This window comes from Saccopteryx bilineata, chromosome 2 (genome assembly GCF_036850765.1).
Source record: "Saccopteryx bilineata isolate mSacBil1 chromosome 2, mSacBil1_pri_phased_curated, whole genome shotgun sequence".
Taxonomy (NCBI): Eukaryota; Metazoa; Chordata; class Mammalia; order Chiroptera; family Emballonuridae; genus Saccopteryx; species Saccopteryx bilineata.
Genome location: NC_089491.1, coordinates 64903400 through 65010227, shown reverse-complemented (window position 1 = coordinate 65010227; position 106828 = coordinate 64903400). Strand labels below are relative to the sequence as shown.

Here is a 106828-nt window from a genome sequence, read left to right as displayed (position 1 = left end):
CTCAATTTACGTTATAAACAAGGCTTATATTGACTAAATAATATAAGGAAATACCTGATTATGTACCAAGATACTATTACTACTTTAGGTTCTATGAAGTAAAAAATAATGGGGTTTTGGGGCCAGGGGCCAAAAATTTACTATATATTTGACATTAAGGAATAGGAAGACCAGGTAGAGAAGAGGTTTGGGAGAAGGGAGGAAATTGGAGTTGAAGGAAGGATATGTGTGAAGGAAGGGAATATCCTCTAGGGATATCTTCTGAAGTGTCTTAAATGTTGGGCCTGTTATTTTAGACTTTGAGCTGCAGACAGTAAGAAAACATTAGAGTTTAGGGATGGGAAAGCAGACAGTTAACCTGATGATCTTGCGCAGGGTGGTTTGGGAGTGGGTAGTGGCTGGAGGCAGGGAGACTATAACAAAATCATTAGAGAAGTCTCGAAATTAGAGGCTGGTCAGGATGGGAGGGTCATGGGGAAGAAAGGGGCTCACTTAACATTGGGAGTGGGAAGAAGTAAGGCAACTTATTTTAATGGTGGATGTGAGATAGGGGAAGGCAGAGTCTGGCTCCATAAGGAAAAAAACAGTTGAGTTGGAAGGCGTAGGCTGAGTTGCAAAATGAAGGTGAACTATCTAGGCATTGGAAATACAGTACTGGTTGAGAATAATTACTCTGCAAATAGGAAAACACGGTGTCCTTTGTTTTGTAGATTCATATTCTTCATGACATGAGACGAGATGAACTTGGGACTAAGGGAACAAAATAGGAACCTCCTTTTGGGGAGGAATTTTTTCTTTCTTTCTTTCTTTCTTTTTTTTTTTTTTTTTTTTTTGTATTTTTCTGAAGCTGGAAACGGGGAGAGACAGTCAGACAGACTCCCGCATGCGCCCGACCGGGATCCACCTGGCACGCCCACCAGGGGCTACGCTCTGCTCACCAGGGGGCGATGCTCTGCCCCTCCGGGGCGTCGCTCTGTTGCAACCAGAGCCACTCTAGCGTCTGGGGCAGAGGCAGCCATCCCCAGCGCCCGGGCCATCTTTGCTCCAATGGAGACTTGGCTGCAGGAGGGGAAGAGAGAGACAGAGAGGAAGGAGAGGGGGAGGGGTGGAGAAGCAGATGAGCGCCTCTCTTGTGTGCCCTGGCCGGGAATCGAACCCGGGACCTCTGCACACCAGGCCGACTCTCTACCACTGAGCCAACCAGCCAGGGCCGGGAGGAATTTTTTTCATGGTGTCTTTTTGGCAGTAGGACCAGAGTAGGGAACACTTAGAATTAATGAGGGAGGAGGGTGCTGTGGGCAGGGTGGGTGATCAGAGGCAGTGGGGGCTTTCTCTTGGGTTTAGTTTTTTGTTTTTACCCCTGAATCTTGTTCCTGTCTTAAAGGTCTCATTGTTGTAAATAGAATTGAGGATTACCAAAGTACACATGATTTATTTAAGAATAACATGGGAAGAGAAAATGCAGGAACACACCATGTCCAGTTATTTATGTCTGACCTGAGGCTAAGTCATGGGCCACCAACTTCACAGAGAAGCAGTACTGTCACTTAGGGGATCCAAATAGAGGGATTCAACTAAATGAATGAATCTGTCTTGCCATGTTCAACTTCTTGGGGTCAAAGAGAGCCAAAGAAATTGTTATGATCCTAAGTTGCAGTGGAAATCATGGTGATTTTAAAAACACAATACTCAATTTAAGAAAGAGAGGCTACAGAAGAAATTTACAAGCTGGATTTTGGATAAGTTCAGTTTAAAAAGATGGTGCAAAGGTCAAAGGGAAATATCCAACAGAAGTAGGAAATGTGGATCTGAAGTCTGGCTGGGTAGCCAGGGCAGGTGAAACCAAGGACAGCTATAGATCTTGATGATACACATTTCTGTTAATCTTCAGAATAGTGTTGGCATTTGAAGCCCTAATAATGGATGAATTTCCAGAGGAGAGTGTAGAGAGAGACCAGAAGGAAATGGTGCTTCTTTTTCCACATTTGAGGGACCCTTGTGTGTTTGGCACAGGTGGAACACGGGCAGAGATGAGGCCCACAGGAAGGGAGTAGCGAGAGGAGGAGATTACAAAGGTTATTGAAGAATGGGTTAAGAGGTTTGGGGCAGAACTCAGTAATGTCTTAGAATTCAGAGGAAGAGAATTTAGTGGAAAATGAGCTAATTAACAGTGACAACTATTGCAAAAGAGTAAAAATTAATGCCTAAGAATTGCCTGTTGGATTTTACAAGTAGGGTATTGGTTTGTTTATCTTGGAGTTTATATTGTTCCTGATCTTAAAGAAAATGCTTTCATGATTTCACCATTGAGTATTATTAGCTGTGGGCTTGTCATGAATGGCCTTTATTATGTTGAGAAATATTCCTTCTATTTCCAATTTAAGAGTTTTTATCATGCCAGGCTGTCAAATTTTGTCAAGTGCTTTTTCCACAGTTATTGAGATGATTATGACTTTTACCCTTCATTTTGTTAATGCGACATAACACATTTATAGATTTGCCTATGTTGAACCATCCTGTATCTCAGAAATAAATCTTAACTTCATCATGTTGTATGATCCTTTTAATGTTCTGCTGATTTCAGTTAGCTAATATTTTGTTGAGGATTTTTGCCTCTATGTTCATCAGAGATATATACCTGCAATTTTTTTCTTGTAATTGTCCTTGTTTGGCTTTGATTCAGGATAATGCTGGCCTCATAAAATGATACCTGACCAGGCGGTGGCACAGTAGATAGAGCATTGATGTGGGATGCTGAGGACCCAGGTTCGAAACCCAAGGTTGCTGGCTTGAGTGCAAGCTCATCTGGCTTGAGCGTGGGATCACCAACTTGAGCACAGGTCAAAGACATGACACCATGGTCACTGACTTAAAGGTCAAGGTCACTGGCTTGGGGTAATTGGCAAGGGGTAATTGGCTCAGTTGGAGCCCCCTTGTCCATGACATATATGAGAAAGCAATCAATGAGCATCTAAGTGCTGTAACTATGAGTTGATGCTTCTTATCTCTCTCCCTTCCTGTCTGTCCCTTTCTGTCTGTCTTGCTCACTAAAAATAAAATAAATAAAATAGTTTGACAGTGTTCCTTCTCTTCTATTTTTTTGGAAAAGTTTGAGAAAGATTATTATTAATTTTTAAATGCTAGAATTTACCAGTGAGGCCTTCTGGCCCTGGACTTCTCTTTCTTTTCATTTCCATTTGCATGGAATTTTTAGGCATTTTGAAGTACCATATATCAATGGTTAGGAGCACAAACTTTGGAATCAGATTTGAATTCCAGCTCTGTGAATTTGAGCAAATTAACTTCTCTAAGCTACATTTCCTCATCTGGAAAATAGAGGGTAAGACAGGAGTGTTGAGAAGAATGAATGAAATTAAGCATGTAAAATATTCAGTACAAACACTTGGTAAATATTAACAATTATCATTATTTGACTTGAAAATTTTAGGCCATCCTGGACTCAAGTTAGAATTAATATTCCAGCATTCCTGGCCTCATCTGGCTTTCAATGCCTGGTAAAGAAAGTTGACACTGGAGTCAAATTGCTATGCCACCTATGTGTTCTGTGATCTTAGGTGTGTTTCTCAATCTTTTGTCAAGTTTCTCATCTATAGTACTTCACCATGTTGCTGACATTAAATTAGTTAATATTTGTTAAGTAGTAAGAACAATACTTGTCACATAGTAACCACTATGCAAACATTTGTTGAGTGTAATGTCAGTGGCCAAGGCCAGGCGAATCCACATCGGATTCGGGCAGATGACAGAGAACCAGTGGAGCCAGAAAGCATTGGGCCAGTCCCATTTCTTAGAATCTCTCAAAGGAGGATGAGCAAACAGGCAGGGGAAAACCGCTTCTCATGGCTGCAGATGAATGAACAGCAAAACCATCCCTCACGGTGGCTGGCAGGCAATCCTCAATCCGCCATCCACTGCCCTGAGGGCAAGCACCCGTAGCCTTTCACAGACTTATACACACATGGTGCTGCCACATGCTCATGCACTAATCATGCAAAGTGCAAGCAAGCAAGCCTAACTCAGCTGTTTTTCCAATATCAAGTAAATAAAAATGAATTTTCTCTATGTTGTTGCTGTTTCCTTCTGGTAGGAAAACATGACATCCCATCCTCTCCAGTGTGCACTCTGGCAGAGAGAAAACTCCTCACTTGTGCCTACAGCAGTTATGTGTTAGGTCAACATCTTTTTTTTTTTTTTTTTTTTGTATTTTTCTGAAGCTGGAAATGGGAGAGACAGTCAGACAGACTCCCGCATGCGCCCGACCGGGATCCACCTGGCATGCCCACCAGGGGCAACGCTCTGCCCACCAGGGGGCGATGCTCTGCCCCTCCAGGGCGTCGCTCTAGCGCCTGGGGCAGAGGCCAAGGAGCCATCCCCAGCGCCCGGGCCATCTTTGCTCCAATGGAGCCTTGGCTGCGAGAGGGGAAGAGAGAGACAGAGAGGAAGGGGGAGGGTGGAGAAGCAAATGGGCGCTTCTCCTATGTGCCCTGGCCAGGAATCGAACCTGGCCCCCCCCCCCCCCCCCACGCCAGGCCGACGCTCTACCGCTGAGCCAACCGGCCAGGGTTTAGGTCAACATCTTAAGAGAAACTGGACCTTTATTTGCTTTCAGTGGCTTCTCTATGAAAAGTGCTGATGCCCAAGAATATGGTAGGTGGCTGTCTGACTGAATAGTATAGGAGCAAACTTTCCTGATTGCCAGAAAAGCAGACTCACTATCCTTGCAGCCTGAAGCTGCCTTGCTGTTTATACTGCTGATTTTCTCATTAACTGCAGCTGGCATGTGTTTCTAACTTAACTGGGCCCTCTTGGCTGAGGGAAGAGACTTCAGGTTTTGTGCTCTTAATGTGAGATTGACACATTCTTGTCTGGCTCAATTAGGAAATGGAGGATTAGTTGGTAAACCCGGGGAACGAAAGCCAGTTTAGCATGCTGGCAAGACAAAATCAAGTGTTGGAGCAGGATCAGCCACTGTTCCCTGTTGCTAGGTGCTACTGCTTTTATTCATACATATGTATGAGTTACACAATAGCATTTCTCTGACGGCTATCAGTCCCATCCAGTTTCCTAAAGACCTGGGCATGTAATTATCCTCAGATACATACTGGAGAAACTAACCCCCCACCCCCACCTGAGTTCTCGGCTCAGACAAGGCTTTTTTCTGGCCTCTTATTCTTCTTGCCATGCCAAACTGATGACTTCGGAAACACAACACAAGAACTCTTTAAATGAAAGTCACACTTGAATGCTTGGAGGATGATCAAAATCATCTTTAAACGTCATGCCATCAGTACTTGGTATAGGTGTGTCTAAACGTGAAGCACCTCTGCAATGACAGAGCAGCACTTTCCCCCCTGTGATCACCCCCCTGGAACCACTCAGTTCATTTTGATCAGTCTCAGTCTTACCTTGGAAAAGGTATCTGTAATGTCGGTGGCCGAGGCCAGGCAGGTCCACATTGGATTTGGGCAGACTATAGAGAAACTGCGGAGCTGGAAAGTGTTGGGCCATTTCATTTAATAGATTCTCACAAGGGCGGATGAGCACACAGGTGAGGAAAACCGCCTCTCAGGCAAACAAGCAGCAAAATGGTCCCTCACAGTGGTGGACAGGCAATCCACTATCAGCAATCCCTCTGAGTGCAAGTACCCATAGCCTTATATAGGCCATACACACGTGCTTCTGCCAGATGCTCACATACTAATCCAGCAAAGCGCTTGCAACCAGTATACCAGCAAGAAAGCCTAATACGGCTGCCCCACAGTATCTTTCCACAGGGTTCGGACAAGATAAAACAGATCCTGGCTAAGGCTTCATTTCTTTCATTGGCAGCCAGACCTTTGACTCTCAAGTACCCAGGTGTGGGGCACCTGTGTTAGGGTTGCTCATGGGGTTACCATCTGTAAGCACTTTGCTTGATTAGTGCGTGAGCATGTGGCAGCACCGTGTGGTGTGTGTGTGTGTGTGTGTGTGTGTGTCCTATATAAGGCTATGGGTACTTGCGCTCGAGAGAGATAAGAAATGGGAAATTGTGGCTCCGTAGATTGCTTGCCTGCCACTGTGAGGGGCCCTTTTGCTGTTTGTTTCCCTGAGAGGCAGTTTCCCCTGACTATGTGCTTGTCTGTTATTGTGAGACTTTATTAAATGGTAATGGCCCAACACTTTCTGGCTCTGCAGTTTCTCTACCTCTGCTCGAATTCAATGGGAACCTGCCTGGCCTCAGCCACTAGCATTACACCAAGCAATGCAACCCTTACTTGCATTCCCTCAAATACCCTGAAGTGAGGGATGAGACTGTGACATCCTCATAATCTTGCTGATAGCTACCCTGAGTCACAAAGGAACAGCGGCTACCAGAGACTACAGGCTGGAAGACGTGTGTGGGTGTCTGTGTGTTGGGATCCAGACACTACTATTCAGTTTGGTTGATTCTGTATTTTAGTTTCTAATGTCTTTGCCTCCATTTCTTTTTCTTTTTCTTTTTCTTTTTTTACAGAGACAGAGAGTCAGAGAGAGGGATAGATAGGTACAGACAGGAACAGAGAGAGATGAGAAGCATCAATTGTTAGTTTTTCATTGCAACACCTTAGTTGTTCATTGATTGCTTTCTCATATGTGTCTTGACCGTGGGGCTACAGCAGACTGAGTGACCCCTTGCTCAAGCCAGTGACCTTGGGTCCAAGCTGGTGAGCTTTGCTCAAACCAGATGAGCCTGCCCTCAAGCTGGCAACCTCGGGGTCTCGAACCTGGGTCCTCCACATCCCAGTCTAATGTTCTATCCACTGTGCCATCACCTAGTCAAGCGCCTTCATTTTTTGATAAGCAGTACTTATGTGGGGCCAACTCCTCTCTATGTAATATCGTGGTTCTGCCCTCATGAGGGCAGTGTCCCAGCCCCAGGCTGGCAAGGCCTTCTAGAAAGTCTTCTGTAGAAGAGGCCATTGCTTCTCTTTTTCTTTTTCTTCAGCCAGAATAACAAAAGAGATGTTGGTTTTATCTTGGCTCTGAGGGCATTTACTAATAACTGTTCCGAACATTGTGGTATCTTAAAATTGTAGACCAAGTGGAGACTTGTAGATGAAACCACAAGTGTCCCCATGGTCCTGTAGGGACATCTTCCAAATCACACACAGCACTGGTTTTTCCTAGTGAGAAGAATGGGACAGCAGTTGTGTGCTTGATCTTAATGCTTTCTTAGGAATTTTGTGGTATTTAGCCTGGGCCATTGAGAATGTCCCCAATCATCTGCATTCATAGTCAGTAACTTCATACACTTATGTGCAATCACTTAATTTGATATATATGGGTCAATATATATACATATATATGTATGTATTATATTATATACATAATGTATTATATTATATACATAATGTATATATATTATATACATATTATATATATATTATATATATATATATAATATATATATATAGTGTTCCCAAAGCTAATTTAACAAGGCTTACTTCTTGTTTATATTATATGGCTTTCACTTAAAAAGACTTCAGGGGAGGGAAGCACATTTCCTATCACAGGGGGTATTTAAAACCCCTACATGGGGCCCAGAACAAAGTCTCAGCATAGGGAGGACAGTCACGTGAGATATACAGGTAAAATAGCAGAAGTGAACTTCATGTCCCTAATTTCAGGATTTAATATAGAGGATTGCGACTCTGGTTGAGTAGCTCAGTTGGTTGGAGCCTTGTCCCGATATGCCAATGTTGTGGGTTCAATTCCTGGTTAGAGCACATACAGGATTCAACCAATGAATGCATAAATGGGTGGAGCAATAAATCAGTGTTTCTCTTTCTCCCTCTTTCCCTTCCTCTCTCTAAAATCAATAAATTTAAAAAAATTAATGTAGAGGTGGTCCATGAATGTCCATCTCAGCCTCACATATGCATCTCAAACCTCTCTGTCTCAGCCCACAGGAAAAAGATTGTGAACACTTTTTGTTTATTCCCCATGTGATACTTTACAGGAGAAAATATTCCAAGTTTTGCGCTATTTAAATCAAAATGTCCTATTTTCAGAGTTTCCACTTCACAGAATGGGAGCTGTTAATATATTAAGCCTCACTGGGCTGGATGTGCTGTTTGCACTAATAACTCAGCTAACACCAAGTGATGAAAGTGGATTCTTAATCCTATCAGTGACAATGGTCCCAAAACACTGAATAGCAATTGAAATTGCATCTCTATGTGTTGCCCGTGTAAATTGGAGGTGAGGCTGAAGGGCTTCTGAGGCACTAGCATTTATCAAACATTATGTGACAGAGTCTCTGCTAACTGCATCATACACATTTCCTCATTTAACTTAAAGCAATCTCAAGGGGCAAGATTTGTCACCATTTCACAAGGATTAAACCAAAAGCCTATTTTATTGGCAAGGGTCACAAAGTTGATAAACCAGAGCTGTGTGCCCACTCACTGGTTCCTTGCTGAGCAGTTAGAAAGTACACAATATTCTGTTGAATAGAACCTTCCAGAATTCTGCCAAGGCTCGGCATGACCATTTATTTCCTCTTTCTGTTCCAGGAGGGAAGATTCTTTCTTAAACACCTGCAACGCCAACACTGTTGCTGGCTCACCACCAGATTATAAAACAGTTTCCTCATACTATTCTAAGAAAAGGATGTTTTAAACGAAAGGCCTTCTACCCATTGGGCTACTAAGATTCATTGAAAAAGTCATTTTTCCAGAGCTTATAACACCATTCCTCTGTACAGGCGTATACTTTGGGCAGATCAAATTCATATGCGTGTCCCTACTCAGGTCCACTAACTTTTTCAAACAGATCTCTAAGGAGTTCTGCTGTTGGGTATTTTATCCCATGTTGACATAAAAGGAAACTATTCTGAGTTAGTTTGGCCAAGTCATGATAAGCATTTTTATGAGACTCTCTCAGTGGAGCAGAGTGCTAATTACCTTGTCTATAGCTAACTACTGGGCTCGCTAGTAGAACCCTGTCTTGACTCAGGTTTCAGGCAGGAGTGGGCCATTCCTTTCAAGAGTTCTCTGAATGTAGCCATTCATAGTTTGCAGTAACATGTAGAGGGGAGAATCAGTCCTTCAGTGAAACCAAGTCACCACAAATATGGTAACTTTTCCCTATCATAGTAATTTCTAATGGTCAAATTCTATCTTCCTTTTTTATCTGTCATAAAGTATGAGCAAACTGTTCACAGAGACACTGAACAGTGTCTCTGTTCAGTGTCTTAATTCCCACTGATTGACATAAAAAAATTAGATGACTTTTTTTCAAGCTCTGCTTTTTTCATTCTTGGGTATAAACAAGAATGATTATCATTTTGAAAAAGATAATCTGTGTACAATCTGAATGAACTGACCATGTCTCCACCTTCCCACACCCATCAAAGTGAAAGAAAAGAACAAATAAAGGCAAGGAAGAATGATGGAAGTGTTTATTGAGGCTGAAATGGAACACTGTTCTCTTTGATGAGTTAATAGCACAGTGTGTTAAAAGGTCAGTTACAAATTGACTCCAAAACAAGGATGACCTGCAGTTCATGAACAGCTCTGCCAACTCCAGTGCCTCAACTTGGAGAGACCTGCCAAGTAGGACCATTCAGCCCAAGATAAATTACTGATTCAATTGCATTACATTTAGATCAACTGTATTAATAACACTGCTCTTTGCATTTTAAACGCCACATTGAATTACTGGTTCATATTTATGATGTTTACTTGTCAATTCAGTATCATTCTCCTATAGATTTCAGGTGCAGGTGGTCAATACTGTGTTACTTGTTTACTTTCCCATTCTCTGACACAATTCCTGGTTTCAGGAAAGCACAGGCTTAAATTGGCAACTCAGTATTGTGGAAGCACAAGTATTTTGGATTTTAGTGTAGATACAAGTTTATGTTAAGCATTATTTACAAGATGTGAGCTGAAGCACAGACTTTAATAAGATATCTTCATAAATTAACAGGAGAATGACAAATGATGGATTTTAATGACCAGGGCCAAGATTATTGGACTACTAGTTAGAACGATCCTCCCTGGGGTAGGAGACAAGGGCCGTACAAATGAAGACTTTTCCTGAATCACCTATCCTAATGTCTCGTGTGGTGGTATTTACTCTGCAAGAATCTAGAATAGGGATACTGTGCTTTTCTGGTCAATGTGGCTTGTTCAGTTTATAAAATCCGTATTAAAATACAATTTAGCTGGTAGCTTGCCACAGTTACTTGGGCCCTGATGGGTTAAAAAAGGGCAAAGAACTATTATTTTTAAGTGTGTATAACTGACCTTGAAAAATGAAGCCTTCCAGTTGGATAAAAACACATTCAGCCTTATGTGAGTGACACCTTTGTATATAATCTTACATAGAATTGATATGCATTCCCTCCCAGCAGCAGAATTTGGATGTTGTCATGAATGGCTATGCTGCCTCTGATTATCACCATAAAATATCTCTGCTTTGGGGCTGATACACAGACATGAAACAATCAAACAACGTGATTTCTCATTCTAGTGCTCCTGGGAGAGGAGTTCTGATAAGCTCCAAAGCAGATCTGGATTGGAATCATGGTAATTATTCAAGTATAAGGAGAGCTTTTTATTTCACATTGATGGTTCAATTCTGGTCTCTTGTCTGGCAACTTATATGAAAATACTATATACACATATACATCTAGCTCTATGCTGAACACTAGGTTAGTAGTTACCAGCGTCCCAATACAGTACATTGAAAAGAGATCCCTTCTCCCTTCCCCCCAAACCCGACACCCATCTTAAAACTGTTATTGCAGAACTGTGTTGGTCTGTCTTTTTTCAAAGTAGTTTCTTTGAAATTGGCTGGAGATGAGTTCAAAATGGGTAATTTGGCACATTAACTGGGGGAGGATGGTTTAGATGCATTATAATCTATAAAAATGTGAGATTCAAAGGAGACCCATGCCAATAGAAAGCCTAAGTAAAAATTTGTAGTCAATGACATATTTTTAAAAAATGCTAAACACTGGTCTGTGCACAAGAAAGAAATTTCTTTCTCATATCCTTTACCCAACTACAATGGCTACTATGTTATACACCATATTCCCTCATGTATAAGACTCACCCTTTCTGGAAAAATTTGGGGTCTAAAAACTGGGTGCATCTTATACAGTGGTTGTAGATTTTTTTTACTTGCATTTCCCACTTTCTCATGCTCATTCTTGAAGACAGTGATTCGTCATCAGACACAGGATGAGGGCAAGCTAATGGATGGGAGATTTGACAGTGTTAAGGAGATGTATGAATTTTATGATGAATAAAACTTGAGTTCAAAAACTTTATGTAACACTTTTTTTTTTTCTTCAAATTTCGGGCCCTAAAATTAAGATGCGTCTTATACATGGAGAAATATGGTACTTCCAAACTTTGTCTCTGGTAGAAGTTTAAAGCTCCAGATAATACAGCTTTCCTTTTAATCAATTTTCTTTTCTCTTAACACCCCCCTCCCCCCAAGATCCCAGAACTGGGAGAGCAAAAGCTGTGAATTCAAATATAGAAAATAATCTGGAGGTCTGCTTATCAGGTCAATTGTACAACTGGCCATTAGTGTTTTTCTTTATGTCTGAATTTGCTAAGAGACGGTCTTCCTCATTCCCAGTCATCTGAAGCCAGGGGCTCTAGAACTGTGACGTCTGGGTGAATGAGATGGTGTCAGACTTGTCCACGGCAAAGCCTCCGTTGACATAGGACTTCCTGGTGTCTGAGTCTTCGTTATCAAGTGCTGTGGTTTCCACAGCAAAGGGGTTCACGAAGTTGACCTCAGAGGAGACATTCATCTGCTCCAGCTCCTTCTTAGAGAGCTTCTCCACAATGCCCGTTCCAAACGCATCGCCGAGGACGTTCACCACGGTCCTGAACCGATCCCTGGGGAAGGGAGAAGGCGAGTCAGACGGCAGGCCCAGATTTCATTTTCCTTCACCATTGGAGAGAAAAAGGACCTGAAGTGTTGAGTTAGGAGCAAAGCAAATGCAGAGAGTGCTGTCCTTATGGCTGGCTGACCAGGGGCTCCTCTCCTCACAGGGACAGAAGGTGCTTCATAAAGGGGCGGACTGAGCAGACCAGCTCCCCTGGGCCTATGCTCCCAATAAGTCACAGTGACACCCCTAAATCCAGCACCACTCTCCCTAAACTCCCTATTTTCTTCCTAAAAATTGTGAACAGTATTCACAGATCATTTGGGGGGAGTTGAGGGAGAGTCCTAGTCCAGTAAGTCTTCTACCCCTAACTCCTGTCATGTGTGCATTTGGCTAAAGTGAGGGAACTGGGATGTTCTGTGGGTGGCAGATGTGCTGTGTGTTTGTGTGTCCCTGGTGTACTTGTTTCTTTACCTCACCAGGTCACTCCATGAACACGTCAGCAGGGATACCACAGAGCACAGGGTCAGAAAACAACATATTTGCTTGGGAATGGCTTTCTCCTTAATGCACCTCCAGTTAGTCTTAACTCCCAGACAGCCTGGAGCAGAGGTTGAAGGCAGGAAGATGTATAAGTAGAAAATCATACTGGTAAGAGGATGCTGGAGCAGTGTTGGTGGGAACTATGCACATGAACATTCTTGTGAGATTACACCCGCAGGACAGAAAAGGTCAATAATGCTTACGCATGTCCAATCTGGGTGCCCTTCTGTGATATCAGACAAGACTATGGATCAAACTGGACTCTGGTGTGAACCAGCTAATGTCTTTTTAGCCCACAGATAAGACTGAACCTTTACTTCTCTTGGTATCTTGGAAGTGAAGGTAACTAATTCCAGGAAGAATCGGAAAAGAAAGAAGTGTGAATCCACTAACACCATTAGAAAGAAAAGCTGAAGTGTTTGTCTCAATGGTAGGGGACCTTTGCAAGAAAGGTGTCACCTCAATCAGGCCTTGTAGAACCAGTTTGCTTCCCCAGTGCAGGAGCTTCTGCCTTCAGGGACATAACTGTATCTTCAAACCCACATGAGAATGTTTCTGTTTCCCCTTCCTCCTCAGCTGCCACTTGCAAACTACATAGCAACTAGACTCCCCAGTCAGCCCAGGCTGGTTCTGAGTGAAGGCTCTCTAAGGAGCTACACTTACCACTGATGGCCAGGGGACAGAGCCACACCTAGATGCTGGAAGACCAATGCACAACATGGGTATCAATCAAGGATAGAGCTGGAACCGGGCTCATTCTAATGTTAACCTTGGGGGGTCAAAAAAGGCACATTCTTTCCCTTACTCTGAACATAGCACAGATGCTCTGCTGTGTTCCTTAGCTGTGTGTGTGTGTGTGTGTGTGTGTGTGTGTGTGTGTGTGTGTGTGTGTGTGACAGAGAGAGAGAGAGAGAGAGAGAGAGAAACAGGTGGTTCTGAACCTATGATGCTGACCTAGGGCTGGGATCGCTAGGGTGGCCTATGGGGTGTGGAATGTTTGGGGCCTTGCCTAGCTTCTTCACATTATTGTTTTGTGTTTATCTCATAAAATACCCAGCTCCTACCCTGGAGCATTACCAGGTATAATGGGCTAGTAAAGATCACTGGCTTTTTAAAAGTCACTGTTTGAAGTTATAAGGAGTTAATTTTTATGCACTTATAAGATGGCTTGGTCAGAGGGAAATTAGAGCAGCAACAGATGGCTCATTAGGCAAACTGAGGAGGGGACAATGACAGACAGTAGATTCTGTATGGCTGAGAAGCCCGCCTTCCCATCTGTTGGGGCAGCACATTTATTCCAACTCACAGGAACCAGTCAACAGCGATGATCAGGGTGACATCCTCAGTGGGCAGGCCCACAGCACTCAGCACGATCACCATGGTCACCAGGCCGGCCTGGGGCACACCGGCAGCTCCGATGCTGGCAGCTGTGGCTGTGACACTATAGGCAAAACACACCAGCATGAAAGGAGTTAGACACCTATTTCTTCCCTCGAGGCCCCTGGCCCAAAAAATTAGTCCCCATGGCCATTACTGCTGTCCCCAAATTGGCCAGTGTGACTCTGTTATCTGCTGAGTGCCAGCTCTGCCTTACTGGAGGGCTGTGGGAGCCTGAGGGGAATATGACCACCTTCCAAGGGGAGATTTGGCAAATCACTCTAATGCAAGGACTGCATGAGTGGCCCACAAAAAATGAGCAAGACAGACATTCAAGGGGAAGGCAAGAGTTTACCAACCGGGGTGTTTATGGAAGGCTTTATCTACTCATCCACCTTGAACAAATGACAAATACTTCTCCGCCTGCTTTCTTTCTCCCTTATTCCACCAACTCACCCAGTCATCATTTACTGAGCATCTAATATGTGCCAGGAATGTATGTTGCCTGGGAAGATGGTAGAGAGATAGTGGTAGGGAGAGATGAGCAAGGGCATTTTAGGTGAAGGCAAAACCTGAAGTGTTCAAGCAGGTTTTATTCACTTTGACTCGAGCTCTCTGGCAGGTGCCCTTTAGTGCACTGAACTGAGAAATAGCCACGACTCCTTTCCAAGGTCTGAGTATTTATTCCTGACCGCTTCTTTCAGTCAGTGGATATACTCTGTGCAAAAGAAAGAAAGGTCTGAAATCCAGGAGAGGCAGCCATGTGAGCTTCATTCCTGTATTTTAAAAAATCTCTCTTGGGCAGATAAAATGTGGCTCTAGATATTGTTCTCTTTGGAATGTGCAGTTTTTCATCAGCAACTTCCTTATTTAAATTTGGTCATTTTGGAGGAAACAAGGGCTCACCATGCCCTGAAGGTCCCTTGATTTGAGTCAGCTTGAGGGGGATACCTGCTACATTTTCAGGAGACGTGTCCTGACCATGGGCCAAGACCTGAACTGCCTCCAGGATGCCACTGAGTTGAAGGGTGAAGATGCAGAAAGTACCAGTTCAAACCAGAAGAATCCCTGCTTCTAGCCACAAATACATATTCTTGTGAGCTTGTAAAGCCTCAGAGCTCATAGGAAACTGATTCTGGTGCTCATCCATCTGCCTAGTGACAACTCACAGACAGTGTTTGAAGGTATGGTTAAACTCACGCAAAAGTTCTTTGACAAGTATTTTTCCTCAGTGGCTGTGGCCACCTAATTTCCAGTAAATTAGAGATATCTGGGGCTGACTCAAATCCTCTCAAAATTTCAGGCCTGCATAATCCTTTAGATCTGTTCTGACTTAAGTATTGTTAATCCCAAGTTTATTTCAATGCTGGTTGAAAAAATGTAAACTGAATGCACTGATAGGTTTTGTCAGAAGTGGTATGTGCTCATGCCCACTGATCCCTCTTGGAACCCGCAGTGCATCACTGTTAACCTCATGGTCCCTAGTAGCCTAAAGCTGGGCTTGAAACTCAAAATCCATTTAGTCAAAACTCTGCTCTTGACCTTGTTTAATAAACTTTCAGCTATTTAACTGGCTTTGGTCTGAAGTATAAATCTTCAGATAGGGAAAAATTTTACTAACAGCATGACCTTAGTCATGGTAATTACCTTAGTCAAAGGTAATTCAGAAATTACCTTTCTGAATCTGTTTCTCACCTGTAGGATGGAACTAAGGTATTACTTTGTTGAGTTGCTGTGAAGATTCAATGAGGTAATAATACAGGGAAGGCATCCAGTACAGCACCTGGATACAGTAGACGCTTAAAAAGATGCCATTTCTGTGACTTCAGAGGCTGCTTATATATATAAAAGCAGCCTCAGAGTTCTCTTTCTGTGGCCCTTTTGGACCGGACATCAAAAGAAATGTAGGAACCGTACACCCAAAACATATCCTTCTGTGATTTTATTGTAACATCGATTTAGTGAAAGTTACAAATGATTGAAAGTAGTATAAATTTTCATATAACGAAAGATAATTATAGGATTTGGGGCCTAGGAATGAATATATATATATAATTTCTTTTTTTGTATTTTTCTGAAGTTGGACACAGAAAGGCAGTCAGACAGACTCTGCATGCAACCGACCGGGATCCACCTGGCACGCCCACCAGGGGGCGATGCTCTGCCCATCTGGGGCGTTGCTCTGTTACAACCAGAGCCATTCTAGCGCCTGAGGCAGAGGCCACAGAGCCAGCCCCAGCGCCTGGGCCAACTTTGGCCCAGGCCTGCATAATCCTTTAGATGAGCACATACCACTTCTGACAAAGAAAACCTATCAGTGCATCCAGTTTACATGGGCCAATGGAGCCTTGGCTGCGGGAGGGGAAGAGAGAGACAGAGAGGAAGGAGAGGGGGAGAGGTGGAGAAGCAGATGGGCGCTTCTCCTGTGTGCCCTGGCCAGAAATCGAACCCAGGACTCCTGCACGCCAGGCCGACGCTCTACCACTGAGCCAACCGGCCAGGGCCTGCTTCTATATATTTTAACTACCACTGCTGCTAGTACTGTTACTGCTGTGACAAAAACAACTATTACTGCTACCTCTTCCAGCAACTTCTTCCTAGGCCCCAAATCCTATAATTATCTTTAGTTATGTGAAAATTTATACTACTTTCAATCAGTTGTAACTTTCACTAAATTGATGTTACAATAAAATCACAGAAGGGTATGTTTTGGGTGTACGGTTCCTACATTTCTTTTGATGTCCGGTCCAAAAGGGCCACAGAAAGAGATAAATGATAGGTCCAAAAATCTCTTTAACCATTAACTATAGGAGCCACAACTGTAACTTGTAAAGTTAAAAATAACATTTATTATTTCATTTTGTCCCCAGCCACAACTGTAACTTGTAAAGTTAAAAATAACGCTTATTATTTTTCATTCTGTCCCAGGTCGAGCCAGAAAGGATTTTTAATTTTAAGTCAATGATTACTCTGCACCTCACACTTGTAACTGGCTGCGGGCCAGTAGTTTTCAGCCAACTCTGATACAAGAATACACCAGAGCAGGGACAGAAGTTTATATGTGAATTGATTATTTAGCTCCGAGGCCCAAAGTTCATTCCTGTGGCAGGTTATTACTATTTTTTAAAAAGTTAGAAAGATCTAGGAAACTCATGACTGAGGCAGAAGGAGGGAATTTATCACAAAGTGGCAAATACCCGAAGGAACTGGCATCTCATACAACCACTCCTTGGAAATCAGTTCCGTGCAGACGGGCTCAACAGCCCAAGGTGAGGGAGGTGGAAAAGCTGCCGGGGAGTCTAAAAGTAACTACTGCTGGAACCATAGTAGCAGCAGAACTTTCTCAGGCATGATTCAAGGTTTCAACTTTAATATCCTTGTCGCTGTTCAAACTATAGGACTTGATTCAAGCTCTTCTAGCATAGGCTTCTTGAGACACTAACACTTCTTACAGATCATGCAACATCTGGATAAATGCCCAAGTAATATGCCAAATGGTCTAGTTTGCACTTGTCTTCAGTTAATTTCAAGCAAACTGCAATAAACACTTTATGACTTAGGGTTGGGAAAGATTCAAAAATGTACTGTGTTAAAACATATTTTATGCCTGAAACTTATGCCTATGCCAAGTGCTGGGATGCAAGAATGAATTAACTCTGAAATGTCCATGAAGTCTCTAACTTGAATCACAATCCACACTTCAAAGCAGCACTAACCAACAGAACTTTCTACAATGGCAGAACCTTCTGTGTCTGCTCTGTCCAATTCGTTTGTGTAGCTAGTAGCTACTTTATTGAGTAGAGCTTTTCCAGAGCAAGGGCTCTGGCAAAATTCACTAATGACATTTTTACCACCTACTTAAGTAGACAATTTCAGTCTTCATTTGACTAGGATTCTCTGAAGTATTTGACTCCATTGACCATTTCATCTTTGAAAATCTCTCTTCTCTGGTTTCACGGCTCTCTTCCCACCTTTCTTCTCTTTCTTCCTTCTCTGCCTGCCTCTAACGCTAGGATTTTCTATGGCTCCACCCTTAGTCCTTTCCTCTTCTCCATGAACTCTCCCTATGTAATGTCATCCATTCCCAACATTACTGAGTGCTTACTGTGTAGGCTTCATTCTAAGTATTTTACATGCATCATCTAACTTAATTATCACCAATGTATAATAAAATGTAAATACTATTATTATCCTTATGAGGTGAGAATCAGAAGCTTAGAGAATTCAAGTAATCTGGTCAAGCTCAGGTTCAAACACAAATAACTGACTATGACGCCGAGGACCCTGACTTCTGTATCTACAGTTGAGACCAGATTTCTCATTGTATATTTCTACCTGGATGTCTTTAAAGGCATTTAAAATTCAACATGCCACAAAGTATAAACTCTTTATCCATATATATATGGCAAGGAGGCAGAGACAGACTCCCACATGCGCCCTGACCAGGATCCACCTGGCAAGCCCCCTACCAGGCAATGCTCTGTCTATCTGGGCTGCCGCTCCATTGCTCAGCAACCAAGCTATTTTAGCACCTGAGGTGAGGCTATGGAGCCATGCTAAGTGCCTGGGGCCAACTTTGCTTGAATCATTCAAGCCACGGCTGTGGGAACAGAAGAGAGAGAAAGAGATGGGGGGTGTATGTGGAGAAGCAGACGGGTGCTTCTCCTGTGTACCCTGACCAGGAATCAAACCTGAGACTTCCACATGCCAGGCTGATGCTCTGCTGCTGAGGCAACCAGCCAGGGCCTTTCAACCTTTTTTTGCTTTGCTTACACACTAGTGCCTATTCTGGTAAGCACCATCCACCAATCCAGAAATACTCACCAGTCCTGGGGGTCATACTAGTCGTCCCCTATCCTTTACTCTGAATCTGACTGATGCCTCTTGAATTCACTAGCTCTTCTCCATCCCTGATGTCAGTGCCTTGATGTGGGCCTTTTCATTCCTTACCTGGACTTCTGCAATAGTCTCCCAACTGGTCTTCCAGCTATTGTTCCTGCTCCATGTAGTCCATTTACCATATTGCTAGTGACCTTTCTAAAATGAACATCTGTTCATAATATGAAAGATTGCCTAAAACCCTTCCATGAGCTTTTCACAGAAAGCTTTCATGATATGATCCCTGAATCATTATTTCTTTATGTTCTCCACATTGCACTCTTTATCACAGTCACACCAAATAGCCTGTACTCTGTACCTAGGCCATGGTTACATCACAAGCCCCTGTACATGCTATTCCTTTTAGCTCCCTTTTTCTTCTATGAAATTCTTATTCCTCTAATACTTAGTTAAACTTTCCCCTCCTCTAAGAAGCCTTTCTTCACCTTCCCAGGTAGACTCAACCCTTCTTTCCTTGGTGTCTTCTGTGCATCCCATTCAAACCTCTATTACAGCCCTTTTCACACCACTCAGCATTTATTTAGACATGTGTATAACTTATCTACCTTCTGGGGACCCCTTGAAAACAGGGACTGGCACTTACTCTATCTTGAGTCTTTGGTACCTACTCTGTGCCTAGGACCTAGTTGAGACACTGAACTGAGAACAGTGATGCTTTTGGCTATCCAGACCCTGAAGCAGAAATCTTACGTGCCATGATTCCACTACTTGTAATATAGTGTTTAGTCTTGGGAGGAGACTTTGTAGATGAAGAAAATCAACCCACCACTGGACTATTCCTGTCTCCCTCTACATAGGGTTTTTACTAGAGGCAATTCCAGTCAGTTCCAGTAACAGAGAAGAACATGAATGTGATACCAAGCCCCACCTGATAGTGACGACCTGTCCAATGTCCAATGTCAAGCCATTCAACTGTGCAATGAACACAGCTGCCACTGCTTCATACAGTGCAGTCCCATCCATGTTGATTGTAGCACCAACAGGTAACACAAATCTAGTGATCCTTTTGTCCACCTGGTTCTTTTCTTCAGCACAGCGGAAAGTGACAGGCAGTGTTGCTGAACTGTGCAATAAAAGCACAAAGGAACTTATGGCTTAGAAATGCTAGTCCTCAATCCCTGTCTGAAGAGACACCTCTATTCCAAAAACTAAACCAAGAGCACAAAGCATGTTGGTACTTTTTACAGGTTCATGAATCAGAAGGTGCTATGGTTGCCACTGCTCCAAGTTTACAGCATAACCCCTTCCTGGGCTTCAGGCCATGCCAAGAGGACAAGAACTATCCAACAAGGGAAAGGAATATGCTTACAGACAAGGGCAGGGACTATGGAGATCATTTCTTGAATTAAAGTCAGCTACAAAACCACAAGCTGCAACCAGTGCTTCAGGTGAGGTGAGAGTGGATAAGGGGTGGCTCAGAGATTTCTTCTAGACACCCCTCTTCTATTTACCTGGAAGAGATCATGAGAGCTGTCAGGAGAGCCTGCGCCATTCCCATGGCGAATCGGAAGGGGTTCTTTCTTACGATTATGAAATATATCAGCGGGAGAATTATAATGGAGTGGATGGCAAGCCTGTAAACAAGAGAGAGAAAAAGGTTCATAGATGATACCACTTCTTCATATTAATCCTTTTTTCCAAACAGCTTTGTTATTCATAATGATATTAACTTTCATGCTGACCCAATGAGAAAATGAGATGTAGGGCAAGAATATGTCTCCATTCCACATAGGATAAGAGATTCATTCAGGACATGAAGTATCTTGTCAAAGTTACTGGTAAAGCCAGTAGCTGAATCCCCATTTCAGAGCTTACAGACCGTTATATCATGCTTCGAAGCCCTGTATATGCTATTCCTGCTAAACATGCCAAATACATTCACTTCCTTCTGCTCCTGAATTCTTACTTCTCCTCTACGGTTCAGTAAACACCCCTCCCCCCCCCTTTTCAAGAAACCTTCCCTCAACTTCCCAGATCCAGCTGACCCTTCCCTTCTTGGTGACTCTCTGGGCCCATACAAACCTCTATTGTAGTCCTCATCATAGTCCTCAGCTACTCGGTTCCCTGGACCATACTGCTGTCTTGCTGGACAGCATCCACTGCCTATGAGGGCAGTGATCATTGCAGTAAGGAAGAGGAAGTCACTGTTTTTTCATAGGACTGACTCTCTTCTCTTTGTAATTCCTGTCTTTCAATACTATCCCTTGTTTCACAGGGAAATATAAAGGTTACAAAAAACAGGGCGCTTCAGAAATGAGACTGATTCATAAGTGGCAACTTAAGAACTTAAAGATCCATTATGTAATGCTAAAATAGTAAGAAGTGGTCATTGAAAATACAGCTTCTGGAGGTCTGGAAAGAGGGTCTTAGCTGGACAGAAAACCTATAGCTAAGAACTACAAGGAACTGACTTAGTTTTATGTTAGAAATCTAGATGGGCCTGACCGGGCGGTGGCGCGATGGATAAAGCGGCAGACTGGGATGCGGAGGACCCAGGTTTGAGACCCTGAGGTTGCCAGCTTGAGCACAGGCTCATCTGGTTTGAGCAAAGTTCACCAGCTTGGACCCAAGGTCTCTGGCTCGAGCAAGGGGTTACTCGGTCTACTGCAGCCCCACGGTCAAGGCACATATGAGAAAGCAATCAATGAACAACTAAGGTGTCGCAACAAAAAACTAATGATCGATGCTTCTCATCTCTCTCCATTCCTGTCTGTCCATATCTCTGACTCTTTCTCTGTCACTGTAACAACAACAAAAAAAAAAAAAAAAAAAAAAAGAAAGAAAGAAACCTAAATGGGATAAGAAAACAGAAATCAGCTGAACCCCATTGTGAAATGGATCAGCATAATAAACCTGAGCCACATCACTGCCTGGACACAGCCACTAACCTCTAGTAAAGTAGATGGTCCTACCTCCCTTGGCACCAGGGCCCTGGGATTTGACTAACCCTCACACTGTAGGAATCCAGCCTTTTTCCCTGTTGGCCAGCATGGCTATCCTTTTGGTAAACACAGATTAAATACCAAATGCTGTGTAGTGTAAACTCCATGATGCAACTGAGTTCCAATGAGTGAGCTGATATTCAAGTTTGGTGTTTGAGCCTGACCAGGCGGTGGCGCAGTGGATAGAGCATCAGACTGGGATGCAGAGGACCCAGGTTTGAAACTCCGTGGTCACTGGCTTGAGCGCAGGCTCATCTGGTTTGAGCACAGGTCACCAGCTTGAACCCAAGGTTGCTGGCTTGAGCAAAGGGTCACACGGTGTGCTGTAGCTCCCCCCCCCCCCCCGTTAAGGCACATATGAGAAAGCAATCAATGAACAACTGAGGTGCTGCAATGAAAAATTGATGCTTCTCATCTCTCCCTTCCTATCTGTCCCTATCTATCCCCCTCTCTGTCTCTCTCTGTTTCTGTCACACACACACACAAAAAGTTTGGTGTTTGGGGACACCAACAGACAGGAGTCAAACTCATTCTCATGGTCCATATTTCTCAGCACATGTGATGTACCCCACCCCTGGCTACATATCTGGGGTACCGTTTATAACCTATGCCCTCAAGAAACCAATTACTGGGCTGTAACAAATATGCAAATGACCTGTCTCTCACTGCATTCCTGCTTTACACAATTCCTACCAGCCTAAAGATTTTTCTGACCCTGGTAGGTTGGCTTAGTGCACAGAGCATTGGCCTGGTGGTGTGCGTATGTCCCAGGTTCAATCCCTAGTCCAGGCACACAGAAGAAGCGACCATTTGCTTCTCTTCCCCACCCTCTCCTCCTTCTTTCCTTCTTCCCCTCCCACAGCCAGTGGTTAGATTTGTTGGAGCGTGGCCCTGGGTGCTGAGGATAGATCAGGTTGATTCGAGCATCAGCCTCAGATGGGGTTTGCAAGATGGATCCCAGTCCAGGCACATGCTGGAGTCTGTCTATCTCCACTCCTCTCACTTTAAAAAAAAAAAAATATTTTTCCAGCATACTCTCTGGCCCTGCGATGATGCAGCGAGTGACAGTGGTCATCAGCCTCAACAACAGGGTTGGAACCTCCCAGACATCCTGCTCCTACTTGTTCAACTCTGATTTTATTCAGGTCCTGCTTAAGTTCTTTCAGGCTCATGGACATAGGGGTTATTCTCAATTTTTGGTTAGTTTCTGTCCTTGAGGAAGTGTAGTTCAAGAGGGAGCCAAAATTGAAGACCAGTGGGTTTTGCTTTTGTTTTAAAAAAATTATTCGAACACAACTAATGAAGACTGTGACAGAGCCTGGTCCAGGCTGTTCTGCCAAGATCTGGCAGTGAGGACCTCCAGTACCGCTGTACTGGAGGGCAGCCCCCCACTCCCTGCTCTCTTATTGCCAAGCCCCATTTCCCCTGCACATGGGAGAGAAGCCGACTATAACCAACCGAAACCCAGCCTCTCGAGTTCAAGTGAGGTTTCTGTTTCTTCTCTTGAGTCTGACCTACCCAGTCATGACAGTGGCCATATAGAGGCCCAGCTTGCGGAATATTTCCCAGTCTTCAACTTCTATGATCTTCCCGGCAATCAGGAATAAGATACCAAGTGGCATGTAACTAGAAAGCAAACACAACGCAGTCAGCAGGCGGTTTCTCAGGGTGGGACTATTGGGGGCCCGTGCCTCGGCTCTGCACACACTCTCTGCTGGAGGAGCACCAGGCAGACAGACAACGAAGCTCAGGTCTCAGCAGCGTCTCAGTTCCAGGCCCTCATGGATTGCACTAGCACCAGGTTTCAACACCTTGTGCACCTTAAATTTTACCTATCTAAGCTGCCGTAATGGGACAAACTGGGCCACAAAATGCAGTTATTTTACCTATATAATTTTATTAACCAGTGTCACCCCAATAAATTCAATAAAATAACTAACTAAATAAGAAGGTTTAGTTAAACTGGTGCAGATCCCTTTCATTTCTCCCAGTACACATACATTCTACCAATTGTCACATCTGAGATCTCATGATAGGTTGATCCTCCAATCATCACTAGCCTCTTTCTAGACATGGTCATCTTGTCTCCCAGAGAGTAGCGTCAGCAATAGAGTTAGTAGTGGAAGTGCTCGTAATAGTTGTTGGTGGAGCTCACATTACATGTTTCGTGTTCGCTTTAGTATTTCATGTGCATCCAATCACGTAGGACACATCTCCCAACCCTAGTGGGAGATTTTATTATCCTTTTTTATAGACGATAAAGCTGAGTTTCAGTGGAATTAAGTGACTAAAATAACTGAACCCTTTACGTGACTCTCAATGTCTACATTTCGGAGTAAATAATGTTAAACTAACTCAATATGAGAGACATGGGACAGAGGTCTCTGAGGAAAGGCAGACTTTTTGGCATCTCCAGAGACAGGGCAAATATTCAAGCAACTTTCATTTTGGATGGGTTAGTGCTCATGCTGTACCTGTCGTATTTTTAACATCACTTCTGCATGGGGGCTAATAAAGAAAACACTTTGTGTTTTAATGTGCAAGGAATCCCATTTAAATCATTCCTTCAGGAGTTACTTCTCACATGAATAGCTGGTTGGGTACAAGTTGATTAAGGGCTTTGGTAGAAAAGACAATGGCTGATATCTACACTTTTGTTAGTTAACAAAAGTAGTATGTGGAATGATTTAATATTCTAGTGTCTTAATATTCAGGATTCACTTGGTCTAGGGTGAGTTAGCTGAGAAGCATAAGACTCTTGGTTCTAATTTTGAGGGGAGAGTTGTCAGGAGAAGCAAGACAGCATTAATGGCATTTGCTCACCACATAATGATCTGAACGATTTTCATGGTTGCGTCACTCAGAGCATTGAAGAAATCCACCAGAATCTGCCCCTTTTCTCCCATTTTTCCAATGACAAGGCCAAAGACGAGGCAAAAGACAATCAAGCCCAGGACGTTTATACCATCTGAATACATGCCTACGACTGTGTAGTCCTTTGTTTCATTCTGTGAGTTGAAACCAAGAAAATATTATCTTGTTAGACTGCACAGGCATTAAATGAGAAGATATAATAGCCAATCATAATAAACTAGTAACCTACCAGTCAGTCAACAATACTTTGGGAAATATACCTTAAAAAAAACCCCACCTATGCACATATCAATTTTTACCACCCCATCCTTAGTCATTGATGTTTAAAGTGTTTTTTTTTTCTCTTTCTCTCAACAAATCTATATTTGAGATTTCTTATTCTGGGATGTTTTACATTTTTAATAAGAACATTAGAATCAAGGCATTTTTAAAGGGTTATTTTAACTACTACCTACATTTGGAGGCTGTATTAAAAAGATAGGAATTAATAATGCAGAAAACAAAATATTTACCACTGTGGACTTATTTAGGACACATTACTGTTTTATCCTGATAATGAGGCATAGAAACAGTCTTTATGCCTCTAATTCTGAATGACCAACAGGATTTTGGAGATATAAAAGTTAACCACATTCCTACTATGAGCCATTTCTTTGCTTTATCCTGGGTAAGAACAGCATGAGATTTACTATTCATAAGGACCTAACGTAAATGGACGAGCCCCTGAGGTAACAGTCATTTCTTAGTTACTATTTGATTTAATCAAACAAGTATTTATGGAGCAGCTAGAGTATGCCAACTGCTCCGGCTACAGCATAAAGTCTTAAAGTATATCTGAAGAGACAAAACTAACCATGAGAAACATGAGCCAATGATAGCAACTTGGTGTGTAATTAAGCGCACAGCCAAGCTATGAGTTATAGGTGTCACTTGAAATTAGGGACATGAATGAAGGCTATGAGGTTAGGGAAAGCTGGGCCTGAAGAGCAGGCAGCCTGGAGTTGCAAACACACTCTGAAAAATGGTAAGCAAAGGCAAAAGTCGTATGTACTGATCCTCTGTACCTGCTTAGATAATTCCTACACATCCTTTATGGCTCCCAAACTCACTTAAAGCATCCTGTGAAAGCCTCAGAATACCCTGTTCTTCCGTATTCATCACTGCCATATCCGTCCTCACTTTTTTTCTCTTCTTTTCCAAGTGAGAGGAGAGGAGATAGAGACTCCCACATGTGTCCCGACCGGGACCCAACCCCATCTGGGGTTGATACACTGTCCATCTGGGGTTGCTGTTCTGTTGCTTGCCAACTGAACTATTTTTAGTGCCTGAGGCAGGGCCATGGTGCCAACTTCAGTGCCTGGGGCCGACTCACTCAAATGAGCCATGACTGCCAGGGGAGAGGGGAGAAAAGGGGTAGGGATAGAGAAGCAGATGGTCGTTTCTCTTGTGTGCCCTGACCGGGAATCAAACCTGGGACTTCCACATGCTGGGCTGAGGCTATACTGCTGAGCCAACCAGCTAGGGTGGCAATTATGTGGTCACCAACACTGAATTAGCAAATATTGAATCATTGTTTCCAAGGAAAATATATGATTAAGTTCCTGGGAACAAATGTTTACAACAGTTTTGTCAAATAATACATAACCTTGCTTTATGCATGTTTCTGTTCAGATATACCTTATTTAATATATATTGTTGATTTGTTAACATTGAACTCACAACCAACACACTATAATTCATGCCTGAATGAAGTTTATTTAACATACTATATTCCCATGAGGCCCATCGCAGCCTTCTTGGGTTTAGGAATTGCAGATAGAGCTTCAGAACTACAGTTGGGGAGTATTTTAAACAGTGAAATTACCATGACAGGTACAAAACTGTAAAAACTGTGGTGTAAACATGCCACCAAAGGATACTTGTTTATGGTATGAGAGCTGAAACAGGCAGGCAGAGCATAGCTTTGTTCAACCTCAGCTGGGAACATATGTGCATTGTGTGACAAATTTTTCACCACTCTTTGCATGTGTACGGAAGCACCTTAAATGCTGATTTTGAGGCTGCAAACACATTTTAGTAAGTAGGTGAAGTCACAAATGCAGAGTGCATGTATAATGAGGATTGTATTTGTATCTCCTGCTCACTCACAACTCAGCCCCTGCCTACTGGGGAGGGGTGAGGGGGACAAGGAAGGAAATAGTACCTTAAAAACAGCAGTTGTCATGACAGCTGTGACACCAGTCATATTCATCTGTGGCTCACTGGGAGGCTTCACTTCTTTACGCATGGTTTTATACTGCACGTTGGAGGCAGAAAAGACAAAGAAACAAAGTTTTTTAAGCATCTGAGGCTAAATCACAGGAATACAGTTACTTTGGGCAAACAAGTACCACTCAAAGGTTCTATCTCTGATGCCTCTAGGAGCTCTAGGTGTTGACAGAACCTTCTTTGAGTCCTTGAAACCAAAAATGGAACCAAAAAATCCAACCCGTGACTCCAACAGCCACCATTCAATGATGTCAAAATATTCTCTCACTTTATAATAGAGGAAATATAATGCAGCAATAATGTGAAAGAAAATGTAGGTTTTATTTGTTGGTGCTTTAACAGACAGACTCTACAGAAATCCTGTCAATTATTTGTTTCTATTTATTTACTTATTCATTTATTATTTTTAGCCTATACACTAACGCAGAATTTCATCACTTTGCTAAATGTAGGCACTCTGACTTTTACAAACATAAACAACTATCTGGTTGTTCCAAAATCAACAGTCCTCTTGGGGCTATTCCATAAGATTGCTGTTGAACTCCCTTCCTTCAGCCCTGTCTGCTTCTGTGGAGCTTCAGCAGAGAGGTTTAAAAAGAGCTAGTATACCATTACACCAGGCACGCATGTCACTCCTGCGAGGCTCTGCCAACACCAATAACCTTACAAACGACCACTGTGGCGGAAGAGCGAAGGCACCTCTGAAATAGAGGTGGTTCTATGCTGCTTGGAGGTCAGCAGCGAGCAATTTAATTGCCATTTCTGTTGGTAGACACAGGGGTCTCTGTTCATATAATTTATGTAAATGAATTCAGCAGTTTGTGATAGACTCAGCTGTCTAAGTGCATAGATAAACAAGAGAAAAAGACTTGAAGAAAAGAGTAAAGAGATTTTTAAACTTTCCTAGAGAAAAAAACATGGCTTTGTTACATTGCTCCGTAGAGTGCCATCAATAGGGACAGAATGATTATGGAAAGATCAAATACCAGGAACACCAGCCACCCACGTGGGTCAGACGACGATCCCCACCGGAGAGTGAAAGAGGAGACAGAAAGCTACTTTTCTTATTGCACGACGTCTGCCGACAGTTGAAGTTTCTTCACAAGTGCAATGTGGTTCTCCAAAAATAGGGACCAAACGGCATGTTTCAAAACATTCAGTGTCTGACAGTTTTCTGACTTGCTGCCCGTAAGCCATTTTTTTGTGAAAAAAGCATAAATGAAAAGGGGATAGTATAAGCTACAATTACTTCACTGTGACCAGAAAGAATCCAGATACAGAACAGGAGTCACCTGAAATTCCTCCATTCACAAGTATATTTCCTGCCATTTTTGATAGGCTAATTCCCTTTGTTGGGTCAGAGCAGGAAAAAAAACTTATAATTGTAATGGGAAGACCGGAGCAATGTGGGCAAAAGTCAATATTATTACCTGCTGAAAACAGGCTTGGACAAGGTTTTCAGGGAACATGTTCCTGTTGGAGACATGAAAAGCAGTATTATGTTAAAGCAAAGCGTATTGTTTTGTTTGTCATACCCAATACACATTGGTGAAAATGAGTGTAACATAGAATCAGTACTCTGGTTTCTCTCTGGCTTCTTTGCATAATACTTCCTTGTATTAAGACTTATTTTTTCCTGCTAAGCTTTAACCAAGTATATAAAAAACTCCTTTTTTTTTCATCTTTCTTCTTGAAAGGAGGAGAGGGAAGGGAAGGGGAGGGGAGGGGAGGGGAGGGGAAGAAAGGGGAGGAGAGGGGAGGAGAGGAGAGGAGAGGAGAGGACAGGACAGGACAGGACAGGAGAGGAGAGGAGAGGACAGGAGAGGAGAGGAGAGGAGAGGAGAGGAGAGGAGAGGAGAGGAGAGGAGAGGAGAGGAGAGGAGAGGAGATAGAAAGACAGACTCCTGCATGTGCCCCAACCGGGATCCACCTGGCAACCCTCATCTGGGGCCAATGTTCTGCCCATCTGGGGCCATGCTTGCAACTGAGCCACTTTTAGCACCTGAAGTGGAGGTTCCTCAGAGCCACCCTCAGTGTCCTAGGGCCAGTACACTCAAATCAATTGAGCCATGGCTGTGGGAGGGGGAGAGAGAGAGAAAGAGAAAAAGAGAGAGAGAGAAAAGGAAAGGGTGGAGAAGCAGGTGGTCACTTCTCCTATGTGCCCTGACCGGGAATTGAACCCAGGACATCCATATGCTGGGCGAACGCTCTACTACTGAGCCAACCAGCCAGGGCCTAGAAAGTTTTTAATCAACAGTTCTGTAACTGATTCACCGACTAACTGATACACATGCTGTCCTGGGTGAAACACTACACTGGCAGATTAAGAGACTTCTTTAATATTCTGCACATTTCTGTTTGTATAGATGGGAATGTATGCTTACCAAGAGTCCATTACATTTCTTCCCAATTTCTTTATGCCAGTTGAAAATATCACTGTAATTACTGAATTAAAAATTATGTAAATCCATAAAATATGAGTGTGAAAAGGAAGGTATGGTTTCTATAACAACTAAGCCAAATGCCTAGAAACTTAATCAAGACAAATAACTAAAATTTCTGTGGTTACATTAGGTATGGAAGCCAGTTGAAATAAAAAGAAAAAAATGAAAGGATTTGGCACTCAGCTTTCTTTGCAATTTCTAAGAGTTTTGTCACTCTACTTCATGGAAACTGAATCTGGAAATTCTAGATGATGCATTTGTTGCATTCTGCAGCATATATAACACGAATGAGAAGAAATTACAATCAACTGACATACTCGAAGAAAAGACCTTGACCCTACATCAAAAAATTGGCAAATAAATGCACTTAATTTTCAAGTGTAAACAAAATATGTAATGCATATCTATCATTTTTTATGATTCTCTTCTTTAACTGCTATTTATTAACTGACCAATTCCCAGCCCTGATTGCTTCAGATTAAGAGAGTTTTTCCTATACAACTAAAAAATGTATTTCCTGCCTGACCTGTGGTGGCACAGTAGATAAAGCATTGACCTGGAATGCTGAGGTCACTGGTTCTCTGTGGTCCTGCCCAGCCAAGGCACAAACAAGAAGCGAGTACTACAAATTGATGCTTCTCGCTCCTCTCTCCCTGTTACTCTTTTTGTCTCTGTTTCTCTCCTCTCTCTCTAAAAATCAATTTAAAAAATCTTAAAAAAAATGAAATTTATTAGAAAATGTACTTCTTCAAATGTGTCTCAGAACTGACCACCCAACCCAGTGCAGAATCTTAATGCAACAAGTACACTTTCCATATCTCCGTCCACTCTAAAACCTGACAGAGGAGCTCATTCCTTCCATACCCTCTTGGAACCATGAGCTGGCAAACAGGACTGGCAATGTAATTTGCAAGGTCCAGGGCAAAATGAAAATGCACAATAATTTAAAAATCATTAAAAATTTCAAGATGGCAGCAGCAGAGCATTAAACCAAGTGTGAGGCTCTGTGTGACCACAGGTCAAAGGCCAATGAAGCCACCCTGCCGGCGAGACACTCACCTGATTAGGTCTAACATGGCATCCACCGTACTGACTTCAGGGCTGCTGCCAGTCCTGTCAATTTCATCTACTTTCTGGCTGACACCAGGCTTGATGCTCACCACCAGCACGATACCTGTGGCCAAGGACAGCACCCACAAAGTATTAAGACCTTCCCGGGAACCTGGCAACCCCAGTGCACCCCTCTTTGAACCAGTGGGCATAATGGGACCAGGCAATACTGGGATGGGGACTCCATGGTCCAGTCAAAATGTTGACTCTCAGCTGTGACCTCAGCAGCAGCTTTAATTACTTTTTTCATTTAAATAAAGCAGAAGGAATTCTTCCCGTTTCATTTTGTTTGTTTGTTTTTTTAGGTGAAAGGAGGGGACATAGTCAGACAGACTCCTGCATATGCCCCAACTAGGATGCAGCTGGCCACTCCATCTGAGGCTGATGCTCAAGTATTGAGCTATTTTTAGCACCTGAGGCTGTTGTGCTCCTACGGAGCTATCTTCATGGGGTCATGCTTGAACCAATTGAGCCTTTAGCTGCGGGAGGGGAAGAGGAAAGGAAGAGGGAAGGGGGGAGAAGCAGATGGTCACTTCTCTTGTGTGCCCTGACTGGGAATTGAACCTGGGATGTCCATATACTAGGCCGAAGCTCTATCCACTGAGCCACCATCCAGGGCCTTTTTTTAAAAAAAAATGAAGGGGCTATATTCCAGAATTGCTCCTGGAAACACCTGCTGATGAGCATGTTCTTTTTTCTTTACTTTAGGCAGGGGTTGAGGTGAGTGATCCCTTTCCAACTCAAGTCACTTGTTCAATAGCTTCCCACAACTTTTTTTTTACTCACAGATGTTGGTTATTTTCCTGACAGTCACACAGAACAAGCCTGATCTTCCTTCCATTCCACAAGCCTTCAAATATCTGGGAAGCTGTTGTGTAACCCAAAAAAGGGTTGTTCTGTGTTACTGACTCTCAAGGGGTAGAATGAGGAAAAAACATAGCAGTTACAGGGAGATAGTTCTTACAGTGAGGAAGAACTGTCTGAATGGGGAGTGTCTGGGAGCACCATTGTGGCTTTTGGAGGTAAGGGGTTCCTGTCACTAGAGTGGGAGGTTGTAGAAGAGACCAAGGCATCAGAGGTTGTTTGACTGGAGGGGAGTGAAGAAGAAAACAGTCCTCATGCCCCTTATCACTCCTCCCAAGAGGAAATGCCAATCCAAGGGGATAGGACTTCAGGGAGGCTGAATGGGTCGGTCAGTTTTGCTAGTGGGCAATAGAAGGGCTCTGAGTGGCTGTGGTCCGCTCTTCCCTCTCAGCGTTGCAGAAAAGCTATATACCCAGCTTTTTTCTCTGTGTTGGCCTTTCTTAGGAACCTCATGAGATGTGGCTTTGGTTTAAGGCAGGGTTCAGGCCCTCCTAACTCCCCTGGTGTAATAACTTTAAAACCTTCACACCTCTCATCAGTTTATTAACACACAGCTGCAAGGGTCAAGCTGGCTGCCTCTGAATACATTCCCTTTCTCTCTTCTCACTTTGGGCATCCTTAAAATATCATGCTAGGTCACCAGGGAGGGTCCATACTTTCTCCACAAAAGAATGCCAAAGGGACAGGAACAGTTATACGCATTCCCTTAGAACTTTCTCCCTTTTTCAAGTGGAATTTATACTTGGCAAGACTCAGCTGTTAGCTCTGAATACTATGTAAAATTTGAAATGCACTCAAATGCTCTCATTCTGGAAATCTTTATAATTATATTCAACTCCACTATTATAGATTAATTAACTTAAAGGTTGTATAAGCTCTCTGCTTCACTTCCTTCTACCAAATGATCTTGAAAAGGCGTAGAACTGTCACCCTCTTTCTGTTTCTTACTAGAGAATTTAATAAAGAGTACCACATCTGTAATTCAGTCAGTATTATATTTTCTTCATATAAAAGGTGCTGTGCAGGCTTCAAGCCAAAAAGCTTCATGGCAGTGTAACAATACTATTTTCTGATTTACAAAAAATGTACATTATAAAAAACCCAACCACTGTTATTTTTTCCTTCTTTTCCAAGTGAGAGGAGGGGACATAGAGAGCCAGACTCCTGCATGCACCCTGACCGGGATCCATATGGCAACCCCCTTCTGGGGCTGATGTGCTGCCCATCTGAGGCCATGCTCACAACTGAGCTATTTTTAGCACCTGAGGTGGAGGCTCCAGGAGCCATCCTCAATGCCCAAGGCCAATGTTCCCTAACCATTTGAGCCATGACTGTGGGAGGGGAAGAGAGAGAGAGAAGGGGAATGGGAGGGGTGGAGAAGCAGATGGTTGCTACTCCTGTGTGCCCTGATTGAGAACTGAACCTGGGACATTCACACGCAGGGCTGATGCTTTACTACTGAGCTAACCGGCCAGGACCCCAACTACATTTAAATGAAAAGTCACAATTACATAGAGGAATTATATTCAGCAATCAGTTTTACCTAGAATGACAGCAATGACAGTGGTACAGAAATAATATGCGACAGCACGCAGACCGATTTTTCCAGATACATTGGAATCCAGTGCGGCAACACCTGAAAGGAGGAAAAGTGAAATTACTTTAATTTTTTAAAAAATATTTCTAATGATGAGAGAAAGAGAGAGAGAGAGAAGCATCAACTCAGTGTTTCACTTAGTGGTTCCATTTAGTTGTGCACTCATTGGTTGCTTCTTATATGTGCCCTGGCCAGGGAATCAAACCTGCAACCTCAGCATGCTGAGATGACACGCTATTCACTGAGCCACCTGGCCAGGGCCAACAGGGCCAATTTACATTACTTTAAAGATTGATTTCCAGGACTAGTGGTGACTCAATCCTTGAGATGTGAAATAAAAAGCTGAGGGTTGTCACTGGATCTGTGAGGTCTTTCACACACATTCGGATAAGATGCAAAGGGCAAAAAATGCACTTTAAAATTGCAAACACAGAATTAAGAGACAGGAGCCTAGTGAGAGGCAAGTTCCCCTTCTCAGCAGTCCCTCGCTGCTGCAGCCCAAATGAGCATAGTACCTTTGGTTGGTTCTTCTTGGTCCCCTTCACATTTGCTCTAAGGACTTTATCTAGACTCATATGTCATTCAACATCCTTTTGGAATTCAGTATGAAGGAAAAGTTTAATTTGAAGACCTGACATAATTCTTTAATCACATAATGAAAATCCTATAACCCCTGCTGCCTTTTGTTGGGAATGTCAGAGTCAACTAAAAAGATAATTTTTACATGCGCTTATAATAATGTTCATGATAATTACCTGAAAAAAGAAAAAAATATACAGAAAACAAAAATCACTTTAGCTTATCAACAATAGTTAATATTCTTGTGAATTCTCTTCTAATATTTTCTTAATTTTTTGTAAACATACCCGAGAGAATTTTATAGTTTTGAATCTTCTATCTTCCTAATACTGTGTTATAAGCACTTTTCCTTGTTATAAATTCACTCTGAAAATAATTTTAAAGGCTACATAGCCTTCTGTCATGTGGCTGTACCATAATATATTTAATCATCTACTTATTGCTGGATCCTTAGGTAGTCTCAGGGCCAAATTCAATAATAAATCATAGAAATTTCATTAACCATCAGGATGGTTAATAATAAATTTTATTCTCTTTCTTCTTTTAATAATTTTCAAGTTGCTTCTATGTTAATTTTATTGTGTATGGCTTTGATTGTGACACATCTTAAAATTTTCATTTTAAAGAGGCAGGATAAAAATAAAAACTTCTGAGAGCACAGGCGATTTAAGAGATGTGTGTCCACATTGTTAGATGTAGTTTCAAATGGTCTTTTTTCTTATTTCCCAAGAGAAAGGAGGGGTGATAAAGAGACGGATTTCCACATGCACCCCAACTGGGATCTACCAGTTACCTCTGCCCTACCTTGGACCAATGCTCTGCTCATCTGGGCCATGCTCACAATCCAGCTATTTTTAGGGCCTCAGGCAGAGGCTCCACAGAGCCATCCTTAGTGCCTGAGACTGATACTCTGGAAACAATTAAGCCATGACTGTGGGACAGGGAGAGGGATAGAGGGAGGGAGAGAGACGGAGAGAGAAGGGGGAGGGGTGGAGAAGCAGATGGTCTCTACTCCTGTGTGCCCTGACTAGGAATTGAATCCAAGACATTCACACATTGGGCTAATGCTCTACCACTGAGCCAACCAGCCAGGGCCTTAAATGGTCTTTGGCTGTCAATAAAATTATTGAATGTTGCCTGGACTTGCAAGGGTTCTCGTGTTTTTCAACTTCCAGAAATTCTGTGCCGGTCCATGAAAGAGTTAACCACCCTGATGTTGTATGAAGATTACAGACCCAATGAATTCACTTATGCTCAGGGTAATTTCTGCCTTAGTGGTCCCTGAAATAATTCTATTTTCACCGGTCCTCAAGTGTAAAAACATTAACAACCTCTGGTCTAGAATGCCAAGGATAGCTGCAGAAGTGGAAGGCACACACCCCTCCTTGCTAGAAGGGCTTGTTCTTCATCAGAGATGCTTGTATAAATCAAGTCAATGAGGCAGCTCTCTAACTGGACTTTTCTATGTGGGACATGGGGCAAGTTGAGAAGCAAACAAACCATCTTTCAGCAAGGTGTCATTTGGAAGTTTCAGACTACACTGCCTGATTTCCAAAAGAAGTGAATCACATTCAGAATCAAATGATCACCATAGAAAATGATCTTTTGAACCTGCAACATGCGTGAGCTGTCCCATACTATTTGTAAAACCTGAAGTACAGAGTAGCAGGAAAAATAAATGAAGTTGTCATGAATCAACCCCAAGGAAAAGGCAATAAACCTATAGGCTGTCAGCACACACAAGTAATTTGTATATTCACTTCTCACACTATAAAAGGTCTATCCATTTTTTTAAGTGACTAGAGGATTATGTTCCTCACATATTTTTTAAAAATTATTTTTATTTTTATTATTTATTCATTTCAGAGAGGAGAGACACAAAGAGAGAAAGAGAGAGAGAGAGAGAGAAGGTGGAGAGGAGCAGGAAGCATCAACTCCCATATGTGCCTTGACCAGGCAAGCCCAGGGTTTCAAACCCACGACCTCAGCATTCCAAGACGAGGCTTTATCCACTGTGCCACCACAGGTTAGGCTTCCTCACCTATTTGATATAGAAAAAAATCTTTAAGAAAGCTGTCATCTCTCATTCTAAATACACCTTCTTCTGGCTGTTGATTTCTTCTTTGAGAAAAGGGGCTCTGGGTTTTTTTTTTTTTGTGTGTGTGTGTGTATTTTTCTGAAGCTGGAAACGGGGAGAGATAGTCAGACAGACTCCCGCATGCGCCCGACCGGGATCCACCCGGCACTCCCACCAGGGGCGACGCTCTGCCCCTCCGGGGCGTCGCTCTGCCGCAACCAGAGCCACTCTAGCACCTGGGCAGCGGCCAAGGAGCCATCCCCAGCGCCCCGGCCATCTTTGCTCCAATGGAGCCTTGGCTGCGGGAGGGGAAGAGAGAGACATAGAGGAAGGGGGGGGTGGAGAAGCAAATGGGCGCTTCTCCTATGTGCCCTGGCCTGGAATCGAACCTGGGTCCCCCGCACGCCAGGCCGACGCTCTACCGCTGAGCCAACCGGCCAGGGCCGGGCTCTGGGTTCTTTAACAGCCACCCCAGGATGTTATTAAGGGCCCATTCACCCACCTCTGGGACAAGGTTGTACAATTATGATATATGTGTGTGTATATGTGTGTGTATATGTATATATACACACACATATAGGATATATATGATAGGCATGTTGCAACAGTCACATCCTGGAATAACCACAATAATAAAGTTTATTCTCTTTCTTTGGGAAAAATGCAATTTGGTATGCTCAGAAGACTTTCTTTTCTAAATTGTAAGACAATTAAAAATAACAATTCTGCAAAAAACAACAAGAAAATGTTAAATTCTGAAGGCCATAATTCACAAAAAGGAAACTTTTATTTATTTATTTATTTTTTTCCAAGTGGGAGGAGAGGAGATACAGACTCCTGCATGCACCCTGACCAGGATCCACCTGACAACTCCCCTCTGGGGCTGATACTCTGCCCATCTGGGGCCATGCTCACAACGGAGTCTTTTTTAGCACTTGAGGCAAGTCTCCATGGAGCCATCCTCAGTGCCTGGGCCGATGTGCTCAAACCAATCTAGCCATGGCTGAGGGAGAGGAAGAGAGAGAGAAGGGGGTGGAAAAGCAGATGGTCATTTCTGTGTGCCCTGACTGGGAATCGAACCCAGAACACCTACACAATGGGCCAATGCTCTACCATTGAGCCAATTGGCCAGGCTGGGGACTATTTCTTATTTAGTTTTGTTCTCTTAAAAAAAAAAAAGAACAAAGAATAACACAAACACGTAAGTCTGCAAAGTATATTATGTGACCATAAAATGTGCCTATTTCATTGTAGAGCTCTGTATAATTATAATAATTATTTATAACAATATACTAGGTTAAAAAGACAAACAAGAGCAGCATAACGGAACTGAGTAACCTGTATAATAAGCACCTGTATCCCTGACCTAACAGGATATGTATTTCAGATACACTGGCCTTTGGTAGCTCTCCAGTTTAAGCAGCTTCCAGGTCCTAGGGGCTGAGAAGTGATAAAATCAGTGTGGTTGCAGAACTGTTCTCATGTATGTGTTTCATGTCCTCTCAGGATTTTCTTCCAGCAGTGAAACAAATTAAATCTCTGTGGGTAACTGTTTCCAGCATATGTTAATATGTCTTAATTTATCTTAATGATTTGGCGAAGGGCTCTGGTGCCTCTGCTTCTATTCCAGGATCCAGCTGCCAATAAAACCTTCACAATAATAGATTCTCGGTGAAAATGTCTGAAACAAATACCTACCCCAAAGCAGTCAGCAAGCAATTCCCTGCTGGATAGAGTACAGCAACTACCCTGTAGTTATCTTTAGGAAGAGCTTTGGTTTACATTCCTCAGATTTTCTTAGTCCTACAATTCTCCTGGATATCAGAAATGTATTCAAATCAGCAACTGTAGTTCTCTGCCTCTCTCGAGTTGCCCCTCTACCTCTCCAATCATCACTGATTGAGGGCAGAGCTGGCCCCAAATCCAGGTATTTGGACACTTTATAATGTGATGTTGAGGACAGGAGCAGTGGTCACCAAAGTGGGAAGGAACATAAGCAGGGCAACTGCCTAATCTTTGAAAACCTCTATAAGGAACATTATTGAACTTAACTTGAATTAAAAAAAAATTTTATTAAGTGATAGGCAGGAAGGTAGAGCGACAGATTTGCACATGAACCCAGACTGGGACCCACCTGGAAGCCCACTAGGGGGCAGTGCTCTGCCCATCTAGGGCTGTTGCTCCATTGCTCTACAACAGAGCTATTTTTAGAGCTTGAGGCAAGGTCATGGTGCCATCCTCAGAGCCCGAGGCCAACTTGCTAGAATAAGCCATGGCTGCAGGAAGGCAGGGGGTAGAATGGGAGGGGAAGGGTTGAGAAGCAGATGGTCACTTCTGTGTGCCCTGACCGGGAATTGAACCTGGGACTTCCACCTGCCGGGCCGACGCTCTACCGCTGAGCCAACCAGCCAGGACCTTAACTTAAACTTAAAGTGCCTGTTAACTTTTAAAGAAACCACACTTGCTTCTTCACCTTGGAAACAGGCTCTGACAAGCTGGGTGCTGGCTCCTGGCCAAAACAGGAATAATCTATTAGAACTTTTTATAAAAACACTACAAAGGAAGAAGTTGCCATGGGCTAAACAATAGCATATTTTAAAAATAAACACTCCAGGGCAAAAGACTCCTCCACGAGCTCCCTGATTAAGCTTACCGCCCACTGGAGAACAGAGTTTTCGTGACATTCTCTTTACACTGTCATTAAGGTGTCAGAACTGTTATTGTAAGTTTTTTTGTGTGTTTTTTTTTGGGGGGGGCTGACATTGATGGTGCTTCATAATTTTGAATGAACACATCATCCAGGAAATTCATTGTTGAATCTTTGCATTGGGTGACTCCTCTGTCACCAGCAGAGGCCACTGGCATGGAAAGAAGCATTGGCTTTGGTGGGACAGACTGGGCTCAGATCCCAGCCTTCTACCAGACCCAGTTTCCCCATCTACCAAAAGGAGGTTTTAAATGCCTCTATATCCTAAAGAGCAATTGTGAGGAGCAAGTGAACAACCTCATCTTGTACAGCTGTTGTGAGGATTAGAAATGATATCTGGCCTTGGCTGGTTGGCTCAGTAGATAGAGCATCTGCCCGGCATGCAGATGTCCCAGGTTCAATCCCTGGTCAGGGCACATATGAGAAATGACCATCTGCTTTTCTTCCCCTCCCTCTCCCTCTTCTCACTCTCTTCTCCTCTTGCAGCCAGTGGCTCAATTGGTTCAAGTGTCAGCCCCGGATGCTGAGGATAGCTTGGTTGATTTGAGTATTGGCCTCAGATGGGGGTTGCCAGGTGGATCCCAGTTGGGACACATACAGGAGTCTGTTTCTCTATCTCCCCTCCTCTTACTTAAAAAAAGAAGAAAAAAAAAAAGAGAAATGGTATCTGTAACATGGCTAGCGTGGTGTCTAGAATCCTAGAACTTAATTTATACTCAGTAAATAACGTGCATTATTCTTGAATGAAATAATCAATATGAAGTGTGTCACTCAGCAAATGGGAAGCACTTAACAAGTGTTAGTTCATTCATTCTTTCACTCTTTCTTCCACAATCTTTCTGTATTCCTTCATCACGTGGTCACTAAAGCGATCTTTTAAAGACATAAATCAGGCCACTTCACATGCATGCATAACCCTCCAGTGGTACTTAAAACAGAAAATCTTTAATCTGGCTAATGAGACCCTGTAGGGTAGGCACCTGCCTGTCTCCCTGCCCCAACTGGTGCCACCATCCTGTTGCTGCTCTCCTCTGACCCTCTAGAGCAGACCGAGTTCCCTACCACCTCAAGGCTTCTGCACAGGCTCTTTCCTCTGCGGGCCCACTTTCGCTACCCTTCATTTGGCTGCTCTTAAGTCTGCTCCTCAGAGTCCTTCCCTGAACCTCCAGGATGAACCAGGCTCCTCTGTTTTCCTCACTTGTATCTTGTTCATATTATGTTTCACAATTTTTATCAATGGGTTCCTTTAGTACCTGTCTTTTTCACTAGACTGTGAGCTCCTTGATGGCTCATGTACTCAGTGCCCCCACATAAAAAAGGTCCATAAGCACGTGTGGATGGAATGCATAACCTTGTTATTTATGAACAGCTGCCTGCCCCCAGGGCCCTTCTTCCCAGGATCTGGTCCCCGGGCAGCAGAATATTCCAGAATGGAACTAGAGACTCTTTGTCAGTTCCAGGTACTACCCTAAGGGTCTGTGTGATCTTGCAAAAGTGGTTTAATTTCTCTCCAAACTCCTGTTTCCTTATCTCTAAAAATGGAGATGACAGCCCACTTACTGTACAACTACATCGGATTGCTATGAGGATCTGATAAACAAGTTCACTCCCCAGGGAAAACTAGGCTGGCTATGATCTCACTCTGTTAATCCAGGGCACAGGGAAATCTCTACAGCTTTGATTTTAGCAGGGATGGTAAAAAGGAAGAGAAAAGACAGAGGGGAACATGCAAAATATATTGCTGTGCACGCTTCATCTAGGACATCTATTTTTCTTAGAGACATTAATACAAAGAACTCCCTAAAATAGTTTTATCTCCAGCACAGATTATCCTGTGAAGTTAACGGAAGAACCTGGTTCTCAGACAGAATCAACTAAAGGTAAGGTGACCAAGTTTTTTACAATAAAAAGGAGGACAAAAATAAATTGAAAAAAAACAATATCATAAATAAAAGAAACATTTTATTCTTTGCAACAATAATATACTATAAGATGATACACATAATAAAAACATTTGTAATATTTTATATTGTAATTATGCTTACATTACATAATAATTGTAAGAAAAAAGTACTCATTTAGATACAAATACGTCACATCACACGCAATGGATCGACTCTGCATCTATCGAATACGGCATTTACAGAATAGTCTTCCAATATCAAAGAGGACTTGTAGGAGGACACTTTACTTACAAAAGAAGGACTGTCCTCCCTAAAGGAGGGCGATTGGTCACCTTACTAAATGTCACTTTGCGGCCTCGGTCAGCAGGTCTACATTTGATGATCAAAACATGTCAAGAAGCAGCAGGCTGGTCTCCTGCTTCCTCAGCCAACTGGGGAGCTATTTTAACACTTTCATCCTTTTTTTTTTCTAATACCACGAAGCACCGTGGTATTTACATTGGGACCAAATTTCTTAGAAGACCCTATAAGCTTTTGGAGGAGGCATATAGCCCAAACAAAAGCATTAGACACACCTAAGAGGACCTAAGGAACAGTCATTCCCTTCAAAGCTCGTACCAATGCGCTGACATCAGGCTAGCCAAGAGCTCAGTGAAATGTTTCCGGTTTTCTACCACAACCTGATTATTACCCAGCACTGTCTTTGCATCTCCTTATAAAACTGGGAGCTCAGGCTTCTGGGTAGAAATTACTTGTATGCTGGTGAACTTTATAAAGTAGCAGCAGAGCAACTCTTTTTATATTGTCTTCATTCCTAGAACGGATGCATTGTGTGCACTCCTATGTGTATGGTCAATTCTAACACTGGCCCTACAACTTCTAATGCCAGTGCTGGGACTGTCTTGAAATTTCTGTGATCAAAATACTGGTTCTACGGAAGTAACTTCACAGGGTGACGTGATCATAAATTCCTAAGTGGGCAGGTCATGGAGGGAGTCACACCCCAGGTATATAACTATTTTAGTAAAAGATTTGTCTTTGTCTTAAGCAAGCCCTCTGCATTGTATTTGTGTACTTGGGTTAACACACCTTTGAAATACACATAACCACCTTGAAGAGAGAAACTGCAAAGTTGTAATTGTCCTCAGCTCTTGAGATCTTGCTTCCTGGTAACTGTCATTAATTTTGGCTCAAATAAAATCTTATAGACATTCTCTACAGGTTTAGATGTTTCTTATGTCAACACTTCTAACAGTCTTAGAGACAAAAGAGTAAACTGAAAAAGTAGATAGCGCTTTAAATGCACCATGACATGGTACTGTCATCTCCCTATTTTATAGTTGAGAACCAGTTAAGTAACTTGTTCAAGGTTTCGCAGCTCGTTAATGGCAAAGCCAGGATTAAAAACTGGGTTTTTTGGGCTGCACTTTTAACCACTAGACTTCCCTGCCCCTCAATCTATGTCCATTGATACTAACAAGGATTTTTTGCTTGACCAAACTTTAGTCAGGCTCCTGAACCTTCTCTTAGGCCCATTTATATTTCCCTGTAAAATCTAGTTTTAGCAAGAACCATGTTAAATCAATTTAATTAGAACTCTCCAGTCTTGATATCTGATCACTACTGATATCTAATTAGGTTCTTATCCTTGGCTATCCCCCAGGTGATGATGTCTAATCATCCTGGCCTGCCTTCAGCAAGAATCTGGTTAGATCAATTTAGCCAGAATCCTCCTCACCCCTGATGCTTCCTCTTAGTAATCCATCCATGGTCCCCCTACTCTGCTCACTGGCCGTCAATTAGTCCTTGCTCATGCTATATCCATTCAGAGTTGAGCCCAACAGGTCTCCTCCACCAGAAAATCCCAGTGCGGTGGCCCCTCTACCTATCACAGTGGGTCTGAATAAATCTGCCTGACATCTTTGCTACGTGTCACTGGACTGTTTCTTTAATATTTCCCCACCTGAAGATTGTTCATGGTGTCCCTGTGGAAAGAATGGCATGGGGAGAGTCACTGCCACAACTTGCTCCCCCATGCCGACAGGCTCAAGCCTAGGAAGGCACACAACCTCACAAGGCCACAGGCTCACCTTCCCATTTCCAATCTTCCCTCACCCTCCGCGTGTCCAGCATTCCAGTCAAAGTCTCACTGTCCTTCCAAGATGCCATACCTTCTGCTATTTCCTTCTGCCTAGAATGCCCACCCTACTTCATCTTATTTCTACCTCTTTTTCAAAACCCCACCTCATTGACCCCTCTGTTGTCCTCATTCCCACAAAGCACTTATTGCATAGCAGTGCCATGTACTCTCCCTTTTTTACAGGACAGGATTTTTTCTTCATATCTGTGTGCCTAGCACAGAGCCTGGGACATCGAAGATGACATGAATGAATGCATGGTCTCCCATGTCCGCTGCATTTAACACATAGGAGGTTCCTTAGAATCCCTGCAAGGTTTCTCAGTCCTTTTTAAGAAAGGAACAAAACTAGGTTAACTCCTAGTCAAGTACAGCTGTGAACCAGTCTAGTCCCCGTTTAGGCAGGAAGCAAGCCTTGTGGATGCTCCAGGCTTTACTACCTCAGAGAAGGACTGAAGCAGCTCCTATTTACTCCTCGACACTTTTCATCTTCGTACTCCTCCTAGTGGCGCGTTCCCATTCCTTACACGCTACGTGCCCCCTCCTTCTTTGGACAAAAGGTATTGTAGAAACCCAATTAATATAATTAAGCCCTTTGGCTTCAATAGCTGTGTTCTAACTCAACACAAATTTCTTGATGGCCTTAGGGAAATGTTACTTCGTGTGTGCAAAACTGCTGAGGCCATTTTATTACTATATTATTATTATTATTATTATTATTATTATTATTATTATTTTGGTTCCCAAACAAGGCTGAGGACAGAGAAAAGAGGTACTTCTTGAAATGCAGGTAGAGCCCAGTGGTTCCAGATGTTGCAAATGAGGCAAGACGTTCATTCTCAACCTGTATAATCTTAGGCTTCAGCATGGAGTTTTAAGTTTACAAGCCCCTCTGAAATGGCAATTTACATAGAGATTGAACTGTATAAAAAAAACACCAATGTTTTAAGAAAATCACGTATACTTCCCCTGTAGCTGAAGTTGACACATTAAATGCTCTTAGCTATCTAATAACAAGCTGGACAAGCAAGTGATATGTGCACCTTCAATTGTTATACCTTGTTGTCTAAGAGGGGACTCATGGACCTGGCCAAGACAGGAAGACCTCTGTGATAATGAAACTTTTCATTCTTAAAATCTAGTGTTGGGTGACGGGTCAGGGGTGCGGCAATACCTGGAACACCTTCGTGGAGAATAAACTGGCCCTAGACTCACGGAGGCAGGCTAACAGCTAAGCAGAGGGGAAGCCCTCCTAAGGGACCCTGTAGCTCTCAGAAGAGCTGCTTCAGGGAGCAGCTCGATGTCACTGTTGACGTTTCAACCTGCTTTTACCCCTCAACCTTTCATAAAACTTCATCCCAAAGAGCAGCCTAGTCTCAGCTGTGCTATGAGGAATTAAATTCTCATTCCTATCTTAGGATGGAGAAGCAAAGGGGGAAGCTTCTCAGGATCAGAGGGGTGGCAGCAGCCACAGGAGACACCAGGGGAGGCAGCTGTGCCCAGCGGAGCACTCTGGCCCGGGGTCTGTGGCATAGAGGCTGGCGTAGAAGAGACGGGGGCCTCCGCCTGAGCACAACCGAAACAGAATCCTGGAAAGATGCTCTGGGAACCTCTGGAAGAGGTCATCGAGGGGCTGTTTCACTCCTCTGCTGACCATAGGAGGCTCAAGTCATCATAATTTCAGAGGCGGGTTAAGGTAGGTTGAGGCCCCAGGTACAGAAGAAAATATTGGGCCCTTTCCACTAGAAAAAAGTGTAAAGTGAAGTTTTGCGGGGCCCTTCAGAAGTCTGGACGCAGTTAAATCCACCTCTGCATAATTTGGGTATGAAAGAAAATGTGAGCTGAATTTACACTCTGGTTGGTGAGACCTGGACCAGGATTTTCCAGAGCCCCAATTCTCAGACAAACTCATAGGCCATTTCCTGGGCTATTTCCCTTGTGGACTGATGTAAATACAGCTTTTAAATGTAAGTGTTAACAGGGCCCATGCTGTACATGGCACAAGTGAGTTCTTCAGATATAAATTATGGGTAAAATACTGTGAGTGCTTATACAGTTTGTAGGTAAAAATGCCTTGAGATTATGTCTACTCTGCCTCCTCTCTCTCTCCTTTTTTTTTGTTTAAAGGCAAATTCCAGACACTGTCATTTCATCCCAACATAATCACATAATCCTATATGCATTAAAGGAAGGACATTTTTCTAACATAACTAATGCCATTATCACTACTAACAAACTTATCAATTTCTTGGTACCATCTAATAAGTCAGTCTATATTTAAATTTTCCTGAGTAGTATGGCATCTTACTCTCACTACTACACAACAAGGGATTCTTCTTGTTTTTTAAAAAAAATAAAGTAAGCATTGTTATGTCAGCAGGGACTTTGCTGGCAGAGGGTTTTCTCCTACTTGTTGATGTGGCAGAACATTTCCTTTATGCAGAAGTACAGATTATTAGTCTTGGGTCTCAATTTTTGCTGTGTCTCTATCTTTAGTTTATGTATTCTTAGGGCTCAGTTAACTTTCCCCAGCTTCCAACTCACATCCTCTGCCGGCTTAATTAATGTATAAAATAAGCTATTGATCTGTTGGACTTATAAATGCTTCCGAAATGTGAAAACAGCTCCTCCTATGTATTTTCTAACTTCTTCTTAACTGTCCTGACTGCACTGGGTGGGGAGGCTGGGCACCACTACAGGGTTTGGGGGAAGGACTGCACACCAGGGTTAGGTTGAGAGGCGCTGCAGGGACAGGGGGCAGAGCTGGGGAGGAGGAGACGAGAAAGGCAACTACCAGAGGCAATGCTGGAGGAGTACAGAGCAGAATCTGTCCCACTTGCTTCTTTCTTTCTTTAAAGAAGTAATAGAAAGGCCCTGGCTAGGTTGCTCAGTGGATAAAGCGTCAACCTGGTGTGTCGAGGTTGTGGGTTTGAGTCCCCTTCAGGGAACGTACAAGAAACAATCAATGAATGCACCACCAAATGGAACATCTAAGTAGAACAATGAATTGCTGCTTTGCTTCCTTTCCCCCTCCCTCTCAAATCAATGGAAAAATTGTACCATTAACATCCTTGCACCTATTTTTATTTCTTTATGACAAATTCTAAGAATTACTATAAGTGGAATGGTCAAAGCATTTTTCATACTGCCCCACAGAAAGTTTGTTTCAATTATACAGTAACCAAAAAGGTGTGATTGAGCCCATGTTCCCACAGCCTTGCCAACACTAGTATTATTACTTTTCCCTTTTAGTCTGACCATTTAAAACATGAATATGGCATCATTGTTCCCATGCTGCTTCATTCGTGTCCCGTGGATATTTGGCCATTTTGCTGCTCCATGTCAAAGGTATGGAGTGGTTCTGCTCTCTACGTCCTGTTCAGTTGTTGGGGGTTTAGTGAAGGGAAATGGAAAAATTACCAAGCCTGTGCTATAACTACAAAAAACATCTGGGTTATGTGAGTAGAATGCTAAGGTTTGTAAATTACTTCCAAGATTATGTGCAAGGCTGAAGTAAAACCAAAAAACAGCCAGATTGTAAAAATCTTACTAGTTACTGAGTGCTAAGGGCAGTACATGCTTTCAAACATCCAATACTATAGGATATTAATACATGTATTACCTTTCCTTCTAAGCCTGACTTACTGCATCAGTTTTGGATTTGCTGCCTAATCTGTTCAACTTTCCGAATCTTCCTCCACAGACACAAGATTTAAATAGCATTGACTGTTAGGTGGTTTATAAACCTTGTGCAATTGCATGCAAAATACAGTATATATGTGCAACTGTGAACATTTCTTTTGGGAGATAGTTCAAAGCTTTCATCATGTTTTCAAAGGAGCCCAAGAAAAGACTGAGTATTCAACATAGACCAAATTCTAAAGGGTTGTAATGGCAATGCCTACGGGGGCCAGTGGTTAATGAAATGAGTACAATGGATGAGGTATTAGGCATTAGGGTACGGTGGAGACTGTGATATCCTCAGATGCATTTGCTCTGATAAACAGAGTAGCTGTCTTTCAGCTCCAGACCACTGGGTATATGGAAACATAGGTTCAGTGTTTCCTGACCTTAATTTTTTTTTCTAGGGGAAGCCAGAACTCTGGATGCTTATATGAAATCTTCCAAATTTTAAATGCTTATAATAATTTCAAGTTAAATTAAAAAAACATTATATGGTACCAACAAATGGTCTGCTGATTTGGCCCTCAGGTTGCAGGGCCTTAAAGGAGCCAGACATTTCAAAACATAAAGTAAGTTTACAAATAAAAATAATTAGCCCTGGCCAGTTGGCTCAGTGGTAGAGTGTCGGCCTGGCGTGCGGGGGACCTGGGTTTGATTCCCGGCCAGGGCACATAGGAGAAGCGCCCATTTGCTTCTCCACCCCCCCTTCCTCTGTGTCTCTCTCTTCCCCTCCTGCAGCCGAGGCTCCATTGGAGCAAAGATGGCCCGGGCACTGGGGATGGCTCCTTGGCCTCTGCCCCAGGCACTAGAGTGGCTCTGGTCGCGGCAGAGCCACGTCCCAGAGGGGCAGAGCATCGCCCCCTGGTAGGCAGAGCGTCGCCCCTGGTGGGCATGCCGGGTGGATCCCGGTCGGTGCATGCGGGAGTTTGTCTGACTGTCTCTCCCCGTTTCCAGCTTCAGAAAAATACAAAGAAAAAAAAAATTAAATGCTTTCTTTAGATTTGTAATAAGCCAACACCAAGAGCATTTAAGTACAAGGCTCCCAAGGGATTCTAGTCCAATTGGTCTGGTATTTGAAAAGTTCAGTGGCCAAATCTATAGCTCTTCAAGCAATGCAATGGCTAAATGATCCTGACACCCATCCTTCTTTCCCCAGCCGAAGTCTAGCACTCTACACAGATCAGTCCCAGGTCTCTCTTCAGTGGCAGGGAGAAAAATGTTTCAGAAGAGGATATGTCAAGACTCCTAATATGACTGTCCAACCACTATGCCATAAATCTGAAACTAATACAAAATAACACTGAATGTAAACTATAATTGAAAAATAAAATTTAGGCCTGATTGGTGATGGTGCAGTGGATACAGTGTCGCGCTGGAACACTGAGGCGTCTGGTTGGAAACGCCGAGGTCATAGGCTTGAACACCATTTTCAGCATGGTGTCCATGGCTTGAGCATGGGATCATTTACATGATCCCAAGGTCACTGGCTTGGCTGGTGCCCTCCTGGTCAAGGCACATATGAGAAGCAATCAATGAACAACTAAAGTAAAGCAACTATGAGTTGACACTTCTCATCCTCTCTCTCTCTCAAAAAAAAAAGGAAAAAAAAAAAAGAAAAAATTCCTAATTGCATAGTTATATAAAACCTTGGTTTTCAAGCTGACAACACTAGTAGATTGTCTTGCCATATTTTGCTTATTGTGAGGATTAAGGTAAGTACAAGAAACTAAGAAATGCATGGAGTAGCTTACCAGACCCAGACAAATAATATTTTTGTAAACCAACTTAATCTCAATCTAAAAAGGGAGCTTGCTCTTTAAAGGGAACCTGAAATATAATAATCCATAGGGAAAAATCATTTCCAAATTCAACTGTGTCACAAGTTCATATTTTAAAATCTATGCTTTTAAAATACGGTGCAAACCTATAATTGAACCTATCCCACAGGTATGGCTGCTGGTGCTCTGGGCCAATTTCCAGGGCAGGGATGTAGCAAGTTCTGAGTTCAGTGAAGGAGTAGAGTGGAGTTGGGGAAGAGGACCCTGGAGGCAGCTGCTGACAGGATCCAGGGAGGACAGCTCTAGTTGGGAAATACATGCATTAACTATGGAAAATATGGTTCAAATTGACAACCACATTTCACCTGAGAATACTCACTTATATTTCAATAAAAAAACTTGCCTTTTTTTTTCTGTTTTAAAAAATTTGGTGCCCTGGATAGAGTTAAATTGTGTCTTTCTCACAGCAAATCATATGGCTGCTCAAGTGAAGACATGCGCTATGGTGGACAGTACTAAGGGCAGAACCATGCCACTTTGTGAATAATAAAATATCGCTGCTCAAACAAATATACACTTTCCAAGTAAGGAGTGTGAATGTGGGTGAGTGTGAGTGTGTTTGCGAGTGTATATACATGTGGGGCAGCAAATACATTTAAATGTTTTCCCATAATTAGAAAAGAATAATTTAAGTGGCGGCTCCTTAAATAACCATAGGGAACAACATCAGTTTTCTCAAGGTACCTGTGATCATGCTGGATACAATTAATGGCAAAATGATGAGTTTCAGCATCCTCATTAGGATTTCTCCAGGAAATGCAAAGTAGAACTTTTCCAAATTAGAGAGCTTGCTGTATTCTCGAACCAAGACTCCTACGGCAATCCCTAAGAAAAATGAAGATAAGAAAGAAAGAAAAAAAAATTGCTGAGTTCTCCTGTATAAATTTCTATGGAAAAACATTCACCCAAAATGCAAATTTTAATGGCAAAAGAAACAGTTTATATAATCTCCCATCAGTTTGTAAATTTTAGACTTAAAAACCAAAACATTTTTTTAATTCTTTTTATTCATTTTAGAGAGGAGAGAGAAAGGGAGAGAGAGAGAGAGAGAGAGAGAGAGAGAGAGAGAGAGAGAGAGAGAGGAGAGAGAGAGACAGAGAGAGAAGGTGGGGGGGGGGGAGAGCTAGAAGCATCAACTCCCATATGTGCCTTGACCAGGCAAGCCCAGGGTTTTGAACCGGCAACCTCAGCATTTCCAGGTCGATGCTTTATCCACTGCGCCACCACAGGTCAGGCCCAAAACATATTTTAATGAGTAGAAAGTACACATTATTTGGTAAATCTGAAGAAATACTCTTTGCATGAAAAATTTGTTTCATTTCTTTTCTTTTCCTTCAATCATATTTATTATAATTACAAGACATCAAAAAATACTGCAAGAGGCCTGACCTGTGCAGGTGCAGTGGACAGAGGATTGACCTGGAACACTGAGGTCACCGCTTAGAAACCCTGGGCTTGCCTGGTCAAGACACGTGTGAGAAGCAACTAGTGTGGGCTGCTTCCAGCTACCCCCCCCCCCCACTCCTTTTCTCTCTTCTCCCTAAAGTCAATAAATAAAAATTTTTTAAAATACTGTGAAAAAGAAATTAATCACCTTGGTCAACCCAATATAACTATTTTGTTTTTATACACCACCCTTATTCTTTGTAACTTAGATATCTTAAGTATTTTATAATTTACATCAGTTTCCATTTTTCTATTTTTATCATAATTACTCTTTTTATAATTTTATTTAAAAATGCTTCTGTTTTGCAACTTTTTAATTTTAATAGCTATATATGATTCTGTTGGTTTGCTATATTCACCATATGTTGAACAATTATGTTCTCTAATGTTTTACATTCTTTTCAGTTCTTTCTAGATAAAGACGTGCATACCTTTTTCTCATTAAGAGTCTTTTTATAAAGTTTCTAATCCTGAGTACCTTGGACATTTTAGCTTATAATTATGTGAGCAGGGGAATGTTCAATATCAAGAAATGTTATACAGTCTCTGAAAGCTAACCTTAATAAGACATCTCTATGAAAGCCTTCCACTGTGATGATTTAGATAACTAAAAATCACAAATTTTAAGTATTTCTTATTTATCCTCTTCCAAATGGTTCTAATAACATGTAACTGCCCTATGCCATCCCTCTTCCCACATACTCCACCTTCCCAACCTCCTCTTTTTTAGACCAAGAAATAAAACGGGCTGGATGACTAGCCTATCTTTTTTCCTTCATCAACTTCTCAGAATGATATGCTAATCAGATATAAAATGAATAAAGGTCAGGAAGACTCAAGAAGGATATCCCTGGATACACTAGTACACAAATGTGAAAATTTAGAGTTGTCTGGCACAGTTAAGAACTCTAGGGCAATAAAATGAGATGTGAGTTATAATCAATACTAGAGTTTTCATTTAAATTGAGGTGTACTTCCCATGCCTATTAGTAGACCAAATAGATGAATGTCTCAAGATACATTTGTGTAATAATCATATTCTTAGCTTAACTTTACATTCTCATATATTTTAATTTTGCTTTGATTTCTTTATTTTGTTCCTGTATTATAAATTTCTGATCAGCCACTTTATTTGGGCTGATTGAAAATTATTTGGGGAGCCAAATTATTTGGGGAACAAACACATAGACATAAAGATTTCTCACTGTAGCCAAGACAGAACAAAAACTCTGTTATCAATCCCATTTGGTTCATATTTCAAAACTAGTCTTAGAGACTCCTGGGTGGCTAAGATACACCAAGGGGTCAGTGCATTTTTAGTGAGTTTAAAAAGCTTTTTGTGCTCACTTCCTACTTAATTGCCTGTGCTCAGCTGTTCTATATGAAAACATCTATATTATGCTGTAAGGATACTCTGTAATGCTCAGAGTTAAAACCAAAAACAAAAAAAAAAACCAAACAGACATTTTCTCTCATACTATTTAGGTTGCTTCAAGTAAATTTTTGTCTTGTACGTCAAAGAAAGCTCTGTATTTAAAAATAAAGGAGCCGTGTCTATGCTCAAAAACCAGTCACAAAAGCACTCTGTTGAGTAGTAAAGAGGCCAAAGTGCTCCGATCTTAGGGTTTACATTACTAACAATAAACTGTGCTTCTAATCATCCCCATTCCAAATGAATACAGGAATACAGGGCAGTTTGAAAGAAATATGCTTGCTCTTTCAGGGTTTAGCCAGATATGGGTTTTTATGAGAGAGAGAAGTCACCGCAAGGAGTCACCTGAAAGCAATCCAAGGTGACAAGCACTATAAATAGTGCGTACTGTATTTCATTACAGTATTTAGCAACGAAAGCTTCCTCTCAAGCTTGTTCTTGAGTTATTAAAAAATTGTATTCCAATATTTCTTTTTCTTTTACTGAAAAGAACATTAAAACCAACCAAGACCTGGAAAAGCAGTTGGGAGACTCACCCTGATCCACAGATGTCATCTCTGGGATCCCCGAGTATAAGAAGTGGCTGACGTTATACTTAGGAGTTATACCTAGGGGATGGGTGTGCTTTATTTTGGTTTCAATCAAGTTTGGAAAAATTATATTTGAGATAAGAAAAATCATGGAAAGGATCGAGATGGCAGTGGTATAGGTGGAAGCCATGCTCACCTCCTCCTAGGATCAAACTGGTATTACAACTAAATTAAAGCTCAATTAAAGATCAACTGAAGACTAGCTTATAACCAAGGATTCACAGAAGTCATCACATCTAGACTGGTAGAAGGGGAGGACACATGAGAAGGGCTGGCCCTGCTCCTACAGGTGGCAGCTAGGGTTCATAGGGATACTGATACAGGGAAATCAAGAATTAAAGTTTTAGCTTGAGTAATGATGGCTTCTGTTATGGTCAGTGTGCATAATAATGGTTTTTGCAAGTAAAAGTTTTGTTCTAGAAACTGGGATACCTGAACAGGCCACCAGGACTCACCAGAATCTGCAAGTGGTCTATCTTAATGCCCCAGGGGACTACAACCAAAGTCTTTGTACTCCAAAGCCAGAACCTGACTATGGTCCAATTAACTTCGACTATGATCTGATTAACTCTCCCTTGAAATTCTAAAAACCTTACCTACCTTTTTCTTCCCCTTATAAAAAGTTTGGCTGAGGTAATGGGGTTGAGACGATTTGGGCATGTAACTTCTATCTCCCCAGGTTGCTGGCCATCTGAGAAAAGTGTCCATAAGGATTCAATCCCAGACCCTACTTATTTGGCTGAACTGGTGACAACCAGCCTGAACTCTGAGATTTCTGGTTTCAATATCTCAGCTGCAGGAAGGTTCCCTGTGAAAAGTGAGGGGCCTAAACCCCAAGCCGGGCTCCCAGCTCAGAGCACCAGAGCCTAGAAGAGGTGTGTTGGGCAAATAAGTTTGTAAAAGGTGTTTTTGAGGTTTGCTTGCTTATATTTTGCATTGGCCTGGACAGCGCCATGTGTGTGTGGTCTGTGAAAGGCTGAGGTGCTTGCCCTCAGGGTGGCAGATTGCAAATGGCAGATTACCTTCCTGCTTGGGAGGAGCCATTGTATTGCTAATGTTTGCTGGAGATTTTTTCCCCAGCCTGGGTTTTGCAGGAAGAGAAGAAGGAGAGCAGAGGTGGAACCAGAGTTGAGGGGTTTTGGGAGCTCTGCTGAGGCTGGTGGGAGCCTTTGATTCCAGGAGGAACCAAAGAAGATTTTCTGGGTTGTGGAACCGGAGAATATATCAGAGCTCTGGGAACTCTGAATGAGAGGGAAGTGGTCTTCCCTGCCTGTTTGCTCATCTGCTAGTGCGAGACATTGTAAAGCCAGAAGGCACGGCCACGGCCACGGCCACTATCACAGCAGCCCGGCCCATGCAGGTTCGCATTGGATTCGGACAGTCGGTAAAGAAACAACGGAGCCACAAACTGGTGGGCCATAGTCTTTAATTCTAGCTTGCACCTGGCGGGCAAGTAAAAATACACACTGGGCTCCAAAACCCAGTCACATCTAGTGCTCACAAAGCTACTGACTTATCCAAGTTTCCTAGAATCAAAGGTTTCTAGCTCACCAGACTTATTCTCCTCTGTTCCCCATCTCCTTCCTTATCCCAGATACAAACTCTACACAAACTGGCATCTCACTCAGCACTCCGCCATCTTAGCTGCTTCTCCTGGCCTCCTCCACATGGCCTTCTTCCGCTGCTGGCTCTACTCTCTCATGCTAATCATCCCAGGAACCAAGAGGCCAAACTCTCATTCCGTCCCCATTTTATAGTGTAGAAATCCAAACCCTTAATCCAATATACAAAACAGGGAAGTCTCTAATACAAAGTCACCCTCTGAGGCATGATAGGATTATATCGCCCTACATCAAAAAGGGTAGGAAAGGCTTAATCCCAAAACCAAGCCCCAGGCTAAAGGATTCTGCCTGCCTTTAGCCCACCCCAACACACAATAATATCACCTGGGTGACGGCCTCCTCCTGTTATCTTTAACAAAGTGAGCATAATACATTTTATCTGCTCAACAGACATTTATAAAGGAATGGCCCACCATTTTTTGGCTCCATTGTTTCTTTACCATCTGCCCGAATCCAATGAGAGTCTGCATGGCCACATGGCATGTAGCTGTGAAAAGCAGCAGGGTTTCTGTCCACCAAGGAGAAACAGCTAGAGACAGATACTCTCTTAAAGAACAAACACAAAATTTCATTCATGGGCACCCTGGGCTTTTGGTAGAAGGAGGGTGTAAAGCCAGGAGCCGGGGCCAGGGCCACCACTATCAAAGCAGCCCGACCCATGCAGGTTCGCATTGGATTCGGACAGTCGGTAAAGAAACAAAGGAGCCAAAAACTGGTGGGCCATAGTGTTTAATCCTAGCTTGCACCGGCGGGCAAGGAAAAATACACACTGGGCTCCAAAACCCACTCACATTCAATGCTCACAAAGCTACTGACTTATCCAAGTTTCCTAGAATCAAAGGTTTCTAGCTCACCAGCCTTATTCTCCTCAGTTCCCCATCTCCTTCCTTATCCCAGATACAAACTCTGCACAAACTGGCATCTCACTCAGCACTCCGCCATCTTGGCTGCTTCTCCTGGCCACATGGCCTCTTTCTGCTCTCAGCCCCTCTCCCTCTGCTCTCTCATGCTAATCATCCCAGGAACCAAGAGAGCAAGCTCCTGTTCTGCCCCTATTTTATAGTGTAGAAATCCAAACCTTTAATCCAATATACAAAATAGGGAAGTCTCTAATACAAAGTCACTTATCTGAGGCATGATTGGATTGTGCCACCCCACATCAAGATGGGTGGGAAAGGCTTAATCCCAAAATCAAGCCCCGGGCTACAAGGATTCTGCCTGCCTTTAGCCCACCCCCAACACACATTAATATCACCTGGACGACGGCCTCCACCTGGGCAGCGCCATCTTTAACAAAAGTGAGCATAATATATTTTATCTGCCCAACAGAGGGTAGAGAGGATTAGAGAGTTGCATGAGGGGAGTCTGGGGTTGGTGGCTCTGGAGAGACACAGCGAGTGGGGGGAATCCACTAGGACAGGTGTGGCCAACAGTTTTTGCCTCCGTGTAAGATTAGAGAGAAAGCTTTTTTCACAGGCTGGATGAAATATTAAAATTAAAAAATGTTAAATACAAAAACAATTCATTTAAGTAAACAAAATTTTATTATGTAATTTGTTTATGAATAAATGTAAGCAATTTAGTACAACAAATTAACAAAAAAACTAATGTGACGCGTGTTGAGGCGCTTTGCATTGCCTATTATTAATATCTGGCTCTATACTTGTAGTAGCTATTCTTAACACAGCCTCCAAATGTAAATCATTCAATCTTGATCTTGTACTTTTATTTAGATTCATTAAAGAAAAAGTTTGTTTATAAATATAAGTTGAGCTGAAGATTACTAAATATTCCTTAGCAAGTTTTTTTTTAAGTTTTTTTTAAAGTTTTTTTTTTTGTATTTTTCTGAAGCTGGAAACGGGGAGAGACAGTCAGACAGACTCCCGTATGCGCCCGACCGGGATCCACCCGGCATGCCCACCAGGGGCGACGCTCTGCCGAGACCAGAGCCACTCTAGCGCCTGGGGCAGCGGCCAAGGAACCATCCCCAGTGCCCGGGCCATCTTTGCTCCAATGGAGCCTTGGCTGCGGGAGGGGAAGAGAGAGACAGAGAGGAAAGAGGGGGGGGGTGGAGAAGCAAATGGGTGCTTCTCCTATGTGCCCTGGCCGGGAATCGAACCCGGGTCCCCCGCACGCCAGGCCAACGCTCTACCACTGAGCCAACCGGCCAGGGCCGGCAAGTTTTTTAAACTTCCATATTTTCCATTATTCAATTGCTTATAAAAAATTGCACTGATGAGTACAAAAGTTGTAAATCTTTATAATGGATTTAAAAAAAAAAATAAAGAAGTATCGCAAATCCATTTGACCAATTATTGGAAGTTAACCCTAGATTAGTCACACATGGAATTCTTTTCCATGTATCACTATCTTCTTAAATATCTCGATTTCCAATAATCAAAGACGCTTTTGCTTCTGGGTAGCTGAGATTTTAACTTTCATTATTGTACAATGGTTAGATATCGTAGTTTCTGTATAACGATTTAAAAGTACCACTTATTTCATTTCCACAGTGTGTTGTGCGGAGAATATTAAAAATTTAATCGTGGGCCGCATAAACTAATTACGCTGACTGGATCCAGCCCGCAGGCTGTATGTTGGCCATGCCTGCACTAGGATCTCCAATACCACTGTAAAGCCAGGAGCCATGGTCAGAGCCACTATCAGAGCAGCCCGGCCTATGCAGGTTCGCATTGGATTCGGACAGTCGGTAAAGAAACAACGGAGCCACAAACTGGTGGGCCATAGTCTTTAATTCTAGCTTGCACCTGGCGGGCAAGTAAAAGTACACACTGGGCTCCAAAACCCAATCACATTCAGTGCTCACAAAGCTACTGATTTATCCGAGTTTCCTAGAATCAAAGGTTTCTAGCTCACCAGACTTATTCTCCTCTGTTCCCCATCTCCTTCCTTATCCCAGATACAAACTCTACACAAACTGGCATCTCACTCAGCACTCCGCCATCTTGGCTGCTTCTCCTGGCCTACTCCACGTGGCCTCCTTCTGCTCTCTGCTCTGCTCTCTCCTCTAATCATCCCAGGAACCAAGAGCACAAACTCCCGCTTCGTCCCCATTTTATAGTGTAGCTTCACAACCTCTAATCCAATATACAAAATAGGGAAGTCTCCAGTAGAGTCACTTCTCTGAGGCATGATTGAATTGTACCACCCCACATCAAAAAGGGTGGGAAAGGCCTAATCCCAAAACCAAGCCCCAGGCTACAAGGATTCTCAACATACATTAATATCATCTAGGTGACGGCCTCCACGTGGGCAACGTCATCTTTTACAAAGTGAGCATAATACATTTTATCTGCCCAACAACCACAGACCTTATCTTTCTTTTTTTTTTTTTTTTTTTTTTTTTTTTGTATTTTTCTGAAGCTGGAAACGGGGAGAGACAGTCAGACAGACTACCACATGCGCTCGACCGGGATCTACCTGGCATGCCCACCAGGGGCGACGCTCTGCCCCTCCGGGGCGTCGCTCTGCCGCGACCAGAGCCACTCTAGCGCCTGGAGCAGAGGCCAAGGAGCCATCCCCAGCACCCGGGCCATCTTTGCTCCAATGGAGCCTCGGCTGCGGGAGGGGAAGAGAGAGACAGAGAGGAGGGGGGGGGTGGAGAAGCAAATGAGCGCTTCTCCTATGTGCCCTGGCCGGGAATCGAACTCGGGTCTCCCGCACGCCAGGCCGACGCTCTACCGCTGAGCCAACTGGCCAGGGCCAGACCTCATCTTTCTTGGGTAGACTACTCCACTCCAGTGCGGCACAGCCTGGGAGAAAGCAATTTTCCCACTCTCAGAACTCCCTCTTGCCCTACCCTATAGATCTTAGGTCCTGCTGGAGTGTCAGCAGCTATAAACAGGGGTAGGAATCTGGACATGTAGTAAGGTACCAAAAAGCTACAAAATTAATATTGATATTTTAGGAGGAAAGGTCAGGCTTTCCTGTCCCGTCCTTCCTTTGGGGAGGGGAGGGAGAAGAATGTAGAAGTTTCTGGCTTACAAGGACAATGAGTCATTTAGTTTTAACTATAGAGTAATGGTTGTCTGAGGAACTTGTTTACAATAAGAGACAGAATTTACATACCACCCTACATTGATTTTGGCTCTTTCTCGTTCCTGGAATCCTGAGAGTAACATACCTCTAGGCAAAGGAGGGGAGATAGACACTGAAAGATTTGTAAATGTCTTTGATTGTATTGCCTTAAAAGTTTAATGTTTCTATGGATTCCCTAAACAAATGTTATAAGCTTGTGCCATGATGTCATGCTTCCTGCAGCCTGTATGTGATCAAGGATATATAACCAGCCTCTGAGATGTATTTGACACACATGATTTGGGTCTGCAATGCCCTGTGTTAGTCATATGTGGCCAGCATATTTAACAAATCTCCTCCTTTAATAAAACCCTTCAAAATTCATCTGGACTTGGTGTCTCTAAATAAATCCGCGGAAGTGAGGTACGGGTATTTTACAACAGACAGACTCAAGGAGTATCAGTGATACAGATGTCTCGCTTTGGTGAAGAGGCCAATCCCCCCACTTTCTCGTGAATCTGGTGCTTCCCTCATGGGAGAACTGAGAGATCTGAGAGAATCATCCTCTTGGCTTCTGGCTCACCTACCCTTCTGGCTACAGAGACTCCCCCACCCCCAACTCCCATTGGCTCTGCAAATCCAGGTCAGACTGAGTCATGAGGCTCTGTGTCGGGGCCATTGCCACCAACTTCCATGAAGCCTGACCAGCACTAACCCCTCACAGGAAATCCATTAGCCACATTCTCCAAACTCTGCCAAAGGCTTTTTCAGTGACTAACCCAGCTGGCAGTGGGCAGGTAGAGACAGCCAAAGGTGGATCTAAGGGTGCACTGGGATTTTTGCTGGCCTGCCCGAGCCCAGTGCTGATAAAAGCCAGTCTTGTTGCACATCTTGGTCCTTCCAGCACAAACCCAAGCCCAGCAGAGGCACCACAAACTGTGGATCACTTATAGTTCCAAACAGGTAGTCAAGGACCAGGCACAGACAGTGTCTGACATAGGCCTGCACCAGAGGCCAGATTCAAGCAACATCAGAGCCTTGTGACCCAGCAAATCCACTTCTATAAAAGAAACCCAAAACACTAATTCAAAGAATATATGGCCCTGGCTGGTTAGCCCAGTTGGTTAAGAGCGTCATCCCAAAACTGAGAGAAATCTCTAGGATTACCTACAATCAAATGCTCCTACACTCCTATTCCCCAGTACCCTAAGGAGAATTTCATGAGGGAAATATCAAATAGGTAAGGATGACAGCAGGAAGAAGCTGCCCCTCAGCCGGAGAAGTTCCCTCCTGAATGTTCTCCAAACCCTCTTCCTCCTTACCACACATATTCAATCCTTCTAAAAAAACTTACACCAACAGGTTTCCTGTATCTTAAAATCTCCACATGTCCTCTCATTTGAGAGGAACCAGACCAGCACGTCTCATGAGGCTCATCCAGGAGACCATGCATCACCATGTCACTCTGTCCACTTGGCACTCGCAGCAAGCAACTGACAATTATTACCCCGCAAATTTTTTTTACTTCCTCACTCAGGTTTTCAGAGACATCACCTGGTTCAGACCTCACAGCATGGAAATTGATGACCTCCTTAACTGGATGAGGGACTTGGCTTGGCAAGGTTCCCTTCTTGAGTTCTCTCCAGAAGAAGCAATAATTTTCCAATTTTTTCTGCTCTTTCTCCTCATCACCCCTCACCATATATTATAAAATTAATAACTGCCTTCCTTTTATATGTAACCACAGAGGTGAGAAATGATAGATATGTAAATTCCAAACTGCCCTCTTGATGTTCCGCTTATCTGTCAGACCTCACCCTTACTGGACTATTGACCCTGAGACAGAGGAATTCCAAAAGCTGACAAGCCGCCCCAAGGAGGGGCTCCGGACATACCAGGACTTTTGATTCAACACCCACATGCTCGAGCCCCCCAAGGAGGAGCATTCGGGACATACCAGGACTTTTGCCTCAGTATCCCCTCAGGCTCTCCCAAACACTATATAATTTGCCCCTAGTCTGTAACTGGTGCTCTTCTCCCCCAGGAGAAGTGCCAGGCAGGGTTCCTTTCTTCCTTTCAATAAAGCCTGTTACTCTGGTCTTTCGGACTCCCATGGATTCTTACAGGAACAAGGTCGTGGGTTCTATCCCTTGTCAGGTCACACATGAGAAGCAACCAAAAAATGCATGACTGAGTAGAACAACAAATGCTCCCCTTTCCTCTTTCTTCCTTTAAGAATCAATAAAAATTAAGCTCTGGTCAGATAGTTCAATTGGCTGGAGTGTTGTCCCCAAGTGCAGAAGGTTGTTGATTCAATTCCCTGGTCAGGGCACATATAGGAGTAGCGTGATGTTCCTGTCTCTCTTTCTCTCCCTGCCTTTCTCTCAAAAAAACAAAACAAAACAAAACAAAACAAAAGAAATAAAAAGAAAAGAGTGAGAGAGAAAGAAAAAGAATATATGCATTCCTATGTTCACTGCAGTATTATTTATAATAGCCAAGATTTGGAAGCAGCTCTTAATGCTCATCAATAGATGAGTATATAAAAAGTTGTGGTACATTTACACAGGGGAATACTATTCGAGCCTGTTGGGCAGATAAAATGTATTATGCTCACTTTGTTAAAGAGGCCGTTGCCCAGGTGGTATTAATGTGTGTTGGGGTGGGCTAAAGGCAGGCAGAATCCTTGTAGCCTGGGGCTTGGTTTTGGGATTAAGCCTTTCCTACCCTTTTTGGTGTAAGATGGTACAATCCTATCATGCCTCAGAGAAGTGACTTTGTATTAGAGACTTCCCTATTATGTATATTGGATTAAGGGTTTGGATTTCTACACTATAAAATGGGAACGGAGCGGGAGTTTGCTTCTTGGTTCCTGAGGTTAGCATGAGAGAGCAGAGAGAGTAGAGCCAGCAGCGGAAGGAGGCCACGTGGAGGAGGCCAGGAAAAACAGCCAAGATGGCGGAGTGCTGAGTGAGATGCCAGTTTGTGTAGAGTTTGTATCTGGGATAAGGAAGGAGATGGGGAACTGAGGAGAATAAGGCTGGTGAGCTAGAAACCTTTGATTCTAGGAAACTCGGATAAATCAGTGGCTTTGTGAGCACTGAATGTGACTGGGTTTTGGAGCCCAGTGTGTATTTTTACTTGCCCGCCGGGTGCAAGCTAGGATTAAAGATGACAGCCCATCTGCTTTTGGCTCCTTTGTTTCTTTACCAACTGTCCGAATCCAATGCGAACCTGCATGGGCCAGGCGGCTGTGATGGTGGCCCTGGCCGTGCCTCCTGGCTTTACAGAGCCATAAAAAAAGAAAGAGAGAAGGACAGAAAGAGAAAGAAAGAAAGAAAGAAAAAAGAAATAAAGAAAGAAAGAAAGAAAAGGAAAAAAAGAAAGAAAAGGAGGAAAAATCTTACCTTTTGCAACAGCATGGATGAACCTGGAGATTAATATGTTAAGTATAATAAGCCAACCAGACAAAGACAAGTACCATATGATTTCATTTACATGAGGACTCTATTAAACAACAACTAACAAACAAAATAGAAACAAACCAATAGATACAGAGAACAGACTGATGGCTGTCAGAAGGGATGGGGGTAGGGAGACTGGTTGAAAATAGTGAAGGAATTAAGCAAAGAAAAAACTTTATAGACACAGACAACAGTGTGGAGATTGCAGAAGGGAAAAAGGGGTGGGGAAGGTGGAAGAGGAAAGAGGGACTTGACTTAGGATGGTAAACACAATATAATGTACAGAGGATATACTGTAGAATTGTGCACCTGAACCCTGCATAATTTTATTAACCTATGTAAAGCCAGTAGCCGTGGCCACCATCACAGCCGCCTGGCCCGTGCAGGTTCGCATTTGATTTGGACAGATGGTAATGAAACAATGGAGCCAAGAGCTGGTGGGCCATAAGCTTTAATCCTAGCTTGCACCCAGTGGGCAAGAAATACACACAGTGCAAAAACACTTCCCTTTATTCAGGGCTCTCAAAGCCACTGACTTATCCGAGTTTCCCAGTATCAAAAGTTTCTTCCTCACCAGCCTTATTCACCTCTGTTCCCCATCTCCTCTGTAAAGCCAGTAGCCACGGCCACCATCACAGCCACCTGGCCCATGCAGGTTTGCATTAGATTCGAACAGACAGTAATGAAACAACAGAGTCAAGAACTGGTGGGTCATTACCTTTGACCCTAGCTTGCACCTGGCGGGCAAGTAAAAACACACACTGGGCTCCAAAACCCACTCATTCAGTGCTCACAAAGCTACTGACTTATCCGAGAATCAAAGGTTTCTAGCTCACTATCCTTAGTCACCTCTGCTCCCCATCTCCTTCTCTCTGCACAAACTCTGCACCAACTGGCTTCTCCTTCAGCATTCCTCCATCTTGGCTGCTTCTCCTCTCCTCCACGTGGCCTTTCTTTGCTCTCTGCTCTCTAATGATAATCTCAGGAACCAAGAGAGCAAGCTTCCGGTCTGCCCCACTTAATAGTAACAAGGAAGTCTCTGATACAAAGTCACTTATCTGAGGCATAATGGGATTTCTCATGGGAGTGCACCACCCCACATCATGCAATCAGTCAAGGGCATGGGGAAAAGCTTAGTCTTAAAACTAAGCCTTAGGCTATAACAACCCTGCCTGTTTACAGACTGTCCCCCACACCCAATGCAAACTATAAGCGAGCAAACATATATATCATATTTACAAACTTATTTGACCAACATATGGTCAAGGTACATATAATAAACAAGTAGTGAACTAAAGTGAAACAACTAGTTCTTTTTCCCCCACCCCTGTAAATAAAAGCTTAAAAAAAAATGTCATCTCTTCATGCCCATGTTGTCTCTAATGACTGCTAGTATAGCCTTATGTATGGCCAGTCGCCACCACCGTCGTGGCCATGCAGGTTCTCATTGGATTCAGGCAGATGGTAAAGAAACAGTGGAGCCAAAAACTGGTGGGCCATTACGTTTATTAGAGTCTCATACAGGCAAATGAGCAAACAAGCAGGGAAGAGACCTTTAAAGCCAGTAGCCAAGGCCACCATCACAGCCGCCTGGCCCATGCAGGTTCGCATTGGATTCAGACAGTCAGTAAAGAAACAACGGAGCCAAAAACTGGTGAGCCATCATCTTTAATTCTAGCTTGCACCCGGCGGGCAAGTAAAAACACACACTGGGCTCCAAAACCCACTTATTCAGTGCTCACAAAGCTACTGACTTATCCAAGTTTCCTAGAATCAAAGGTTTCTAGCTCACCAGACTTATTCACCTCTGTTTCCCATCTCCTTCCTTCTCCCTGCACAAACTCTGCACAAACTGGCCTCTCACTCAACACTCCGCCATTTTGGCTGCTTCTCCTGGCCTCCTCCACGTGGCCTTTCTCTGCTTTCCTCTCTGCTCTCTCTAATGCTAATAATCCCAGGAACCGAGAGAGCTCCTGTTCTGCCCCCACTTTATAGTGTAGAAATCAAAATCTTTAATCCAATATACAAAATAGGGAAGTCTCTAATACAAAGTCACTTATCTGAGGCATGATTGGATTGTGCCACCCCATATCAAAAAGGGTGGGAAAAGCTTAGTCCTAAAACCAAGTCTTATGCTACAAGGATCCTGCCTGCCCACAGCCTGCCCCAACACACATTAATATCACCTGAGCGACCGGCCTCCACGTGGGCAACGCCATCTTTAACAAAGTGAGCATAATATATTTTATCTGCCCAACAAGACCGCTTCCCTCTCATTCAGAGTTCCCAAAGCTCTGACACATTCTCCGGTTCCACAATCCAGAAAATCTTCTCTGGTTCCTCCTAGAATCAAAGGCCCCCACCAGCCTCAGCAGAGCTCCCAAAGCCCCTCAGCTCTAGTTCCACATTTGCTCTCCTTCTTTTCCTGCAAAACTTAGGCTGGGGAAAAAAATCCCTTTTCCAGCAAAAATTAGCAATTCAATGACCTCTCCTAAGCAGGAATGTAATTCGCAATTTGCAATCTGCTGACCTGAGGGCAAGCACCTCAGCCTTTCACAGACTACATACACATGGCGCTGCCCAGGCCAATGCAAAATATAAGCAAGCAAACCTCAAAACACATTTTACAAACTTATTTGCCCAACAACTTATCTTGAAAGTAATGGGTGATTTCCCCCCCCCCTCTAGTTTATGGAAAAATATTGTTCAAGAAACAATTTTGGAAATCAAAACAAAGAAAAAGTGACAATTGCATGAACCTCTCTACTCCTATACCCCATCCCTACCCCCCATTTCCAGGCTGTACCTACCTAGCCTTCATTCTTATGTGTTATTTTATAATTATAAAAATTTAATCTGGGGGATAGTAGTTGAATGCATTGGATTCATATTTATGAAAATAGCATTGTTCCTGTGTTAGGATTGATTAGTAAAATGGCTACTCAGCCACCATCTTAAGAACTATGCAGGTCCGAAGGAGGAAGGACTTGCTTTACTCAGTAACCCAGCTCAGACCTCCCTTGCAGATGGATGCTGATAAGGGACAATTGAATCAGGTGCTGATAAGGGACAACTGAAATAGGTGCAAACAATTTAAAAGAACTGTGGAGCCACTCCCAACCATGAACAGTGATAGATATGTGTATTCCAAACTGCCCTCTTGATGTTCCGCTTATCTGTCAGATCTCACTCTTACTGGACTATTGCCCCTGAGACAGAGGAATTCCAAAAAGCTGACAAGCGGCCCCAAGGAGGGACTCTGGGCATACCAGGATTTTTGCCTCAGTATCCCCTCAGGCTCTCCCAAACACTATATAACTCACCCCTAGTCTGTAACCTGGTGCACTTCTCCTGGAGGAGTGCCCCAGCAGGTCTTTCTCCTCTAATAAAGCCTGCACATCTGGTGATCGAGTGCTGTCTCATTCTTACAAACAGAAGAAGCTATCTTACAGCTGCCTTTGCTCAAGGCCTTTTGACAAACCCACAGAACCCTTACCCCATCCCTTGCTTGGGGCTGACACCCTTTGCTGGTCTCCGCTTGCCTGCACCCAGGCATTTTTAAAATAAAATTTCCTTTTGGAACACACTAGCCTCATGTTTTTGGTTTGGCCTATGGTTTCTGCCTTTCAAGGATATATGCAGAAAAGGAATTAAAATCTTAAGTGATTTTTAATCAAAGTCCCAGATGCCTGACCTGTGGTGGTGCAGTGGATAAAGCATCGACCTGGAAATGCTGTGGTCGCCAGTTTGAAACCCTGGGCTTGCCTGGTCAAGGCACATATGGGAGTTGATGCTTCCAGCTCCTCCCCCCTTCTCTCTCTCTGTCTCTCCTCTCTCTCTCTCTGTCTCTGTCTCTCCCTCTCCTCTCTAAAATAAATTTTAAAAAAAATTAAAAAAAATTAATCAAAGTCCCAGAATAGTTCTCTGATTCACAGATTGATTTTGGCTTGATTAAACAAGAATTATTGACAGCAGGAAAATATTTTTAACTATCACTGAAATAGCCATTATGCTAGATACTATATTAAGCAAATTAACAATGTGTTTTTTTGCCCTTGGGAGCTAATCTAATGTTAACACTGATAACCAGAAAATTAAAAGTACAGAATGGAGTTATTAACAAAGGAATACACTGAGTAGATGGGGAGTATGGTTTCTCTATACTGTTCTTCCAATAAAACATATCCCCTTTTCTAAACCTTTTTTTTTTAGAGCTGAGTAGCTTCACCAATGCAAGCTCTTATATGAACTTTGGCTCAAAAACAGATGCCTCTGGGTCAGTACAGCTTGTATTTTTAAACCCTTAAAAATGTATTTACTGCACAAGCAATATTATCACTGTTCTACTGGAAATAAGAAGTGTCAAAATCACTCATAATTTTACCAACTCAATTATATGCGAAGTGAAATTGGTTTCATTTTCCCTCATACTACTGCAGTTAATCATTATAATGGTTAAAAATGGAATATATACTAATTGTCAGAATCTGTGCTAAGTACTTCAAATGAATATTTTCTTGTACATTATCTATTGTTTTTTGTTTGTTTTTTTTTAGTGAGAGAAAGAGACAGACAGACAGGAAGGGAGAGAGATGAGAAGCATCAATTCGTAGTTGCGGTACCTTAGTTGTTCATTGATTGCTTTCTCATATGTGCCTTGACCAGGGAGCTACTGCTGAGGCAGTGTAAGGATCAAGAAAAGATCAAATTGTTAAATTCAGGAAAGTGTGCTGGAATTGCCAGAGTGTAGAAGCAGAGACAGGGAAGTAATGATAGGGACCCTGTAAGGCTAAGAACAAAGGAAGACAAACATTTGCATTCCATTGGTTAGAGACCCTTATCAGAAGTTTATGTTTGAAGTTCGCCAATGAGTTAGACCCAGCCCCTGTTGCTATGCTATGTGCAACTCCCTTAGCGAATAGGTAATCGCCACTTTTGCTTCTGTATTATGCTTGCTTACTTAGGATATATAAGGAACTAGCTGTAAGCGCCAGGGGCGGTTCCCATTTGCAGCTCCTACTGAGTGCGGTGTCTCCGGACACCAGGGAATTCGCCCCTGCGCAGGTGAAACTGGCCAATAAAGTTACATCTATACTTCTGAAAGTCTCTGACATTTGTTTTTTTATACCCGGTGGATGCTTCACCAGCAACCTTAGGCTCAAGCTAGTGACAGTGGGGTCATACCTACAATCCTATGCTCAAGCTGGTGAGCCTGTGCTCAAGCAGGAACCTTAGGGTTTTGAATCTGGGTCTTCATAGTCCCAGGTCGATGCTCTATCTTCTGCACCACAACCTGGTCAGACTATCTATTGTTATTTTTAATGGCTATATAATTATAGGGTTTGGGGGTCAATTTGTGGAGATAAAACTTATATAACACAAAATTATCCTTTTTTTTTTTTTTTTTTTGTATTTTTCTGAAGCTGGAAATGGGGAGAGACAGTCAGACAGACTCCCGCATGTACTCGACCGGGATCCACCTGGCACGCCCACCAGGGGCGACGCTCTGCCCACCAGGTAAATCCACAGAGATAGAAAGTAGATTAGTAGTTGTTGTGTGGAAGGTCAGGGGGGTGAAGGAATGGGGAGTGACAGCTAACTGATAAGGAACTTTCTTCACCCATTGATTTTTACACTTTAAAAATGGATAATTTTGGCCCTGGCCGGTTGGCTCAGCGGTAGACCGTCGGCCTGGCATGTGGGGGACCCGGGTTCGATTCCCAGCCAGGGCACATAGGAGAAGCGCCCATTTGCTTCTCCACCCCCCCTCCTTCCTCTCTGTCTCTCTCTTCCCCTCCCGCAGCCAAGGCTCCATTGGAGCAAAGATGGCCCGGGCACTGGGGATGGCTCCTTGGCCTCTGCCCCAGGCGCTAGAGTGGCTCTGGTCGCGGCACAGCGATGCCCGGAAGGCCAAAATTATCCATTTTTAAAGTGTAAAAATCAATGGGTGAAGAAAGTTCCTTATCAGTTAGCTGTCACTCCCCATTCCTTCACCCCCCTGACCTTCCACCCAGCAACTACTAATCTACTTTTTATCTCTGTGGATTTACCTATTCTGGACATGTTATTTAAATGGAGTCTTACAATATGAGGCTGTGATGGTTAGTCTCATATGTCAACTTAGGTATATAGTGTGTGTGTGTGTGTGTGTGTGTGTATACATTGGTCCCTCATCTATCGCGGGGGTTAGGTTCCAGAACCCCCTACAACAGGTGAAAATCTGCAAAGTAGTGACCTTATATTTATTTTATTATTTATATTTTAAGGCTTTATAAACCCTCCCCACACTCTTATAAACCTTTCCCACACTGTTATTAACCTTTCCCACACTCTTATAAACACTTCCTACCCTCTTAAACACTTTTTACATTCTTATACCTACGTAATTTTAACAACATACAAAATTCTATATGGGTACTCACCAGTGAATATACTACAACTTGAATGATGAAGATGATGAATTAGCTGTGCAGTACTGATGACAATGAAGGTAATGACAATGAGATTAATATACTGCACAGTCAAGAAGAGCATTACAGCTCTTCTGAGGATGCCACTTCATCAGGTTCTGCAATATCTTTGCCCTCATCCGTAACTTCTGTTTTGGCTAAAGGCGTAGGCGTAACTGGTGTCTTCTTCCGAGTGAGGAACATAGTTATGGGGATTTGCTGGTGCTGCTTTTTCTTCTGGGTGAGAAGGTTTTTATAAACCAACATGCCACCCTTGATTGTATTTGAGAACTGCAATGAACGAAGCATCTGGGGGTCCCATTCTCGAGCCACTCACTGAAGATTTTTGGCCATTTTGACCATGTTTGCAAGGCAGTCGAATGTTAGGCCAACCTCTTCTTCTTCAACCCCTAGTTCCTTTTGTTCCTCTTCCTCTTTAGGATTATAGTCCCCTTCCTCGATGATGGTTTTGAATGCGTTGTTAATGTATTCCTTGGCTCTGGCTTTATCCACAGAGGCAGCTTCTCCATGCAGAAATGTACTCTTAAGTCTAAAGCATTTCTGAAACTTGTCAAACCAGCCCTTGCTGGCATTGAATGGGATTGGTCTGGTGGGAGAAGCACTTGATAGTCCTGTCTGCATCATCTTCTTCGTCCTCATTACCATCAAGAACATCACTGCTTTCAGCAAAAGTTTCATAAATCTTCTTGGCCTTTGTGTGGATGGTGTTGGTATCTAGTGAGATATTCTTTTTCCTGCAGTCACTTATCCACAGGGCCAATGCAGACTCCATACTCATAATGGCCTTATTGCAGAAAGTTACCACCCTCTTCTCAGTCTTGTTATAAAACTGCTGCCATGGTCCTTATATCTTTTTGTCCATCTTTATGTAGCGAACTGAAGATTCATTGATCCTGTAATGGTGGCCTACAGCTGCATAGCTTCTCCCTTCCTTTTTAGCATGTGGAGGAGTTCCACCTTTTCTGCGATGGTAAGCATCTTTCTCTGGTGCTTGGGTTTGGTGCCAGAAGCCTTAGAAGGCGCAGAATGTTTGGGCGACATCATAGGGCTTGAAATAAATTCAATTTTTTTATGAGAATTTCACAAAAACACAATACTGCAGCCTGACCTGTGGTGACGCAGTGGATAAAGCATCGACCTGGAAATGCTGAGGTCGCTGGTTCGAAACCCTGGGCTTGCCTGGTCAAGGCACATATGGGAGTTGATGCTTCCAGCTCCTCCCCCATGTCTCTCTCCCCCCCCTCTCTGTCTCTCTCTCTCCCTATCTCTCTCCTCTCTAAAAATGAATAAATAAAATTAAAAAAAACCAAAAAAAACACAATACTGCAGAGCAACACTACATGTAGTGATCATACGTGGATGTGAAATGCACAAGCCAAGATGTTGAAGGCATGCTATAGGAGGGCGATGAAGGAGAGTAATGCTATGGTCGCTGAGCCAATCAGCACCCAGGATACAAAGCACAGTGCTCTGGTTGGTCACCTCCCATCCATCAGCCAATAGTGTGCCATGTACGATTTGACATGGGCAAACTAACTCAAGCAGAAGTGGCAGGAGCTGCATTTTCCATATGTGCAAGTCTTTGTCTACTCATCTGCTATATACTACGTATTTTATTTTGATTTAATATTCTTTTAATATATTTTAATTAATATTTTTATATTGTTTTCAATTTTTTAGGCTGGAAAGTGCTTATTTTACCTCAAAAATAATTAAAATAATAAATATATAAAAATACCTATATACCACATAATCCCGCAATATAGCAAAAAATCCAAGATACAAAATTAGATACATACAATTTAAAAATCCACGATATAGTGAGACCATAAAAAGTGAACTATGATATGGCGAGCGACAACTATATATTTTTTTGACTGGGCTATAGTATTTAATCGTAGTTAACATCTACAATTTATTTTTGAATTGAAGTAAAGGAGATTACCCTTGATTATCAAGGTGGCCTCAATGAATCATTGAAGGCCTTAAGAATAACACAGGTTTCCTGGAGAAGGAATTCTGCCCCAAGACTGCAGCAACAGCCTGCCTGAGGGTCCAGCCTGCCATCCAGCCTGATGCATTTTGGGTGTGCCAGCCCGCACAACTTTGTGAGGCAATTACTTAAACTAAATCTCGTGTAGATATACAGGGTGAGCAAAAGTAGGTTTACAGTAGTTCATATGGAAAATAAGATAATAATAAACAATAATACAAGAATAAACTATGTTTTGTGTATTCACAAATGTAAATCTACTTTTGCCTACCCCTGTATAGAAAGAGATTCTGTTTCTCTGGAGAATCCTGACTAAGAGGGGCATCTGTGTCTGTATACTTTCACTTAACATAATCAAAGTTCACCCATGTTACAACATGTAAGGGTTTTTGTTTTGCTTTTAGTATTTCTCATTTAACATTATATATCACAAATATTCCCTCATGTTATGCATCTTGATCTTTTTAAATTTATTTTTTATTTTTTTGTATTTTTCCGAAGCTGGAAACGGGGAGCCAGTCACAGATTCCCGCATGCACCCGCCTGGGATCCACCCGGTACGCCCACCAGGGGGCGATGCTCTGCCCATCTTGGGGCGTAGCTTTGCCGCAATCAGAGCCATTCTAGCGCCTGAGGTAGAGGCTACAGAGCCATCCTCAGCGCCTGGGCCAACTTTGCTCCAATGGAGCCTTGGCTGTGGGAGGAGAAGAGAGAGACAGAGAGGAAGGAGAGGGGGAGGGGTGGAGAAGCAGATGGGTGCTTCTCTTGTGTGCCCTGGCCGGGAATCGAACCTGGGACTCCTGCACGCCAGGCCGACGCCCTACCACTGAGCCAACCTGCCAGGGTTCAACATCTTCATCCTTTTTAAATGCTGGATAGTACTACTTTGGATGGACAGGTTTCCTCACCATCACCCAACTGTTAAACATCTCAATTCTTGACAATTTTGCTGCATGTTACTGATTTTTCCTAACAACCATAGAGGACAAGTACAAAATAAGTCATAAAGACTTTAGTTATTGTAAATGTTCAGGTTCAAAAGAGGAAAGTATATTACACACTTTCTTTGTAGTATCTAAATTCAAGAAAAAGCAATAACAAGTCAACATTTATTAACATCCCACTATATGCCAAGTACTGTACTCAAGCTCAAGGATCTGAGGGAGAGGAGTTAAAAAGAGAACACAATTCTGTTATTCTTGCAATAATAAATATTTTTCTTTATGGATCCATAGACAGTGGATTTATCCATTAATAACAAGAAATGTGGTTTGTGCTGTTTTGTCAGGAGCAGTATTGGTTAACACTGAGTCATCTATCCTTTTTTGTCTACTACCTACAATTAAAAATTCAGTCTGGGCCTGACCTGTGGTGGCACAGTGGATAAAGCGTCGACCTGGAAATGCTGAGGTCGCCGGTTTGAAACCCTGGGTTTGCCTGGTCAAGGCACATATGGGAATTGATGCTTCCAGCTCCTCCCCCCTGTCTCTCTCTCCTCTGTCTCTTTCTCTCTCTCTCCTCTCTAAAATGAATAAATAAAAATTAAAAAAAAATTCAGTCTGATTTGGGAAGAAAGTTGATTTTGCTGAAAAGCTAACAGATTTCTGTATGTATCTCTACCCATTAAAATCTATAATGTTGTTTGTGTTTGAAATTTTGACTTACATGGTAGAATCAGTCTGGATGTATCTTCTGCAACCTGCCTTTTCTTTTTGAGAATTCTTTTCTTATATCCTTGGGATTTATTCATATTAATTCAGGTAGACACATTCTAAGTGTTTTTTAATGTTATGTACCACATTCCTTCTTTTGTTTTTGTTTTCTATATAATTAAATTCTGCTCTTACCTAATGATTTTTTCCTTCTATTTTTTTAGGTTTACTCTTTTATTTTTTTAATTTTTGAGTTGCTTGCTTACCATATTAGCTTGTTTTTTAAAAAATAAATTCCCCTAAGAGTACACATCTTCTAAATTCTGTGTTAAGTGTGACAAATTATTAGTATTTTCACTATTTAGTTCTAAATATCTTATAATTTCTATTATGATTTCCTCTTTGAACTATAAATTCTTTAAAAATATCCTTTTCAGTATATAAATGCTTGGGAACTTAGGGTTTAAAAAAAATATTTCTGCCTGACCAGGTGGTGGCGCAGTGGATAGAGCGTCGGACTGGGATGCAGAGGATCCGGGTTCAAGACCCCGAGATTGCCAGCTTGAATGAGGGCTCATCTGGTTTGAGGAAAAGCCCACCAGCTTGAACCCAAGGTCTGGCTCCAGCAAGGGGTTACTCGGTCTGCTGAAAGCCCGCGGTCAAGGCACATATGAGAAAGCAATCAATGAACAACTAAGGTGTTGCAACATGCAATGAAAAACTAATGATTGATGCTTCTCATCTCTTTTCGTTCCTGTCTGTCTGTCCCTGTCTATCCCTCTCTCTGACTCATTCTCTGTCTCTGTAAAAAAAAAAATAAATAAAAATTAAAAAAAATTAAAAAAAAATTTTCTTCCTTTCTTTTTTTTATCTCTCTGTGATGCATTTGATGGATTTCCTTAGACATTCCTTCCAATTTATCAATCCTTAATTCAGTTTTATCAATTAGATGTTTAGTTCACTCATTGCATTTTAAAGTCCAGTGTTTCTTTTCTGGAAGTTATAGTATCTGTTTTCCACTATTATTTTTCTGTTCTCTAGTTCTACTACATCTGTTTTTCTTTAATCATTTAAAACATATTTAGTACATATTCTTTTAGATTGTTATATCCTGTTTTTGGAACACATATTCTCTTGCTTGTGTCATTTCCTTGTATGTTTGTTTGTTTGTTTTTTTGTTTGTTTGTTTTTTTGTATTTTTCTGAAGCTGGAAACGGGGAGGCAGTCAGACAGACTCCCACATGCGCCCGACCGGGATCCACCCGGCACGCCCACCAGGGGTTGATGTTCTGCCCATTTGGGGCGTCGCTCTGTTGCGACCAGAGCCAGTCTAGAGCCTGAGGCAGAGGCCACAGAGCCATCCTCAGCGCCCAGGCCATCCTTGCTCCAATGGAGCCTCAGCTGCGGGAGGGGAAGAGAGAAACAGAGAGGAAGGAGAGGGGGAGGGGTGGAGAAGCAAATGGGTGCTTCTCTTGTGTGCCCAGGCTGGGAATCGAACCCAGGACTTCTGCACGCCAGGCCGACGCTCTACCACTGAGCCAACCGGCCAGGGCCTGTTTGTTTGTTTTTTACTTGTCTTGAGGAAAAAACTGGCTTTTTTTTCTGTAAGTTATGAATGTGTCCCTATACGATACTTGTTCTTCTCAGGGGGTTAGGAATTTCAAAGCATCCAGACAGTTTTCATATTAGTTTTTCAGTTTTGGAAGTCAGCATTATGTGGTGGTATAAGTTTAGCTCCCACACCCAGGTAAGTATAATCTGGGTTTTAATTTTCTGATAGTTGTTCTCTGTCCCTCTTAACTATTAGCCATGAGCAGATGGCAAGTTTTCTTGAGGTTTTCTCAAGTAGAATTTCTCGGGTCTTCTTTCTAAGGATAGGGCAATGATTTGCGTTTCCAGGCTTTATGCAGATGTTTAATTCTAGTTCCTTCACTCATATGGGCCAAGATTATATCTTGTTCCCATGTGGATATTAAGACCCCTTTTTTCCATCATTAAGGTCTATAATTGGGTCTAGAACTTAGCATCAGCTTCTGTTTACACTCTGGCTTTGAGTTTCCTTTTTATTTCTGGCACATGGAAAATTTCCTTTATTTCTTTTGAGTTTGGATTTGGCTTTGTATTAACTCGGAGAGGGTGTTATAGATCTCTGTCTGTGAGATGGCAGGGGAACCCATCCATATTAATTCAATCACTATATTAATGGCTGTTTTAGCACTGGCCATTATTTAGTCCTTACCATTTCCAATATGCTTATTTTAAGATGGTTAAAAAAGTCAATGAAGAAGATTAAAGTTGAGAGTCCCATAATATATGTAAAAGATCTTTTACATATATTTTAAGGACTTCATTATATTAAAAGAATCATTGCTTCTCCAAGTACTCCCAAGTAATCTCATGGAATCAATTAGCCAACTAGTGAGTGTTGGTTAATTATGAACCACCTAATTCTTGCAACATATTGGCCAATGGGGGAAATATAGATCAGAGTAATACATAATCAAGGGCCTTTAATCTAAGTATATGATGAAATAAGGCATATTATATTATTTGAAACATTTTGAGATAAGAAACTAATTCAGCACCAGCTCTTCAGGATGAGGCCTCTGTAGTTAGACTGTGTTCAAATCCTGGCTTCACCATTTTATTAGCCAGAAAAGAATACGTATCCTATAGCCCTGTGGTAGTCAACCTGGTCCCTACTGCCTACTAGTGGGCGTTCCAGCTTTCATGGTGGGTGGTAGTGGAGCAACCAAAGTGTAAATAAAAAGATAGATTTAACTATAGTAAGTTGTCTTATAAAGATTTATTCTGCCAAACTTAGCGAAAATCCAACATAAAGTACTTGGTAAGTAATTATTATTATATGCTTTAACTTGCTGTAACTCTGCTTTACAAATTTTATAAAGTAAAGTTACTTCCCTACTTTATAAATCACCATTACTGTGGAACCGGTGGGCAGTTAGAAAATTTTACTACTAACAGAGATACAAAAGTGGGTGGTAGGTATAAAAAGGTTGATTACTCCTGCTATAGCCTGTGTCTCAGCTTCCTCATTTGTAACAATGGCACTATAAAATATCAACTTCATAGAGTCATTAGGAGATTTAAAAACAAAACTGTATATGAAATGCTTAGAATACGAGCTGTGACTTGGTCCGTATTTTTGTTTGAGATCCGAGCGAAATTCCGAGATAGGAGTAATGTTTCAGGAAGCTGCTGCTAGTTGGCGCATGGATCCTGTATTGGCTGTTTGATATACGAGTTGACTGACTTACGAGCTTGGTTACAGAACGAATTAAATTTGTATCTCAAGGTACCATTGTATATATCTAATTTTGTATTGTGGATTTTTTGCTATATTGCAGGCTCTTGCGGTATATAGGTATTTTTATATATTTATTATTTTAATCATTTTTTGTGGTAAAGTAAGCATTTTCTAGTCTAAAAAATTGAAAATATAAAAATGTATAAAAAATATTAATTAAAACACATTAGTATTCACTGATGAGTACTCATATAGAATTTTATATGTTGTTAAAATTGCATAGGTTTTAGAATGTAAAAAGTGTTTAGTGTTTAAGAGCATAGGATGTGTTTATAAGAGTGTGGGAAGGGTTTACAAAGCCGTAAAATATATATAAATCATAAAATAAATATAAGGTCGCTACATTGCAGATTTTTGCCTATTGAGGGAGATTCTGGAATCTAACCCCCATGGTAGATGAGGGACCACTGCATATTGTATTTTTTTTATTTTAATTTTTCAGTTTTTAGTTGTTTTTCTGTTAGGGTTCTTAACAATACTACTCTCAAATTCCATCAAGGAAGAAGAAATAGAATAACATGGCTACACAAGACAGTGATGTAGTTCAGAAAGAAAATAAAATGTCTCCAGAAAATATCTCAATCACATGGAAACCTTAGGGTTCAATAAAAGAGAATTCAAAATTGAAGTTCTAAAAATACCCAACAAGATGCAAGAAAACACGAATAGGCACCTTAATGAGCTCAGAAAACAAAACAAATACCTCATTAAGGAGATTGAAACTTTAAAAACACAGATGAAGAACTCGATACATAAATTGAAAACTGAGGTAGCAAGTTTAGCTAATAGAAAAAGCCAGATAGAGGAAAGAATAGGTGACATTAAAGATAGGCAACTAGCCTGACCTGTGGTGGCATGGTGGATAAAGCATTGACTTGGAATGCTGAGATCGCTGGTTCAAAACCCTGGGCTTGCCTGGTCAAGGCACATGCAACAAGCAATCAATGAACAATTAAAGTGAAGCAACTATGACTTGATACTTCTTGTTCTCTCCCCTCCTCTCTCCGTAAAATCAATAAATAAAATAATAATAAAAAAAGACAGGCAACTAGAGATGCTACAGAGAGAAGAGGAGAGAGACTCACAAATTTAAAAAACTGACAGAGTTCTACAAGAATTGTCTGACTGCCCTGGCCGGTTGGCTCAGTGGTAGAGCATTGGCCTGGCGTGCAGGAGTCCTGGGTTCGATTCCCAGCCAGGGCACACAGGAGAAGGGTCCATCTGCTTCTCCACCCCTACCCCTCTCCTTCCTCTCTGTCTTTCTCTTCCCCTCCTGCAGCCAGGGCTCCATTGGAGCAAAGTTGGCCTGGGCACTGAGGATGGCTCTGTGGCCTCTGCCTCAGGTGCTAGAATGGCTCTGGTTGCAACAGAGCGATGCCCCAGAAGGGCAGAGCAACACCCCATGGTGGACATGCCGGGTGGGTCCCAGGCGGGCGCATGCTGGAGTCTGTCTGACTGCCTCCCCATTTCCAACTTCAGAAAAAAAAAAAAAAAGAATTGTCTGACTTCATCGGAAAGAGCAATATAAGAATAATGGGTATATCAGAATAAGAAGAAGAGAGAAAGAAGAGAATGGAGAACCTAGTCAAACAAATAATGAATGAGAACTTCCCAAGCCTATGAAAAGAGTTAGAACCTCAAATCCAAGAAGCAAACAGAACGTGGAGTTACCTCAATCCAAACAGACCTACTCCAAGGCACACCATAATAAAATTGTCAAAAATCAATGACAAAGAAAGAATCCTTAAGGCAGCTAGGGAAAATAATGTAACACATAAAAGAAATCCCAATAGGTTATCATCAGACTTCTCAGCAGAAACTCTACAAGCCAGAAGAGCATAGACCTAAACATTCCAAGTACTGAAAGAGAGGAATTACTAGCCAAGAATACTATATTCAAAGTTATCCTTCAAATATAAAAAAGAAATAAATTTAGACATACAGAAGCTGAGAGAATTTATCACCAGAAAACCTCCACTGTAGAAAATACTCAAGGGGGTTATTTGACCAGACACAAAGAACAACAAAACAAATCTAAACTACAAGTAAATGTTTCAACAATGTCACAACAAAAAACAAGGAAAATCATGACAATAACATAACTGGGAAGAGAATAAAGATTTGCTGTAGCAAAGGAGGGTGGAGTGCAGAGCACTTATAAGACAAAGGACTCTTGTAAATATACTGCTCATAAAAATTAGGGGATATTTCAAAATGAGTATGAAGCAATAAAATTCCCCTAATTTTAGTGAGCAGAATTAGGGAATATTTCAAAATGAATATGAAGCTATAAAATATCCCCTAATTGTAGTAAGCAGAATTAGGGGATATTTCAAAATGAATATGAAATGATATAATATCCCCTGTTTTGTGAGCAGTGTATGAATATTTTTCTCTCACTAAATGGTAACCACCCATGAAAAAGCCACTATGAAATACACAGCTTAAAAGAAAAGAAACAGGGGAAAGAGGTATGGCATACCACCAAACAAAAACACCTGACAGAAACACAAAAAAGAAGATCCAAACAAGACACAGAGCTACCAGAAAACAAAATATAAAATGGCTATAGGAAATCCTCAAGTGTCAATAATTACACTAAATGTAAATGGACTGAACTCACCAATAAAGGGGCACAGAGTAGCAGATTGGATCAAAAAGCAAAACCCAACCACATGCTGCCTTCAAGAGACACATCTAAGCTGCAAAGACAAAAGGAGATTCAAAGTGAAAAGCTGGAAAATGATTCTCCAAGCAAATAATATCCAAATAAAAGCAGGTGTAGCCATACTCATATCTGACAATGTTGACTTCAAGATAACAAAGGTAACCAGAGACAAAGATGGACATTCATAATGATAAAAGGGACACTATATCAAGAAGACATAACACTTTTTAAAACGTATGCAATAAACCAAGGAGCACTAATATATATATAAGACATCTACTAACTGATCTAAAAACAGAAGCAGAAAAAAACACAATCATACTTGGACATTTCAACACACCACTGATAGCTTTACATAAATCATCCAAACAGAAAATCAACAAAAAAATATTGGCTTTAATTGACACTCTGGATCAAATGGTCATAATAAACATTTACAGGACATTTCATCCCAAAACATCAGATTATACATTCTTCTCCAGTGTGAATGGAACATTTTCAAGGATAGAGCATGTTCTAGGCCACAAAACTAACATCAACAAATTCAGGAAGATTGAATTTATACCAAGTATATTTTCTGATCATAAGGCTTTGAAATTAGAATTCATCTGTAAAAGAAGTAAAGAAATCCACAAAAATGTGGAAATTAAACAACATACTTCTAAATAATGAATGGGCCAAAGAAGAAATAAAAGCACAAACCAAAAGATATACACAGGTAAATGAAAAGACAGTATAACATACCAAAATTTCTGGGATGCAGCAAAAGCAATAATAAGAGGAAAGTTTGTATTATCACAGGCTTATATCAAGAAACAAGAGAGATCCCAAGTAAACAACCTAACATTACATCTTAAGAAACTAGAAAAAGAAGAAAAAAGGCAACCCAAAGTCAGTAGAAGACAAGAAATAGTAAAAATTAGAGCAGAACTAAATGAAATGGAGAATAAAATACTATAGAAAGAATTAATACAACAAAGAGCTGGTTCTCTAAAAATATCAATGAAATTAACAAACCATTGGCTAGACTCACCAAAGAAAAAAGAAGGGTTCATATAAACAAACTCTGAAGTGAAAGAGGAGAAATTACTACAGACATCATAGATATACAAAAGATCATAGTAGACTATTATGAAAGACTACCGTATTTTCCCTTGTATAAGACACTCCCATGTATAAGATGCACCTTAATTTTGAGGCCCAAAATTTGAAAAAAAAACACAAATGTATTAAATAAAGTTATTGAACTCAAGATTTATTCATCATTAAATTCATACAACTCATTTGCATATAAAAGCAGGAAATGCAATTAAAAAATCTACAACCACTATATAGACACACTCAGTTTTTAGACCCCAAATTTTTCGAAAAAAGGTGCATCTTATATATGGAGAAATACGGTAATATGCTAGCAAACTGAACAATGTAAAGGAAATGGATCAATTCCTAAAACAATACAATCTTCCTAGACTGAGTCAAGAAGTAGCAAATAACCTAAATAGACCTATGTGGAGGGAGGAAATAAAACAACTGTCAAAAACCTCCCAAAAAATAAAAGTCTGAAACTGGATAGCCTACACTAATGAATTCTACCAAAAGTCTGAAACTGGATAGCCTATACTAATGAATTCTACCAAACATTCAAAGAAGACTTGGCACCTATTCTCAAAGTCTTCCAAGAAACAGATACAGCAGCAATATCCCCTAACACATTTATTGAGGCCAACACAACATACCAAAACCTGGCAAAGACAAAACAAAAAAAGAAAACTACAGACTAATATCTCTAATGAATACAGATGCAAAATTCCTAAACAAAACACTAGTAAATTGAATATAACAGCACATTAAAAAAATAATATATCTGCCCTAGCCAGTTGGCTCATTGGTAGAGCATCAGCCCAGTGTGTGAAAAGTCCCAGGTTCAGTTCCCGACAGGGCCGCAAAAGAAGCCACTATCCACTTCTCCACCTCCTCCCCCTTTTCTCTTTCTGCCCATCCTGTAGACATGGCTCATTTGTGCAAGATGGTCCCTAGTGCTGATGATGTCTCTATGGCCTGCCTCACACACTAAAATGAGCTCCGTTGCCAAGCAACAGACAATGGCCCCAGATGGGCAGAGTATCGTCCCCTAGTGGGCTTGTCAGGTGGCACATGTGATCAGAAAACATGTGGGAGTTTGTCTTTCTGCCTCCCTGCCTCTCACTTAATAAGAAAATATACAAATAAAAATAAATAATACATCACTATCAAGTGGAATTCATTCCAGGAGCACAAGGTTGGTTCAATATATGGAAATTGAGCAATGTAATACACCACATCAACCAAAAAAACAAAAATCATATGAACCTATCAACAGATGCAGAAAAAGCATTCGATAGCACACAACATCATTTTATATTTAAAACATTCAATAAAATCTGAATAGAAGGAAAGTACCTCAACATAATAAAGGCCATATGTGACAAAGTATTTGCTAATGTCACTAAATGGTAAAAAACTGAAGGTTTTTCCTCTAAAATCAGTAACAAGATAAGGCTACCCACTCTCTCAACTCTTATTCAACCTAGATCTGGAAGTTTTAGCCAGAGCGATCAGGCGAGAGAAAGAAATAAAAGGCATTTATATTGGGAAAGAAGAAGTAAAGGTATCACTTTTTGCAGATGACATGATCCTGTATATAGAAAACCCCAAAGACTCCACCAAAAAACTATTGGTTTTTTTGTTTGTTTTTGTTTTTTCAGGGACAGAGAGTCAGAGAGAGGGATAGACAGGGACAGACAGACAGGAACGGAGAGATGAGAAGCATCAATCATCAGTTTTTTGTTGCAAGACCTTAGTTGTTCATTGATTGCTTCCTCATATGTGCATTGACCATGGGGCCACAGCAGACCAAGCAACCCCTTGCTTGAGCCAGCGAGCTTGAGTCCAAGCTAAACTATTGAAACAATAAACCAATACAGTAAAGTTGCAGGATACAAAATCAATATACAAAAGTTTAGTGCTTTTCTATATGCCAACAATGAAACTTCAAAAAATGAACTAAAAAAAAATTTCCTTTACAATTGCAACAAAAATAAATAAAATACCTAGGAATAAACTTAACAAAGGATGTGAAGGACCTATATACTGAAAACTATAAAACATTATTTAAGAAAATTGAAAAAGACACTATAAAATGGAAAAATATTCTATGTTCATGGATTAGAAGAATCAACATAGTTAAAATGGCTATGTTACCCAAATCAATATACAAATTTAATTCAATCCCCATTAAAATCCCAATGTTGTTTTTTAAAGAAATAGAACAAAAATTTACCAGGTTTATATGGAACCATAAAAAATTCTCAATAGCTGAAGTAATCCTGAGGATATGCACTATCTGACTTCAAATTATACTACAGAGCAGGGGTTGGGAACCTTTTTGGCTTAGAGAGCCATGAACACCACATATTTTAAAATGTAATTCCGTGAGAGCTATACAATGACCCGTGTACGTTACTCATTATCCAATAAAAATTTGTGTTGTCCCGGAGGACAGCTGTGATTGGCTCCACCCACCCACAACCATGAACATGAGTGGTAGGAAATAAATGGATTGTAATACATGAGAATGTTTTATATTTTTAATGTTATTATTTTTTTTATTAAAGATTTGTCTGCGAGCCAGATGCAGCCATCAAAAGAGCCACATCTGGCTCGCAAGCCATAGGTTCCCGACCCCTGCTAGAGCCATGATCATCAAAACAGCATGGTATTGGCGAAAAACCAGACAAAGAGACCAATGAGACAGAATTGAGAACCCAGAAATAAAACCACATATATATGGACAAATCATCTTCGACAAGAAAGCCAAAAACACAAAATGAGGAAAATAAAGCCTCTTCAATAAATGGTGCTGGGAAAATTGGAAAGCCACATGCAAAAGAATAAAAGTTGACCACAGTTTGTCCCCCTGCACAAAAATGAATTCAAAATGGATCAAAGACTTAAATATAAGATCTGAAAGTATAAATTACACAGAAGAAAACATAGATACTAAGCTCATGGACATTGGCTTGTAGAGAACAATTTATGAATTTGACCCCAAAGGCAAGGGAAGTAAAGGCAAAAATAAATGAATAGGACTATATCAAACTAAAAAGCTTCTGCATGGCACAACAAAATAAATAGGCAGCCAACTAAATGGGAGATGATATTTGCAAACAACAACCCTGATAAGGGGTTAATATCCAAAATATACCAAGAACTCACAAAACTCAGCAACAAACAATCCAATTAAAAAATAGGGAGAAGACCTGAACAGACACTTTTCCCAAGAGGTCATACAAATGGCCAACATGTATATGAAAAGATGATCATCACTAGCTATTTGAGAAATACAAATAAAAACAATGAGATACCACCTCACACCTATTAGATTGGCTGTTATCAACAATATAGGTAATAAAATTTTGAAATGCTGTGGAGAAAAAGGAACCTTCATTCACTGTTGGTGGGAATGTAAACTGGCACAACCATTATGGAAGAAACTATGGTGGTTCCTCAAAAAAGTAAGACTAGAACTACTATATGACCCAGCAAACTCTCTACTGGGTATCTGCCCCCAAACTAAAAAACATTGGTACATAAAGACACATGCACCCCATGTTCATCGCAGCATTATTCGCAGTGGCCAAGATGTGAAAACAACCAAAGTGTCCCTCAATAGACAATTGGATAAAAATGATGTGGTACATATATACAATGGAATACTACTCTGTCATAAGAAATGATGACATAGGGCCATCTATGACAACATGGATGGACCTTGAGAACATTATACTAAGTGTAATAAATTAATCAGAAAAAGTTAAGAAATGTATTTCACACATACTGTGTTTCCCCAAAAATAAGACAGTGTCTTATATTAATTTTTGCTTCTAAAGACACGCTAGGTCTTATTTTCAGGGGATGTCTTATTTTTCCATGAACAAAAATTCATATTTATTGTTGAACAAAAAGTTAACATTTATTAATATACTATAGTCATGTCATCACAAACATCAGCATAACAGCCAAACTCTGAATTCCATCAAGAATTTCTTGTGACTCTATTTCCATGTACAACAATCTAGCCTGTTTCCCTGGAAATAAGACAGTGTCTTATATTAATTTTTGCTCCTAAAGACGTACTAGGTCTTATTTTCAAGGGAGGCCTTATATTTCTAAGCTTGAAATATACTGCACTAGGTTTTCGGGGAAACAGGGTAGGTGGGATATAAAACTGAGATTCAGCCCTGGCCAGTTGGCTCAGTGGTAGAGCGTTGGCCTGGCGTGCAGGAGTCCCGGGTTCGATTTCCGGGCAGGGCACACAGGAGAAGTGCCCATCTGCTTTTCCACCCCTCCCCCTCTCCTTCCTCTCTGTCTCTCTCTTCCCCTCCTGCAGCCGAGGCTCCAATGGAGCAAAGTTTCCCCGGGTGATGAGGATGGCTCTGTGGCCTCTGCCTCAGGTGCTAGAATGGCTCTGATTGCGGCAGAGCGACCCCAAGATGGGCAGAGCATCGCCCCCTGGTGGGCATGCCGGGTGGATCCCGGTCACACGCATGCGGGAGTCTGTCTGACTGCTTCCCCGTTTCCAGCTTTGGAAAAATACAAAAAACAAACAAACAAACAAAAACAACAAAAAAAACCAAACTGAGATTCATGGACATAGATAAAACTGAAGTGGTTACCAACAGAAGGGGGACATGGGGGAGGGGAATGTGGGAAAGGGGGTGGGCTGAAGGGTGTAAAGAAGGACGAGTATAAGGTGACAGAAAATGATTTGACTTTGGGTGATGGGTATACAACATAATCAACAGTTCAAAGGCTATAGTAATGTTAACCTGAAACCTATGTACTCATTAATGTCACCCTGTTATATGTAATTTTCTAAATAAAATTTAAAAAATGTTTTTGATGTCTTCTGAAGTAAGTTTTATTGTGATTCAATAATCTAACTAAATTTAAAACACCAAGAGACAAGTATTTCAGGATTTCTACGGAATTTTAACGAGCCTGAGAGCACTTCAAGGAAATACCAGTTGTCTCCTTCTTTCAGCAGTGAAAGGACACTGTGGCCAGTTCCTAGGATGGCACCAACGTCACAGCAGGCCAAGCTATGGGGGCCAGGAAATGAAAGAGGAGCATGTGCAGAAAGACAGACACAAACAAAACGGTAAATAATATGTGTTGGCAAATATATGGAGAATTGGAACCCTCCTACATTGTATGTGTGTAAAATGGTGCAGCCCCCGTGGAAAACGTATTTGGCAATTCCTCAAAAAATTAAACATCGAGTTCCCTTAGAACCCAGCAATTCTACTCTCACATATACTATACTCAAGGTAATTGAAAGCATATTTTTACACAAAAACTTGTACAAGAAATGTTCATAGCAATTTTATTCTTTACAGCCAAGAAGTAAAAAACAAAATACATTTATTAACTTATCAGAAAAACAAAATGTGGTATATCCATACAATAAAACATTATTCAGCTACAGAAAATAATGACATACTGATACATGCTACAGCATAGATAAACCTTAAAACATTTATGCTCAGTGAAAGAAGCCAGACATGAAAGGCTACATATTATTCCACTCTTATGAAATGTCTATAGGCTAGGCAAATCCATAGGGACAGAGAGTGGATCAGTGGCTGCCCCACCATAAGGATGAGGGATAGAGAATGACTACTAATAGGTTTCCTTTTGGGGTATGATTGGAAATGTTCTGGAATTAGATAATGGTGATAACACAGGGCATATCCTAAAATCCACTGAATTGTATGCCTTAAAATGGTGAATTTTATGTTATAAAAGTTTTATCTCTATTTTAAAATACACATACTCTCAGTAAACTAAACTGACTTAAAAAACAAAAAAAAAGAGAAAGACAGCTACTAATTTTAAATATAATTCATTTTGATTGATTGACATTTTGATGTTTTTTTACAGGGTGGGGGAGAAGACAAACATCTAGCGAAACTTACTTTTTCCTTTTAATTAATATCCTAATAGCACAAAGATTGCCAATGATGTGGCATTTTGTTCAAACTTCCACTTAGATATGTATGAACTTATCAGACCTGAAGGCCTCACCACTGGAAAATAACAATTTGAAAACCCAAGTGAAGCCAGACATGTCTGTTAAAGGCTCAGAAGAAGACGATCAATTCTTTTTTTAAAAAAGCTGTAATTATAGATTGTAGTTTATTACCAACAAAGGAGATGTTTGGGAGCTTAATTGTCAATTACAGGGTATAAAAATAAATCAAAAGAGCCATGGCTGGGTAGGGCAGTTAGAGCATCATCCAGATATGCCAAGGTTACGGGTTCATTCCCCAGTCAGGGCACAGACAAGAATCAACCAATGAAAGCATAAATAATTAAAACAACAAATTGATGTCTCTCTCTCTCTCTCCCCCCCCCCCCCCCGCTTCTTCTCTCTCTAAAATCAATTAAAAAAAAATTTTAAATCAAAATAACCAACAGTAAACTAGGATTATTCTGAGAACAGTATGATCTGAAAATTCCTGCAAGGAAAAAAAAAATTAAACTAATGTCTTAGAAAAAAATCAGCTGTCATTAATCAATGACTTGCATCCTTGCTGCACTTTGCTAAGCTCTGTGGAGTATACACTCATCGTCCTGGTCATGATGTGGTTTATTTCAGGTGAAAATATAAGTCATATTAGAAATTCTTTTTGTCACCCAGATCTGGAGCTGAGTCTACTCTAACAGTTACTAGCTGTGTGACTATGGGTAACTTACATAACCCAGTTAAAGTGGCTGTATCCTCACCAGTAGGAATAACCACAGTAGCTGAGTCAAGTGGCTGTGGGAATGTTAAGTGGAATAATGAATGCAAAGGAGTTAGCCCCACCCCTCCTGGCCCAGGGAAGCCTCAGTGAGTTTTACCTATGCCTGAATAACAACAACAGATGATAATAGCAGCAGCAAAAGCAGAGAGAAATAGCTTTCAAAATTACAGCCTGATATAAGTAAACACCAAGCAGGAGCATATCATGGAAAGAGGAGGTAGGAATCCGGATTCTAATTCTATTTCTGCCACATAACATGGCTGCCATTTAATGCCTCTGTATTTGGTTGCTTCATCTAAAACTTAAACAAAGGTATCTCAGAAATGTTGAGAAAAGCCAACAACAAAAAAATATATGTAGGGAGGAGCACTTTGTGATCTAAACCAATGTCTTATATTAGTCTTAATTTACAATTTATTTATCTTATTCTTATTTGTTTCCATTTTCATGAAGACCATTCAAATTACAGAGATTAATATGGAAAACCTGGAGTCATACTCTCAGTAGAGGGCTGAACAGAAACTTCTATTTTGAGGAGGCAGAAACTCAAGTTTTATTTCAGTTCAGCTCTTAACTGTCTTCAAACTAATAAACACTTATACAAACACTAATCTTAGAAACATGGTGGCAAGGAGCTGAATCCTAAGCAGACAGAATAGGGGGAATATGACAAAAGTTAAGAGACAACGGGGCCCAAACTTTGCTCACATTGATTTCCTAGCGTTTGGGACAGAGAGTAAGATAGCCTCTTGGTGCTTTATTTTTGTCACCAGGCAAGAAGAAATGTTACCTAACTCAGAGACTTGGGATAATGATTAAATGTAATAAGGTATAAAGCAGGGGTCCCCAAACTACGGGCCCGCGGGCCGCATGCGGCCCCCTGAGGCCATTTATCCAGCCCCCACCGCACTTTCGATAGGGGCACCTTTTTCATTGGTGGTTGGTGAGAGGAGCACAGTTCCCATTGAAATACTGGTCAGTTTGTTGATTTAAATTTAATTGTTCTTTATTTTAAATATTGTATTTGTTCTCATTTTGTTTTTTTACTTTAAAATAAGATATGTGCAGTGTGCATAGGGATTTGTTCATAGTTTTTTTTATAGTCTGGCCCTCCAAAGGTCTGAGGGACAGTGAACTGGCCCCCTGTGTAAAAAGTTTGGGGACTCCTGGTATAAAGTAAGAAAATTCTCTTCCTATTCTTCCTTCTCCTTGCAGGCAGGGTAAACTTCCCTGTAGCTGCTGCCTTTAGACCAGTATTGAAAAGTCACTGTGGAAGCAGAGTGATCTGACATTATTAACTCTTCCGAGGGACAGAATGAGACTGCTGGCTCCTCCATCTGAAAGAAACCACAGACACTGAATTTGCAGACAATAAAGACCAACCTTGTCACCTCTCCAAGAAATATAGGAAATAACAACTCCTTGGTCACCTTTCCTATAATCAAAAGGAGGAACTACTCTGTCTTTAAATACGGATTTTCAATACATTTTACCAACTTTCACCATTTACATCAAAAATTGCAAACATCCAAGGCCAGGGGTCAGGGTAGTGGTGAGAGATCGAGGCCCGCGGGGCTGTGGTGGTTCTCACAATTCCAGCCAAGCACTGTCACGTGGAATGAGGGTCTAGGGTGGCTTCAGCGTCTGACTTTCTAAAAGAGAAACTAAGAATCTGGGTTTTAATGGGAAAATGCTCAATTTTTAAATGTTAAAAGCTTAAAAACAATTGTGGAACTCCGTGAGATCACAGCAAATACCTCTGCAACCCAACTTCATCAGGAGTGGGAAAGAGAAGGCAAGAAGAGCATGAGAATCCCAGATCCATGAACTGGGTCAGGGAAATGTTTGGGAGATGATGACTGTGGTTCGTTTCAGAGCTGGATGAGAGGGAGTATATACATCAGCTCATTAAATCATCTGTTCCCCAGAGAGAAGAGGAAGTCAGGTAAAGCCAAGTTGATTCTCCCATGTTTCCACAGCGAGCCCTGTTTTATCTCACCTGTTTGCTCAAACTAAATCCACCAGACCTATGTTCAGTCTGTCAGGAACCAGCTGATGAGTATCGTATTCAAGTGTCCAAATGTTCAGGCCTGTCCAGGGTAAGTTTATGTTGGTGTCTTTGCAGGGATGGCTGAGGTGAATGAAGGGTTCAGCTCTGAGGTCAGACATGCCTGATTTGGAACCTGGCTCTTTCACAGATTCACAGGTCACCTTCTCTTTCCTTGTGGCAATTCACCAAGGAGTAACCTGGCTAGCCCTAGTAACAGTGTGGTTCTCTAAAAGGATCTGGAACTGAAGGCCAATTATAAGAATGCAGCTTGAATTCTGAAGGATGTTTTTTTTTTTTTTGTTTGTTTTTTGTTTTTTTTTGTATTTTTCTGAAGCTGGAAATGGGGAGAGACAGTCAGACAGACTCCCGCATGCGCCCGACAGGAATCCACCCGGCACGCCCACCAGGGGCAAAGCTCTGCCCACCAGGGGGCGATGCTCTGCCCCTCCGGGGCGTCGCTCTGCCGCACCAGAGCCACTCTAGCGCCTGGGGCAGAGGCCACAGAGCCATCCCCAGCACCCGGGCCATCTTTGCTCCAATGGAGCCTCAGCTGCGGGAGGGGAAGAGAGAGACAGAGAGGAAGGAGGGGGGGTGGAGAAGCAAATGGGCGCTTCTCCTATGTGCCCTGGCCGGGAATCGAACCCGGGTCCCCCGCACGCCAGGCCGACGCTCTACCGCTGAGCCAACCGGCCAGGGCCTGAAGGATGTTTTGAGGTGGATGGAGGGAAGGAACTTTCCTAACAACTTCAAGTACTCTTGCACTTCAGAACACACCTGACTGGGAAGAGGGAGGAGGGAAGAGGACAGGAACAATCAGAACCTGGCGCTCCCTGAATGGACTGCCTGGCTGCATGCAAGGCAGGGGATTCTGACAATCAGCAGCCGTTTGGGAGAAGATGCTTGATGTGAGCAACCAAGGGGTCCACTCTGGTTGGAAAGATACCTCTTTTGCCTAGAAGGTGCTGAGACCCACAGAAAGAATTCTCAGACTGCAACATCCTAGGAGTAAAACCAGATGGATGTCTGGAGGAACCAAGCCAGGCTGAGTAAGCTCTCCATCTTGCCACCACTGGACCTTCCCCTCCACATTGATGTTAGTGTTTCCTAAGGATTTTGTATTCCAACCTTTTTTGGGGCTGCACACTCTCAGAGTGATCCTATCTGCTCTTAGAGATTCAATTTCCACCTCTATATCCTACCCCATTCTGTCTTCTAAGTGCCTGACTCAATATACAACTGCCTTCAGGAAATCCCTGCCTGGCTATGTACCTTAACATGGGACCCAACAAAGGAAAATTAAACATATTTTTCCTTTTCACAGAAGTCCTCTGACTTCCTCCTGGGTTAACTTGGTGATTTAAAAATAGATCCACAGCCTGACTTGTGGTGGCACAGTGGATAGAGCGTTGACCAGGAAAGCTAAGGTCACTGGTTCAAAACCCTGAGTGTGGGCCCTGGCTGGTTGGCTCAGCGGTAGAGCGTCGGCCTGGCATGCGAGGGACCCGGGTTCGATTCCCAGCCAGGGCACATAGGAGAAGTGCTCATTTGCTTCTCTACCCCCCCCCCCTTCCTCTCTGTCTCTCTCTTCCCCTCCCGCAGCCAAGGCTCCATTGGAGCAAAGATGGCCGGGGCGCTGGGGATGGCTCCTTGGCCTCTGCCCCAGGCGCTAGAGTGGCTCTGGTCGCGGCAGAGCGACGCCCCGGAGGGGCAGAGCATCGCCCCTGGTGGGCGTGCCGGGTGGATCCCGGTCGGGCGCATGCAGGAGTCTGACTGTTTCTCCCCGTTTCCAGCTTCAGAAAAATACAAAAATAAAAAACAAAACAAAAAAAACAAAACAAAAAACAACAAAACCCCTGAGTGTGCCCAGTTGAGACACATAGGAGACGCAAATAATGAGGAACTAAAATGGAAACAATTATGAGCTGATTCTTCTCATTCTCTCTCTCTCTCTCCCTCTTTCAAATCAATAAAAATAAAATCTTAAAAAAATATATAAGTAGTTCTACAAATTATTTAACACTCCTCCCATCAGGAGATAAGTTCCTGTCTCCTTCCCTTAAACCCGGGTAGGACTTCGAGATGGCTTTCGTAAAGACAATGCAGCAAAAGTAAGGCTCTGTAGAGTCCAAGTCTAGGTCCCAAATGAGTGTTTTCTTGAGACACTCATTTTGAAGCCCTGAGGTACCATATAAAAAGTCCAGCTACCCTGAAGTTGCCACGTTGGAGAGACCACATGGAAAAATCAGAGAGGGGGGGCAGAGAGCCCCAGCTGTTTGAGTCTTCAAGGTAGCAGACACAGTTGCATCTAGTTGCTTCCAACCCCAGTGGCCAATCCCCTGTAATCACAAAAGAGAATAGTTGAACTGAGCCAGTCAACTCTCAGAACCATAGGGGATAATGATATGCATTGTTATGTTAAACTACCAAGTTTGGGAGTGACTGGTTACATAGAAATAGATATATGGAAGAGTTCCCTATCTCTCTAAATCCTGTTGTCACTGCAAATAGTTCCACTGACTCTACTCATTAAACAACCCTCCAATCTGTCGCTCTCCCTTCCATCCTCACTGACACTGCCTTGGTTCAAGTCTATCTCATTGCTTACCAAGACTAGGTCATCAACTTCCTAATGCTCTTCCTGCTTCCGGTCTTGTCTTCCCTAGTTCATCTTCCAAACAAAGCTAGTGCCATCTTTCCAAGATGCAAATCTGGTTGAATCACTGCTTAAAGCCTTTCAATGGCCTGACCAGGCAGTGGCGCAGTGGATAGAGTGTTGGACTGAGACTCAGAGGACCCAGGTTTGAAACCCCGAGGTCACCAGCTTGAGCACAGGCTCCCAGCTTGAGCATGGGATCATAGACATGTCCTCATGGTCGCTGGCTTGAACAAGGGATCGCTTGCTCTACTGTAGCCCCCTGGTCAAGGCACATATGAGAATGCAATCAATAAACAACTAAGGAGCCGCAACGAAGAATTGATGCTTCTCATCTCTCTCCCTGTCTGTCTGTCCCTATCTGTCCCTCTCTCTGTCTCTGTCATACAAAAGAATAAATAAATAAATAAAAACTAAAAAAAAAAAAAAAAAAAGTCTTTCAATGGTTCCCCATAAAGATTAGCATTCAAGCTCCTTGGTCTAACCCCACTCTGCCCCACTGTTTCAGTTCTGCCCTGGACCCAGGTCTCTGGGCCTTTGCACATTGATCCCTCTGCTTTCTCACTTTACCCTGCTTACAATTTCAGCAACTTCAAAACTCGCTCAAAGGTGTTCAGAAAGCCTTCACAATCCCCTCCATGACCCATGTGATATGTGCATCCCAGGGCCACATAACCAGGCAGGCCTTGGCTGGCTCTACAGATGTGGTATTAAGAAGTTCCCTTCCCTTCTATGCTCAACAGTGGCCCAAACATTAGAGCAGATGACCTGGATATTCTCTGTGGGAATTAGGCAGCATCAGGCCACTGGAGACTTTGTTCTTCACAGGATTGAGAACACAGCAGAGAGCAAATTTCCTCACCATGAATCACAGAATGGCTCCTGCAAACAGTGGTCCTGTATGCACAATCCTGACTCTTCAGGGGTGTGTGTGTGTGTGTAACTGTACTTATCATATAGTAAAACTAAATTTACTAGTATATAGTTCTATGATTTTTTACCATGTGTTATAATTCTTATAACTAATCAAAATTAGGATGTGGGTATAGAACATTCCATCATCACAAAAAACTCCCACATAGACCTTTATAGACCTTTCCCCACCCCCACCTCTAACCTCTGGCAAACACTATTTGTTTGCTATCACTATAAGTTTGTCCTTTTGAGAAAAGTCATGTAAACAGAATCATACCCTTGTTAGCCTTTTATGATTGGCTTCTTTCACTAAGTGTAATGCCTTTGAGAGTCATCCAAGTTTTGTGCATATCAACAATACGCTTCTTTTTCTTGCTGAATGGATCATACTTTATGGATGGACTGTATTTACTTATTATTTCACTCAATGAAGGATATCTGGGCTGTTTTCTATTTGAGGTGATTATCTATATAGTTGCTATAAACATTTGTGTACAAATTTCTGCGTGAACATAAGTTTTTCTTTTCCTAGGGCATATACCCAGGAGTAGGACTGCTGGGTCATATAATATGTGTGTATTTAACTTTTAAAAAACTGCCAACTCGCCTGACCAGGCAGTTGCGCAGTGGATACAGCAGGGGTCGGGAACCTATGGCTGGCGAGCCAGATGTGGCTCTTTTGATGGCTGCATCTGGCTCGCAGACAAATCTTTAATAAAAAAAAAAATAACGTTAAAAATATAAAACATTCTCATGTATTACAATCCGTTTATTTCCTACCGCTCATGTTCATGGTTGTGGGTGTCTGGAGCCAATCACAGCTGTCCTCCAGGACACCACCAAATCTTTATTGGATAATGCATAACGTACATGGGTCATTGTATGGCTCTCATGGAATTACATTTTAAAATATGTGGCGTTCATGGCTCTCTCAGCCAAAAAGGTTCACTGGGATAGAGCGTCGGACTGGGATGCAAAGGACCCAGGTTCGAGACCCCGAGGTCGCCAGCTTGAGTGTGGGCTCATCTGGCTTGAGCAAAAAGTTCACCAGCTTGGACCCAAGGTCACTGGCTCAAGCAAGGTCATATGTGCCATTGTCAAGGCACATATGAGAAAGCAATCAATGAACAACTAAGGTGTCGTTGCAATGAAAAACTGATGATTGATGCTTCTCATCTTTCTGTGTTCCTGTTTGTCCCTATCTATCCCTCTCTGACTCTCTCTCTCTGTCCCTGTAAAAAAATAAACTGCCAACTGTTTTACAGAGCGGCTGGCTATACCATTTTACATTCCTACTAGCACTGTATAAGAGTACCAGGTGCCCCAAATCATCAGCACTTGGTATTTTAGCCATTCTAATAGGTATATAGTGGCATCTCATTGTAGTTTTGAATTGCATTTCTCCAATGGCTAGTAATGCTGAATATCTTTTCTGTGTGTTTATTTGCCATCAGCATATCTTGTTTGGTGAAGCATCTGTTCAAGTCTTTTGCCCATTTTTAAAGCTGGATTATTTGTTCTCTTATTATTGAATTTTAAAACTTCTTTATATATTCTGGATATAATTCAGATTATGTTGGTTACATCCCCCCCATCCCCCACTGCCCAGGCATTGAGCTTGACACTCCAGAGGTATTTGATTAATGCCTGCCACACTGAACTGAACCAGGAATCCACCGTAATTGCTATTTAAGGCAATCTTTCCAACACTGGAGACCACTTTCATTTTTATTTTAAAAATATCATAAAATTCTTTAAATGTATCTTAACTACTTGAAGATAAAAGTAAATATTTCTGGCCTGACCTGTGGTGGTGCAGTGGATAAAGCGTCAACCTGGAAACGCTGAGGTTGCCGGTTCAAAACCCTGGGCTTGCCTGGTCAAGGCACATATGGGAGTTGATGCTTCCTGCTCCTCCTCCCCCCTCCCTTTTCTATAATAAATAAATAAATAAAATCTTAGGGAAAAGAAAAGTAAATATTTCGGTCGTCCTTCTTGGGATGGTAAAGGAGAGGTCAGAAGTTAGGAGAGAAGGTTAAACAGCTGGCAGGCAGGGTATGTGGTTAGGAATCATGGAGAACTGAGTTTATGGTCACACAAGATTTTGAAGCAGAGGTGAGGAACAGGCTGAGGAAAATCAGGGAATGCCAATTACTTAGACTTAGCATTCTGGATGCACGGTCTATCAAGCTGGGAATTCTAGGCTTGTGACAGGTTTAGAAGGTTCAGATGACTGAATATGCCTTGTTTGCCTCAGAGGTCAATCTTTTTCTCCGCTCTCAAATTGATCTTGACTAAAAGCCACTGTGGGGGAGATGGTTGGATTTCATTTATACCTGGGGAGAAGGCTTCCTAAGACTATATAATGAACCAAGAAAGGGTTTACAGGAGTAGTAACACTGGTTATTATAAAGAGAGTATTCCCAGACATCTGGTATTAAACCTGAGGCAAAAGTGTGTCCTCCTAACAAAGGATTCCAGAGCCTCAGTCTGTAAATTCCTCGGATGCTTCTCATAATCCTCACTAGAAGAATAAAGGCAGAGACAGGCCAGCTTGTTTGATTATTTGTGAAAGGAAAGAACACTCATATATAGAATGTTGAATAGGCCATATAGCCACTAAAAGGGGCCTATAGATCTTTTCACATCAGATGAGAGTAGGGCCCCAGAAAACACACAAAGATGAGATTGTCTTCTAGGGTCTTCAAACTCTGTGAGTATACTCACAGTAGCACTGAGGATTTTTATTCTTGGAATTTCAAAATGTTTTATGTTTATGAGGATCTTCAGCCTCCTCTCTTAGAATTGCCCTCCCTCACAGGCAACAGATATTCCCTGGGGCATGGGCAGAGGCTGTACAGGGGAGATAGAACCTGCTTGGAGAGAGAGAATCTAAGCAAAGTCAGAGCTGCAAACCCCATCCACTGCAATCGCCACCCCTTTTCCCTAGCAGTGATTTTCAACCTTTGTTTCTCATGCGCTCATAAACTAATTACTAAAGAAAAAGGGGCCCTGACCTCTTCTTCTTTAGTAACTAATTTATTTGTGCCATGAGATGAAAATGATTGAATTTAGTCAGGGGCACTGACCTCAGTAATTAGTGTGTGTTTGTGCCATGAAAAAAAAAGGTTGAAAATCAGAGCACCGAGCACTACGCAGGATTCACAAAGCCTGAAAGAGCTCAGTGATGAGCACCACTTCAGGGAACTTCACTGTTCTAGATCTCAGAGTCAGTAAGTCCAGACCGCTACGGTTACTTGCTAGAGGTTAAAAAAGCAATCAAACTGTACTCCATTATTTCCACTTAAACAACAGATAAAAGCTTTTAGGTTTTTTGTTTTTCAAAATAAACAAGCTATCTGGAGATGACTAGGAAATACTAATATTCAATGCAGGTGGCAAATCAGTGTCAGAGGCAACCTGGGCATGTTTCTCAGGGTCTGTGGGTTCTAAACTGACCACAAGATCTCTCACTCTCCTTTACCTTGTGGAACTCGAAATCTCCTTCATGTGATCACACCTTAGGATATTCTCCAGGTGTAAGAAAGAAAGAAATGAAGAGGAAGCAGAAACGGAGCAAACCTGTTATGTCTCCTGGTTGACAATTAACTTCTGCTAATAAAAAAAGTAAAATTCATCCTCAGACTCTTTAATGACCAAGTTTAGTGTTTATCCAAGCAGTTCAAGCTCAAGGTCTACTGGAACAAGCAGCACAAACAGGTAATTAATTACTTATCACAAATATAATCTCCAGACAAGAAGAAAAATGGGCAGAATATGGGCAAAGATGTGAAAGGATACATGGGGGGGAGGGAGGAGAAATAAATTCATTAAAAGACATAGGAGTTGCTCACAAGGATGTAAAGTACAGCATAGGGAATATAGTCAATAATATTGTAATAACTGTGTATGGTGTCAGATGGGCACTATACTTATTGGGGTGATCATTTTGTAAATTATATAAATGTCTAAGCACTATGTTGTACACCTGAAACTAATATAATATTGTAACTCAACTGTAATTGGGAAAAGAAAAAAGACACAGGAGTTGCTAAATACCATATTCAAAGAGACTCTACCACCCAAGGCTGATTCAGCTTCAGGCCATGGCCCAACTCTGAGAAACCAGATGGACCCTCCACTCTTTCTAATCCAAAGAACTCTCTGAAGATTAGACGCAGCTGGCACTGGTTTCCTGAGAAGGTCAGGTCTTCCTAAGGGTAGACAGATGGCCTCCAATCTGAGAGTTTCAGGGCCATGCTGAGCTCATACTAAAACGGCTTTAAAACTGTTAAGAGACCTGTCTCACTCATCTGGAACCCCCAAACTAGTTGTAAAGTATATTTAGGATGTTTCAGCTTGGGTAAGAGTTCCCCAGGGTCTTCACTCAAAAACCCATACAAATGAATGGAAAACAAGGGGATCAATGGCCCTGGCTGGTTGGCTCAGTGGTAGAGTGTTGGCCTGGTGTGCAGGAGTCCCAGGTTTGATTCCCGGCCAGGGCACACAGGAGAAGTGCCCATCTGCTTCTCCACCCCCCCCCTCCTCCTTCCTCTCTTGTCTCTCTCTTCCCCTCCCGCAGCCAAAGCTCCATTGGAGCAAAGTTGGCCCAGACGCTGAGGATGGCTCTATGGCCTCTGCCTCATGCACTAGAATGGCTCTGGTTGCAACAGAGTGACACCCCAGATGGGCAGAGCATCGTCCCCTGGTGGGCGTGCCAGGTGGATCCCGGTCGGACGCATGCGGGAGTCTGACTGTCTCTCCCCGTTTCTAACTTCAGAAAAATACAAAAAAAAAAAAAAAAAAAAAAAAAAAAGAAAACAAGGGGATCAGTGAGAGAGGCTTGTCAAGGACTTACCTCTTATTCAATGAAGTTTTTGTAATTAGTCAAAAATATTTTGGGGTATTTTCTATAAGTAGGTGCAATGCTATGAGTGTGATAGACCCATATTAAACAGCATTTTTTACTGAGGTAAGAAAGAAGTCGTGGTGTTGGGGGACTGGGTAAAGAAGGAAACAAAAAAAGAGATAAGTTGTAAAAACATATTAAATAGTAATTCCATACAATACTGAAATTGGACATAAGGTAGGATAAAGGCCTCTTTAAGCCTATCCTTATCTTTCTGTGGGCTTGTCATCTTTATGCCCAGGAATCCTAGCAAACCTGTTGTCCTTCAGGACTCTCTCAATTCCACCTCCTGTCTCTGAAGGCCCAAGGTGCACTGTAGCTTTCTTACAGCACAAGCACTTACTACACTTAGGCTCATGTTAGTGATTTCTGTGCACATATCGCCTCTGACAGACTAAGACAAAACACAGACTGCAACTCTGCAACCCCTACCAGTAGTATTAACATTTGTTCATTTTAAGTTGAGTTCCTAATTGATTATTAAATGAATAGATTTTCCCAGCAATGGACAATACTTTTCATCTTATGCGCAAATTCCCTTTGATTAACAGCGGTTGTTTGGAGAAGAGTACTGGGGCCTCTGAGGCCATAACAAAGCTCCATGGTAAAGAGGGCTGTAATCAATTAACGCTGTCTGCCCAGGGCAGGACTGGGAGTGGTAGTGCAAATGCAGTATAATTTGGAAATATAAATTAAGGGTTATTAGAGCACAGCAGAGGGAGATTACCTCCAACCGAGGAGTCAGACAAGTCTATATGATAAAAGTAAAAATTAGATCTATCATCAAGGGTGGGTTAGACAACAGCGGGTGAAGCACATGAGCAAAAGTACTAGGGTAGGAAGTACAACACATTTTAGAAAGTAACTTTGAGACAAGTTCAAATAGAAGGTTTATGTAAAAAAAAATGGGGGGAAGAATTAAATGCTGTGGAATACTCCAAGTTGATTTTTTTTTAATTATTTATTTATTTATTCATTTTAGAAAGGAGAGAGAGAGGGAAAGAGAGAGAGGAGAGAGAGAAGGGAGGGGAGGAGCAGGAAGCATCAACTCCCATATGTGCCTTGACCAGGCAAGCCCAGAGTTTCGAACCAGCGACCTCAGCATTTCCAGGTCGACGCTTTATCCACTACGCCACCACAGGTCAGGCCTCGAATACTCCAAGTTGAGAGACAGAATAAAGAATAGCCAAAAGACAGAGACTGGACGGAGCAAGAGGAGAGATAACAGGTTTTGTTTAGTTATTGTCCAAGAGTGACAGCTACAAGAACGATTTGAATTTTCAATTAGGTGTATCGAGGTTTGCTAGGAAGGAAGTAGCCTTGCTTAATAGTTATTACCTCGGTTTTGAAGTCAGACAGTCCTGGGTACAAATCCCAGTTTTGACTGTGACCTCAGTCCCATAACTTAAGCCTTGTAAGTTTTCAGTACCCTCATCTGTAAAACGAGTAAACTTCCTACCTCGTTGTGCTGAGGGTCAAATGGGAAAGAAATGTGCATAAATCTCATAATAAGCCCTCAGTAAATATGAGCTATTATCTTTTATGCTTGCTTAACCACAAGAGAAAAAACTTTTCAAAAGAGAAAATGTCTCCCTCATTGTCTCATAATTTGAGGAATCTTATATGAAACCTATAAAGTGGTTAAGTGGCTCATAAAACAATTAAGTACATGAAATACTCAGAGAAAATGAGCAAAATCAATTTGTTTTCCAGCAATGGGAAGAGGCCTGGATGTCAGGCTTTCTGTAGTTAAGCATTTCTGGTGATGGTGCATATTTTTGTTGACTTAATTCTTTATTGAGTTATAACTAACTGGGTAGCTCACAAGCAACAGAACAGTAGTAGAAAAAAATATGATCTCATTTTCTCCTCTAAGTGATTCCTTCTTAGTCAAGTAACTAAATGTAGTTTTAACCATCTGAGAGCACTGAGCCCAAATAGTTGTCTCAGTGCAGTTAAAGAGTAAACACACAATACACAACCCCTCTAAGGTGCTTTCTGAATGGAAGTTCTGGTCCCAAAGTCATCTCTTTGCTTCAACATGCAGACCCAGCAGAAAGTCAAATGCTGCTATGATCAGGACCCTTCCTGGACACATGAAGAGCTGTCCTCTCCATAGACATGGCTAAGGACTCTGCAACCAAAAGGCCTTCAGCTTGAACATGGAATGACCAGTGAGAGGGTCTTATCTCCTCAGTGCTGGTTCTGGGTCTTGAGGTGGAAAATGAAGCACAGTGTCCCCCGCCCGTCCAACCTGAGTAGGAACCGCTGCCCTGAGCACACACAGCTGGGAGTGGGCCCAGGAAAGGAATGATCCAGGACACACAACATGAAGTGTCTGCGAGCCAGGACCGGGTCCATCCACCCCGGAAAGTATCGTAGTAGTTGCCGGAAAGGAAATATCCGACCTCTGGTAATGGAACAGGCAGTCCAAACCCAGGGTTAGTAACATTTCTGGCAAAGCGTGAGTCACTAAACACTTCCTTTCCATTAACAGAGGTTTTAGTGTGGAGCATACTAATTGCAACAGAGCACTCTTTGTTGCAGTTTGGGGCTGTTTCCTCAGCAAATATAATGAATTACCTCCTTCTAAATCTATCTGTGAGCTAAACTATAGCTTGGAAGTGAATTATTGGCTTAATAGTACTATCTCCCAATATTGCCTTCTATTAGACTTATGCTTAACATTCAAAATAGAAAATGCCACTGAAACACTTGCTACTTTAACAGACAATGCTGCAAGACAGTTTAAATGGGCCATGCAATGTCATCTAAAATGACTGCATTTTCTTCAAGAGTGCAGGAATCCCCACAGTATATGTGACCCCAGATCTTCAGCGACACCCACACCAGGGAGGTCTGCCATTCCTCAGGCAAACAGAGTTCCCCCGGCAACCAGCATGTCACTGACTCCCTCCCTTACAGGATAGTTATTTTCAGTCTCAGCTCTGTTAATGGTAATCACAGTTTCTCACAGGTAATTAATGTGTAAAGCTTTCTCTTTATAAGCAAGAGCTCATGAGCATGCATATACTCTCCTACAGCTAATTCCTAATCCTATTTACTTATACTTTGTCTGGCTAACCCAGGGTTTTTATCCATTTGAGGTATACATGATCTCTACCATGTCCTGATTTAGCACATAATTAAGTTTCTACATTTGTGCCTTCATGTGAAGCTTCCTTTATTTCTTATGCCTACTCCTCAAATTTTTGACAGGTGGGTAAGTTTGATTCTGTAGTTTTATTATTTATCTGTAAATAGTATATCTCAGATTAAGCAACATCTAACAAGATATTGAATATTTATCATCCATCTTCCCTTTTCTGAGAACTAAAGTTGAATAGACAGACAAACACATAAACACACACAGTCCCTTTCCATTTTCTCTGTACTTTAAAATTTTACATTCAAAGTTCTCCCAACAGATGCATTAAGAATGTATACTGCTGCCTGACCAGGCAGTGGCGCAGTGGATAGAGTCGGACTGAAATGAGGAAGACCCAGGTTCGAGACCCCGAGGTCACCAGCTTGAGCGTGGGCTCATCTGATTTGAGCAAAAAAGCTCACCAGCTTGAGCCCAAGGTCACTGGCTCGAGCAAGGGGTTACTCAGTCTGCTGAAGGCCTGCGGTCAAGGCACATATGAGAAAGCAATCAATGAACAACTAAGGTGTTGCAACGCGCAAAGAAAAACTAATGATTGATGCTTCTCATCTCTCCGTTCCTGTCTGTCTGTCCCTGTCTATCCCTCTCTCTGACTCTCTCTCTCTGTCTCAAAAAAAAAAAAAAGAATGTATACTGCTAACAAAAATTAGGAGACATTTTCAAAATGAATATGAAGTGATAAAATATCCCCTAATTTTTGTGCAGTCTATATACCAACCCTGATGTACACAGTCTGACATTTAAAGTAATTTTTTAAGATTTATTTTATGAACAACTACAGTGCCACAACAAAAAAAAATTGATGCTTCTCATCTCCCTTCCTGTTTGTCCCTCTGTCTCTCTCTCTGTCTCTGTCAAAAAAAAAAATGTTATTTTAGATAATTTAGTATGAGGTTTTGGTTTGAGAGACTTAAGGCACATACTGTGCATAGAACAAACAAAAATCAGAATCATTTCAGTGATTCCCTAAATCTGGTAGGTTCTGATTTGTTTTCAAAAGTGAAAGCACCAGGCACAGTTGTTCAAATACCAAAATTCTTTTCCTCTTTTTTTTTAAATGTTCTTTGTCATCCCCCCCTTCTTTTTAATTGATTTTACAGAGAGGCAGGGAGAGAGAGGGAGACAGAAGCATCCATCTGTTAATGTATGTGCCCCAACCAAGGATTGAACCAGCCATCTCTGCATATCAGGGCAATGCTCCAACCAACCGAGCTATCTGGCCAGGGTCCAAAATTCTTTTCCTAATTCTTCAATATGTGAAACTCAGGCCAAACCTGCTAAAGAAACTTTTTTCCTAAGGTACACAAGCAGATATGTGCAATACACACACACACACACACACAAGAACAACATGTATGTTCGAACTCATATTACTACTCTAATAAAAATATATAATACTGACATAGAACATTACCCTGGTAATAACCCCATATAATGTAATATAATGTAATAATTTACATTATTATACTCAAGTAACTGATCAAGCAGTTCAAATGCAGAACAACTGACTCAGCATCAAGGTCATTTTATCCTCCAGTAATTACCTTTAACTTTCCCTAAATTCTCTACAGAAGAGTCCCTCTGTCTCCTAGCAATAAACTGAGGATGGGCTGTAAAAATCATAGAGCTGAAGGATCTTAAAGCTACAAGGAACCTTGAGAGATTTTCTAACCCACAGTCAATAATAAGTATGCAGGACACATGCCACTACTTCCTGACAGACTTCAGCAATCAATTCAGAACTTTTTTTTTTAATTTTTTAAGATTTTATTTATTCACTTTTAGAGAGAGAAGAGAAAGAGAGAGAAGGAAGAAGGAGCAGTAAGCATCAACTCCCATATGTGCCTTGACCAGGCAACCTCAGAATTCCAGGTCTATGTTTTATCCACTGCACCATCACAGGTCAGGCAATTCAGAACTTTTGTTTCCAATCCTTTCTCAACAAACATATCATACCCAACAGTCCACTACCTATACATGGTAGCTGGCAGATGAATGAAATTCTCTTTGCTCCTCTAGCTAATGTAAACCCCTTTTCTTTCTGATAAGAAATGAAGGCCCAGAGAATTTAACTATCAGATATATTTTCTTACATAGCTTTTTCTTTAGAAAATTAAATTTAATGGCGTGACATTGATCAATAAGAATACATAGGTTGCAGGTAAACACTTCTATAGCATTTGAACTGTTGATTGTATTGTGTGTCCATCACTCAAAGTCAAATCATTTTCCATCACCATATATCTGTCCCTCTTTTTAAAAATTTCTATTGTTTTAGCGAGGGAGAGAGAGAGACAGGAACACTGATCTATTCCTGTATGTGCCCTGACTGGGGATCGAACCAGCAACCTCTGAACTTCAGAATGCTCTAACCAACAGAGCTAACCAGCCAGGGCTATTTGTCCCTCTTTACTTCCCTCACTCTCCTCTCCCTCTATCTTACATTTTATTTTCTAGTATCTGCTAAGGGTCATAGGAGTTTTTGTCCTCAAGGAGTCTAGTCTATAATCTTGTTTTGAGGAAGAAAAAGTGAACATGCTTGATATATATGTATATTATATATCAATCTGTCTTAATTATGTGGATCATAGGAGGATAAAATGAAATTATGGCAGAAATGGAGTTTAAGTTAAGCTTTGGACTTATCTATTCACTCAGTAAACAAGGAAAACATTTTATTAACTGTTTGGGTCATAAAAGATTCAACAATTCAAAAAAAAAAAAAAAGGCTCAACAATTCAACAAATGTATTGAGCCTGCCAGCTCTGTGACAGGTGCTATGGGTACTGAGAGGAGCAACCCAGAATTCCTCCCGTCAAAGGCGTACGGGCCAGTGTGAGAGGTAAAGAAAAATCAGAACATATTATATCTAAAGAGTAATAAATACTAAGTAGGTTCTGGTTCTGTACTGTGGGAGAGCACATTACTTCTTTCAACCTGATGTCCCCTCCAGGACTCCGTCTTCTGCTGCTAGAGGGACCAAATCCAGCCAGCCAAGCCCCATCAGGTGAACTCACAGATGTTGCACAGCTGTCTTTTCCTTTCTACTTCCACTGCTGCTGCCCAGCAGGGCTCTCCTACTCTCCCTGCCTGGACCTTAAGAGTAACTCCCTGGGGGAGGAGGTTCTGCCCACCTGCAAGTCTGCCCTCCTTGGATCCATTTGTCACACTCAATCATATCCTTTGTTCCAGTCACACTAAGTCACTTAATTAGAAGGTAGGAAGGGCAGAATTTGAAGGTGGAAAGAAAAATAAGGCAGCTTCATGGACCAAGGTACAAGGGTAGGTCTGAGCCCAGAATAGAGACCAGCCTGGCTGATCAGTCTGTCAAATCCCACAGGAGTGACATTCCTCCCCAGCACCCACTGCAATTCTGAGAGACCTGTGGAGACACATTTCTCACCCTTCTTGGTGTCAGTGCATGGTATAGAATCCTTACTCTCCACCTGAACACAGCACACAGCCAGATGACCGTGGCCCCCAGGAGGGTCAGCACTGAGACAGGGAGCAGGTGTGAGACAGGGAGCAGGTGTGGGAGGAGAAACTGCCTCAAGAGGGAGAAGGACAGGAACAGGGAGACCTGGTACTGCCAGTCATTATATGAACCTCAGTTTTCTCACCCATATTATGGCAAAAATGCTTACTTTATAGTTGCAATTTTTTTTTCATAAGCATTTCCTAAGATTTCATTAGCCATAATGGAAATGAGATTAGAAAAATGAAATAAGTAAAATACAGAGGTTAACTGCACAGCCTCCTCAACTAGTATCTCTTTTTCTAGCCCTTCCTTTGTGGTCTTCGGTCAAAACAGCTGCCAAGGGGAGCTGATTAAAATACAACCAGACATGCCACTGCTCTGCTCATAACCTTTTAATGGTCTCCCATCTCCCAGTAAAAGTCAAAGTCCTTAGCCTGACTGGGCGGTGGTGCAGCAGATAAAGCGTTGGACTGGGATGCGAAAGACCCAGGTTTTGGACCCTGAGGTCGCCAACTTGAGCGAGGGGCTCATCTGGTTTGAGCAAAAGCTCACCAGCTTGAGCCCAAGGTTGCTGGCTCCAGCAAGGGGTTACTCGGTCTGCTGAAGGCCTGCAGTCAAGGCACATACGAGAAAGCAATCAATGAACTAAGGTGTTGCAACGCACAATGAAAAACTAATGATTGATGCTTCTCATCTCTCCATTCCTGTCTGTCTGTCCCTGTCTATCCCTCTCTCTGACTCTCTCTCTGTCTCTGTAAAAAAAAAAAAAGTCCAAGTCCGTATAATATAAGAGCTTACATCATCCTAGCCCTCTGTCCCCTCTTATCCTCCTGCCTCATCCACCCCTCCTCACAGCACCCAATGTGCTTTCTCAAACAGGCCAGGATGCTCCCCAGATACCTGTGGACATTCCCTTACCTCTTTCCAGCCTCAATTCAATTGTCACCTTCTCAGCAGGGCCTTCCCTGTAACCCTATTTTAAACTACACCCCTCAGCCTCCTCCCTGACTTGTGTTACTCTAGCACTCTCACCACCTAACATACTCTATTGTATTTTACCCATTTATTCTGTTTACTGTTTACCTCCCTCCACTTGAACGTAAGTTCCATAAGAACAAAGGTTTTTATTGCTTTGTGCACTGCGGTTTGCCCTACCTCTAGAACAGTCCCTGGCATACAGTAGGTGCCCTATATATAATTGAATGAATGAATGATTTAAATGTTTGTTACTACAGGTATACTCCAAGGCTGAGCTCAATTGAGGTCCAGGTCTGGGACCTGCCAGAACAAATAAGCTTCATGGATAATGAAATAATGAAAAATTTGAACATTGTGGTACATAAGGCCTTGTGCAGGTGATGTGTTGAGCCTGGAACTAACTGAGCTGCAGCTTGCCTCTGTCATCAGGGGCTTCACAGACTCTCAAACAATAGACAGAGCAAGGGAGCACTGTAATGAAAGCTATCAAAACTGTTTCTAAGGGTATTTTAGTCAAGGCCTCTCCTCTGAAAATCCCAAATATTATTTCTAGAACCTTGTAGGCTTTCACAGAAATGAAGAGAGATGATTATTTAACTATTCAATCCCATTATTTCATGAATAAGAATTTGAGAAAATGTTTAGCACTTAGCATCTTCTTGTCCATCGAAAGAATGAACTTTCACACCTAATAAAGATATACTATGTCTTGAAAAAAATCAAAGGCTTTAAGCTGGTTCATACTTTTGCCCCTCATTTTAATACTAAAAATATTTTAAAGTGTCAGGGGTTAGGGCTGCTAAATTATAGCAGGGACCAAACATTTTGATGGCTGTAACTGGAAGATGACATTCTGTCAGGGTAGTTAATATACATATTTAAGGATTTTTACTTCTTTAAGATCCACATGCTAAAAGGTCCAAAAAAAAGAAGCTGCATGAGAGCACTTGTGATTTTCTGCAACAATTAAGATTATAAAAATAAACTTAATATCATGACCTAGTAAGGGCTTATGGATAGACTCAGCGTCACTGCTATATAAGTTGGCTGGAATTTCACTTCTGCTTAAACAAATGAGCTCATGCAGACTACACAAACAGGTATCATTTCCAACACAGGACCAGTGCTCCCAAGAAAGAGGAAAAAAGGAGCACCCGGGCAGTGCTTGTGATGCATGGGCACACTGGGGGTGACCCAGATTGACGCTTCTCAGACCAGGAACAGAAACACTAGGGGACTCCCCTGTGTTGCTCCTGGAGGGGCAAATGTCCAGGAAGACTTCATTCAGATGGGCCCTTATAATATTTGTATGACTTTCCTTTCTGAATCAAGCTCTTGGGCTCACATTAAAACTGGAAGAAAATGACCATCAGAATGCCAGGTCAGCAAAACAGGCATGCAATCCCTCTTGACACCAAAGACCTATTTATGCAACAGGTTCTAAAGGCCAGGGACAACTGCTCAAAATCCTTTCCAAACCAGCAACATTTGGTTAACAGGTGATGTCTGAAAAGGCAGGATTCCACTTCCACAAAGACTTGGGAGGGAAATGCCACCCAAGTATTATTAGGCCCAAAAACTGTCCTTTAAGCTGAGATTTAACTTTATTTCTGGACTCTTGTCATGAGATAAATAGTCAAGATTATCTTATCTATTTGGCTGCAGGGAAATCAAATCACTTTCTTTGTGGCATCTGTCATTTAAGTGGTGGGGCAAGATAAACTTTCCCTAAAATGCCCTAAGCCACTTGGCCCTTCTAGGTGGAAATACAATAGAGGTCAAGACTTTGTTCTCTACTTCTTTCCTCCCACAAATGGCCTCTACTAAGCAATTCAAGAATATTATTTATTGCCTGACCAGTCAGTGGTGCAGTGGATAGAGCTAGAGCGTCGGACTGAGACGCAGAGGACCTGGACCCAGGTTCAAAGCCCTGAGGTCGCCAGCTTGAGCGCAGGGTCACTGGCTTGAGCATGGGATCACAGACATGACCCCATGGTTGCTGGCTTGAGCCCAAAGGTTGCTGTGCTGCATCCCCGTCCCCCCTCCATCAAGGCCCATATGAGAAAGCAATCAATGAACAACTAAGATGCTGCAAGGAAGAATTGATGCTTCTCATCTCTCTTCCTTCTTGTCTGTCTGTCCCTCTCTCTGATTCTCTATCAAAAAAAAAAAAAAAAAAAAAAAAAAAAAAAAAAAAAAAAAAAAAAGCAAGCAAGCAAAAAGGATATTACTTATTTACTAGAAACATTACTTTGCACTAGGTTCTGGGGGAGTACATCTGGGGGGTTAGGAAGGGGAGCTAGCAACACCAAATATTCTGAGATGCAGAAGCAGCAGAGGGAGGTACATGAGGCTGAGAAAGGGACAGGCTTACCCCCCACTCTCCCCTCAGCAAACCCAGCTTCTGTTTGCTTCGAAGGAGTCTCACCTGCGGCGTGTCCTCACCTGTGTGAGCTCACATAGTAAAGGACACAGACAGGGCTTCAACCCAAAGAGGAGCCTTTGGAGCCTAAGCAGTAAAAAGACACCCTGGCAGAAATCCAGAATCGAAATAGTAACAACTCATACCTCTGAGCAATGGCTCAAGCATCAACTTAGTCTAATGATCTGTCAAGAGTGAATCACTTACATTTTTGTTATAAAACAAGCAAATAAGACTTAAAATTATTTTTAATAGAAAAAACAATGTGGAGAGCAAGGAATTTCAGGGAGACTAACTCCACACATTAGCAGGATGGGAAAGGGGCAAGCTGAGCTCTCCTAGGTCTCTTACCCCAACCCCATGACTCCTGAATTTGGCACGAATGAGGCAGGTTCTCAGAGCCTGGGTGCGGGCAGTCGATGCTCTCTGCCAGAAAGGCAACTTTACAGGCAATGCCCTCCGGACAGCATGGTGCAGGCCAAAAATTGGAGAGCAGATGCAATTAAAAAAAATTAAACCATGTTTGCTTTCACAATGGGAAGAATAGAGAACTACTTGCTTTCCTTTCCCCCCTTTCAAAGCCCTTTGATCATTTGGCTAGAGCAGGAACGAACCAGCAGCTCGCGGAGCACCCAAATGGGAGTCCCCAAGGAGCTTTGTTCTTCGCTCGCAGAAAAAAACACTCTCGGTGGGAGAAGCCTCCGCGTGGGGTGCGAAGCAGAGAAGGAGCGGAGGGCTCCGACATTGGGCTGTGTCAACGCCTGCGCCACCCTCACACCCTCCGGCCCACACGCGGCCTGGGCGCCCTCAGCGCGTGAGGGTGCGCGCGTCTCCCACCCATCGCGCGGCTCACCTAACACCACCGCGGCCACAGTGGAGAGCAGCAGCCAGTTATTCTTCAGGAAGCGCTTGTAGTCGCATCCCTTTCTCGCCAGTTTCTTCATGGCGGGCGGCTGGGCTCGGAGCCACCGCGGGGGCAGCCACTATTGTGCGCGGTGCTCTTCCGTGCGTGTCGGGCCCGAGGACCATCCGCGGTTCCGGGGCGCAGTGGAAGCGGGATGCGGGTGCGTTGGAGAGATGGTGCGCGCTGGCTGCTGCAGCCGTGGATATCACTGCCTCTGTCACCGCCGCCGCCGCCACCGCCACCACCTGAGATTGCTCGCCACGCCTTCAGCTGGGTGAATATGCGTGGTGGACACGCCTGGCTCCTGCCCCCGCCTCGCTAGGCCTCGCGTGCCAACCAGCGAGAAAGGAGGGAGGAGCGGTAAGAGCAGGGAGGAGGGTAGGTGAGTGTGGTGCGCCGGGTTCCAGCAGAACAAGCTCGGGAGCGCACGGGTCCCCCATCCTCCCCCCGCCCCCACCCCAGGCCATAGTTGGGGAATTCACTCAAGGAACCCTGCCCCCACCCGTTAGCCTTCTCCCAGAGTGTCTTCCTTTTTATTTTTCTTTCCTGGTCAGACTAGATTTTTATATTTAGGGGTTCCTGCAGTGGTGGGATTAAAATAGTTTAACAACCAGTTCTCTGTTCTAATGACCATTTTAAGTATAAAAAAAGATATACTGAAAGGTTGTGTGTTTATTTTTGTGACAGAGGGACAGATAGGAAGGGGGAGAGATGAAAAGCATCAAGTCTTTGTTGTGGCCCCTTAGTTGTTCTTGATTGCTTTCTCATACGTGCCTTGACCAGGGGGCTACAGCAGATGGAGTGACCCCTTGCTTGACCCAGTGACCTTTGGGCTCAAGCCAGTGACCATGGGTTCATGTCTATGATCCCATGCTCAAAGCAGTGACCTCTGGGTTCTGGCCTGGGTCTTCTGCGTCCCAGTCCAACGTTCTAACCACTGTGCCATGTCTGGTCAGGCCCAAAAGGTAGTTTATTATTTCATGCCTTCAATACTTAAATGATTACAATAAAAGAGGTACACAAAACTAGATTATGTTATAAGAACGAGTTTTAAAATATAAATGAA

General features: G+C 42.2%; 1 protein-coding gene across 1 annotated transcript; it reads right to left on the bottom strand.

The window, feature by feature from the left end:
* Nucleotides 1-9427: 9427 nt before the first annotated feature.
* On the bottom strand, nt 9428-106078 carry SLC1A1 (solute carrier family 1 member 1). The gene is made up of 12 exons (XM_066257182.1): nt 105712-106078; nt 48422-48562; nt 32758-32850; nt 30300-30414; nt 28227-28269; nt 26732-26824; nt 24478-24662; nt 23173-23280; nt 20164-20286; nt 19581-19775; nt 13743-13877; nt 9428-11903 (listed from the first exon to the last, which is right to left on the bottom strand). Exons 1-12 carry the CDS (start codon nt 105800-105802, stop codon nt 11657-11659), a joined length of 1569 nt encoding a protein of 522 aa, XP_066113279.1. The 5' UTR covers nt 105803-106078; the 3' UTR covers nt 9428-11656.
* Between the last annotated feature and the right edge of the window lie 750 nt (nt 106079-106828).

Bases quoted from the DNA above. Each gene is read 5' to 3' on its own strand.
- SLC1A1 (XM_066257182.1), bottom strand. From the start codon at position 105,802: ATGAAGAAACTGGCGAGAAAGGGATGCGACTACAAGCGCTTCCTGAAG. The intron at 32,851-48,421 runs GTACCTTGAGAA...TCCTCCTTTCAG, and splicing joins TGTATCCAGCATGATCACAG to GTGTTGCCGCACTGGATTCC. The intron at 13,878-19,580 runs GTGGGGCTTGGT...TTTTGCCTATAG, and splicing joins GGACAGGTCGTCACTATCAG to TGTCACAGCCACAGCTGCCA.